General features: G+C 38.5%; 1 protein-coding gene across 1 annotated transcript; it reads left to right on the forward strand.

Annotated features, from left to right (window-relative positions):
- Positions 1-6,426: 6,426 nt before the first annotated feature.
- On the forward strand, positions 6,427-110,164 carry EPC2 (enhancer of polycomb homolog 2; the record flags this gene model as incomplete). The annotated part of the gene is made up of 14 exons (XM_084243458.1): positions 6,427-6,579; positions 45,598-45,757; positions 75,582-75,727; positions 82,125-82,331; positions 88,302-88,450; positions 89,182-89,314; positions 91,444-91,635; positions 96,133-96,222; positions 97,680-97,825; positions 97,930-98,273; positions 105,842-105,978; positions 107,709-107,868; positions 108,799-109,132; positions 110,092-110,164. The coding sequence occupies 14 exons, from the start codon at positions 6,427-6,429 to the stop codon at positions 110,162-110,164; spliced, it is 2,424 nt and encodes an 807-aa protein (XP_084099584.1).
- Positions 110,165-144,179: the final 34,015 nt, after the last annotated feature.

Here is a 144,179-nt window from a genome sequence, read left to right on the forward strand (position 1 = left end):
CCTCTCATGTCTCACCCTCTGCTCCCCTCAGCAGTGTATTTCAGTAGATCTGCCTGTTCTGCACCCCACTCTGTCTCTGGTGAATCCTCTCATCACCCCTGACCTCGTACCTCTGACCTACATCCCAGTTCTTGTATGCATGAACAAATAAATCTTTTTTAAAAAAGGTTCAATGTAAGCTCTAGAAGACAGAGCTAACAAATAATGGCTACTGCCACCAGCTAGAGGACAATCTTCATGTGGCTGCAGGTGGCAAGAACACCATTCTCCATCCCCACTGCACTCCTCAAATGTCATCTAACCTGAGATAGCAACACACAGCTTATTTATGCAAAGTCAAAATACCAGTTGGTCTTGCAGGTGGATACTCCCTCAGCTCACTGCAAGAGCAGGAGGGAAAGTTTTCTTTTCAGGAGGGAAAGTTTTCTTTTCACTGGTCTTTGTTAAACTTCTTTCTTTGCAGAAAAGGATCCTCCATAACAGTCATTTAAGGTATATATCTCTTCCTTTAATTGGACACTTTAAAGAGCCACACTTTGGGTAATTGCAGTAGAGCACAATTTTGAGCTCTCAGTGTCACCGTTTATCAGGAGACAGTGGAGAGAAAAATGCTATTCAGAAAGCATTGCCCATAGGCCATGGAGTCCGTTCATACTCCTAGGTCTGCATGTGTGGAAGTCATGAGCTCAGTTGCCCATGTCCATTCTAACCGTCAAGTTTGTGCTGGATTTTATATGATGCCATTAGCTTATATGGAGGTCACTGTAAGAAAGAGCCCTAGGATGCCCCTTTTGTGTTTATTGTAAGGGCACCATTATACCCCCTATTGCTCTGTTTATGAGATTCTTGGAATATTCCAGTTAGGACCAGAAACAATCATAAATCTCCTGAACAATCATTTGATCTAATGAACTTTGTAAACTGCGAAGCTGATAAGTTTTCCTATTTTCGTGACAAAGAAATGTCGTATTAATAGGAAATTTAGAGCCCAAATGCGAACCTAGCACATTTTAGCCACTTTTAAAAGCAAGCTGAAATACTTTCTAAAACAAGGAAAGGGGTATGGGTGAGCCAGTAAATATCTAGGTAATTATTTGGATTTTATGTCAGTGGCTTCTGTTTTTTCCCCTGCCAAGTCACCTTTAATAGCTGATGAAAGACAAGGAAACCTGTCTTCTAATTTGGAGACATAAAGTTGCTTTCCTTTCTGCTTCCTAACAAGTACTCTGGAATTTAGGGGCCTCTCAATATGCTAATACTGGAAGCTTTTGTTTAGGGGGCTCTCAATATGCTAATACCAAAAGCCTTTCTTAGAAAACAGGCCATGTTGTTTTGGGGAACAACAGAGATAAGATCAGTAAGATGTGATTGTTATTAAACCAATTTTCTTTAATTCAGGATTGCAACTGTATAGTCACAAATCTGTGCTTATAAACATTAAAAATCTGTCCTTTGGCAGGCAGGAGAGAAAAAAAAGTAGGTCTGGGAAGCCACATTTACAATAGCAACCCATGTTTGTTAACAGTGGACTCCTCTCAGCTAACATTTTGGACCCCAGGGGGCTCAGGGCTCAGTGCTCTGAGCCTGCTTCAGTTGTTTGGGTCTTGCTAGCACACCAGTGGGAATAAACTGCCTTCACAGGGAGAGAGAAACTACCTTCCAAGTTACCTTTCAGAGATGCTTACGAAGAAAAAGATGCACTGGGGGAGGAGGCCAGGGTAGGCAGCTGAGACGAATAGATGTTCCAGGAGAGCTAAACCAACAGATGTGCACCTGTGCTCCCAAAGCCCCAGGCCCTCCACTCCTACTCCTGATTGAAAATGATATATGAAAATTCTAATCGTTCTATGCAACAGCGACTTCAGGTGATTGGCAGACACACTGAATTTAGAGAAGTGTGGAATTTTTCAAGGCCAATATAACTGGAATGGAAGGATCCTATTTTACCTACCGCGGCCTTGGGTTGCTATTATTTCCTTTTTTTGAACTCAGCCACTTTTAAACCTCACTATCATGCATTTTATTAAAATAAGTAGGATCATATTGATCACCTGTATGAAACCTAGTGCCTCTCAGAAATCAAAAGCTCTAAAATAAATCTACAGAGCTGACCTACTGTTTGGGAACAGATAACTGTCCCTGTCAGGCTCATTAGCTCTGTTACAAGAGCTTTACTTATTTTGGGTATCCCTATCTAAAAGCTTGAGTGAGCGGCATCAATCTATTCCATGTGTGGGGCGTTGGGTGTGTTTTCTGGTCAGAAAGGGGCAAAAAAGAGACAGACTGTCAGTGTGATTCAAAATTGTCTCAGACCCTCTGGAGTTGTGTGTTTTCAAATCTGTTTCCTTTAATTACATCTGTCTCGTTTTTTCTTTGGTTTAATAAAATACAGAGCTTTGAGGCTGATGGTATTTTAGTTTATCTGGCTCCTTTGTGGAAACTGGGAAGTAATCGTCAGCTTATACACAAGGTGGCACCCTGTGATTCCAACCAGGTCTGGTAGGAGCGATGCTGCTAAGAGTGAGCCACAGTCACACATTTTTATTTGGTGTTCCCCCCGTGGTAACTATAAAAGTGGAAGTAGAAGTTTGACCTGTCACCTCTAAGTGCAGTCTCAGTCCCGATGTCTCAAAGATTCAGAGCTGCCTCTGTAAAGGGCAGTGGAACCAGAGGGCTGATTCCAGTTGATTGTGATGAATGCAGACCCCATGTTCAGATTACATATGGAAAACAAGGAAGCTTTATTGGTACTGGGCTTATTCTTGGGAATATACGGGGCAGGCGTGGGTTTGCAGTTCACATACCAACCCAATTAAGTTTCAATTGGGTTTGTCGAAATAGGAAGCCAATTAGAAAGAACGTGACATTTACAAAACTCTGAGAGAGCTGAATAGCAACTGTGTTTACTAGTTTTAAGGTTCCTTTCAAAAAGTAATTTGTTCATTATTTGGAAGCTGTCTGCACTGATTGCAAAACAGGGAAATGGAATATAATACCAATTCTTACTGCCATTTGACATTTATTGTAATTTAGACTATGGTTTTATTTTTGATATTGCTTTAAAACTGGTTTTAAATCTTGGGTGTTTATATTTTTATACTTGCTTGACTAAAAGCATGTCATTTGAAATTGATCCAGAGCATATTTGAAGTGGACTGATTTTTAGAATGACTGTACTCAGTGCACTGGATGTGGAAATTAAAATAGGATATTAGGCTGCACAATCATTTGAAATGATTGTTTTGATGCAGATGTTTTATAACAGGATCTACTTCAAAAGTTGAAATGATATTTTCTGTTTTTAGCACAGGCAAGTATATGTGTATTCAATGAATAGGTTAGAAATAAACTTCACTTTATGAAAAATAATATTTGCATACAAATAAAAGCTACTTTCCAAATGTGAAACAGAGGCATTCTGGTTTGGGTAATGAATTGGAAGCCAAGAAAACACAGACTGTGTCTCACTTGAAAAGCGCATTGTGTTATTTGCCTCAAACTGTTTTATTCCCAGCTCTATAATCATTGCCTACAGGGCAAGAAGAAAATGGAGATTTGGGGAAGAAATCAGTTACATGGTCAAAATAACAGAACAACAAAACAAGAACAGCTACGGCAAAAACCAGTTTCTGTAATGAATTTCAGATTCCAAAAATGTTTGTTTAAATTGCTTTAATTGGTTCTAAAATTCCTGTGCCCAAAGGTAAGGAGGTGGAGAGCAGGATAAGCCACAATAAGATCAAATATTGGCGGCAATAGCTAGGTCAGGGGAGAGGTCAACAAGGTGTGTGAACTCCACGCTAGAGTGGAATGGGGTATACGGAATTTCTTCAGGTAATATATATCAACAAACATATACTAGGTTCCTGTTAGGTGTGGGGCACGAAAATGGGGATACAGTGATTACCAGTAGGTGGTTCCTGTTCTCTTTGAGGTGATTGCATCTTTAGATTCTGGGCTTGCACTCTATTAGCCATTGGTGGGAAGGTCTCGGTATGTGAATCAGCAACGTTAGAATGTTGAACGGACAATAAACCAAAGAGCTTAGATAGCAGAGTGGCACTGCTGAGAAAAGTGTTTTAGAGTCATGTTAGACCTGGATTATACAACCCAGTTGTGAAAGTCATTAATGTGGAAACTTGACAAATTCTGTCTCAGCCTTAGTCTCCTTATTAGTAAAATTGTAATTCCTCAAAGTTATAATGAGAAGGAAGTGCAGTTCAATTAATTGAGATTATATATATATAATATGTACATCTATAAACATATAAAGTAGTATATTACAGATACTCAGTGTTTCCTTTCTTGAGAGAGTAACAATAAATATATGGACTAGAAAAAGGTATCCTTTCTGAATCTGAGAAGTGCTAGGCACCCAGGTAAAAGCCTGAATGACTAAGTTCTTCAACCACCCCCACTCCCTACCTTTCAGGCTTGAATCTAGTGCTGATTCCTACCCCCCCCCCCTTTTTGTTCTTTCTTGCAGGGAACTGGAATTGTTCCAGAGGGTAGGCTCAGGGCAGGAGTGCCCATAAACTTGAGGAAGGTATTGCTTACAAGAAGTGAGTCAAGGCATCTCTATTGTTTCCAACAAAGTGAGTGGAAAACACTCTGGTGCTCAAAATCTTGCTGGGCTAGGCAGGTTAAGACTATTTAGACACCATCATGAAGTCCATATATTGTATTTTATCTTCAGAGGGGGTGGTGGAGAGAAAAGGGAGGAAGAGGATGAAAGGTGGGGAGGAAGGAAGGGATGAGAGAAGTGGAGGAGAAGGGGAGTGGAAGAAGAGATACTTTTGATGTCAAACATCGATAGAAATGACTGGAGGGACAATTTTTTTTTTTTTCCCCACTTCAATTCTAGCAAGCCATCCACATTTTTCTGGGCTAGGCAGAATATTTATCAATTAGAAAATGGTAAACTGTGTCACATTCTTCCCAGGGATGTTGTAGAAAAACTGCAATGTTTAAAGAATGATCAAGGAACTCTGCTAAATGAGGTTAGGGTCAGCCTAATAAGCTGTTACTTATTTCACTTAACGTGAGTTTCCTTCCTCTGTAGAACTTTCTCCAACCACTTCATACTAAAGTCATGTCTCCTTTCCTAAACTCTCATGGCAATGACGGTCTCTACAACTCGTTTGGTAATCAATCATGCTCTGCCTAGTGTCATCTATATAGTTGATTTCAAGCATTCACACATTTTCTGGTTGTCATTTACCTTCCCAGTTGCTCTGTTCTTCTTACTATTTACTACTCGTCTTCACAACCTTCCTGTCAGCCCCTATCGTGAAACTCAACGAGTGCGCGAACTCCATCTCAAACTTGTGTCTCCCGCAGCACGCAGGACACACACATCTGCCACTTCGGAAGTGTGTGCAGCCTGGTTAAACCTTCCAAGTTTAATCTACAGAAACTAACACTTCTGAAGTCAGAGAACTAGCAAGCACCGAGAGTCTGGGTGACAGGTCCACGTGCACTTGTTGCACCTGGCGGCCTGAAGCCACTGCCCCCGGCTGCCCTTGGCATCCTCACCGCCCAGGCGGGGAAGGGCCGGGACGTCTCCCTTCGCAGAGCCTTTCTGGTCTGGGGGGAGCCGGGCCCCGGGGACGAGGGCTGGGCTCGCGCGAGCGTTAATTCAAGGGTGGGCGAGCCGGGCAGGTCCTCGCTGCTCCGAGCGGGCAGGCGGCGCGGGCCCTTCGCACCTCCCGGGGATGTGCGAATTGGAAGACGCGAGCTAGCGGCGCTCCGGCGCGGGGCTGGCACGGGCTCGGGCGGAGCTGCCGGGGGTCCCGGCTGACCCCGTCCTCGGCGGCGCGGCGCGGCGCGGCGCTGTCCCGCCCGAGCCGTCCTCGGAGGCGCCGGCGAGCGGGCTGTGGCGGCGGAGGCAGAGGCGCACGCCCGGGGGCGCGGGCTCACGGGCGCACCTGGCACCTGCCACAGGCGAGAGCGCGGAGCGGCCAGCGGAGGGCCGCCGCCGCTTCTCCCCGAGCGGCCCGAGGCTGAGCACGCTCCCGCGGGCCGGCCGCGCCGCGGAGAGAGTGGGTGGGCAGGGAGGGAGGGGAAGGCAGGAGAAGGGAGGGAGGGAGAGGCGCGTCCCCGCGGCGGGGGCGCGCTCTCGCGCGGGCTGCCGGGATCGCTCGCCGCCGCTGTGGTAATGTCCGCCATGTTGGCCATGGCGCAGGGAGCGGATCGGGCGGGCGAGCGGCGGATCTAGTCTGTGGAAGCGGCCGCGGGCGGCGGGGGGCTGTTTTCGGGCGGGGTGGGCGCCCATGCTGTGGCCGGGGGCAGTGAGGAGGAGGAGGAGGAGCGGGCCGGCCGCGCTGCACTGAGCAAGGAGGTGGAGGAGGCGGCGGGAGTCCTCCCCCCCCCTCCCCGCCCGCCCCGCCGCCGCCGCCCGGGCTGTTCCTGTAAGGCGGGGAGACAATGAGTAAACTCTCCTTCCGAGCGCGGGCGCTGGACGCCGCCAAACCGCTGCCCATCTACCGCGGCAAGGACATGCCTGATCTCAACGACTGCGTTTCCATCAACCGGGCCGTGCCCCAGATGCCCACCGGGATGGAGAAGGAGGAGGAATCGGTAGGGACTCGAGTGTTTATTACCCCCCCTTCCCTCCTCCCCCCTCCCCTTTGTCAGTCGGGCCTCGCCATTCACAGAGCGCTTTACGCTCGCTGGAGGGCGCCGCTGCCGCTCCATCGCATGGGACCCTACGCCGGCGGAGTAGCGTAAACCCTCTCGGCCGGCGCAGCGCCCGCCCGCGGCCGCCATGTTGTTGCGTCCCAGTGTTGTGATTAGCTCGCAGCGCCGCTTACGCTGCCGTAAGAGGGCCTTGCCGTAAGCGGCGTCCGGGAATGGCGCAGGAGATGTTCTGGCCGTTCTTGGCGTACGGCCTCTGTTTACCTTTTTTTTTTTCCTTCCCCCCAGGCCCGGGGTTAATTGATGGGTGAGGAAACCTTAATGCAATTTTCCCGCACGTTGAAATTTAGTTTGCATTGAAATGACTTACGGGAAGTAAAGCGCGTTAAAACATAAATCCCCTCCCAGCGAGGGGAGCCGCATCCCCAGCCCGTGGTGTGGCCGCGGGATGAGGCTCTGCAGCGCTGCGGCGCGGGAGCGCCCGGGCCGGGGCTGCCCCGGGGATGAGAGTCCGAGACCGGCTCGCTCCGCCGGCCGGACCTGGACGGCTCTGGACGGCTCTGGACTTCCTGGCGGTGGCGGCCCCGCTCGGTGCGCGGCGTTAGGAAGAAGCCTGGGGTGTTCGGCGACGAGCCCCCCGCGCCCCGCTGTCCCCGCGCCGCGTCCCTGGAATTGTCATGGGGTGGGGGGGTGTCTTTTCAAAATTAAGGACCTTGATGACAGTTGCATTTTTGACACTACAACGGCTTTTAGTAAAAAATGCTGCTCTTTTCCTGCTTGATGGGTTAAATTCTGCACACGGTAGCTTTTCATTTGGCGTGCCAGTGTTTGTGACTGGAGTGGTGTTACTTGCGTGCGAAGTTCATAGTAACTGCACCCTCAAGAATTTCTTCAATGAACCTTCGGTCCCGCCTTATTGTCAACCTCCGGTGTGCATCGATTGGTTCTTTTACTGCTGTGACTGTCAAAAGAAGGCTCGAGGTTTCTGTGATTGGTTTCCTCTTTTGACTGTTAATGTAGCAGGAAATGCTTTTCTGCCTTTGATTGGCTAGTCTTGTTCTGACCTCATTATATTACCCTGCCATCACTTTCTGCTTTGATTTAATTAGTTGCTTTGGTGTTTATTTGAAAGTCTTGCACTTTCGGTAGAATTGGATATGGCTGTAGTACCAGAATGAACATTTAGCTTCAACTTGAAAAATAAGATGAAAACGCACCATTTATATTTAAGGTTTAGAGCAAAGTCATATGTGAAAATCCTTGTGTTTTCAAGATAAAATTTATTTCTTAGTTTACCATGGAAGGATAATTAAAATAAGAACGCCCTCGTATGTACAAGGATTTTTTTTTTTAAGATTATTTATGCATGCAAGAGCTGGGGTTCGGGCCAGAGGTGGGGGTGTGTGTGTGTGAGAGGATTCACCAGAGAAAGAGTGGGGAGCAGAACAGGTAGATTGACTGAAATACACTGCTGAGGGGAGCAGCGGGTGAGTCAGGAGAGGTCTGCTGGGCCATGTGGATTGCTCCCTGCCCTGCTGGGGATCGAATTTGTGCTGCAGAGGCTGCTTAACAGCTTCATAGGTTGCATCTTAACCCCTTGCACCACTTGGGAGCCCTACAAGAATTATTTGAACTGAAAAACCCTGTAAGTTTGAATTCCACAGAGTTCTTTCTGTTGATGGTGTTTTATGGATTTGGACCCCTAAAGAGTCTTAGATACATACATTAATATTGGATATAATCACTTGGATTCTTTTTATTTTGGTTTGGCGAGAACTTAAATCAGTAGGCATGTTCTGTAATGAACAATCAGACTCTGGAAGATATATTCCTGTTTTTGTAAATAGTGATATGCAATATACCAAGTTGTTGCTTTATGGCTCTAGTTTCTCACATACAATTTAGTATTTTATCTGCATTTCGGAAGAAAAGTTGCAGCTTAGTTTTGTTTTTTTAAATGATAAACTAAAAATAAATGCTTAACCCCCCCTCCCCCACAATATTGCACCATTCCTTTTCAGTAAACTTTGTGATTTTTAAAAAGAACATGAGTACCAAAGTCAGGTTATTTTCAGTAGCCTGATTCAGCTGTGCAGTTTTGGTGAAGAAAGCTAAATTATGTTAGAACTGGATTTCAAACCAGACTTTTGACTCTCCCTGTTCTTCTGCCTCTTTAATGTTACAAGTGGAGGTGCTTAAAACTAAACAGAACAAACCATGACAGTTTAGATTTGTAATTTAAAGTCTTCTTCCCAGAATGTCCACCTGGTGTATTAGTTTTTTCTTTTAAAAATTAACATGTAATTCAGAAGACTTGTGCTTTCATGAGCGACAGCCACTTCACTTCTGGTCTTATTACAGGACTTCTGTTATTAAACCTAATAATTTGTTTATTTGAAAAATAGATCTGCTTTGATAAATATTTTTAACTAGCAGTATAATATAAACTGCACAAATGTTTTGTGTTTTACTTTGGTTATATTTCAGTTCAACTTCCATTTATCACCATGTTCTAATTATGTTGTTGTTGTTTTTTTTTTAAATCACAAACTTATAAAAAATAAACAATAAAAACCTTGGTTTGTGGATTTGTAATTGTTGACATTTTTTAACTGCCCACAATCTAACCCCTTCCTATTTGGTGGAGAATCCTTTCACTTCACTTTAATCCCGTTGTAGATCCTCTGCTCTCCTCTAATAAAATAAAGAACTGTCTCAGGGTAACTATTGGACTATCTATAGACTGTTTACTAATATGTCACTGACTCAATTTTGAGTTACATTCTGACATCTGTGAGATGTTCTTTGGCTTTGGTAGCACTCTGTCATCTTAGACCATACATCTTAGCTCTTTTCTTTGGACATGCAACCATCTTTTACTACAATCCCCTCCCCTTATTATCATTGTCTATTGCCCAGTTTCTGCCAGTTGGTATCCTCCAACAACTTAGTCTTTGAAGTGCCCCTCTTGGCACAGGGTCTAGAGCACATATTGTAAAACTTAGGTATTTTAGGGTCTAAACAATCAGAAGTATCCTGTGATTGGTGACTCTGCCACTTTCCCTTGTGTCTTGTATTAGTGGTACTTGATGTTTTAAATAACAGTTACCATTTTTTGAATACCACTTATGCCTTAAATACTAGTTAAGAACTTTAGATATGTTATTTAATTCTTTTCAAGGTCAACTTTTTTGAGGTATGATTTACATAGAATACAAGGCACCAGGTAAAAGCATAGTGCTTGATGAGTTTGACAGTGTTTACACCCATGGAAGCACCACCACTGTCAAGATAAAGAACTTATCAAACACTTGTAAAAGTATGCCTGTTCTCCTGTGCAAGTCAGTCCTTTTCCATGAACAGCTTTAAGCAACCATTGATCTTCTTTCTCGCACTATAGTTTTACTTTTTCTAGAAGTTCATGTAAATGGAATCATGCATACTTTCTTGCGTCTGGCTTCTTTTACTTAGCATGATGCATTGGCTTCATCCTTGTATCTATATTGGCTCATTCCTTTTTATTAGATAGTATCCCAGTGAATTAATATTCTATAATATTTTTAAAAGATGATAATGGTTTGATTAGAATATTAAATCCCTAAAAAGCTTAGTCTTTCATTACTAAACTTATTATTGGTCTTAGCTTTTTACATTTTCTCTTTATCTGGACAATCTGTTAACTTTGCATCTTCCTGTTTTGGTGCCATTATGTTTATCTGAGTTGTATTTTAATATATATGTTAAAATATATTTTAATATATATGTTAAAATATAAAAAATATAAATATATTTGTTAAAATATATTTGCATATAGCAAATTTGTGGACAACTACCCTATTTTATTATTTAGATTTTCTTCTAATAGAATGTAATCTCCGTGAGGGCAGGGGTCTTTGCATGTCTTGCTCCCTAATATATTTCAGGTGTCCAGAACTGTGCCTGGCATATAACGTATGCTTGATAAATGTTTGTTAAGTATAGAACAAGCTTCTGTTTTTTTCTATACCACGATTGATGTTTTTGTGAAACACTAGCTCTGTGTGTGTGTATATGTTGAGATGTTTCTGTGTGCGTATATGTTAAGATGAATATGTGTGAAACACTAGCTTTGTGTGTGTATATATGTTGCGATGTTCTGTGTGTGTATATGTTGAGATGTATATGTGTGTAAAATTTATTTGCAGAGCTTGGTAAATTACTCTTTCAGGAATTCTTTGGTTTCTTAACTTTTGGTACTGTGTATACCAAAATACTAAGTCTTTGTCCTCTTGAATAAGAGGTCTCTCTCTCTTTTTTTTTTTTTAACATTCATACAAGAATGGGGTACAGGCAAGAGGTGGGGGGGTGAGAGGATTCACCTAGAGACCAGAGTGGGGAACAGACAGGTAGATGATGGACTGACTACACTGCTGAGGGGAGCAGCGGGTCAGACAGGAGAGGTCTGCTGGGCCATGTGGGGTAGCTCCCTGGCTGGCCAGGGATCTAACTCATGCTGCAGAGGCTGCAGATAGCTTCACAGTGCTGTGCTTAACCCCTTGTGCCACCAGGGAGGCTCCAGAGGTCTCTTTAAGTATAGGTTTTTTTAATACCTAGGTATGGGTGTAATACTAGTCTTTATCTTGCATTAATTATCTTTCTTATATATTGATTTGTGTAATATCTCTTCATCTTAGAATGAACCAGAATCTGCATAAAGCAGTTTATCTTTAATTTTTTTAAAGATTTATTTATACAAGCACTGGGTACAGTAAAAAGCGCGGGGAGGGTGAGAGAATTCACCAGAGCCAGAGCGGGGAGCAGAGCAGGCAGAAGGACCGAGGTACACTGCTGAGGGGAGCAGTGGGCGGCAGGAGAGGTCTGCGCGCCATGTGGGACCCTCCTCCGGTGGCCGGGGAGCAGCCGGGGATCGAACCGGCGCCCAGAGGCTGCGGGCAGCTTCGCAACCCAGTGCTCAACCGTTGCGCCACCGGGGAGGCCTGGATTATAGATAGTTTTGAATGTTAGTTCCATAGTTTGTAGGATAGTATAGAAGAAAGCATCGAGATGTGAATCTGAAGTCTGTTTCTAGTGTTCTGTTCTTAAGTTGCCATGCAATCTAGGCAAGTTGACTACTTTCTTTGAGCCTCAGCTTATTCTCTACCATCACAGCTACCACTTACTGAGAGTGTTAGGAATGTGTTGAGCATGTGCTAGGCAATTTGTTAAACTAAGCTAGTGGTTTAGAGTTCATAACAGTAAAATGTGTAGGTACTATTATTTCTTTTCCAGAAGAAGAAATAGAGGCTTTTAAAGTTAAGTGACTTACCCAGAGTCACTCATACCTGGACTAGGACATGGTAGACAGAATATGAACTCAGGCTCTATGCACAAGTTGACTCTAGGGTTCTGTTCTTCATCTGTACAATGAGTGGGTTGAGGATTTGATGATATCTAAGGTTCATTACATTTCCACTGCTCCATTGCTTATTATTCTATGGTCATGAAGGAATCACTGAAAGTTTTTGCCTCAGGGAATGATACTATGAAAGATTTTTGTAGTGAATCCCTTTTGGTAAACATTTTTTTAAAAAGTTGAAAGATTTGTCTGTGGTGGAAGTTTATATTTCATCAGTATCAGTTCTCTACAAATGAGACCTAAAAATAGTTGACAGGTGGGATTATTAGTTGGCTTAAAGTAACAAACCATATCTGGTTTTATTGGGGGTTCCTGCATGTTGTCTCACAGACAAGGAAGGATTGAATAGTCAAGACTTAAGAAAGCCAGTAACTGGGGCAGCTCGTGACATTAGCAAGTGACAATATCGTAATCATTCTGACTAAGTCTTTTGACATTAGGGTAGTGGCTAATAACGTGTGTTTTGGAGCCAGACTGTGGCTTTGACTCCTTGGGCAGGTTAATTTCATGTATGAAATGTCACTGGGTTATTGGAAGGATGAATCATAGTATGCTTGGGAGAGTTTGTGGCACTAAGCATTCGATTGGCTATCGTTGTCATCATTACATATCTTTTAGTGTAAAATACCAGATTCCTGAGATAGGGGGCATTATTGGTTTGATTTGCATCAGGTATCTACCTCTAAGTCTGCCAGTCAAGGAATGGCAGACGTCACGTGGTAGTAAAAGCTATTCTGAAAATGGGACTTCAGCCAGGAACTGTCCTGAGACTTCCACTACTGATGGGTATATAATATCGTGATCAAAATTTGTGAAGTGAAGGTGTTGAATTGTTTTAATTAATGATTTGACCCAAGGTGAATTGGTGCACTTACTGTATTTTTACACTACAAAGGTAGTGTAAGGTGTTTCAATGACATTAGAGTGTTTTTTATGTTTACGCTTTAAATGAAATTTGAATTAAAGACTGTAAAAGAAGTCTCCATAATCCTTTTAAAGAATGCCATTCTTTTACATTTGTTAATTTTCAAAGTAATAAGCAGTGAATTTTGTGTGACCTCAAAGAAATTGTTTAACCTTCCTGACCCTTATTTTCCTCATTTGTGAATTAGAATTAGACTAGTGAGCTTTTTATTTATTTTTATTTTATATATATATTTTACATCATTTTTCATTTTTGCACAGTGTATGCATTTTCATCTTGGTTATAGTCCCCGTACAATTCCCACCCCCCTTGTTTTGATCCTACTCCCCCCCTTCTCCCCTCCCCCAGTGTGTCTCTGATTTATCTTTGCTTGTTTACTTTATTATAATTAGGTTTTTTCCTGGTCCCTTACTTAGGTTTTCTAAAAGTACTTTGGTTCTAAAAATTACATCTGTGAATCTACATGTCTGTCTTTTGGACATATTGTCCAGAATGTTAATCAGATGTAAAGGCATAACAAATGAGAGCATAAACATTAGAAAGACATTAATATGAAAGGCTTAACTTTTCAACACTATTGCAGTGTCAGTGTGGTTTAGAAATTTTTTTGTGGGTTTTTAAAAATGAGAATCAGTTATATTTATCTGTTATGTAATACTAATTTTTCCTAGATGTCAACAGAATGGCCCATTCTGTATGTTTTGGATATGATCATTTTCCTTACTTTGCTGAAATTTTTTTCACTGTCTTTAGTACTCATTGCTGTTCTGATTTTTGGTATACTTTTAGTCCATACTACTAGAGTTTATTCACATTTTCTAATATCTCATGTTTCTCTCTTGATGAGTGCGTCTTTCTGTATGTCTGTGGATGAATACATGAGAAAGTGAGAACACATGCAGGAGAATAGGCTCTTTTTTTCCCCAGTTAAACCAAATGCCTTAAAGTATCAGCCTATGCTGTTTTGTTCAGCATAGGTGAATACCTTACCTAAGCATATAAGTGATAGAAAAGTTTGTAATACATGTGTAGACCATGGTCCTAGAGGCTGGAGTTGAGTTTGAATGTATTTCTAAACATAAAACTCTAATTCTTGATTTCATTGCAAGTAGAACTGAGATGGGAAAATGGTCATACATGCATAAGGGACAGTGTAAAGAGGAAAGGATAATAGGTAAGAAGAGTAAGTCATAATGGAGCCCAATATAGATAGCAGAAGAATCATCATGATAATTTGATTTTATCTTAAAACTGACTCTTGGGGGTTTTTTTGGTCTTGTTTTCCCTTAGATGGATTGGAACTTCAAATTTGCCTACTCTGTCATCCGGGAGTGTACCTTGAGGGATTAACACTGAAGGAAAATAAGTTACTTCCGGATTATCTGCTCTAAGATTTCTTTTTTCTTGTCAGCTATTGTTACTCTGCAGTAAGAGGAATGCAGAGTCAACTCGTCTGCTTATCTAATAATACATTTCTTTATTTTCAGCTTTCTTCCCTTTTTTTTTTTAAATTTGGTCAGCAAAGGATGTGAAGTTTTTGGTTTGGGAGTCATCAAACAGCCCTTTGTTATACAGCTAACTGAATGAAGTTGTTGGAACTTTAAAATTGTGAGTTTAGTTCTAATCCTGGTCTCTCATCATTTCCCCATTGGGCAAGATAAATCGCTCATTTCATAAGTTACATTTCTTTATCTTTTAATGAGCAATGTCTCAAAAGGTATTTTAAAGAATAACTTTTTTAGTAAAAACTTAAGTCAGTGCCTTATACACTTTCATTAATAACAGTTTTCAGTATAAATGTGAAGGGGTATAGAAGAGTAAAATATATAGAGTACTAGTCCATATAATTTTGAGGCATAGTTTCACATTTTTTCTCCTGCCAATTAAATATATTTTACAGTTGTCAACCATTAACAAATTGATATTGTGTATTTTTCTCCCGTCTGTTTCCTGGCAGAGCAGTTAACAAGCAAATTGACTTAAAAAATTAAAGACTGGAAATTAGCAGCCAAGAGAACTAAATCTTCAGCTAATCCCCAGAGTAATAATTGAGTCATGAATAATTGATAGTTAAATATTGTATTTGTTTTTTTAGAAGTGATTTTCTATTTTAGATTAGACAGATTAGTCAGTCATGAGGGGGGAATAGATTTTAGTGATGAAAATCTGTTCAGTGGGAGGTATACTAAGGAAGTAAATGAAGAGAGACTTTCTAATATACTAGTGAACTCTAATCAACTCTGAAGTTTGGGTGCTTTGGAAAGCATAATACTGAAGAGGGTATAGTCTTGCCATTTATTTGCTCCCTGAGCTTTTTCTGTACTGGGAGGTTTTTTGATTAAATTTCTTAGTTAATTGTATGGGGCTGTCACAGGAATACCAGGAAATTTATTTTATCAATCTGTCCACTAATTTTTGATAGCATTCCAACTGGAATAACCCCAAATTGCTTCTGTTCTCAATTTCTGAATGGGGCTATTGCATCTGATTTTAGAAGCCTTGTGCAAGGCTTCTTAAGGCTTTTTATGCGTGTGATTTGAATTCCTTTGGCAATCTGATGAACCTCCTCAATATTTACATGCATAAAATAAACCAATTACAATATAGTTATAAAAATATTAAATAATTTTTAATTTATATGCTTTATTAATACATAAGCAAGTTGGGTCTAATCTTAGAAGTGAGGCAGTAATGAGTATAAACAATATTTTGACAAGTGCAGCACTATAATATGATAATGAAAAGACCTGATTTTGGTTTTATCACTATTTAAAAATAGAACTAGTACTATTGTGATCTGTTACCTATGTTAGTAATTGAAGGAAATACTAAATTTGTTAGAAGTTTAATGTAATTAAAGAAATGATTATCTTCTCACCCAAGCTCATGGATCCCCCTTATTTCTTTCTTTGGATGTTTTGGGAATCTGTGATTTGAAGTTTAGAATTCAGCAGAAGAATTTTCATAGCCCATATGGCAATCACATTTCTGTTTTCTCCTTGTCCCTGAGTCAGGCTGCAAATTTTTATTCCCATCATTTTATTTTATTTTAAAATCTTTTTTTTTTTTTAAAAAAAAGATTTATTTATTTATACAAGAGCTGGGGTACAGGCCAGAGGTGCGGGATGGTGAGAGGATTCACCAGAGACGGAGCAGGGAGCAGACCAGACTGATGGATCGAAAGCACTGCTGAGGGGAGCAGCGGGCCAGACAGGAGAGGTCTGCTGTGCCATGTGGGCATCTCCCTGGTCGGCCAGGAATCCAAACAGTGCTGCAGAGGCTGCGCACAGCTCCACAGTGTGTCGCTGTACCAGCTGCGCCACTGGGGAGGCTCTATTCCCATGTTGTTTTTTGGGTTTTGGTTTTTTTTTGAGATTTATTTATTTATGTGTACAAGAGCTGGGGTACAGGCCGAGATGCAGGGGGTGAGAGGATTCACGAGAGACAGAGCGGGGAACAGAACAGGCAGACTGAAAGACACTGCTGAGGGGAGCAGCAGGCGAGACAGGAGAGGTCTGCTGCACCATGTGGGTTTCCCCCAGGTGGGCCAGGGCAGAGGCTGTGGCTTGCTTCACAGTGTGGTGCTTAACCCCTTGTGCCACCAGGGAGGCCCCTATTCCCGTCATTTTAATGGAGATGATGCTATAAACAGTCTTATATTGTTTTCATGTTTAAGACATTTTTATACTTTGTAAATTAAAAAAAGTAGACCCCCATGATTTAGAGATAAAAATTTAATAGCACAAAATGATACACATGTGGAGATTCCCCACATCCCAGAAACTCTACAGAGGTTGCTATCGTTACTGTGGAGTGTGTGTCTGTGTCTGTGTCAGGAAAATTTCTAAACATACCCATTTTATGTGGTAAAGTGGGCAAATTTTTCACTTTATATTTATTTGATAAGTGAGTAATATGTAACCTTTAAGTGGGTTTCTTAAAGTCATAAAGTTGGGTAATTTTCATTTTAAATGTCTGTATAATATCTGAGGAAGTGCGAATTGGTAAATTGTAGTTTGCTGTTGAATACTTTGGAAATATCAAACCTTATCCTGCTATTCCCATGTGGGAATTTGGTTTTTGCTAAAGGCTTGCTTTGTGCATAGGATTTGTTTATATTCCTTTATATAAAACTTATTCAGGTTAATGATTAAGTGATTTGTCATTGCATTTTCTCTAATTATGGTTTTAAATAGCAACTTGCATCAGAAGACCAACATGAGGTACCTTTTTGAAGAATTCTGTTTTATGTCAGGTATCATTGGTAAGCTGGATTTTTCATGCAGTACAGACTGCACTCTAAAGTAGTTGTTTGTGATGTTTATTCATTCAGTAAAAAAATCCGTGAAGACAGGGATTGTGTCTGTGTTACTTGTTTTCTATTAGCTGATAAGGGATTGACATGTTAGCTGCTCACTAAATATTTGTTGACTGAGTGAATAACATCTGCTATGTACTTTGTCTTGTTTCATTACTTTTTTTAACTTTTTTTTTTTTTTAATTGGAACGTGGACTTTCTTCATTGAAGTAACATTGCAGTATAACAATATATAAGTTTCTGGTGTTCATTGTTGAGAATCAACATATGTATGTACTACATTAAGTTCACGGCTAGAAGTCCAGCTCTATCCTTCATCATGCCTTTGTCCCCTTTTGTGATTTACCTCCCTCCCCCACCCCTCATATAGTCCAAAAGTTTGCCTTTGCTTTATTTAGTTGTCCATTTGTTTTCTCTATACTATGTATGGGTGAAATCATTCTGTTTGCCTTTTTCTTGCTATTTACTTCAGATACAGAAAGAGGAAAGATGTGGTGCCCATCTTTAAGCAGCTTATAGTCCCATAGAAAAGAGTTGTGTACGAATAACTCTTAATGAGGTTCGGTATGTTATATGGAAGATAACAATGACATTGTGGAAATTTGTGTCATGAGGGGCATGATTTGAACAAGAGTATATATGAATTCACATAGTAGCTAATTGAGCATACTATACTATTGAATTAATTTTTATAAATTAGTTTTGAAATTATTTCCTATGCTACAATTTATGAGGTTTTTTTTTTAAGACACTTGTTCTTTCTTTCGTTTTGGGTAGTGTGTGATGTCCAGGAAGAGTTTTTTGAGGGTTGAAAAAAATTTTGTGTTCTACTATCATTGTACCTTTTAGGACAGGCTAACTTGTTAGGGTGCTTCTTTAAGGAATGGAATATGACCTAAAGACACAGTGATGTGCATATTTTACTAACTTTGGTTTAAAGCACAGGCTATTTTCCATTAAGAAAAAGATTCTTGGGAGAAGATTGCCACAGGTGTTTTAGGCAGTAGCAGTTACCCATCAATTTATTTGAAATAGCGCAATCATATTAGTAGAATTTTTTTTAAAGATTTATTTATTTATGAATACAAGAACGGGTACAGACCAGAGGTGCGGGGGGTGAGAGGATTCACCAGAGACAGAGTGGGGAACAGAACAGGCAGACTGACGAACTACACTGCTGAGGGGAGCAGCGGGTAAGTCAGGAGAGGTCTGCTGCACCATGTGGGTTGTTCTCTGGCCTGGGATTGAACTTGTGCTGCAGAGGCTGTGGTTAGCTTCATAGGTTGTGTCTTAACCCCTTGCGCCACCAGGGAGACCCTCTTAGAATTTAATCAGGATTTTCAAAATACTTCCAAAAGAAATACAAAGGTTTAGGTCACTGAATCTTAAACTTTGCATTCATCGTAATCACCTGGAGGGCTAAAACACCAATCACTGTACTTAATTTCTAGAGTGTATTATTCAATAAGTCTTGGATGGGGTCCTGGAATTGGCTTTTCAGATATGTTCCCAGGGGATCTTGATACTGCTTGTCCAGTGACCCCACTTTGAGAATCACTTTTTTTTATTTGAGAATCACCACTTTTGAAGAAGAATGGTGGTTATTGTCTGAGCCACATCAGAATACCTGGGAGACTTTTATAAAGTACATGGGTAGGCTTTGCCCTAGATTAACCAACCAAATTAAAATTTATGGTTGATTCTGATTAAAGATCGATAAAAAGAATTAACATGTGGGCCTCCCCAGTGGCGCAGTGGTTGAGCACTGGGTTGCGAAGCTGCCTGCAGCCTCTGCAGTGGTGGTTGGATCCCCGGCCACTGGGCGAGGGTCCCACATGGCACGCAGACCTCTCCTGCCGCCCGCTGCTCCCCTCAGCAGTGTATTTCTTCATCAGTCTGCCTGCTCTGCTCTCCGCTCTGACTCTGGTGAATTCTTTCACCCTCCTGCACTTCTGACTGTACCCAGTGCTTGTATAAATAAATAAATAAATCTTTAAAAAAAAAAAAAAAAAAAACACGTGCCCTTGATCCCTGCCTGCCTGCCTTATATTTTAACTTTCTGAGTTTCTTGTGCTCTAATTCATTGGTTTTCAACTTTTTCGACTCTGTGTGTGTGTGTGGGGGGGGGGTAGAAATAAGTGTACCTTGACACACCATGCGTGCGTGCGTGCGTGCGTGCACAATTTTCTTTCTGCAATAGTTCTGTAACAGGGTGGTCCCCAGTAAAGGGGGAGGTTCCAGGTTCCCTGCCCCACCCAAATGGAGGGTGGAGCTGAGCAGGGAGAGAAGAAGCTGAAGAGGAGACTGAGGAAGGAAGCAGGATGGAGCCAGATGGAGACCTGGAGGGGCTCATGGAGCCTAGAGACGTGAAGAAACTGCGCTTGTCTTTTGGTCGTGGACTGGAGTGAGGGTGTAGTCCACAAAGCCTGTATGGAATTAGCTTTAGGACATCCTTTTCTGTCAGAAACAACCAGACAAGCCCAGAAGGAAAAGAGCAAAATCACAATCAAAGCTGCCATTGTCACCTCCCCACGGGTCTCACCCACATCTGTGTCACCCAGTCCACGACCAAAAGACAAGCGCAGTTTCTTCACGTGTCTCTAGGCTCCACGAGCCTCCTCCAGGTCTCCATCTGGCTCCATCCTGCTTCCTTCCTCAGTCTCCTCTTCAGCTTCTTCTCTCCCTGCTCAGCTCCACCCTCCATTTGGGTGGGGCAGGGAACCTGGAACCTCCCCTTTCCTGGGGACCACTCTGTTACAATTCTACAAAGTTTCTGTGAGCAATGAATTAATTGGTGAATACTGAACAATTTTTCCTAGAAGAAATACAGGATTAGGTTTCTGTGAGCCTCTGGCCACATTTTCATCGGCTAGCCTGTACATAATCTTGTTTTATGTATGTTTCTCTTTAAATATTTTTTTTTAAAAAAGATTTATTTATTTATACAAGCACTGGGTACAGTCAGAAGCGCGGGAGGGTGAGAGAATTCACCAGAGCCAGAGCGGGGAGCAGAACAGGCAAAAGGATGGAAGTACACACCTGAGGGGAGCAACGGGGGGCGGCACGAGAGGTCTGCGCGCCATGTGGGACCCTCGCTGGTGGCTGGGGAACGAACCGGCACTGCAGAGGCTGCTGGCAGCTTCGCAGCCCAGCGCTCAACCGCTGCGCCACCAGGGGAGGCTCTAAAGATACTTTAATATGTATTGTTGATGTATATTGACATTGAACTCAGTCAGCGGTACTATCGTGTCTGAATGAAGGTTGTCTAACATACCTATTCTGTAAGGTGCATCACAGACTTCTATGCTTAGGGACACTAGGTAGCACTTCAGCACTATACTTGGTAGGCACTGTAAATGATGAAATAAAAAATACAAATATGAGAAAAATGGAAAAATGTGGCACTAGCTAGAATGCCATAAAAATACTGTTTATAGTAGGAGAACCGAAATGAAAGGTCAAGAGTATTATCTTGTTTGATCTCAGCTGGGAACACATGAGGTTAGTGACAAATTCTTTGCCACTTTGCACATTCTGCAAATGTGACTGAAAAGTACTCCAACTATTGATTTTGGAATTACAAATACATTTTAATGAGTGGAATTGGTCAATGTAGTATTGTGAGTAATGAGGATCACCTGTGCATATATAATTGCTCCCTTTTTATTTCTGTTTTGTTAAATAAGCTACTACAAGGATTTCATTATCCACAGTTTATTAATTGCTGTTTAATTCATCACCATGAACTATTTATTCGCAACTTATGAAATGATAAATGGTAAGTGATGTTAAACTGTCTATATTCTCCCCTTCATTTAGAGAATGTAGAGTTTAACCTTGATGAAAGGATGTTAATTTGGTTTGGTTTGTGTTTGGTGTTTGTTTACCCAAACCCCTCTTCCTCCTTTTTGGTAACCATTACTTTGCTCTTATATTCTGAAAGTTTGTTTTTGTTTTGTTCATTTATCTTCTACACATGAGTGAAGTCATATCATGTTTGCCTCTCTTCTTCTGACTTATTTCACTTAGCATGGCAGTCTCTGGATCCATCCAAGTTCTTGCAAATGGCAGGATTGCATCTTTTTCTTTTTTAGAAATGAATAGTATTCCATTTTGTATATAGAGCATCTTTTTATAATGTTACTATCTACCAGTAGACACCTAAGTTGTTTCCAGTTTCACTATTATGAATAATGCTATGATGGACATGGGGGTGCATATATCCCTTTGAATTAGTGTTTTTGTATTATTTGGGTGACATAATTGGATCATATAGAATTTGTTTTTAAGGTTTTAGGAGTTCCCATTCCCATATTGTTTTTCATGACTGCACCAGTTTGCATTTTTTTTTAAGATTTATTTATTTATGCATATAAGAGCTGGGGTACAGGCCAGAGATGTGGAGGGTGAGAGGATTCACCAGAGACAGAATGGGGAGCAGAACAGACAGATTGACTGAAATACACTGCTGAGGGGAGCAGCGGGTGAGTCAGGAGAGGTCTGCTGTGGCATGTAGTTTGCTCCCTGGCCAGGGATCGAACTGTTGCTGCAGTGGCTGCGGATAGCTTCATAGGTTGCGTCTTAACCCCTTGTGCCACCAGGGAGGCCCCCAGTTTGCATTCTTAATAACTGAGTATAAGGATACTCTTTTCTCCATGTCATCACCATCACTTGTCTCATAATAGGCATTTTCACAGGTGTGAGATGATCTCACTGTTTTGATTTGCATTTCTCTAATAAAGAGATGAACATCTTTTCATGTACCTGTTGGCCATCTGTATGGTTTTGCTTTTTTTGAGAAGTGTCTATTCAGATTCTTTTCCCATTTTTTAAATTTTGCTGTTGAGTTGTATAAGTTCTTTAAATATATTGGATATTAATGTCTTATCAGATATATGATTTACAAATATTTTCTCCCATTTAATTTTTTTTTTAAGATTATTTATGCATACAAGAGCTGGATACAGGCCAGAGATGCGGAGGTGCTGAGAGGATTCACCAGAGACAGAGTGGGGAACAGAGCAGGCAGATTGACTGAAAGACAATGCTGAGGGGAGCAGCGGGCAAGACAGGAGAGGTCTGCTGGGCCATGTGGGTTGCTCCCTGGTGGGCCGGGGATCAAACTCATGCTGCAGAGGCTGCGGATTGCTTCACAGTGCATTGCTTAAACCCTTGCACCACCAGGGAGGCCCCCTCCCATTTTCTTTTGATGACACTTTCTTTCATGGTACAGTTTTTAGTTTCATGTAATCCCATTTGTTTAGTTTTTCTTTTGCTCCCTTTGCCATTGGAGTCAAATATCCAGATATCTGTAAGGCTGATGTCAAGGATTTTATCACCTATATTTTCTGTGTATTTCATGGCTTTGTGTCTTAGATTCAAATCTTTGATGTATTTTGAATTAATGTTTGAGTAAGATAGTGGTCTAATTTCATTCTTTTGCATATAGCTGTCCAACTTTCCCATTAACATGATTGAGGAGGCTTGTTCAGTTCTATTGTGTTCCCTTGAGTCCTTTATCATACATTAGTTGTCCATATATGTGTTGTTTTATTGCTGAGCTCTGATTTTATTTCATTGATCTCTGTGTCTGGTTTTGGTTTTTTTAGTACCGTGCAGCTTTGATTACTATAACTTTGTGGTATAGTTTAAAGCCAAGGAGCATGATTAGAGGGTGTAAAGCTGTACAAAATGATCGCTGGAAATGTGTTCTGCCTCTTGAGCTATCTTACCATCTGAACTATCTCATTAATTTGAAATAGTTAATGTCTCTGTAAATTGGGAAAACAAAACTCCCAAATATCCAACTTGGTTTATTCTGTTTTCCAAAGTACCCCACCTGTCCATTTTAACAGTATCATATATGTTCATTTGTAAAAATATTTCAGAATATGCCAGAAAAGTACAAAGAACATACAGATCCCCTCCTGTTCTACCATTCTGAAATGTCCATGGTTGACTTCTGTGTGCCTTTGTTTACTGTCATGCTTTTTCCTTCGTGTGTGTATATCTAGGTGTCTGTATGTCTGTGACATTTGTTTCTGAACCTGTTCCTTTCAGATTAAAAAATTTCAAGGAAATACTGACCCAAATTGAGTTATCTTGTCAGTTAGTCCTAGTCACTGGCCTGAAAGGTGGGTGGAATAGGAGAATGGCTGTCTGCATTTTGATCATTGTATAAAGAGAGTTTGAGAGGAAGAACAGTGAATTCCATGAACAAGAGAATTTAAGGCATAGATGTGGTCATTAAAAAAAGTTTTGTGGGGCCTCCCCGGTGGCGCAGCAGTTGAGCGCTGGGTTGCGAAGCTGCCCGCAGCCTCTTAAGCGCAGGTTCGATCCCCGGCTGCTCCCCGGCCACCGGAGGAGGGTCCCACATGGCGCGCAGACCTCTCCTGCCGCCTGCTGCTCCCCTCAGCAGTGTACTTCGGTCCTTCTGCCTGCTCTGCTCCCCGCTCTGGCTCTGGTGAATTCTCTCACCCTCCCGCGCTTCTGACTGTACCCAGTGCATGTATAAACAAAACAAACAAACAAATAAATAAATAAATAAACAAAACATGCCTCTATTAAAAAAAAAAAAGTTTTGTGAACTGGGTATCAATTCTAATTTGTCAATTCTCTAACTAGGTGGTGTTCCATTGTAGAAATTTTACTTATTTGAGTGCTATAGTAAATGTCATTTCCTCTTTGATTATGTATGATAGATTGTTATTGCTTGTATTAAAGAAAACTATTGATCCTGGGCTTCCCTTGGTGGCGCAGCGGTTGAGCGCTGGGTTGCAAGGCTGCCCACAGCCTCTGCAGGGCCAGTTAGATACCCGGCCACAGGCGAGGGTCCCACCAAAAAAAAAACAAAGAAGAAAACTATTGATTCTATTAATTATATATACTGTAACCTTATAAATTGTTTGTACTTGGTTTTGTAGTGATTCTCTAGTATGCCTGTAACCATCTTCCCTCATTTAAATTCTTTTGGAACTTAACTCCAATTCCATGTTAAATAGCAGTGGAGATAATGGACATCTTTCGGTGTCTGACTTTAGTGTGCTTTTAAATAAGATGTGATTATTTTGGACTGATTTATAGCCTTAGAAAGCAAATAGAATATGTGTGTGTGTGTATGTATATGTATATATAACAGTACATAAGTTTATGTAGTACAATATTATATGTGTTACATAAAAATATGTAAAATCTAATGTTTCTAGGATGATTAAGTATTAAATATTTTCAAGTGCCTTGGCATTTATGGAGATTTTTTCTTTTTAGATTTTTCATTATTGATGAATTATAATAAGCCATTTTAGCATTGCTGGAATAAACCACCTTTGTTAATGAAATGCTCTTAAAAAATGTTTTTAGTTTTACTCTTTTTTGGAAAGGAACTTAAAGATTATCTTTCTTGGCAAAAGGTGGCTGACCACCCCATAATTTCTAATTTTCTATCTATTGAAGCATCCAGTTCTGATTGAAAGCAAAGATTTATTTGAATTTCTAATTTTCCGGGAGATGGATGGGATATGATTTGTTTGGTGTGTGTCAGGTATCTAGCCTGATCTAGTTGACTGGGTAAAGTGATTTACCAAGTTGGCAGATGACAAAACACTCCTGGCAAGAGGATGGTAGTTTGAGAGGATGGCTAATGGTGGAAATGAGAGAGATTCCTTAGAAGATATCTGCTTATAATTTTGTATTTTGCAACTGCCAAATTTATAGTTAGCAAAATACCAGTTTCATTGTGCAGACAAGGTTTTTTTTTTTTTTTTTTTTGGTAAGTCACATACTATCGCTGGATTACCACTGACTTTCTTATCTACTCTGTAGTATGTGTTTTCACTGGTTGCTTGGAACAAAGAAAGATCTGAGAGAATCCTCTCAGTCACCTCCACTATTACCCCAGAGAAAAGGGAAGCTCTTGTATCTGATTCAGACATTCATTCTTATATGTGGGTTTTCTCTGCCCACATCAAGAAATTCTTTAACATTATGTGTCCTGCAACACAACTCTAAATTCTCACATTAGTTGAAGAAAGCGTCAGATCCTATAAGTTAAGTATTCAATCCTACAAGATGCCCTGGACCCCATGCCTGTTGCAAGTCCAGGTTGTCACCTGTGCTTCTGATCAGCTGACTGTGGATGGGAGGTTCTAGTGACCCTCTCACTAGGTTTGATTAATCTGCAAAAGCAGTTCACAGAATTCAGTGAAAACATTTTACTGTATTACTGATTTATTAAGAAAGGACACGGAGGAACAGCTAGATAGAAAACATACATATGGCAAGGTAAAGGAAAAGGGCCATGGAACATACATACCCTTTCTGAGCATGCCACTCACCTGGCACTTTATTTAAAGCTCTTTAAATCTAGTTGGGGTTTTTTTGGGTTTTTTTTTTTTTTTTGGTATCTTTATGGCAGCAATATTACGCAGTTGCTGTTGATTAAATCATTGACCATTAGTGACTGATCTGCAATCTTGCAGCCCCTCTCCCTCCCTGGAGGTTCTGGAGGCTGGGGCTGAAAGTTCCAACCCTCTCATCACATGATTAATTCTCCTGAGAACCAGCTCTCATTCTTTAAAAGTCATTAGTAACATAAACCCTGGTGTAGTTGACAGGAGTTTGTTGATAAAGTTTGTTGATACCTTTATCACTCTTAGCATTCAGAAGATTCCAAGGGTTTTAGGAGATTTGCCAGGAAAGGGATGAAGACCAAAAATGTATTTCTTACTGTAATCACAACACAATATTATGTGGAATTTTTGAAGAATTAGAATTTATGTTTATCATATATTGTTGACTTGAACAACATTGGGTTGAATTGACTTATATGTGGATGTCTGTTTTCTTCTTCAAGGGCTTTACACTTACAGATTAAGCAAATTGCATATGTGTATATAGGAAGAGGACTGTAAGTCATATGAGGATTTTTTTTTTTACTGTTGGGGGGAATTGACATCTCCAGCCCTCTCACCCTGCATTGTGTAAGCATCAACTATATAGTGATGTTTTACCCAGAATTTTGTATTTGAAATGTATCTCTCTTTTTTTAAAAAAGATTTATTTATTTATGCCTTCAAGAGCTGGGGTACAGGCCAGAGATGTGGGGGGTGAGAGGATTCACCAGAGACAGAGTGGGGAACAGAACAGGCAGATTGACTGAAATACACTGCTGAGGGGAGCAGGGGGCCAGACAGGAAAGGTCTGCTGGGCCATGGGTAGCTCCCTGGCTGGCCAAGGATCGGATTGCCTAACCCCTTGCGCCACCAGGGGAGGCCCTGAAATGTGCCTTTCTAAAATAGATATGGTACAGTTGCCACACAAACTGCTCGTTAAATTTCCAATTTCATTAGTGTTGACATGTGTATAAGCCTGTTAAACCATTACCATGGTCAAGATAATCAACATATCCATCACTTCCAAAAGCTGTTTACTTGTGCTCCTTTATAAGTCTTCCTTATTCCTCTTCTTCCGGGAAATACTGATCTGCTTTCTGTCATATGTAGGTGAGTGGTTTGCACCTCCCAGTGGCATTTAAAAATCTCAGAAATGTACAAAGCCCTCTGTTTTATTATAGCAGTTTTAATGTTAGTATAATCATACATTTATATTCTTTTTTGTCTGACTTCTTTCAGCACAATTGTTTTGAGATTCATGCATATTGTAGCATATATCAATAGTTCAGTCCTTTTTATTACTGAGTAATACTCCATTTTATAGTAAGCCACAGTTTATCCATCATCTGTTGGTTGAGTTTTTTGAAATACAGGTGCAACGATGCTTTTGTTTTGGATAACTATCTGTGGGTGAAATAACTTGCTTGTATGGTAACTTTATTAAGAAGGTTTAACTTTTACAAAGGTTGTCAAACTTTTCCAGAGTGGTTGTATGTACCATGTAAAGCTATCTTTTTATTTTTTTAAGATTTATTATTTATTTATGCATACAAGAAACTGGGGTGTAAGCCAGAGGTGCAGGGGGTGAGAGGATTCACCAGGGAGTTGGGAGCAGAACAGGCAGATGTACTGAAATATACTGCTGAGGGGAGCAGCAGGCGAGACAGGAGAGGTCTGCTGTGCCATGTGGGTTGCTACCTGGCCAGCCGGGGATTGAACTTGTGCTGCAGAGGTTGGCCATAGCTTGATAGTGCTGTCTTTAACCCCTGAACCACCAGGGAGCCCCCCAAAAGCTAGCTTTTATGAGATGTTTACATAGTTTAGAACCTTTCTATTCAAGTTTGGTCTGTGGATTTGGTATTACCTGGGAGTTTGTTAAAATCACTGTATTTCAGGTCCCATCTTAAACCTGTTGAATTAGAACTTGCATTCAAAAAACAAAACAAAACCCTAGATGGTTCTGATGCATGCTAGAATTTGAGAAGTTCTTGTTTAGAGCAGTAATTCTCAACTTTTTTTTTTTGCTATGACAAAACTGAGGGCTTTCAGATGTTCATGAAATTTTCAAATAGAGTTGGAAGATACAGGATGGTTTCCAAAAGTTTTTAACAGATAACACTGATAAGTCTGGAGTGTTCTCCCCTCCAGATGACTGCTACTTCATAGTGGCAATAAAGTGGCTGCTCCATTTATGGCAAGAAAATATTTTTGGCTGTTGTCCATTTCAAATTTGGTAGTTTCAGAAGAAATTACCTCATAAGCATTTTTTTCCCCAGTGAAGAATCCTCTAGTATGGCATCATTTCTTGTAAGGAAGAGATACCTGTCCCCTTTTTGTGTAATTTCTCTAGCTGATGTTCTTATTTCTCCTTTTCCTAAGACATGATCTAATTTTTGGTTACTTTCACATATAGGTATTTTGGCATTTTCTGTATGGGGGGTTATCTATAGTGTTCAATGTATGCAAATAACTTCATAAGTAAATAAATAACTGAATATCACATTATAATTGTCAAGCCAATTACTACATTATTTTGCCTACTGTTTTGATTCTCTATATACTGCTCATTTCCATTGCTGATGAGCACTTAAGACCAAGTTCCTTTGGTGTTAGTGTCACCATTCTAAATAATGTTGATGTTGAAGATCATGATCTTAAACAGTATCCAGAAAATTCTCAATTTTAAATGAGATTTAAAAAAACTCAACAATTAGATATTAAAAGAGTAAATATTTTTTACTTTATAAAAGTGGAACAAGTTAGTGTTACATAACTTATCGTTGAAGTGTTTCCAAAAGTTGATTTGTCAGCTATTCTGGAATTTCATGCTTGTGATAAATATTTCTGATTTAGTACGTTTTCTTTAACTTTTATACTTTGGTTTAAGACATCAGTCATTTGGACCATTAAAACCCATTCACCCCATCTCTTCTTCACATTCCCACTGGCAATTAAGATAGAAAGAGAAGCTATGTGTGATTCCATTCTTATTCATTTAAAATTTAACATAACTTTTTATTATTTTTTTAAAGATTTATTTTTATTTATACATACAAGAACAGGGGTATAGGCCAGAGGTGCTGGGGGTGGGAAGGTGGTGGTGGTGAGAGGATTCACTAGAGACAGAGTGGGGAGCAGAACAGGCAGATCTACTGAAATACACTGCTGAGGGGAGCAGTGGGCAAGACAGAAAGAGGTCTGCTGTGCGGAATGGGTTAGTTCCCTGGCTGGTGATGAACACTTGTTGCAGTGGCTGGTGATAGCTTGGTAGCGCTGAAGCTTTAACCCTGCACCACCAGGGAAGCCCCTAACATAACTTTTTTAGGAGAAAAAACTTTGCCCTGGGCCTCCCCGGTGGCGCAGCAATTGAGCGCTGGGTTGCGAAGCTGCCCGCGGCCTCTGCGGCGCCGGTTCGATCCCTGGCTGCTCCCCGGCCACTGGAGGAGGGTCCCGCATGGCCTGCTGCTCCCCTCAGCAGTGTACTTCGGTCCTTTTGCCTGCTCTGCTCCCTGCTCTGGTGCTTGTATAAATAAATAAATAAATAGATAGATAGATAGATAGATAAATAAATAAATAAATAAATAAATAAATAAATAAATAAATAAATAAAATCTTAAAAAAAAAACCAAAACTTTGCCCTGTTATTAACTTCTAAAAGGAATTTGTTGTAAATGGCCCCTTTTAGTTGATAAGTACCTTTAAATACAACTTTACAGGAAAAACAAACTTAATAACTTCATTGATTTTTTTTTTTTTTTAAGCTAAAGTTGATGTCTTTCTTTGGATGGCAAAGTTAATGAATTACATGTAACTACTTACAAATTTAGATTACTATATGAGTAGATGCATACATGTTCTTTGAGCAGATGCTTCTCAGGTCTTTATGGTAAAGGTCTAGTTTTTGTTTTTACTTCAGGTTTAATTCAATGCTTGCTAAGAATACATTTTTCAAGTATAAGAATTAATAGAAACATTAAAGGAAGATGTAGAAAATACAAGATTGCATTCTATGATCATTAATTTCAATAGATGTAAAATTACTGTCAAATTATTTTAAGTTTTCTAAATGTTTATTCTTAACTTTCTGTAGTTCTAGAGCAACAAAATTTGAGTAGCATTGGTTTAGACTGGTGGTTCTCATAGTGTCATCTCCAAACTCACAGCATCATTATCATGTGGAACCTCGTTGAAAATGTGACTTGTCTGGTTCCATCTCAGACTTACTGAATCAGAAATTAAGATAGAAAGAGAAGCTGTGCATTGTTTTAGCTGAGCTATCTGTGTTTGGAAATATGTGTACCAACATAGAAATGTAAATGACTCACAAATTTTTAAAAAATGACTGTGTTATATATATATATATGTATGTATGTATGTATGTATGTATGCTGAATGAAGAAAGGGAAGATTCTGGTGTTTTAAATATACATAATTGAAATTCTTTTGATGAAGTTGAGAAGATTGACTTTGTTCTTGTCTAGATGAAAACTTTGCCCTTCAAAACATTGTGGTTGTAAAACCTGAGGTTTGCATAGCAACTGGACAGCTCTAATTTGGTTGTATGGCATTTTGTTTCAGTACATATTCCAAGGTACTAGAGCATTGTTGTATTTCAGATCACTTAAGGTGTAATGGTGTTGTTGGTGGGTTTGTTTTTTTTTTTTTCAAGATTTATTTGTGCATGCAGGAGCTGGGGTACAGGTCAGAGGTGCCGAGGGTGAGAGGATTCACCAGAGAGAGTGGGGAACAGAACAGGCAGATTACTGAAATGACTGCTGAGGGGAGCAGCAGACTAGACAGAGAGTTCTGCTGCCATGTGGGTCACCTCCCTGGCTGGGGATCTATCCTGTGCTGCAGTGCCTGTGGATAGCTTCATAGTGCTGGGACTTAACCCCTTGCGCCACCAGGGAGGCCCTGGTGTAATTGTGTTTTTTTGTTGATTTATCAGTTTTAACTTAAGTACCCTGTTGTTTTTAACTGATGCTTAGAGAATACAATGTGTTTTTGTTCTGTTGTTCATGTACCCTGCAGTATTGCTAAATTTATTAGTTCTAGAAAGTGTGTGTGTACACATTCCATTGGATTTCCTACATAAAACATCATGATTGATAAGTAAAGGCAGTTTTCTTCCTTTCCCAGTCTAAATTCTTGCTTCCTGTTTTTACTTACTATCTCCTTCCCTCTCTCTCCTGTCTGGTGATTACACTCTCTAGAATCTCCAATACAATATTGAATAGAAGTGTCAAGAATGGATATCCGCTTGGGAAGAACTATTATGCATTTCACTTCATTATGATGTTTGTTGCGTCCCTTTTTTTAAAATCAGGTTTATCAGAAATTCTCTTTATTTTTAGTTTTCTGGAACTTTTTGCAATGAATGTTGGATTTTGTAAATGCTTTTTTGTATGTCTATAAAAGTGATCAAACCAGTTTTCCTACTTTTTCTGTTAATATGGTGAGTCACATTGATTTTTGAATGAACACAAATGCTGAATTTCTGGTATCAGTTTGGTCATGCATTATCCTTTAATAGTGTTGGATTTTTACTATTTATTAGAATGTTTTGCTTCTGTTTTTTACAGGGATATTTGTTTGCAGTATTCTTGTAATGCCTTTTTCGTTTGTTATCAGGTAAACTGCCTCAAAGAATGAATGGGAAGTAGTATTCCTTCTACCTGTTTTTAAAAAAATTTATGTAGAGTTGGTTTTATTGCCTCCTTAAATCTTTTGTAGAATTCACCAGTGAAGTCATCTGACCTTAAAGTTTTCCTGGTGTAACTTTTTAACAACAGTTCATTTTCTTTGTTATTCAGTTAATCTATTTTTTATGAATGAGTTTTGGTAGATTGTTTCTTTCAAGGAATTTATCTCTTTCATCTAATTGACAATTTTATTTGGCATGCAGTTCATATTTTCTGGATGACATCTCTTGTTACTGATGTTAGTAGTTTGTATCTCCTAATTTTTTCTTGTCTAGTTGGCTAAAAGTTTATCAATTTCACTGATTTTTTTGTTTCATTGATCCCTATTGTGTTTTCTGTTTCATTGCTTTCTAATTTGATCTTGATTATTCTGCTCATTTGGGTTTAATTTGCTCTTTTTAGTTTCTCAACATGAAGGTAAGGTCATTGTTTTGAGACCATCCTGCTATTGTAATACACCTTTTTAATATAGGCCTTTTAATGCTCAAAATTTCTTCCTACTTGTGACTTTAGCAGCTTCTCACATTTTTTAAAAAAATTTTTTCATTCAATTTAAAATTTAATCCTGGAGATATTTAATTTGCCAATATTTAGTGGTTTCAACACATCTTTTTGTTATCAAGTTCTAATAATTTAATTCTGTTGAGGTCTGAGATCACAGTTGATATGCATTTTAACTTTTGTAAATGTTTTTAAGCTTGTGAGATGATTCAAAATACCTGTTTTGGGGGCTTCCCCGGTGGCGCAGCGGTTGAGCGCTGGGTTGCGAAGCTGCCCGCAGCCTCTGCAACGCCGGTTCGATCCCCGGCTGCTCCCCGGCCACCAGAGGAGGGTCCCACATGGCGCGCAGACCTCTCCTGCCACCCGCTGCTCCCCTCAGCAGTGTACTTCAGTCCTTCTGCCTGCTCTGCTCCCCGCTCTGGCTCTGGTGAATTCTCTCACCCTCCTGCGCTTCTGACTGTACCCAGTGCTTGCATAAAATAAATAAATAAATCTTTAAAAAAAAAAAAATACCTGTTTTGGGAAATATTCCCTCTACACATGAAAGGAAGGTGCATGCTGCCTTCAATAGGTAAAGGATAGATGTGTTGCCTAGTAGTGTCCGTAAAATCTACTATATCTTTGCTAATTTTCTGTCTACTTGTTTTATCTATTAAGAGTATATAATTGTATAACACTGGACTTGTTTTCTCCTTGAAATTATATTAGTTTTTGTTTCATATATTTTGCATCTATGTTATTAGGTGCATAAATGGGCAGAGTTGTCACATTCTTTTGACTAATTGACTCCCTTTAAAAAAAAGATTTATTTATGCATACAATAACTGGGGTACAGGCCAGAGGTGTGGGGGCGGGGGTGAGAGGAATCACCAGAGACAGAGTGGGGTGCAGAACAGGTGGATTGACTGAAAAACACTGCTGAGGGGAGCAGCGGGCAAGACAGGAGAGGTCTACTGCACCATGTGGGTTAGCTCCCTGGCGGGCCAGGGATTGAACTCATGCTGCAGAGGCTGCTGTTAGCTTCACAGTGCTGTGCTTAAACCCTTGAGCCACCAGGGAGGCCCTAATTGACTCCTTTAAACGTTATGAAATAAACTTATTATTTCCTGGCGATATGCTTTGCTCTCAAATCATGTAGATGTCAACATGATCATACTAAGTTTACCACTGTTAGCATGTCATATCATTTTATTTTTTAATTTTAAACTTGTCTTTATATTTTAGTGCATTTCTTTTATAAGTACTTTTTGTGGGCAGTTTATGTTTGGGTCTTACTGTTTTATAATTCAGGCTGGCAATGTTATGTCTCTTAATTGTGGTGTTGAAGTCTTATATATCTCATCATTTTTTTAAAAAGACTTTTTTTAGAGCAGTTTTAGGTTAGCAGCAAAATTGAGGGAATGTTACAGATTTTTCATATACACTGTTCCCACACATGTACAGCTTTCCTATTAATCAACATCCCTCACCAGAGTGGTACATTTGTAACAAATAGTAAACCTACATTGAGTTATCATAATCAGTCAAAGTCTATAGTTTTTGTTATGTTTCATTATTGGTATTGTACATTCTTTGGGTTTGAACAAATGTTTAATGATATGTATGCATCATTATGGTACCTTGTGGAGTGTTTTCTTTGCCCTAAAAATCCATTGTTCTACACCTTTTTATCTCTCACTTATCTTTTTATTATCTCCATTGTTTTGCATTTTCCACAACTTCACATACTTGGAATCATACAATATCTGGCATTTTCAGTTAATTTCTTCCACTTAGTAATATGTATTTAAGGCTCTCCATTTCTTATGATTTGATGGCACATTTCTTTTTTACTGTTACTATTCCATTGTCTGGATGCACTACCATGGATCTATTCATCACTTTCTGAAGGCCATCTTTGTCTTTTACCTCTCCTTACAAACTTTAGATCACCTTTTCAAGATCTACAAATAAGTAGATCAGAATTTGATTGGTTTTGTATTGAATGAATAGACCAATTTGGGACGAACTGACATCTTGTCAATGTTAATTCTTCCTATTCATGAATGTGGAATATTCAATATTTTGATTTTATTCATAAGAATTTTGTGATTTGTCTTGATATTGTATATTTTAGAGTTATACCTAGGTATTTCATTTGGGGGAATGCCAATATAAATGATGCAATTTTTAAAAAAAAAATTTTTATTGCTGATATAAAGAAAAGTGATTTTACTTTTGTGTATCAACCTTGAATTCTGCCTCTTTGCTTTTATCACTTACTAGTTCCAGAAGATTTTTGTTGTTACTCATTCTTTCAGATTTTCTGCATCAATGATTATGTCATCTGCAAAGAAAAAGAGTTTTTTTTTTTTCCCCCAATCTGTATACTTTTTATTTCCTTTACTTGTTTTACTGCACTAGCCAGAATTTTTGGTACAATTTTGAAACAAAGTGGTGAGAGCAAAAATCCATGCCATGTGACTGTTTTGAGTTTCTCACCATTAAATTTGATCACTTTTTCATTATCTACAAATAACTTGATTAGAATTTGATTTGGATTGTATTGAATGTGTAGATCAAACATCAGTAGTGTGGTTTTTTGTAGATTTTCTTTTTCTGCAACTTAATATGATTTTTACTGAGATTTAATATGATTTTTGGTATGGTAGATTTTACTCTTACCTTACTGTTTTCTATTTGTTTCTTTATTCCCTCCCCATCTTAGTCTGCCTTTTTTGGAATTATTTTTAATGATTCCATTTTACCTCTGTTGGCTTATTAACTTTTCTTTCTCTTTTTTTTTTTTTTTTTAAATATTAGTGACTGCTTTAAGAATGTAGCTCTCAGGGGAGTCTGATTTATTTCCCAGAGGATACTGGTAATGTCAAGAAACATTTACTTTCCACAATTAGGGAGTGCTACCAACATCTAGTGGGAGAGTTTAGGGATCCTATAACGCACAAGACAACCTCCTACAGCATAGATTTTGCAGGAACTATGCTTTAAGGTTTTATAACATGTTATCTTAAATTTATGACAATTTACCTTCAAATGACATACCATTTATGTAAGAAACTTAAAATAGTGTACTTGCTTCCCTTCCTGCCCAGCCCTTATTCTACTGTTTTCATAAATTTTACATAAGCAAGAACTACTTTAATACATTGTTAACTATTTTTATTTAATCAATTATTTTACAAATACTTTTCAATAAATAAGAAAAAGACATATATTTTCTTGTACGTATCAATAGTCCTGCTGTCCATCAGTTTGTCTTAAATCCTTATTTCCATCTGGTCCAATTTCCATTTTTTTAGAAAAGATTTGTTAGCATTTTTTGTAGTACAAGTCTATTGGTGATAAATATTTTCAGCTTTTGTATGTAATTTTGCCCATTTATGTGTGGCAAAGCATATCATAAATTTATCTTCATTTATAAGCATGTTGCAGACTTAACTACATGTGCATTATTGTGCACCACATCACTTCTATTTTGGTATTTTTGCTGGATGTGAAATTTTAGGTGAGCAGTTTTTTTCTTCCGGCATTTTAAGAATGAAAATGATGCTACAGTTTTCTTACTTGCTTTTTTAGTTTGTTTTTAAGGTGAGACAATAATTTATTGCAAGCCTCCCCTCACGCCTCTCAGTCTCTGGGTCATTTTTCCTGCTTGTAGATCTTTGAGTCCCAGGAAGATGAACAGGGGCTGGGGTGTAGCATGCAGCATACTGAGACTGATAAGGAGGTTGTAACTGCCTTTCTCATATTGCCATGAACACAGCGGGCGGATACAGCTCCTTGTATATTACCTTACCCAGGCTGCCACCTCGGTGTCCTTCTACCCATAATTCTCCTATTGTTTTGGAGAGGCCTGCAGACACTGAACCTCTAGTCACCTGTATCTGTTATCCTGGATGTCAGTACCGGTCTTGCCAGTCAATCTGGGGTCCCCAAAAAGGTCAGGGTAATCATCCTGGATCCGAAAGAATTCTCCCAGCTCCAGGAGGATCGTCTAGGTGTTGGCATGTTCCTGCTCCCCATCAGTGCCTGCCAGGTACATGGCAGCAGCTACAGTGAGGTAGGAGTAAAAAGCAGTCTGTACTTGACAGTAGATATTTGTACCTCTTTTTAGTGAATCATCCAGATCCACCTTGACCTAAGGAGCTGTGATGAGGTCCAGGGCCTGTCCAGTCTCAGTCTGAAGGGAACATCGCATGCAGGAAGTGCTCAATTAGTTTATCAGAAAATATGACTGCTGACAGTAGTTTCAGCAGACGATAGATGCATGCTTCCCGAAGCATAGCATCATTGATGGCATCCATACCTATGCCTGACCTTTGGTGCCAGCAAGGCCACCCCCGTCAGGAGACAGTTGAATCCGTGATTTTGTCTGAGGAAAGCTTGGAGTAATTCCACAAACTAGCCCAATCATGGCCCCCTGGAGAGTTTTGGCATCCTGCTTTTGTGGCTCCATCAGCTCCTGGAATGCTATTAATACTACCAAACCCTGATAGTACTTAGGCATCTAGCAGCATTGTACTCCCGGACCTCCCTGAGCCAGGCAGTAGCACCTCCTGTCTCAGGATGCCCCAGCTCATTCTCAGTCAGCGCCTTGCCAATCTGGGAGAAGTACTGGATGAAATTCTGCGTTGCCTGGGCAAAAGCATCCAATTTCTTGTCTCCGTTCATTCTGAGGGAGTAATCTGTTTCTAGATGCCAGTTCTTGGTTGACTTGCATTGTTTCTGATGAGAAAGCCAATGTCATCCTTATCTTTCTTTCTCTGTGCAGCATTTCTTTTTGTTTCCAATGTTGTTGGTGGGAACAGGCACTCTTCTCAACTCTGAGTGACAAGAACTGTTCCTCCATTTCTTTTGGATAGTTCTCCACTATCAGATAGTTTATTTGCTAATCAGCACTATGATGAATATTCAAAAAAAATCCTCTGCAGATACATGTTCTCTCTCAGTGCAGTTTATTCCTCTCTGACTCTGGGGACCTTAGTCTTCTTGGACTCATTTCTGTTTCTTCAATTCAGAAAGTCTTGTAGGCTCTGTCTCAGTTCACTCTCCTGCTCCACAGTGTGAAACTTTTCCAAGACAGTAAAAAATGAGGCAATTGTAGAACTCACCTAATTTTGTTTTCCTTCTCTCAGGGATCATCATCCTCATTAACTGGTGTTCAGTATCTAGGAAACCATTCTTTTAACTCTTTTGTCATATACTTTTGTTGTTACTTCATAAAGAAGGGTGAATTTAGTCTGTCATTTTTTGCCTTTGCAATTTTTGTATTGTGATAAAATTCATATAACATACCTAACCATACTAAGATGTACAATTCACTGGTTTTAAGTATATTCAGTGTTGTACAGCCATCACAGCTGTCTTGTCCCAGAATACTTCCATCTCCCTAAAAAACCCATACCCCTTGGTCACTGTCTGTCTTACTCCCACTTGCTCCTGCCTACCTCCATCCGCAGCAAACACTGATAAACTTTGGTTTTCTATGGATTTTCCTGTTTTTTGAGAAGTTTCTTGTAAAAGGAACCATAAAATATGTGGCCTTTTATATCTGATTTCTTTCATGTAGTATAATGTTTTAAGGCTCATCCATACACCAGTACTTCATTCCTTTTTATGACTGAATAATATTCCATTGTGTGTATTTTATCTTTGTTGGAGTGGGAGTCAGCTGCTGAAGCCTTTTAAATGGTTTTGTCTCCTAGGTAGGCCATATTTGATTTGCAGGTGATTTTAACATGCTGCCAGGGCTGAGGGTAAGATTTTATATGTTAATAATGGAAGCAAAGTAGGTTTATTATTACTGTAATAGGATGAGGACTTACCTAGACTTTTTTTTTTTAAGATTTATTTATTTTTATACAAGAACCGAGGTACAGGCCAGATGTGCAGGAGGGTGAGAAGATTTACCGGAGACAGCAGGGGAACAGAACAGGCAGACTGACGAAATACACGGCTGAGGGGAGCAGCAGGCGAGACAGGAGAGGTCTGCTTCGCCATATGGGATTTTCGCCTGCCCGCCGGGATCAAACCCATGCTGCAGAGGCTGCAGACAGCTTTACATTGTGGTGCTCAACCACCTTTGCCACCAGGGAGGCCCAAGACTTTTTTTTTTTTTTTTTTGTGTGTGTGTGTGTGTGTGTGTGTGTGTGTGTGTCTTTCTCCTTTTATTTTCTTGGATTCTGGAAGGAATACCAGATCAATTTAAATGTTTTTTTAAAGATTGACACTGGTTGTTTTTTGTAATACATTCTTTTGATTAAATTATGCAAAATGTCAAGATAATAGAGACTACTTCATTGACCAATATTTTGGCACAATTCTTTTAGACTTTCATTTTTAATTCAGCATTTATGGATGCTATCACATACTGTCCTACCTTACTGTATTTGAGATTATCTTTAATTAATCTTGACTAAATAACTTTGTTTCCTCTTCTTTCTGCAAACTTGAATACATATTTTCAAATTTGTTTAAATTGTTTTTCCAGAAAGTTTTAAATACCAGTGTGTAAGTCTACTATATAGATACACTAAATTATGGTTACTCCAGTATTGGCGATAATTAGGTTATTTCCAATTTTATTTATCATGATTATTGAATAAATAAGTTAACTGTTAGAAACTTCTAATCAGATCTTATTGGTATTTCCATTCATTTACAAAACTGTTATTTTGAGAGTACAGCTTCACACCTCAATATGTGTACATGCTTTATTCACCTACCACCAAAACTCAAGTGCTGTATCACGTATATCCCCTCTACTCCCTTCCCCTCCCTTCTGGTAATCACCATAGTTTTCACAGAGTATAAAAGTTATTTTTAGGGCCTCCTTGGTGGCACAGGGGTTAAAGTCTAAGTGCTGTTAACCTATCGCCAGCCACTGCAGCATGAGTTTGATCCCTGGCCAGGGAGCTAACCCACATGGTGCAGTAGACCTCTCTTGTCTTGCCGGCAGCTCCCCTCAGCAGTGTATTTCAGTGTCTGTCTGTTCTGCTCCCCACTCTGTCTCTGGTGAATCTTTTCACCCCCAGCACCTCTGGCCTACACCCCAGTTCTTGTATGCATAAATAAAATAAATCTTTAAAAAAAATTTTTTAAGTTATTTTTGTTGTATTTTGCCACTTTGTATTCTTCGGTTATTTTTATTCCACAAATAAATGAAACCATCTGGTGATTATCTTTTACTTTTTTTTTTTTTTTATAGAGGCATGCTTTATTTATTTGTTTGCTGGTTTGTTTTGTTTATACATGCACTGGGTACAGTCAGAAGCGCGGGAGGGTGAGAGAATTCACCAGAGCCAGAGCGGGGAGCAGAGCAGGCAGAAGGACCGAAGTACACTGCTGAGGGGAGCAGCGGGCGGCAGGAGAGGTCTGTACGCCATGTGGGACCCTCCTCTGGTGGCTGGGGAGCAGCCGGGGATCGAACCGGCGCCGCAGAGGCCGCGCGCAGTTTCGCAACCCAGCGCTCAACCGCTGCGCCACCGGGGAGGCCCTATCTTTTACTTTTTGACATTTCATTTAGCACCATAACCTCAGTTTCCATCCTTGTTGCAAAAGAAACAGTTTCATCTATTTTTTCCATAACTAATATTCCGGGGGGGAGGGGAGTGAGTGTTACAATTTCTTTATCCCCTCTAAAGGGGAGTAAGGGGGATAGATAGATTTGATGGGTGTTTAATTTGATTCCGTGTTTTGGCTATTACGAATAAAATGCTTCTAATAAACAGGGATACATACGTATGTATTTACACATAAATATCTATAGTCTTTCCTGTTAGTGTTCTCATTTATTAGATAAATATTTAAAAGTGGTATTGCTGCATTATGTGATATTTCCAGTCTTAGTTTTTTTAAGAAATCACCATACTATTTTCCGTAGAGGTTGTGCTAATTTATATTTCCACCAGCAGTGAACTAGGGCTCCTTTTCCTCCACACCCTTGCTGACACTTAACTTCTATCTTTTTGATAAGGCCATTCTCACATGTTTAAACTGTTAGCTCATATTGTGGTTTTGATTTGCATTTCCCTTATAAGTGACGTTGGACATTTTTAAAATGTGTCCATGGGCCATCTGTATGTGTTCTTTGGAGAAGTTGCCCATTTTTCTGTTGGGTTGTTGTATTTTTGTTGTTGAATTGTATGAGTTCTTTATATGTTTTGGAAATTACCCCCTTGCCAGACATGTGATGTGCAGATATTTTCTCCCAATTCACAGGTTGCCTTTTTGGTTTTGTGATGGCTTCTTTCATGGTCTGAAGGCCTTTAGATTTGATGTTTTTTTGTTTCTCTTTTGTCTCTAAGAAGATTTCTTTTGGTGTTTGAGAAAGTTGGCTTTTTTTTCCTTCTCCCATTTTAAGTTGTATTATTTCCACTTTAATGTGCAGATCTTTATATATAAAGTCTTCCAACCTTTTCCCTGTCTTTGAGATATACTTCATACATTAGGGTGCTTTATGTGTTGGCTTTATGTTTTGTTTTAAACTTAATAATTGGGGGCCTATCTGGTGGCTCAAGGGTTTGGGACACAGCACTGTGGGCAATCCGCAGCCACTGCAGTGAGGGTTTGATCCCCGGCCAGGAAGGTCACTCAGATGGTGCAGCAGACCTCTCCCGGCTCGCCTGCTGCACTCCTCAGCAGTGTATTTCAGTAGATCTGCCTGTTCTGCTCCCCACTCTGTGTCTGATGAATCTCCCCCCCCCCCACAAACACACCTCTGGCCTGTGCCCCAGTTCTTGTGTGCATGGATAGATAAAGCTTTAAAAAATAAGTTAATAATTTGTAATAATATGTATTATTACTGTTGTTTGGCGGTCTTGAGAAGTTTTTTTATTACTTTTGAAATTGTTTCATTTAAATATATTTCACAGTTGGTTGTTCTGGGTTACTTTTGTTGAATTACAGCTTCGCTTTTCTTTCTCTTCCCAGAACCACCATTCCACTTTCTGTTTCTAAGAATTTGACTCCTCTAGACTACATATAAGTGAAATCACATAGTATTGTCTTTTTGTCACTGGTTTATTCCACTTACAATAGTGTTCTCAAGGCTCATCCATGTTGTAGCGTGTATCAAAATGTCCTTTTTTATTCCCTTTTGAGAATTGATTTTTAAGACTGACTAGTAGTCTGTTACAAATATATAACACATTTTGTTTATCCATTATTAACCTGTCAATAAACACTTGACTGTTTCTATCATTTGGCTATTGGGAATAATGCTGCAATGAACCTGGGAGTGGAGATGTTTCTTTGAGATCTTATCTTCAGTTCTTCTGCTCATGTATACTCACCATTGGAATTCCTGGATCATGTATTTCTAGTTTTATGTCTTCCAATCCATGAACACAGGGTATCTTTACATTGCTGACTTCTTTCAACACAGTTTGGGGTTTTCATTTGTAGAAGCCTTTCACCTCCCTGGTTTATTCATATTTTATTCTTTTTGATACTATTATAAATGGTATTGTTTTCTTAATTTCCTTTTCAGATTGTTCATTGTTATTGTATAGAAACAGCTGATTTTCATGTGTTGCTCTGGTATCATACAGCTTTGTTGAATGTATTTACTAGTTTTGATAAGGCTTTTGGGGCAAAATCTTTAGGTGTTTTTTCCTGCATTGTTAGTCATGACAGTATTTTACTTAAATCTCTTTGTCAGATGTAAATATGACCCATTCCTGGTCTCTTCCCATTACCATTTGCGTAGAATATTGCCCTGGTTCTTCTTTTTCAGGATATTTATGTCCTTATATCTAAAGTGAGTCTTATAGATAGCATCTACTTGGATTTTGTTTTTTAATACATTCTTACACTCTATGGGGAATGTTGTATTGGGGAGATCAATCCATTTAAATTTTATTATTGATACTGAGGGACTTACTGTTACCATTTTGTTGCTTGTTTCTGTGTCTTGAACTTATTTTGTCCCTTTTCCTAGTCAGCTGACTATATATTTCATTGATTTTTTTTTTTTGATAGTGACATAAATTGAGTACTTTCTTACTCTGTCCATCTGTGTGTGTGGGGGGGGGGCTTTGGTCCAGCTTTTATATGTATTGTATTTGTGATTACTATAGGATTGCATAAAGCTGATGACTTAAATTCAGTCTTTTTTTTTTTTTTTTAAGATTTATTTATTTATTTATACAAGCACTGGGTACAGTCAGAGGCATGGGAGGGTGAGAGAATTCACCAGAGCGGAGAGTAGAACAGGCAGAGTGACAAAGTACACTGCTGAGGGGAGCAGCGGGCGGCAGGAGAGGTCTGTGTGCCATGTGGGACCCTCTCTGGCGGCCGGGGATCGAACCAGCGCTGCAGAGACTGTGGGCAGCTTCGCAACCCAGCGCTCAACCACTGCGCCACCGGGGAGGCCCCTTAAATTCAGTCTTATGCAAAAGCCCAAATCCTGTACCTCTCCTCCAGTTTGTATTATCATTGAACAAATTATTGTTTTATATTTTGTGTGTATTAACAGTTTGATAATTAACAGTTATTTTCATGCTTTTATCTTTTAAAATTGTACCAGAATTTAGAGACACTTATGCATCACCATTACAGTATTATAAATTTCTGTATTTATCTACTTAGCAGAGGGCTTTGTTTTCTCTCATTCATTTTTTTATAGCAGTTTTTCTAATTACGGTATCAAGTAGAGCAATTTTCTTTCTTTCAGTACTTTGAAGATAGCCCACTCCTTTCTAACCTGTACTGTTTTTGAAAGAAATCACTGATAATAATAAATTATCAGTGATGATTTGTTTTTTTTCTCATACAGATTTCAAGATTCATTCATTGTCTTTCACTTTTGACAGTTTAATTAGAATGCAAACCTCTTACTATGGACACATAATCTTGATGGGGTGCCTTGAAATTTACAATTTAGATGTAGATTTCTGTTCTAAAATTTGGGAGCTTGGGGGAGTACTCTTTCTTCAAACAATCTCTTTGCTCCTTTATCCTCTTATTTATGACTCCCCTAATGCTATATGGGTCTGTTGGTAAGCCTAAGTCCCATAGACTTCATTTTCCCTGTCTCAATATCAAATGATCTCTCTTTGAGTTCACTGATTATTTCTTCTGCTTGAGCAAGTCACCATTGTGTATTCATCTTTGGATTTTTCAGTTAAGTTGTGTTCAGCTCAAGAGTTTTTTTTTTTAATATTTTTCTCTTTATTGCTATTCTTATTTTGTTTATACATCATTTCCATAGTTTTGTTATCTTATTTGTGTTCTCTTGTAGTGCATTGAACCTTATTAAGGTGATTATTTTAAACATTGTTGGCAGATAATTTATAGTACTCCATTTCTTTAGAATGAGTTTCTGGAGATTTATTTTGTTCTGTTGATTGAACCATTTCTCCCTGATTCTTCCCATGTCTTGTGTGTGGTTTTTGGTTGTGTTTTTTGTTTGTTTGGGTTTGTTTTTTGTTTTTGTTTTTTTTTACTTTGATTCATACATTTGGAAAAAAGTGTCCTGTTTCAGTCTTTACAGGTTTACTTCATATAGGGTAAGACCATTCCAGTTAGTCCAGCTAGGGCACCTAGAGGCTTTTCAATTTTTTTCTGACGATGCATGTTCTCTGTGTGTTGTTCATTGTCCACATATTAGAGTATTTCCTGTTTTTTTTTTTTGTTTGTTTTTTTTTGTAGTTGATTTCTAGTTCAGTACATTTACGGTCAAAGTAGATACTTGGTATGATTACAGTTTTCATAAATTTGTTTATGCTTGTCTTACCACTATATGGTCAATCCTGGAGAATGACCCATGTTCATTTGAGAAAAATATATATTCAGCTTTTTGTGTATGCAGTGCCTTATATGTGTATTAGATCTATGTCATATAGATTTTTGTTTAGGGCAATTGTGTCCTTATTTATTTTCTGTCTCATTTGCTGTGTCCATTGGTGAGAGTGGAGTGCTGAAATCTCCAGCCACATGTGTGTTTTCTCCAATGTCTATTTTCTGATTGAGTAGTAATTGATGTATTTTGGTGCTCCTTCATTTGGTAAGTGTTCTTTTGGGTATCATTTGCTTGTAGAATTGTTTTCCATTCTTTTACTTTCAGTCTGTGTTTATCCTTGGAACTAGGGAAGTTCAACAGAAAGTTGAATTCTGTTTTCTAATCCAGCTAGATATTGTGTCTTTATTGATGAGTTCAGTCTGTAGACATTTAGAATAATTACTGATGTATGAAGGTCTGCTACTGTCATTTTCCTTTGTTTTGTGGTTCTATTTAGTTGCTTGTTCATTTCTTTGTATATATTTCTCTCTGGTTTAAATACTAGTGCTCCTTTTAGTATTTCTTGGAAGGGGGGTTTAGTGGTTGCAAACTCCCAAAGATTCTGTTTTCTAAGAAATACCTTTATTTTTTCATTGTGTCTGAAGGAGAGCTTTGCAGGATAGAGTATTCTTGGATGAAAGTTTTTATCTTGGAGTATTTTAAATATGTTTCTTCTTGCCCATAGTGTTTCTTCAGAGAAATCTGATGTTAGCCTAATCGAGGTTCCTTTGTAGGTTATCTTTTTCCTCTTTGTCAGCTTCACTATTTTTAACTTGTTTCCAACTCTTGGAAGTTTTGCTACTATATCTTGCTGTGGATCTCCTTTTTCCTTTTATTTAGGTAACTTTAATGTTCTTTTAGCTTCCTGTATTTTTATGTTCTTTTTCTCTTTAAGCTCGGGAAGTTTTCATCCATTGATTCTTGAAATAATTTTTTCAGTTTTCTCTCTTCTTCTGGGATGCCTGTGATTCTTAATTACCTTTCCTCATTGTCTCAGATAATTCTGTGTTGCTTCATTTTATATTTCTTTTGTAGCTGTCTTTTTCTGTTTTAATTCTTTCCCCCATTTGCATCTTGGAGCTCACTGATTTGATTTTGCATTTGGTTTATTCTACTTCCTTGACTCTGTTTAGAATTTCTCATATTCTCCATTGATCCTTCTACATCCTGCAATTCAATTACTTTCTTATTTAAATTTTCAGTTTTGATCTTCTTTTCCTTGACTGTGTTGCTCATAGTATTCATTTGCTTTTCTGAGTTTTTTTGCATGTCTCTTTTTCTAAATTTTTTTTGTATTATTCCAATTCTTTACTTTTCTTAGTCATGACATTGTTGAATTCTGTGTCTGATAGGCATAAAAGTTCTTCTACATCTTTGTGGTTTGATTCTAAGGTTTTGTTTTCTATGATGTATTGGTCCCTTGAGGACTTGCTTTGCCATTTGTACTTTTCTTTCTCCCCGTTGTTTGCTTTGGGTTTGCTCTGCTGAAGTTGGGGCTTTTGTTGTGTGTGGGCCCACTATTCTGAGCACGGTACTGGCTGGCAGGCATGGCTGCTGGGGCCTTGTGCACTCTGGGGTGCACTCTGGGGTGGCTCTGGAATCTCTCCGGTAGCTCTTCTCTGGGCTATTTTCTGCTTAGTGATCTATTCAGGGCTGGGTGGGCAAATGATCATAGTGAGTATGGGGTCCTCAGAGAAGCTCACCCTAATGCTCCTTGGGAGGTACTGAATAGTTTTATCTTTAATCTAAAAAATTTTGCATATTAAAATTGTAGTCATCTAAAGTGATGTCAGTATGAACACAAGTATTAAGGGAGAACTATGGCATTGTTTCCATGGAAGAATGATTTTTGAAGCACCTTGTAATTATTAAAATAATATTTAAATGGAATTATGCATTGAATTAACATTATTAAAACAACTTATGTTGCCTACTTTACATTTTTCAGGAACATCATTTACAGCGAGCTATTTCAGCACAGCAAGTGTTTAGAGAAAAAAAAGAGAGCATGGTCATTCCAGTTCCTGAGGCAGAGAGCAACGTCAACTATTACAATCGCTTGTACAAAGGAGAGTTTAAACAGCCAAAACAGTTCATTCATATTCAGCGTAAGTTTGTTTATTTATTGTTTTCTGTTGTAATTTGTGTTTATCAACAGTGGAAATCCTTTTATTCAAGAGATTTTAATTTTTCACTTCTTACACACTGTTTTAATAGAAATGGAAACATTAAAAAATAAAATCCCTCTCTGCATATATCTGAACTTTGAGGCCATTTTGAATATTATTTTCATTTGGAATGTTGGATATTTATGTAGTATAGACTTTTGTGTAGGACTTCAACTTTGCTAGTAGCTAAAAGGTGATGGATTACCATACCCAAATAAAATTTATTTTTAAAGACACGATGACTAGAATGCTGATTCCAATAATTACCTATATACTCTTCTCCATCTCTGTCCTCGACCACCTTCTTATGTATCTTCTTCACAAAGTCTGTGGGCATGAGAGTGGTTTTCCTAAAGTGTCAGTACCATAAAATTATGCTCTGGCTTAAAATCCTACAGCTTTTCGTTATTTTCCACAGTAGAAGATTAGTGTATCTTGTCAGGTTGTGTTAAAAAACAAACAAACAAACAAAAAAAACCTTGGGTTGCTTGTTAAAATTGATTCTAGGACTCTGCTTCATACCTACCTGTCTGAGAATCTCTGGTATGCAACCTTGTAATAAGTTTTTTAAATATTTCCTGGGTAATACTGAAACATTACCAGTTTTGAGACTGACTGTAATACGTACTCTATTTCATTGATTCTGAGATGCACATTTTTCATTTGTCATCTTTGAAATGAGATTGCATCCTAAGCTGCTGTTGCCCTGTATTTAAGTATTAGTTTATCTAAAGAGAATTTGCACTTGTTTCTGCCAGACATCTGGCAACACTACCCATCTGAGAGTATTTTAAATTTTTTCCTTATTTTGTTTTAGTTGTGTGTTATTTGACCATACTGATAGCGTTTAAGTTCAAGTTGAAGGTCCATTTGATTTCAGTTCACAGAGGGAGATTTTTTCCCTCTCCCTTTCCACCTAAGGGCAAATCAAGAAATAGGAAGTTCCTTTCTAGATGACTGGTTGATTTCTTTATCTTACACTAAGGTGGCTGCCTTTGGGTAGTATATAACTTTTTGCGTGATTATTCTGTTAAGCTTCTTTATATACCCTGGCATAAAACTTGATTTCTGGTGATACATAAAGTAATGGTACTTACTGTAATTGATGTCAGTTTAGGTTTGACAGATTTCACTAATACCCATATTCTCTAGTTTGAATACAAGGCCCTTTGTGATTTGTTCCCTGCCTACTCCTTTAACCTCATTTCCTATTTCTTCTTATTCTCTACGTGGTAGAACTAACTTAGTTATCCGTATTTTCCTTGTTTTCACAGTTCACACTTCCTTGCAATGTGCTATTCAAGTCTTCTCTTCCTGTAACAAATTTAAGACGTAACTCCCTTAAGCTTCCCCAGACTTTCTCATTGCTTCGCTCAGGATCTTGTACATACTTCTGTTAGAGGATTCATTTTATTTTATTGCAGTTATTTGTAGTCATTCTCTCCATTTAGACTGTGAGCTCCTTGAGGGCAGAGATTGTTTTATTTTCTCTTTGTAAATTAAAAAAATAGTATGTGGCTTATACATGCTCAGTAAATGGCATATTAGTTGACTGACTGCTTTTAAATCAGAACTATTTTCCAGAGACTTCTCTAAAGCCTTCAAGAGAAACACATATGCAAAAATTATTCATGTCATTTGTTTCTTCCTTTGAGGCCGTTTTTTTTTAGCTTGTTGAATTTGCCTTATCTTTGTATTAGGAAGGAAATAGCTGTTAATTATAGGAATGTTAAGGATTTATTAGCCAAACTATTTCCTCCCCCCCTTTTTTTGCATTTTAATAACAGTGTAATAACAAAGTAGCTGGAGGGCCATTTGTAAAAACCACTCCAGACAACCAAGAATCAAAAATTAGGAGAACTTCTAGACTGTAAGCTTCTCAGAAGCAGAAGCTTCATTTCATATACCATACAGTCTCAGACTATAGTTTCAATGCATTCTCCATTGATGCTTTCCCCATTAACAAAAATTATGCTAATTGTCTTTTTACCCTACTGGGGTAAACATTTTGACTGGAAAGTTAGAAAAGAACATAAATGAAGAAAATTGTTTTGTTTAGCAGCAAAACTTCTTGGTGAAAAACATACATTCTAGGAACATCATTTTCTTTTAAAAATATCTGTGGTATATTAAGAAATCAAACTGAGCACAAATCTCATAAGGGGACATTACAGATATGTGTAAATTCTAGAAAAACTGTGCCATGAATACAGAAGTAGATTGTATAAGGTTTGTGGCGAACACATTCCTGTAAAGTATGATCCTATGCTGTTAAGATTAGAGGGGCATTAACAGGGACTCTGTTCCTGAGGGCAGCCCATATTTACATTTTTCCCTCTCATCTCAAGATTTGCTGTGCCTCGCATCTTGGGATAAAACTCTGTGGGCAGTAGAACTGAAGTGGTAGAACAATATCTGGGTAGTCACTAATCCAGGAAGGAGGAGCAGCTATACAAATACTGAAGTAATAGGCTAAAGATTTATATGATCTGAAGAGAAACCAAAGTAATAACAGATGTTTTGGAGAAAAAGCAAAATAATCATGTGGTAGTTTGGGAAGAGAGTTTAAATGGAAGCCTGAATGCTAGGAGTGTGCCCCATGGGTCTGTATGTATTTATGTCTTATTGAAAAAAAGAGTAGAGGTGACTAAGCAAAATGTGGCACAATAGATTAAAGGCCATAGTTAAATTAGAAAATAAAGGTGTGATATTAATAGATAAATTTGATGCATAATGGTATGTATTTCAGACATGATGCAGTTTATAGAGCAGAAAAGTAATACTGTTTTTAAGGAACATATTTTAGTGCCTGCTTCATAGCATAGAGTATTTAGAACTCTCCTTTGGGGTGGATATGTAATATAACCCATTACACCTGATTGTACTAATAGGAGTTACTAGAAATCGGCCTTCAACATATTTACCTAACAGCAGCTCTGGAAAATTCTTTAGTGATGTCACACTTTTCAGTATTTTGGCTGTTTCCCTGTCTCCTATAAGTGACTAAATTTCCTTCCCATCTTAACCTTAGTAATAGTTTTATGGACTGCCTGCCTATGAAAATGTTTTCACATATATTTATCTCCTAAAATTCTTTTTTTTTAATGACTTATTTATTCATACAAGAACTGGGGTACAGGCCAGATGTGCAGGAGTGTGAGAGGATTCACCAAAGACAGAGTGGGGAACAGAACAGGCAGACTGACTGAAATACACTGCTGAGGTGAGCAGCAGGGGCGAGACAGGAGAGGTCGGCTTGCCATGTGGGTATCTCCAAGGCCGTCGGGGATTGAACTGGCACTGCAGAGGCTGCGGACAGCTTTACAGCGCTTTGCTCAACTGCCTGCGCCACCAGTAAGGCCCTCTCCTGAAATTCTTAATGGAAGAATAAACCTTTATTTTTAATGGGGAAAAGACATAATAAAATAGCTAACATTTATTGTTGCTGTGCCCAGAGTTGACTAGAATTTTACAAATATTAAGTCAACTGACTTAAAGAATGCCTCAAAGAAACCTTATGAGGCAGCTAATATTTTTATGCTCCCCTTTTAAAGAAAGATTATATATATATGGTATATAAAGTTTATATGCAGAGAAAGATTATATACAGATTATATAAAGTTAGCAAGTGAAAGAGTCAGAATTTAAAGCCAGGCCATCTGGCTTTAGAACTCTTACTTATGGTATACTGCTTCTCCGTCATGGCTCATCATTATAAGATGCAAGTACTAAGACACATTAAATGGAAACACATTACTGTTCACATGTAGTTGATAATAGAAACAAAAATGGGAATAAAGCATTTCTCCCTCTCACCCCCCACCAGTGACCAAATATACCAGGAAGATGGAAAAGCTTGAAGAACAAGGAGCTTTAAAAAGTAATAAAAACACAGTTTACACTTTTGTTTTAAGCTAATGAGGAACTGGTGAAAAAGGATGAATTTAGCATTTGCTAAGGTCAATTTTTCAAAGAGCCTTTTAAGATTTATAAATCGAAGACATTTTGGGGAGGAAAGCCACTAGGGAAACAAAATGGGCTGAACTTTACAAAAAGCCCTCCTATTCTAACACATAAAATAAGAGGATTAGTCAGAACCTTTGGACCCTAGGAACTAACTGCACAGAGCCCGTGAATGCCTCTGGCTGTTCTGGAGCCATGTCAGACCAATCTTTGGTACAGTCCTGTTACCTCAAGAGGTTGGCTCAGGCTGGGACAGGGTCATATGGCAGTTACTCATTTTAAACCTCCTACTAAGTGCTGTGCTTGGTAAACATGTTTTCTTGGACCTTGGTCACATAGGCTTTACCTTTTCCATCTGTTTAAAGGAAAGAAAATCATCATCGTTACAGTATTTCTCATAGTTAGTCAGAGAAGACCAAAATATATTCAATAAAAGTGATGTAGAAAATGACTAAAAAGTAGTCTCCATGATGATGTTTTTATAGGTTATTTCAAGATAAAATTTTAGTGACTAAAATATCTCACTAACATTCTGTAACAAATTCATCAAAATTACAATAATATAAGACATCCCCACCCTGCCAAAGTGAGGTTAGATAAAGCCAGTTCTCTCTTCTCTCCCATCTTAAAAATAGTCTCTCATCACTGGTTTAAGAGTCTGTTTTGTGTCTCTTATAGAAACTTAAGAAAATATGGTGTTTGGTTTCTTTTTCTGAGAAGTTTTATACTCAAAAAAGTAAAATGTTAATTGCAGAAATATCTCAAATAGGAAGGATAATCACAGAGATGAAAACTGTATTTTCTTTTTTTCCCCCAAATTTGCATTATACTGTGTGTAAGTATGTATGTATGTGTGTGTGTTTATGACTTTGGCGTTCTTTTTTTAATTACAGAGTAAGCATTTTCCCATTAGGAAAAATTTCTGAAAACTAAAGTATTAAAGGGAATTAGTTTTATATTCTTCAGTTGTCTACAGGAATCTGTAAAGTAGAAGACAGTACTGAAGGTTTTGTTTACACTTTAACAAGACTTTTTAGACCAAGATTATTTGTGATTTTGTTGTATTAGTAAAAGTGAATTTTTATACTGGTAAATATTAGTAAATTGTTTCTTAGTAAAATATAAATTTGCATTTCAAGGAAAAGTAGGGCTTTAAAAAAAATGATTTATTTATTTATTTATTTTAAAAACTGGTATAATTTTTTAAAGTTCCAGATTCATAAAAAATTAAGCAGCCAGTCTAGAAAGTTCTTATGCTATGCCCCAAATACATACAAAGTTTTCCCATTAGTATCTTATATTAGTGTGGTACCTTTCTTGTAATTAATGTCAGTATCTTATTGTTAACCAAAGTCCACAGTTTACATTATTGTTCATTCATTCTTTGTGTTACAGGTTTATGAATTAAAAATAAAATCCATGTCTTGGATCTGTTATAACATTATTTTAAGAATAGTTTCACCAGGGCCTCCCCGGTGGCGCAGCGGTTGAGCGCTGGGTTGCGAAGCTACCCGCGGCCTCTGCGGCGCCGGTTCGATACCCGGCTGCTCCCCTGCCACCGGAGGAAGGTCCACACGGCGCGCAGACCTCTCTTGCCGCCCGCTGCTCCCCTCAGCAGTGTACTTCGGTCCTTCTGCCTGCTCTGCTCCCTGCTCTGGCTCTGGTGAATTCTCTCACCCTCCCGCGCTTCTGACTGTACCCAGTGCATGTATAAACCAAACAAACAAACAAATAATAAATAAATACATAAGACATGCCTCTAGAAAATTAAAAAAAAAAAAAAAGTCTAAAAAAGAATAGTTTCACCAGCCCAAAAAGAGTCTGTATTTTACCTGTTCATCCCTCCAATCCCTGGCTTCCTCTGAAAATTTACTGTTTCTCTATCCTTTTTCACACTGTCATATATCAGGCTGACTTCTTTTCATCTAGCAATGATGCATCTAAGATTGGTCCACGTCTTTTTGTGACTTTGTATCTCATTTCTCTTTTCAATGAATAATATTCATTGCATGGTTTACGTAATTTTGTATCCTTCAGTTGTCTACGGGAATCTGTCAGAAGACATCTTGATTATTTCCAATTTTAAGTGATTATGAAAAACTGCTGTAAACATTTGTGTGCCGGCTTTTGTGTGGACATGAGTTTCCAACCTTTGTAAATACCTGTAATGCAGTTGCTATATTGTGTGGTAAGACCGTGGTTAGCTTTATAAGAAACTGCCAAACTGATTTCTGAAATGGCTATACCATTTTGTGATCCTATCAGAAAGGAAAATTCCTGTTGTTCTGTATCCTCATCAGCATTTAGTATTGTCATTTTATTTGGATCTTGGCCATTTTAGTAGCTATTGAGTGGTATCTCATTGTTTTAACATGTAATTCCTTAGTAGCTTAATTCCTTTGGATGTTCAAAATCTTTTTATATGATTAATTGCAATTTGTTATCTTCCTTGGTGAGGTGTCTCTAGTCTCTAGTGAGATTCTGCTCAGTTAGTTGTGATTCTGTCTTCACTTGTCTTCTCTTCAATTGTGGCTGGGGGCGGGGGCAGTGGTCTGCCTCTCTCACCTCACTTGTTTCATGAATATAAGGAGAGTTGTTGGTTTTTCAGTTAATGTAGCGTTTTACTTGTTACTGGTTAATTTACTAGTACAGAGTCCTCGTGTTTGACAAAAAAACCTTCAAGTAATATTTAGACTCTTCCGGAGCCCACTCCCATGTTAGTGTTTCCATAATTTTGTACTGTTAATGCATATTTTGAAGTTGATACATAATAACTTAAAAAATTTCTTATTGAAGCAATTGATGGTTTTTTGGGGAAGGACTATTTTGATAACATTGCTTGCATTTGTGGCTTTGTCGTTTTCATTCTTAGAAATTTAAAAAAATGAAAAAATATTTACTATAATGTCTTCTGTAGTAATAAACATTTGCCTTTTCATAGAATTAACTTTAGAAAATCATTCAGAGCCATGTGTGGCCAATAACTTAGATATTAATTTGCTTTAAAAGAAATTTTTGACTATAAAATATTTGTTTTATATCATTTATAATATTGATTTGCAGAAGGGGGAGTTCCCCAAATATTTTCATTTCTACTAGAACATATGTTTCTTAAGGATTAAAATCATGGCTTACTCATTATGAATCACCAAAATACTTTTTACAGAAATGTCTCTTTTTTTCCTTAACCTCTGTGAAGGCAGATGATATGAGCATCTTTCATAGTTTGTTTTGGTTTATATTTTGTTTAGAAATGTTAGGCCTCCTTGGTGGCGTAGGGGTTAAAGTCTCAGTGCTGTCAAGCTATCACCAGCCACTGCAGCAAGAGTTCTATCCCTGGCCAGGGAGCTAACCCACATGGTGCAGCAGACCTCTCCTGTCTAGCCTGCTGCTCCTCTCAGCAGTGTATTTCAGTAGCTCCACTTGTTCTGCTCCCTATTCTGTTTCTGGTGAATCTTCTCACCCCCCACACTTCTGGCCTAACCCTGGTTCTTGTGTGCATGAATAAATAATAATAAATCTTTAAAAAAATAAATCTTTTCAAAAAATAAATGTTAAAGTGTTAAGATAATATGAAAACTTAGAAAATATTAGATCATAGTTTTATTTGTTCACTCATTTTTTCAGTGTTATTTAGCCTAGTGTGTTTAGAGTCAATTTTTTATGATATAAAAAGCTGATTTTTTTTTTTTTCTAGCCTCAGTTAAGAATTTCTATTTCTATGTAGTAACAGATGATTATTTGACTGCTCTTCCTGGAGACCTCTTTAGTGAACTTTAAGTCATTGAAGATATTGAAATAGGAATTGGTGGCCAACGTGTTAGATTTGGAATCCAGGAATCTTACCACAGAAGATCTGGAATTATAATGTCAAAAAGAGAAAATGTTTGGCACTGTAGGAGTAAGCTTGTAATTAATGAATAAGACTAACTGCAAATCCACCCCTTCTTTCTGAGGTATTTAATCAATTTATAATTATTTTACTTTCTTTGCAGTTAAGAGCAAAAAATATTTTTCATCATTTTGATTACTGTCTCTTCTATTAGTTTGGCCTTGTCCTAGTAGTACTTGGTATATATTGTTAAATGAAACAAATTGAAGTATTTATGTATTTTCTTATTTTTTGGACTATAGAATTTAATCTTTTAAGATGTCTTTATTAGGCACTATATCTTCGAACTGACTTGGATTAATATTAGAATACAGAAGATAGGTTCCAAGAAAGTTGAACTTGAACATATATTATTTCTACCTTTTCTTTTAACATGATTTTAATTGTTTTAAGTTTTGCCAAATTTCCAGTTTATAGAAAATTTCCAAGAATAGTACAAATTACATGCACCCTTCTCTGTGATTCATTTAGATATTAACATTTAGTAATACTTGCTTTCTTTCTCACTCTTTCCTTCTCTCTTTTACTCCCACACACTCAGCCATTTTCCCTGTCTCCTACCCATGATATTTTTGTTCTGAATCGTTTTAGAGTAAGTTGTAGATGTCATGCATCTTTATCTCTTAAGACTTCAGGGTGTATTTCTTAAAAACACATTTTCTCAGTTACCAAGATCAGTAAATGATCATTGATATACTATAATTATCTAACTTGTTCAACTCATTCACATGTTAATAAAAATGTCCCAGTAATACCTTTGTAGTGAAGGAAAACCCCAAAAGAGGCATTGCATTTGTCACATCTCTTCACTATTTCTAAGTCTTTGTGCCACTGATGTTTTTGAATACAAATTATATTGTAGAATGTTCCTCATTTTGGGGTTTCCTGTCTTAAGCTGGATTGAGGTTAAAATTATTTGTTGTTTACCTGCACCCCTATGTTTATAGCAGCACTGTTTACAATAGCTAAGCTTTGGAAACAACCCAAATGCCCAAAAATAGATGACTGGATCAAGAAGATGTGGTACATATATACCATGGAATATTACTCAGCATTCAAAAAAGATAAACACATGCAATTTGCAGCAACATGGATGGCGCTGGAAGGGATCATGCTCAGCGAAATAAGCCAAAAAGAAAAAGAAAAATACCAGATGGTCTCACTCATAGCAGGAATCTAGAAAACTTAAATAAGGGACCAGGAAAATGAATAACTATAAGAAAGTGAAAATCAAAATCAACAAAAAACTATGAACCAGAGACACTTTTAGGGGGGCGGGAGGGGAGGGATTGGGGTCAGAATGGGGGGACTGCAATTGTATGGGGAATATAACAATAAAATTTATTAAAAAAAATTATTTGTTGTTTTATGGTGATGACAAATTTTCTCAAGAATTTTTGAGTTTAAATTGCATTATTAACTGTATGCACACCGTTGTACAACAGATCTCTAGAGCTTTACCATTTTGTATAACCAAAACTTTATACCTATTGAATGATTCGCTGGTATACTTTCCCCCCACAACCCCTAGCAATAACCATTCTACTTTTCATTTCTGTGAATTTGACTCTTTAGATAGAAGTGGAATGATGATGGTATTTGTACTTTTGTGACTGGCTTATTTCATTTAGTACAATGTCCTTAAGGTTCATCCATATTGTAGCACATGACAGATTTCCTTGGTTTTTTTGGGTTTTTTTTTGGTTTGATTTTAAAGATTTATTTATTTATACAAGAACCGGGGTACAAGCCAGATGTGCGGGAGGGTGAGAGGATTCACCAGAGACAGAGCGGGGAACAGAACAGGCAAACCGACTGAAATACACTGCTGAGGGGAGCAGCGAGACAGGAGAGGTCTGCTGTGCCATCGGCGGGGATTGAACCGGCACTGCAGAGGGTGCAGACAGCTTCACAGCTCTGTGCTCAACCGCCTGAGCCACCAGGGAGGCCGGGATTTCCTTGTTTTTTAAAGACTAAATAATATTCTGTTGTGTACTGTATATACTAAATTTTGTTTAACCATTCTGCTAATGGACATTTAAATTGCTTCCACATCTTGGCTATTGTGGATAATACTGCATTTAACATTGGTATGTATATATCTCTTCACGATTCCATTTTCAGTTCTTCTGATTATATACTCAGATGGGTAAATCCTGGAAAACATGGCAGTTCTGTTTTTAATTCTATTTTTGAAGGAACGCCACACTGTTTTCCACAGTGGCTGCACTGTTTTACCATTCTCCCATTAGTGGATAAGATGTCTAATTTCTCCACATTCACAGCAACATATGTAATACTTTTTTTATGGTGGCCCTCTGAGATGAAATCTCATTGTAATTTTGATTTGTAATTTCCTAATAATAAGTGATGTTGAATATTTTTTTATATGCTACTTGCTTATTTGTGTATCATCTTTGGAGAAATGTCTATTCATGTGCTTTACCTGTTTTTTAGTCATTATTTCTTTTTTTTAATTTTTCTTAAAGATTCATTTATCTATGCATACAAGAACTGGGGTACAGGCCAGAGGTAGGGGGAGGGTGAGAGGATTCACCAGAAAGAGAGTGGGGAACAGAACGGGCGGATTGACTGAAATACACTGCTGAGGGGAGCAGCAGGTGAGACAGCAGATGTCTTCTGTCTATGTGGGTCACTGGCCAGGGAACTCATGTTGCAGTAGCTGCAAATTACTTCATATTGCTGATGCTTAACCCCTTGTGCCACCAGGGAGGCCCCTAGTTATTACTTCTTTGTTCTTGACTTTTATTATAGGAGTTGTTTATATACTTTTAAATTAACCCCTTGTCATACGTGTGGTTTGCAAATATTTTCTTTCAGCACATTGTCTTTTCTTTCTCTTGATTGTTTCCTTTGCTCTGCATGTGTTTTTAAATTTCATGCAGTCCCATTTGTCTATTTCTCTTTTCTAGTTTCTGCTTTTGCTATCATAGCCAGCAAATCACAGTTGAACCTAATGTCTTGAAGGTTTTTTCCCTTTGTTTTCTTTTTTATTTTAATTTTTTTAAGATTTATTTATTTTATACAATAGCTGGGGTACAGGCCAGAGGTGGGGGAGAGTGAGAGGATTCACCAGAGACGGAGCAGGGAGCAGAACAGGCAGACGACAGAAATACATTGCTGAGAGGAGCAGCGGGTGAGACTGGAGAGGTCTGCTGCGCCATGTGGGATTCTCACTGGCCAGCCAGGATCGAACCCACACTGCAGAGGCTGCAGATAGCTTCACGGCGTGGTGCTCAACCTGCTGCACCACCGGGGAGGCCCTCCCTTTGTTTTTTCCTAAGAAATTTTTATAGTTACAGGCCTAAGTGTTCATCTTTATTCTTTTGTATGTGAACTCTAGTTTTCTCAACACCTCCCCTTTATTATGTAGTCTCAATACCATTTTTGATCATTTGTTGTTCAGAAGGGTTTGTTTCTATTGATGTTTTTTAGAAAATAGCAAGGGAGGAAGACTCTAAAGGACAGCAGTCTAAGAAAAAGCATAACTAGGAGGAGAATAAAAAGATCATTATCTTTATATATGCCTGACTCTTTGAAATTATCATAACATTTCTTGGGTCCTATCAAATCTTGTTAGACTCTGTCCCCTCTGTAATGATGAAAATCTCCACCTGAAAGATTCAGAGAATCCGTTTCCATGGTCTGTGGTTTCCATAGTTGTCATTCATCATTGCCACTAATTTTAGCCAGTAATACTTGTTATTTGTATAAAAATTAAATTTTTCAAAGTGGAAAAGGAATGTAATTTGATAGTCAGAAAAAAAGACTAAGAATAATCCTGGAATTTTAGAACAAATTAGCCAGTCAATTGAAGGGCTTGGATCACTTTGTGATCTTTAGAAAGTGGCTTTGAACTCTTCTGCACTTGCTTTCTTTTTTCTTTTTCTTTTTCTTTTTTTTTTTTTTTTTGTTCTTTGAGGAGGGAGTTTACGTGAGGTCTTTGGCCAAGTTTTGTAATTCTAGGACGTCTGAGAGAATCAAAGTCAAGAAAGAGTTCTTGAATATTTAAAATAAACATTCCTAATCTTTGACACACCATTGGGAACAGCTAGGCTTGCAGGCTGTCAGAACCTTGGAGAGCTCCAAGCAGAGCTGTTGTCGGAGTCGCTTCTGAACTTGTCATTGGCTGTCTGAAAGTATTTGAAGCCTAAGGACTTTAAAAATTTATAAATTTCAAAAGCTCAGTGTAGTTAAGTAAAGTTTATAAATGTTAAGGACACAGACTTAAAGCAAAGGTTCTCAAATCATAGTCCAACATCACTTGGGATTTTGTTAGAAATGTAAATTCACAAGCCCCACTCCAGATCTACTACTGAAAATCTACTGATGATCAACCTATGTAGCATGTGTTTTTTAACAAGCCATCCAGATGACTCTGGTAATTGCTAAAATCTGAGAAACTGTGGTTTATTTTTGAATGATTTTTAGGTAAAGAAACTTCTGAGCCTTTGTGCTGATACTTCAACTTCCTTAGTGTTAAATATATGAGATCTTAATGATGATGTTTAATTCTGCCTAATCAGAGCCCCCACTTTAGTGTTTGTTCTATTCTGTTTAAACCAAAATCGAGATACCCAACAATGATGCTGATAATAGATTGTAAACTGTTCAGTTCTGCTTTGTAAAAAAAAGTACTGTACTATATATATATATATATATACACACACACACACACACACACACACACAGCTGTTGTGAACATATGGTTCTGATTTCTTGTGTTTGACGATGTATTGGGTCATGTAACCTCCCTATACAAAACATTTCTGTTAATTTCTGTCTCTAAGCATTTCTTTGGAATGCCTTTGTAGCCATTTTCTTTTTTTTTTTTTTTTTAATTGTTTGCTGGAGTAATGTTGGTTTACAACATTGTATACCTTTTAGAGGAATGGGATCATACCTCTACTAATGTATGTTATCATATTTCTACCACCAAAGCCCCAATAATCCTCTGCCATAGTTCATCGGTAACCCCCAATCCCTTTGCATCCATTTCCCCACCCTCCCTTTCTGATAGCCTCAGTTCTGCACTCATATTTCAAGGGTTGGTTTTAGGTTTTGCTTCTCTGTCTTTTTTTTTCCCCCACTCATGAGTAAAAGTCATCCATTATTTGTGTTTCTCCTCCTGACTTATTTTGCTGATCATAAACCCCTCCATTTCAATCTGTGTTTTTGCAAATGGCAATAGTTCATCTTTTTTTAATGACTGAGTTATATTCCATTGTGCATATATACTGCATTCTTTATCCACGCATCAGTGGTTGGTTACTTAGGTTGTGTCCATAACCTATTTTAAAAAGTTTTGCATCAAACATAGGAGTGCTTCTCTCCCTTCATATTAGTGTTCTTATTTTCTTTGAATAGATACCTAGGAGAGGGGTTGCTGGGTCACATGGTAGATCCATTTTTAGTGTTTTGAGAAACCTCTATTCTGTTTTCCATAGGGTCTGGATTGGTGTACATTCCTACCAACAGTGTATGAGGGTTCCTTTTTCTCTTCACCCTCACCAATACTTGTTTCTTATCTCTTTGTTATGGTTCATTCTCAGGTATGAGGTGGTATCTCTTTATGGTTTTGATTTTCATTTCCCTCATAATAAGTGATAATGAACATTTTTATCATTTGCCTTATGGCCATCTTTATGTATGCTTTCAAGAAGTGTCTATTTAGCGCACTGTCTCCAGTTTATGCCTTAGCAAATTGATATCTATCCTAACTTCAAAGGGAGCCTGATCCACTTGTACTTAGGTATAGTCAGTGTGGGCTGTTGTTGGGTTCATTAGGTTGGTAAAGATAGTTTGGGAAAGTTGATTAAGAAAGGAAACGCAGGGCTTCTCTGGTGGAGCAGCAGTTGAGCACTGGGCTGCGAAGCTGCCGGCAGCCTCTGCAGCGATGGTTCAATCCTCGGCCACCAGCAAGGGTCCCACATGGCGCGCGCAGACCTCTCCTGCTGTGTCTGCTGCTCCCCTCAGCAGTGTACTTCATCAGTCTGCTTGTTCTGTTCCCTACTCTGCCTCTGGTAGATTCTCTCACCCTCCCACGCTTCTGACTGTACCCAGTGCCTGTATAAATAAATAAATAAATTTTTAAAAAAAGAAAGAAAGGAAATGCAGAATTGAGAGGAAATAGACTAATGAATGTTCAAGTGATAGACATTTATAGAAAGTGCATAGAAAATTGTTAATATTTCCACAGAAAAAGCTTTACAAAAAAGGTACACTTGTTTATTTGTCTTATTTTGCTTGCAGTCAGGGATTGTATATGAGCAAATCCAGAAGTGAACATTTAGGAAATTTAAAGAGGCCTCAAGGAAAAGTGAAGACTTTGTATAAAGATTGATGTAACTTTTTATGTTAAAAAATTTTTTCGCTGATAATTCACAATTGTGGAATGTCTTAACCTGGGAATTACTTTAAGTGGGAAGCTATTAAAGTTTGTCCTCTTTTTAATTTTTAATGCTTATTTTTAACAAATCCTTGAGTGCCGATGCAGTAGGTTCACAATAACTTGTTTTATATGCATTTTAGTTAACTGAGAATATTATTTATCTTATTTGTAGGTTAATCTTTTTTGTTATCTTGGGCTATTAAATTTGTAAGTTTAAGTGTTTAAGTCTAAATTTGAACAAAACTAATCTTTTGATTTATATGTATTTTAGCTCCTTTGATATTCAAAGACTTTTCATTATTGCTGTTATGATTTGGGGTGTGTAATTTAGGGTTTGTATGGTGTTGTGGGGCAAGTAAGAGATCTGTGGGTCAAAACCGAAACTTGTGCTCAACTCACCAAGATTCTTATCCTCTCTCAACTTTCTGATGTTTAAGATAAGGTGTTCTCACCTCCGAATTATGTAGCTTTCATTGTTTGTATTAATATGTAAATTAGCTAATATGCCTCATCTTTACCTTAATTTACTTTGATTTATTTTTAAATATAACCCCCATAGTAGTATATTAGAGTAGTATATAGTAGTATATTAAAGAAACCAATGACAGGGAAGAGAATAGAGGATTTGAGAAAGGCAATGTGTTCAAAATGAATTCTAGGAATAAGGAAAACTGTCTAAGAATGAAAACTATCCAGATTTTATTTTATGACACTGAGATTTTTACTGTATTAAATATTGCTTGTCATATTTAATTACAAAATTCCCCCCTCACACCTGGTGTTTTTCCACCAACATGAGGAAAGAGAATTATGTAGTGAATTGAACATGTGGGTTCTGATATGTGGCTACCCTCAGGGTGGGGAGCAGTGGACGAGACAGGAAAGGCCTACTGCACCATGTGGGGTCAGCTCCCTGGCTAGGATCAGAACTTGTGCTGCAGTAGCTCTGGATTGCTTCATAGTGCTGACACTTAACCCCTTGCGCCACCAGAGAGGCCCCAGGTGAATTTTTACATGAAAACTTTTTTCTTATTTCAAAGTCAATGCAGTTTTTGGAGGTGTAAAAGAAGGAAGTATACGAAACATATTTTGACTCAATGTTAGAAACAGCTGTCAAACAATACTTCTGTTTGCCCCTTCACTGAAAGGATTCAAGCTGTATTTAACAGCTGTTTTTCTTGTTTTATAACTTAATTGTGATTAAAAGTTTGTTTTTATCATATTAATTTGTGGTTTTGTTTGTTTGTTTAAATAGACTATATGAACTAAAATGAGAGGCAGGAAACGCTACCTCTTGTACTTTGCTCTTCCTGGAAGGAATTCCAACTTTGTGCTCTCCAGCATGTATCTACCTGCTTGGCCACACTGGCCAGCAATGCCCTCAAAAACTTCCCTTACTCTAAAAGGAGGAATTTTTTCTCCAGAATTTTTTTTTTTTTTTTTTTTAATTCTGACTACTGGGCCTCACCGGTGGTGCAGCGGTTGAGCACTGGGTTGCGAAGCTGCCCGCAGCCTCTGCAGCGCCGGTTCGATCCCCGGCTGCTCCCCGGCCGCCAGAGGAGGGTCCCACATGGCGCACAGACCTCTCCTGCCGCCCGCTGCTCGCTTCAGCAGTGTACTTCGGTCCTCCTTCCTACTCTGCTCCCCACTCTGGCTCTGGTGAATTCTCTCACCCTCCCGTGCTTCTGACTGTACCCAGTGCATGTATAAACAAAAACAAACAAATAAATAAATAAATCATAAATAAATAAAAATACATGCCTCCTTAAAAAATAAATAAATAAAATTCTGACTACTTTTGTTTATTTTTTTTTTCTTCTTCAGAAGTCAGCTTTGCCCTTTGAACCCAGGAACATTGTATCGAAGAACTTATACCATTTCTAGGTATCATGTGGTATTGATTAGCATAATGCACTTTCTCATTGTGGTCTTTGTGCAGACCTGATTTATTACTAGATACATTGGTAGGCTACACTGGTGACCCTAGTTTTTACCCATTGTTTTAAAGGATGCCCATTACTGGGGGTGGAATGATGAAATGCAAAGCTTCCTGGTCTTCAGATTTTTATCCCTCTGTGGTTTTTTGAAAGTGAAGATATATACATAGGTGGCCAAATGTATAGAACCTTTTGGACAAATCTTTACATTTTGTTTTCTTTAGAAACACCAAGATCTGGTATGATGCATTCCTATTCCTTTAGCATAGACAGCTTTGTTGAGCCTTTTAGCAGAATAAACATTTGGTGTTCCTGTATCTTTTTCACCATCTTTAATGGTGAAATTTTCAGATCTCATGATATTTGAGGTGCATATTCCATGGATGTTTTTGTGAATATTGATAGTTGTAACTCTTGATTACTTTTTTTTGTTGGCAGGATGATCTTTTATTTTTTTGTTTTCTTCTAGAATCATACTGCATTGACTTGGGGAAAAAGAAAGAACATGAGGCCTTTGTTACCAGATTTATTTAAAAAAATTTTTTCTCCTTTTTTTTTTGTTTTATTTATTTATGCATACAAGTACTGGGGTGTAGGGCCTCCCCTGGTGGCGCAGCGATTGAGCGCTGGGCTGTGTAGCTGCCTGCAGCCTCTACAGCGACGGTTCAATCCCCGGCCACCGGTCCAATCCCTGGCCGCCGGCGAGGGTCCCACATGGCGTGCAGATCTCTCTTGCCGCCCGCTGCTCCCTTCAGCAGTGTACTTCAGTCCTTCTGCCTGTTCTGTTCCCCGCTCTGGCTCTGGTGAATTCTCTCACCCTCCTGTGCTTCTGACTGTACCCAGTGCTTGTATAAATAAAAATAAATCTTTAAAAAAAAAAGAACTGGGGTGTAAGCCAGAGGTGCAGGGGTGGGGGATGAGAGGATTCACCAGAGAGAGTAGGGAGTAGAACAGGCGGGTCTACTGAAATACACTGCTGAAGGGAGCGGCAGGTGAGGCAGGAGAGGTCTGCTTGGCCATGTGGATTGCCCCCTGACCTGCTGGGGATTGAACTCAAGCTACATTGACTTGTTGACAGCTTGATAGTGCTTTCTTTAACCCCTGCGCCACCAGGGAGGCCCAAGTTTTGCTCTTTTTGAAAGCGAAATTGCATTGTTTTCATTAATAGCACATAATATGCAGCAGTGGTGTAAGGTCCCTTCCAAAGAAGTAAAATTCAGAAATATGCACCCTTGTTAAACTCTTTCCTGCAAGTAACCAAAAGAAGGATAACATATAGCCCAATCACTGCTTTAAATCAGGGTAGAAAATAAACTATGGTCAAATATTTCGAAGGAATAGGTTGGAAGATTTGGAAACCTTGGAAAATTGTGTGTGTGTGTGTGTGTGTAATTGCATAGACACAAAGTTCTTATCCTATCTAGGAATGTTTACAAGTAAATATTTGATTCCAAGCAAGATGAATGTTTGATTCCATGAAACACCTTTAGCCTATGTCATCCTCAAAATGAAGGGACTGAGTGACCCCTCGGGCAGGGATACTTTTTTTCATTTACATTGACTAGCTCTCCACCTAAGCCATCAAATAAATACCTGATAAATTGACTTGGTGCTAACTCAGACATTTTGTATTTTTCATAAACATCTTTTGATTCATTTTGTAAACTTGTTCCTGTGATGTATGTAGAAGATAGGTATTATTTCTAGACAGTACTAAGTATCTCATATTTTTGCCATCATAACAAGAAATGGTAGTATGAAATTAAGGAATAAAACCCTTTGGGTGCTTTTACTCACATTTCTATTCTTTTACTATTCATTTATTGATTGTTAAGTTACATAGACTATACCTCATGTATTTATAAAAAGAACTGTGAAAGTGGAAATGGTGTTACTACCACATGGAAGTTGCTCTGGTTATTTTTTTCTTTGCCAAAGGGAAGTGGAATATTAAGAAAAAACTTAAAGTCTTTAGCAGAGAGGAGCAAACAAAGGCTTTAGCTTTACTGCTTCAGCCCTGACAGCTCTGTCTTTAAAATGTTTAAAAGGACTGGCTACCTGCACCTAGGGTCCTTTTCCGTATCCAGCCTTACACTGCCCCTAATTAGTGGCAGGTTGCATTTCCTGCTAGAATTCCAAAGTGGAATTCCATTACAATCAGTGTTGTTTGAGCACTCACAGTCCAGCAGTTCTTTTTTGTGAATTTTTGGTTACCCTTGAGGTAGTAGTGAGCCACTCTTATATTTAACATACTATTTATGGTGTGTTAGGACTCTAGTAACAAAGTTACACAGATTTTCCATAGACCTGTTATTTTTGTTTTTTGTTGTTTTTTGTTTGTTTGTTTGTTTTTAAGATTTATTTATTTATTTATACAAGAACCGGGGTACAGGCCAGATCCGAGGGAGGGTGAGAGGATTCACCAGAGACAGAGTGGGAAACAGAACAGGCAGACTGACGGAATACACTGCTGAGGGGAGCAGCGGGCGTGACAGGAGAGGTCTGCCATGCCATGTGGGACCCCTGCTGGTCGGCCAGCCGGGATCGAACCAGCACTGCAGAGGCTGTGGACAGCTTCACAGCGCTGCGCTCAATCACCTGCGCCACCACGGGAGGCCCGATAAACCTGTTACTTTTGGTGCACAATTTTTCATGCATAGGATATTTTAAAGAAATATATAATAGTAATGTCTGCTAATAATTTAATTGTAGTGCACTCTAAATATTAGTGAATAGCTCGTTTTTTTAATCAGTTCATAAAAAGAAACATTTTAGAGATAATTGTCACAAAAATTACAATTTTTTTGTACTCACAAGCAACTGAATATTGGCTTTATTAACCTACTTAAAACTAGCTGGAAATGTTTAGGACTGCAGATAAAGCAAAGGAAAAAAAATCTGCTTTAGAACTCAAAACTTTGAAATAAATTACATTTTCTCTCATGAAAATTTTTTTTGCAAAGGTATTTTTAAGTCAATACTCTTGATTGTATGATTGCTGGTGACTTACATGATTAAAATAAAAAGGTCAAATTAGTGTAAAGTGAATACCTGTATTCTTTGTTCCATCACTAACATTCTAGTAAGAATGGGGAGGGGGCTTACTTTTTAACTTTGCATTTATTGTATCATTGAACTTAATTGAAACTTTTACAGGCATCTACCTTTAAATTCTTTATTGTTGTACTTCATATTTCTAAATTGTAGGCTAATATGACTATCTTTGTAAATTGTTTTAAAATTTTTATTTCTTGACTTGTGACTTTTTAAAATGAATATTTACTTTTTTTACTTCTTTACTCAGCATGGTTTCCCTGGTTCCATTTTTTAGCTATAATTACATTCTTAAATCAGTATTCAGTGTATACAATATAATCATTCTGCAAATATTAATAGCTGAAAAAAGTACTTAATGATTATACTTCCTTTTTTGCTTAGGTTTCTATTTTCAAATGAGATAATTTCTTTATCTTCCATATGCTTCTTTTTCTTTCTTTTTTTTAAAAAAGATTTATTTATACATACAAGAATGTGGAAGGTGAGAGGATTCACCAGAGACAGAGTGGGGAACAGAACAGGCAGATTGACCTAAAGTGCACTGCTGAGGGGAGCAGCGGGCAAGTCAGGAGAGGTCTGCTGTGCCATGTGGGTAGCTCCCTGGCCGGCCAGGGATCAAACTCATGCTGCAGTGAGCTTTATAGGTTGTGTCTTAACCCCCTTTGCCACAAAGAAGAATCTGTGCTTCTTTTTTTATGTTCCTTTCATTAATTCACCACACATTCTCTGGCAGAAAATGTAACTGTTAATATGGTCAAACAATGAGATAATCTATTTTTTTTCTTCTCTGAACTTATTTTTCTAGAGTTATTGGTTCATTCTGGACTGGTTCTTCTTAACCTTGCTGCATTGTTGTCATTGATCATCTTTCCATCTCTCATATGTTAGTTTCCCCAGAAGATTTCCATGCTTCCTTTTAGGTTTACTCATTTCTAATGGAATACACGTCCCATTGGCTTTCTAAGGAAGGGTAGATGCTTAAAAGGTGAATTTTTTTTTTTTTGAGGCCTTGCATATCTGAAATTATTTTTTATTCTAACCTCATACTTGATTGGTAGTTGTCAGGGTAAAGTGTTTTTAGGAAACCTTTATCTTTCGTATTTTGAACATGAGTCCATTGACATAACTTCTAGCATTGCTATTGAGAAATGTGATATTCTCTGATTTTTGTTCTCTAAGCGTTCCTTTTTTTTTTTTAAAGATTTATTTATGTATTTATTTATACAAGCACTGGGCACAGTCAGAAGCGCGGGAGGGCGAGAGAATTCACAAGAGCCAGAGCGGGGAGCAGAACAGGCAGGACCGAGGTACACTGCTGAGGGGAGCAGCGGGCGGCAGGAGAGGTCTGCGCGCCAAGTGGGACCCTCCTCCGGTGGCCGGGGAGCACCTGGGGATCGAACCGGGGCCTCAGAGGCTGCGGGCAGCTTCGCAACCCAGAGCTCAACCGCAGCACCACCAGGGAGGCCCTCAGTGTTCCTTTTTTATGTAAAATCCTAATTCTGTTGTTGTTTCATGGATGCATTGCTCTCTGAGGATTTATTTTCATTCTCCTTACATTATCTTTTTTTACTTTGAGTTTCTTTGTTTTTCTGTCATTTCTTGAATATCTAGATTACTTGACTGTCTATATTCATATTCAAGTAAGGTCATTTATATGGTTTTTTTTTTTAAGGGATTGATGGATTTTCCTATAGAAGAATTCTGTCTTACTCCTAGATGACTGACAATGTTTTTGTTTTTATAATTGAATGGGGGGAGGGGTGATGTAGGGAAGTGTGATGTTCTGCATGAGGAGAGTTCATATTTATTCTTGAATTGGTAATTGATACTTATACTTGCCCTTAACATTCCTTATGATCCAGAATCCACAGACTTTCTGATCAGTCTTTGCAAATAAAGCCTTAGTTTTCTGCCATTTTGGGGGGGAAAGCAGTTGTCTAGCTATGAGGGAAAGGGCTAAATTATCCCTATGAAGGTTTTCAACCAGTGTTCCTTTGTCACAAGTTTCCTACCCCCTCTTTCAGAGAATAACTTGTTTTCAGCTCCTGTCTTTCTTGCTTCTTGTTGTCCCTTCCCCTTTCATTTTATATTACAATGTTCTCTTGTCTGATAACCCCTGTCTTGATTGATAATTTTTACCTCTTCATTCTCTTTACCTCTGAGAATGTATGGTGTTTGGGAAAATATCTATTGCTTTGCTTTTATTTTAATGGGATTTTGAGATAAATACATGTTTTTCTGCTTTATTTAGCAGCAAGCCATCTGGTTGGTCACATTTCTCTTAGAGGAAATTTTGCCCAGGTATGCATTAAAACCTGGACCATTTCATAGGTCACTGATCTCTATGGTTTTTTTGAGTGTCAGTTACTCATCTGTGGTATAGTTCCCTGTGGAATGACTGTCACATGCTATCAAACATGACACATGAAAGTCCATGGTCAGGTAGGCATAGTGATATCTATAAATAAAGAAAGTGGTGTTAGAAAGTGAGCTATAGGTAGATGGCCTCAGTGGACTTCCTAATGTTTAACCTCTGAGTTTGACAAATGTACTTATTCACTGATTGGCCACTAACAGAGCAGGCCTCCCATTCAGGGATAGAATTGACCCCTTTGCTTACAATGAAGGGCCAACTAGCAAACAGCCTCTTCAAAGAAAGGAAGGACCATGAGAGATGTACTGGAAAGTATTAAATGGATCAGTTTCTCCTGTAAAGTTCACTGGTCAGCTGAAACCATGCCTTCCTTGGTTGAGGGAGTAAAAGGAATGAAGAGAAGCTACAAGGATTCTTCCTATACTTTTCCTTCCTGGTTATTTGACTAGAAATGTGGGTAACAAATGTTTCCCCTTAAAATAGACTTAATATTTTATTATAATATGTATAATCCTAGTAATGCTACAGAATAATGGACAGTAGTTGGCCCATCCTATGCCTCATTAAATTGCATGGTACTCATTTTGTACCATAGTTGTTTGAATCCGTTTTTTAGTCAGAAAACTTTTTGCCATTTTGGCTCTGGGAAAATTTATTTTTTCTTCCACTGGGTTCTGTTTTTATTATCCATTAGATAACTATACCTGTTAGATACTCACATATAAATATATCTAAGTAAAAGGAAATCTAAGGGCTTTAAACAGTACTCTTTTACTAGAACTAATGTTTGCTTTACTGGCAAATTTTAGGCCAACTCTGTTCTATATGTTTTCTAAGTTATAATCAGTTAACTATTCAAACAGCAAGTTACGCTCACTTCCCTACCTACACAGAAGCTGCCACCACCCCTGCCAGAAAGCAAACAAATTTTCGTGGTTGGGGGCCTCCCTGGTTGCACAAGGGGTTAAGATGCAACCTATGAAGCAATCCGCAGCCACTGCAACACGAGTTCGAACCCCGGCCAGGGAGCTACCCACATGGCACAGCAGACCTCTCCTGACTCTCCTGCTGCTCCCCTCAGCAGTGTATTTCAGTCATTCTGCCTCTTCTGTTCCTCATTCTGTCTCTGGTGAATCCTCTCACCCTCCCTCCCCCACCTCTGGCTTGTACCCCAGTTCTTGTATACATAAATAATATGTCTTTAGGGGCCTCCCCAGTGGCGCAGCGGTTGAGCATTGGGTTGCGAAGCTGCCCGCGGCCTCTGCGGCGCTGGTTCGATCCCCAGCTGCTCCCCGGCCACCGGAGGAGGGTCCCACATGGCCCGCAGACCTCTCCTGCTTCCCGCTGCTCCCCTCAGCATTGTACTTCGGTCCTTCTGCCTGCTCTGCTCCCCGCTCTGGCTCTAGTGAATTCTCTCACCCTCCCGCGCTTCTGACTCTACCCAGTGCATGTATAAACAAACAAACAAACAAATAAATAAAACATGCCTCTAAAAATAAATAAATAAATAAATGAAAATAATGTGTCTTAAAAAAATTTTTTTTCCCCTGGTTGGTGGCAGCTATCTCCATGGTCACTACTTCCCACATCCTTTTTTTTTTTTCTCACCATGATCTTTCATATACTACAGTCCCATCATTGTTCTTTTTTTATTATTTACTGCTCGGTTGACTTCATCACAGGAAGTCTATACACATACAGACACATGCCCTTCTCATAACTTAATTCTCTTGATCAGCTATATCAAGAGACTTTCAGCCTTCTTCCTGCCTCCTCACCCTCTTTTGGAGGGTAGGGTTGTGAACTGTTTTACTTGTTTTGTTTGGGTGACTGATGTGTGAAACTAACTCTATTTGTTAGATTATTTTTTAATAGGAAAAAACTTACTGGGTTTCCAAAATGTCTTTTTTGTAGTTCTGAAAGAATCTCTTCCTATATTTACCTATTTAATAAATGCTGTATTTATTCAACAGCTTTAATACTTTTTTTTTCTTTACATACCATATAGGGAATATACAAATATGACTAAAATAATTCTGCTTTTAAAGAATTTGTCTTTTTGTCTGGTAGAGGGGTAATCAATACAATATGAGATAAAGAGAGGTACATATTAAGCACTGTATGTGTTTGGAAGCATCAGAATACCTGTTTTTGAATGAAAAAGAGAAATGGTAATATCAGAAAACTTATGATACAGATATTTGCCCTGATGCTGATATAACATTGTCACACCTCCTATCAATTCTCACCATTAATTTTTCTAAACTATATCCTGGCTTTTCTTTCCTCATTCCCTGCCCCACAAGCTGGGGCAATGACTTTTGTAAGAATGAAATACGAAGATAGAGCAGATAAGAAGTGGAGGACCCTGAAGTAAGATTAGGTAAATGTGTAAAGATAGTCATGCCAAATTTGCCCTTGAGGTTTTGAAGACTTGTTTTTAATTTGGAAATTCAGTATGTTGACTTAACTCTGCTTGAATCTTTTTAAAACCTATCTTCCTCTAAAATGTCTGGTAGTTATATCAGCTGTCTGATTTTATTGACTATTTGTTACTACACCCTGAACTAAAGCAGATCATTGACTGCCATTCTATGCATTCCCAAATACAGCATCACTTGTGGAAGCAAGAGTAACTTTAATTGATTATGTAGTTTGTGGGGCCCACCTCACCTGTCGTTGACTTTGATGCAGATTGGATTGACTTTTTAAAAGCATTCTTTTGGAATAATCAGTAACTACTATGAACAGTTATATGGAAACAAGTTTAACAATCTAGAGGAGATGGACAAATTCCTACAACTCTACAATCACCCAAAGCTAGATAAAGAAGAAATAGAACACCTAAACAGACCAATTACAATTAGCGAAATTGAAATGGTAATCAAAAACCTCCCCAAAAACAAAAGCCCAGGACCTGATGGATTTACAAATGAATTCTACCAAACATTCAGAGACGAATTAGTGCCTATCCTTCACAAACTCTTCCAAAAAATTGAGAAGGAAGGGACAATACCAAACACGTTTTATGAAGCCAACATTACACTAATACCAAAACCGAACAAGGACAACACAAAAAAGGAAAACTACAGGCCAATCTCCCTAATGAACACTGATGCAAAAATCCTCAATAAAATTTTAGCTATCAGAATCCAACAATGTATCCATAAGATAATTCACCACGACCAAGTTGGATTCATTCCAGGGGCACAAGGATGGTTTAACATCCGAAAATCAATCAACGTTATCCAACACATCAACAAAAAGAAATATAAAAACCATATGATAATATCAATAGATGCTGAGAAAGCTTTCGACAAAGTGCAACACCCATTCATGATAAAAGCCCTTGAAATTCTTGGGATACAAGGAACATACCTCAACATCATAAAGGCCATCTATGACAAGCCAACAGCCAGTATCATTCTCAATGGTGAAAAGCTGAAAGCAATTCCATTAAGATCTGGAACAAGACAAGGATGTCCACTCTCACCATTGCTTTTCAATATAATACTGGAAGTCCTAGCCAGGGCAATAAGACAAGAGAAAGACATCCAAGGAATCCAAATAGGAAAAGAAGAAGTCAAACTATCACTATTTGCAGACGATATGATATTATACATAGAGAACCCCAAAAACTCCACAGAAAAGCTAATTCAACTCATCAATCAGTTCAGTAAAGTGGCAGGATACAAAATCAACACGCAAAAGTCAGTAGCCTTCCTATACACAAACAATAAATCTGAAGAAGAAGAAATCAAAAAGACCATCCCTTTTGTTATTGAAACAAAAAAAATCAAATATTTGGGAATAAATCTAACAAAAGAGGTAAAGGACCTATACAAAGAAAACTATAAAACACTGTTAAAAGAAATAGAAGAAGACACAAAGAAATGGAGAGACATCCCCTGCTCATGGATTGGAAGAATAAACATTATTAAAATGGCCATCCTTCCAAAAGCAATATACAGATTCAGTGCTATTCCAATCAAAATTTCAATGTCATTCTTCAAAGAAATAGAACAATTATTGATGAAATTCATATGGAATCACAAAAAAACCCCGAATAGCCAAAGCTCTCCTGAAAAAAAAAGAAGGGAATGGAGGCATCAGACCCAGACTTCAAACTATACTACAAAGCCATAATCATCAAAACTGCATGGTATTGGAACAAGAACAGACATACAGACCAATGGAATCAAATAGAAAATCCAGAAATAAACCCACAGATTTATGGTCAACTAATCTTTGACAAAGGAGCAAAGAATATGCATTGGAGCAAAGAAAGTTTGTTCAATAAATGGTGCTGGGAAAACTGGGTCGCTACATGCAAAAGAATGAAGCTTGACCACCACCTCACACCATACACAAAAATCAACTCAAAATGGATTAGAGAACTAGACATAAGACCTGAAACCATAAAATATATAGAAGGAAATATAGGCGAAACACTACGTGATTTGCACATCAAAGACATCTTTACAGACACATCACCCAAAGCAGTGATAGTGAAGGCAAAGATAAACAGCTGGGACTACATCAAATTAAAGAGCTTTTGCACAGCAAAAGAGACAATAACAAAAACAAAGAGAAACCCCACCAACTGGGAGAACATTTTTGCACCCAACACTAATGATAAAGGACTGATCACAAAAATCTACAAAGAGCTGATGAGACTCAACAACAACAAAGAAAATAATCCAGTCAAAAAATGGGCAGAAGAGCTTAAAAGAAACTTCTCTGAAGAGGAAATGCAAATGGCCAACAGGCATATGAAAAAATGTTCAACATCACTTGTCATCAGGGAAATGCAAATCAAAACTACCATGAGATACCATCTTACACCAGTGAGAATGGCACATATTAAAAAAACTAGCAACAACAAATGTTGGCGAGGGTGTGGAGAAAAAGGAACTCTTCTGCACTGTTGGTGGGAGTGCAAACTGGTCCAACCACTGTGGAAAGCTGTGTGGAGATTTCTGGACCTACTAAACATAGAGCTTCCATATGATCCAGCAATTCCACTCCTAGGTATTTACCCAAAGGACACAAAAACATCAATTCCAAAGAACACCTGCACCCCTATGTTTATAGCAGCACTGTTTACAATAGCTAAGCTTTGGAAACAACCCAAATGTCCAAAAATAGATGACTGGATCAAGAAGATGTGGTACATATATACCATGGAATATTACTCAGCATTCAAAAAAGATAAACACATGCAATTTGCTGCAACATGGATGGCGCTGGAAGGGATCATGCTCAGCGAAATAAGCCAAAAAGAAAAAGAAAAATACCGGATGGTCTCACTCATAGCAGGAATCTAGAAAACTTAAATAAGGGACCAGGAAAATGAATAACTATAAGAAAGTGAAAATCAAAATCAACAAAAAACTATGAACCAGAGACACTTTTAGGGGGGCGGGGGCGGGAGGGGAGGGATTGGGGTCAGAATGGGGGGCTGCAATTGTATGGGGAATATAACAATAAAATTTATAAAAAAAAAAATAAAAGCATTCTTTTGAACTATTGATAATCTTGTAATAAAAACAGTATACAAGGGGGCCTCCCCTGTGGCACAGCGGTTGAGTGCTGGGCTGCGAAGCTGCCTGCAGCCTCTGTAGTGCCGGTTCAATCCCGGGCCGCTGGGCGAGGGTCCCACATGGTGCACAGACCTCTCCTGCCGCCCACTGCTCCCCTCAGCAGTGTACTTCCTCCTTCTGCCTGTTCCCTGTTCTGCTCCCTGTTCTGGCTCTGGTGAATTCTCTCACCCTCTTGTGCTTCTGACTGTATCCAGTGCTTGTATATATAAATAAATAAATCTTAAAAAAAAAAGGCAGTATACAAGGAAGAAAAAAATTTTATTTTCAGAAATATTTTAAATGAATCATAATTATTTAGTTATTATTACAAGTTATTATGACAAAATAACTTGTGCCATTAGGTCATCAATAACTTTTCTGACATTAACTTTATTGTGTACTCTGAATCAAATTAAGCACAATAAAATTTTTACAAAATTTTGGGTTTTTTTGTTTTTTGTTTTTTTTTAAATTTTGGTTTTAATACTCGTTTTGAGATAAAACCACGTAGGGCAATTGTAGCAACTTAGTATGTATAAAGCATTATGTGCGCTGCCTGTCCCATAGTAAGTGCAAAGTAAGGTTATAAGTATTGATTGATTTATTCTTGTTTTTGTTTTGATTGTAGAGGGTATCACTTTTAAAACAATACAACAAAGTTCATATTTTTGAGATGTAGTTTTATCTTTAACTATTTTATGACTATCTATAGTGGTGACTGATTTCACTGAAATTTTCAAAGTATATACATCTGTTCTTGTTACTGTGTTATAAGCTGTTTTTAAGAATAACATTCCACATCTGAAAATGCTAGGACTTTTCATACAGTATGACTAGGATATTCATTCATACATTGATATCTTGGCAGTTTTTAAAATAACCAACATGTTGATCATTGGTGTCTCTTTGCTTGTCAGGGCCTAAGTCTTGCATGCAATTGTAAGACATAATTTTGTGTTGAACTTTAGTTTTTTTTTCCTCCCTTTATGTTTTAAGAATTAACAGATATAATATGCTTAAAATCTCAAATAATATGAAAGAGAACAAAGAGAAATTTTTACTTTTCCTCTGATTCCTTGATCCCCTTTTCCACAGTTCCCTTCCCAGATGTGGACAACTGTTTACATTTCTTGTGTATCCTTTCAAAAATATTCTGTGCATTTATAAGCTCATGTCCTCTTTAGTTTTTTAAAACATATCTTAGTGTTCTATAGACACTATTCTGTGCTTAACTTTCTTAATGTTTTTAAAGAGATTTTTTTTTTAATAGAGGCATGTTTTATTTATTTATTTGTTTGTTTGTTTGTTTTGTTTATACATGCACTGGGTACAGTCAGAAGCACGGGAGGGTGAGAGAATTCACCAGAGCCAGAGCAGGGAGCAGAGCAGGCAGAAGGACCGAAGTACATTGCTGAGGGGAGCAGCGGGCGGCAGGAGAGGTCTGCGCGCCATGCGGGACCCTCCTCCGGTGGCCGGGGAGCAGCCGGGTATCGAACCGGCGCCGCAGAGGCCGCGGGCAGCTTCGCAACCCAGCACTCAACTGCTGCGCCACCGGGGAGGCCCGTCTTACTTAATGTTTTTAAAGACTGATTTCATTCTGTATCATATACATACATCATTGGCATTCATTCTCAGTACTTTAGTTTTTCCATGTCTGTACAAACCAATCTCACATATTTTGCTTGTTTTATCAGTTGTAATTCTTACCATGTCACAATTCATACTCCTGTGTATCTTTGTCTCTGTGTAAGTTTATAGCATAAATTTCTAGGAAAGGAATTGCCAAGTTCAAGAGTATGTGTTTCTAATTGAACTAAATAGCAGTTTGTAATTTCTTCCTCAGAGTATTTGAGTCCTCTTTCCCCCATTCATTCCAAAATAATGTATTAACAATTTTTAGATCTTAGTCTGTGAAGTATATTACCTCATTACTCTTTTTTATTTAATCAGTTTTATGCATCTGAGCTTGTACCTGCCCATACATCATTCCCCACCCCCACACCCCCGCCCCTAGATTTTCTTAGTGCTTTGTGTGTGTGTGTGTGTGTGTGTGTGTGTTTACTATAAAGTTTCATTAATATTACGAGTGGTATGTATTAGGAGTGAGGCAGCATCCAACTTAATTATTCTTCAAGACAACTTGTCTGTCAAGCCTTTTAAAAAGAATCTGTTTAATTGTCAATAATTTGATATACTACTCCATCATATACTTTGCATTTGAGTTTATTTCTGGATTATTAATTTTGTTCCTTAGCTTTTCATTATGCTGCATATATATCATTTTTCTAGTTGTTACTTTATATTTTAGCACATAGTGTGATCTTTAAAAAAAAAACTACTTTTATTATTAAACTTTAAATCATATATAAATTAAAATTTTATTTTTTCTTTCACTGTAGTTCCTGAAACCAATTTTTAGAAATGTATTCATGAACCCCTCTTTGATTTTATTGCATTATAATTTATGAGTACTTTATGGTCAAATATAAACCCTGTTTAACACCATAATTTCTCCTCAGTTTAAAGAATTTTTCTTTTTTTTTGTAGCCTTTAATCTAGACAACGAGCAACCAGATTATGATATGGATTCAGAAGATGAGACCTTATTAAATAGACTTAACAGAAAGATGGAAATTAAGCCACTGCAATTTGAAATTATGATTGACCGACTTGAAAAAGCCAGTTCTAATCAGGTATACCTTGTAAAATCGTCTCTTGTCTCACATTTAATCCATTTAGCAGCTTTATTTTGTATTTTCTTGGAATGGAGTGTATATTGCATTTTATTATCTCTTGAATTTGTTTTCCTGACCTTTTAGAATTTCTATTTACAATATCCTTGAACTGAATACTTAAACATCATTTTTATTTAATGAGAGTATGAAAAGTACTGTTCTGACTTCTGTTGTTTCTACATAAAAATAATATTAGTATAAATATTCTAATGTCTTCTTGAGCGTTTTCATAATGTCTTTGGTGGTTCAGTAACTAAGTTTGCTGTGAGGCCTGCCTACCAGTCTTTTTCTTCAATTTTTACACAAAGTAGTATCTAGCATACTTTCCAAAGAAGTACAGTGAAAACTGAATTTTCTGAAAATTCAATGTAATTTGTCTTGTTTTTTTATTGGAAATGTTTTATTCCCAAAAATATTCATTATAATTAGTGCCCACAGTTTTCTTAGGACTTTGATCACTTGCATCAGATACAGTTTGTTTTCCTCCTGTATATGTAAATTTTCCTAGCCATCTTAGGCGCCATCAGTCTTTTGGTGCTTCTCCTAATTTTCATCATGACTTAGAAAATTACTGATGGTCACTGAAATTGTATCATCAGTTTGCTCTCATCAGTAATGGTTAGTACTGCGGTGAGCAAGATAGGTAGCAGAAATTCTACCCTTGTGGAACTTAATATCTAAGTGGGGCCAGGATAAACAAAAAGCATGTAAACAATAGGTAAGTCTCCACATACAATCAGCACCATCCTATTTTATTTCTGTTTGCTTAGTGGCAAACTTCTAGGCATTGATACAACTGGCTAGACTTCAGAGTATGATAGCAACTACTTTCAGCAGTGGAAATGAAGGTGGAGGTTTGTCATAGGAACAAGATAATAGTTATTAGAACTGAGTATTAGTAATTCCAAAAGATTGTTCTCATTTTAAGTCCATGATCTGTAGATTTCATTATTTTTCCTTTTTATGGGCTAACCTAGTAATAGGGCAAGGAATGAAGTTTATGGTTAAACTAATATTTATTACACTGGTGGAGAAAAACATAAAAGTTAGGCTAGGCAAACCACTGCTTGTCATTATGTGGAGATGACCACAATGAAGTCATTGAAAACTTGTTGCCAAATGCTGTAATTATTTTCATTTCCCATTTGTTTGTGTTGAGTTCTTATTCTTTAAACTGCCATCACCACTGGTCTTCTGAATATAATTCATTCATTCCTTTCTGGTTTTCTTGTCTTCCATGGCCCTTCTAATTTTTTTTTTCTGACTTCTCTTTTCATTCAGTTCCTGCAGATATCAGGATTTCTTGAAATTCTGTTCTTGTTATTCTTATCCTATGTATTTTGTGATAATACCACATTAAAGAGGGAGCATATTTATGGGTATAATAATACATGTTCTTGTGCCCTTGACCCGTTCTCGATCTCTAGAATTTTCTTTTTTCTCTTTTTATGCTGCTTTTTGGCATCTCCACCTGGATGATCCTTAGGCCTTTCAAGTTTAACCTTTCCAAAACTACTCTCTCTTCATTCCAAATAATCGTGTACTGTGTTTATTTCTCTAGTGACTCCCAAAACTCAGAATCGAGTGGTTTTAATCCCCTTTCCTCCAGTCCCTAAATTTCTAATTCTTGAGTACCTTGACTACTTCCTCTTTATTTCTTCAGTCTTTCTCTCTTTGCCCAAAAATATACCAAGGGGACAGTCCCCGTTACCAAGAGAACCCTTTCATTTAACCCTGTCATTCTCAATAAACTACCACCCTATGTCTCCTCTTTTGGGTCACAGTTAAATTTTTAACAATCACTGTTAACATGATCCATTTCAATTTTACTGAAGTTACACTGTGTAGGATTACCAAAAGCCTCCTGATTATCATCTAGGAGCCTCCTTTCTTCATGAAGTTTGAGAAATACAGTAGGATAATTTTTCTCTTTTCCTAAGTATAAACAAGTATCTTGAAATCTTGGAAATATTAAGTTTACCACAAGCCCTTTTTCCAGTTAAATAGTGCTTTCTTCTGTCTTTTAGTGGATGAAGTAGCACAACTTTTTTCTTAGATTATAAAGGTAGTAGGATTCTGATTGTGTGGGCTTTTAATCCTATCACATCATTTGCCCACTCAAATTGATGCTGTAACTATGATGATAGAAATGCAGTGATACTACAAAGTTGTCTTTTTAGCTAAGAATAATGTTTATAGAATGATTAAAATCAAGATCTTGCAATAAAATAAAAAGCTTTATATATTATATATATAAAACAATATTAAAAACATCACATGACTGAGAAGATACACTTAACACTGGAAAGAAATGTCAGGATATTTAATTGTAAGTTGTGTATTGAATTCTTATTACCTGAGATATAAAGAAAGTACTTAACAAATAGGCAGAAGGATTTTTTTTTTTTTAAGATTTATTTATTTATACATATGAGAACTGGAGTTACAGGTCAGAGGTGCGGGGGGCGGGAGTGGGGGTGAGAGGATTCACCAGAGACAGAGTGGGGAACAGAGAAGGCAGACTGACTGAAATACACTGCTGAGGGGAGCAGTGGGTGAGACAGGAGAAGTCTGCTGAGCCATTTAGGTAGCTCCCTGGCCGGCCGGGGATCGAACTGGCGCTGCAGAGGCTGCGGACAGCTTCATAGTGCGGTACTTAACTCCTTGTGCCACCGGGAGGCCCCCAGAAGGATATTTCTAACAGGAGCAAGAAATGCCAGGGAAGGAAATCTTAAATTTCAGTTTTTACCCCCTGCCACATCCTATGGTAGGAGAGGAAGCAGTATTATTATTTTTTTTTAAAGATTTATTTATTTATTTTATTTTATACAAGCACTGGGTACAGTCAAAAGCATGGGAGGGCAAGAGAATTCACCAAGCCAGAGCGGGGAGCAGAGCAGGCAGAAGGACTGAAGTACACTGCTGAGGGGAGCAGCGGGCGGCAGGAGAGGTCTGCATGCCATGCGGGACACTCCTCCAGTGGCCAGGGAGCAGCCGGGGATCGAACCGGCGCTGCAGAGGCCGCGCGGGCAGCTTTGCAACCCAGCGCTCAACCGCTGCACCACCGGGGAGGCCCAGAAGCAGTATTATTTTATTTTTTTTTTTTCATTAAATGGAGATATAATTGACATATAGCATTGTATCAGCCTAAGACATATAACAATTATTTGATATAAGTATATATTGTGAAATTATTGCATCAATAAATTAACTTGGCATATGTTACCTAGCATAGGTACATTTTTTCCTCTGATAAGGGCTATTAAAATCTACTCTTTAGACTTAAAATCTACCCTCTTTGATCTTTTAGAATAGTTAAATCTTTAGCTACTAATATCAGTGTTTTTAATCTTAGGCAATGTGACCTACAAGGAAATTTCTTTTTTGTTATTGTTTTTTTTTTTTTTTTGTGATTTTATTTTTTTATTTTTTTATTTTTTATAAATTTTATTGTTATATTCCCCATACAATTGCAGCCCCCCATTCTTACCCCAATCCCTCCCCTCCCGCCCCCAAAGGACACAGAAACATCAATTCCAAAGAACACCTGCACCCCTATGTTTATAGCAGCACTGTTTACAATAGCTAAGCTTTGGAAACAACCCAAATGCCCAAAAATAGATGACTGGATCAAGAAGATGTGGTACATATATACCATGGAATATTACTCAGCATTCAAAAAAGATAAACACATGCAATTTGCTGCAACATGGATGGCGCTGGAAGGGATCATGCTCAGCGAAATAAGCCAAAAAGAAAAAGAAAAATACCGGATGGTCTCACTCATAGCAGGAATCTAGAAAACTTAAATAAGGGACCAGGAAAATGAATAACTATAAGAAAGTGAAAATCAAAATCAACAAAAAACTATGAAGCAGTATTATTTTAATTAGTAGTATTACACAAGAAATTCACTACTACTGCTCTCCTGATTGATGAAATAAACCATCTTCCTCCCCACTTCCAGGTTAGATTAAGTCCTTGATTTAACTAGTGAAGGTTTTGAAATTTTGTAGAAAGACCAAACATCTAAGTCACCTATAGCCTCTCACAGCAGTTTCCCTTTGTCCCCAGAGCACATGAGAGCCGCCAATGATGCTGTGATTCTCTGAGCATAAGGTAGAATTTATTAGATCCAAAAAGCTTGATTCTTAATCTACTATTATCCTAGACTTTGGAGGGGGTTATTCATCATAATTCAAGAGAATTTTGACTATCAGTGGATATGTTCATTTAAAATTGATGTTTGAGATCACATACACAATGGAATACATACTACTCAGTGATCATAAAAGATAGACTTAATGCCATTTGCAACATGTGTGGAGCCTGGAAGGGATTATGCAAAGTAAAGTAAGTCAGAAGGAAAAAGAAATAAGAGATGGTTTCGCTTATAGGTGGAATATAGGGAAAGTGAACAAAGGATCAGGAAAAAGACAAAAGTTACAAACTGACCGTAGATCTGAGGCATACAACAGGGAAGTGTGTGGGAGGGGATGTAAGACAGGTCAAAAACGGGAGGGAAGAACACAAGGGACTGTAGTGATGGTTCACGGGTGCTATGGTGATGGGAGAACCACTGGAACTATACCTGAAGGGAGAAATCAAATATTGTACAAAAATGAACAATGTAAGAAAATATATTTTTTTAAAAAATAAACTTTGTTTGAAAATATTGGCTATTTTAGTTTGATCTCATATTCCAGACTTTCCCTCCTCTTAAATAGACCAAGTTCCTCATCTCTTAGATGCAGTTAAGCGGACTCTTGGAGTCATTGAGTCAAACAAAAAAATTGTCACAGTTTTACTGCACTAAATGTTATTGTCACCTGAACTAGAATCCTTGTGTTGATATTGTCAGTGATTTCTCTTCCTATGAGCAAACTGTCTGGCAGCCAAATTATAATAAGAATGCCACTAATTAAGCCTAGTAATCACTGTCACTGAACGGGCAGTCCAGATGATTGTTGCATTTGTTCAATGAAGTTATACCAGTGTGAGAAGTTAGATAATATAAAAAAAATTACAGTGGCTCATAACTTCTTTAGATAACCTACAGGTAAACTAATATTTTGATTTCATAATTTTAGCAAGAAAATTTTTCTTTCATTGCCGAGTTCTAGGGAAATAATTCTCAGGAGCTGTCTCATCTTGTTTTGAAAGTGAATCTTCTCTAAAATGATGTAAGAATTGTTAAAATATCAATGCTTTCCAGCCCTATAACTCCACAATCTTTTTCTAAAACTCACTCTAAGTGGATTTGTGCAACCATCCTGCTAAGCCCATCTTGCTAAAACTGATTGACCTATCTGATCTTCACAATGAGCAAGGAAACAAGTGCCCAAACGAATTTTTGAAACTTTGAGATATATCAGTATTATGCTGGCTACATTGATAAAGAAGAAGTAGATATCAAAATTAGATTTCCTCAGGAAACCATCCTAGAACCACTAACCCAGACATTATAGTGTCATTAATAGAATGAATGTTGAGACAAGGATTCAATTCTAGTGTTTAACTGGCTTGGGTAGAGGAATTGCCTTTACATATAATTAATATTCAAAGTTGTGTAGTCTGGAAAGATGCTAAATTTGTCCTTTCACAATTTCAAAAGAGGCACATTATATATAGTTGCATGATATTAGAGAATATTCATCTTTTATTTTTGAGGGATATTAAAAGGAACCTATTTTCTTAGTTTCTGTTGAAAAGCAGCACAGAAAGTATTAGACTGTTGAAGCTGTAGATCCTCAAATGTGTGGAATCAGAATAACAGAATTTTGTTTTGTTTTTTTAAGATTTATTTATTTATGCACATTAAGAACTGGGGTGTAGGTGAAAGGTATGTGAGTGGGGGATGAGAGGATTCACCGGAGACAGAGTGGGGAACACAACAGGCAGATCTATCAAAATACACTGCTGGGGGCAGCAGCAGGGGAGACAGGAGAGGCCTGCTGCGCCATATGGGTTGCTCCCTGGTGGCTGGCTATCAAAATCATGCTGCAGTGGCTGCCAATAGCTTGATAGCGCTGTCTTTAACCCCTGCGCCACCAGAGTAACAGAATTTTGAGAGATTCTCTGCATGTCTTCTAGACCAAAACTTGTTTGAGGAATAAGCAAGTCTTCCCAACTCTCACTTATCCAGGCTCTTAAATATTGTAGGTATTAGAATTTACTACTTCTCAGTATTAATTTTTCAATAATATCCTTATTAATAAGTCCTTTGTTAGATTGAATTGTTTTCTGTCATCATATCTGATCACTGTTGGACCTATCACTTTTTTTTCCTATTGATACAGCTGTTGATTTCTCTTTCAGACATTGCAATTGATGACATTTTGTATTTTTCATTTAGCTTGTAACACTTCAAGAAGCAAAACTGCTGTTAAATGAAGATGATTACCTTATTAAAGCTGTATATGACTACTGGGTGAGAAAACGTAAGAACTGCAGGGGGCCATCCCTCATCCCTCAGATAAAACAAGAGAAAAGAGATGGCTCTACCAACAATGACCCATATGTTGCCTTTCGGAGGAGAACAGAGAAAATGCAAACTCGAAAGGTAATGTACAGATTAGCTTTAATTGAGTGTACCTTCTTTGCATTTAAGGCCAGTATTTTTTTCTGCCAGCTTCAGTAATTTGAATACAGATGAGAGCAAATGACATTGTTGAACTTAATCTTAGGAATTTTGCTATTCAATCTGAAGCTAATATGTTTTATGTCAGTTATACCTCAACTTAAAAAAATGGGGTTAAAAAAAGTCTTGCTTTTCAGTAGCTTCTGTTGGCCAATTGTTTACAATGTTTATTAGTGCCCTTTATAAATGTACTTTTTTTAAAAGATTTATTTTATTTGTGCATACAAGAGATCGGGTATAGGCCAGAGGCCTGAGGGTGGTGAGAGGATTCACCAGAGACAGAGTGGGGAATGGAACAGGCAGATTGACCAAAGTACACTGCTGAGGGGAGCAGTGGGTGAGACGGGAGAGGTCTGCTCCATGTGGCTTGCTCCCTGGCTGGCCGGGGATCGAACTCGTGCTGTAGAGGCTGCGGATTGCTTCATAGGTTGCGTCTTAACCCCTTGTGCCATCAGGGAGGCCCTGTAAATGTACTGATCACACTTTTAGATTTGCAGTTGAAAGTGCTAACAGGAAATACCTTTATGTACCTTGAAAAGTTTTGAGTGCTTCAGTAAACCATACATACATATGTATATATTTTGCGTAGATACAGATATCTATATAACATATCCTTTGATATATATCTCCTTTGGGAAGCTTACAAGCTTACAGCTCCTTTGAAACTATAATTCTTGCAAATAAAAATGGGCTTTACTGCCTCTTGCTACTGTGGAAAGTAGGAAAAGGTTTGTTTTTAAGCTTTTCTGCCAATAGTCAGCAGTAACACAGTGAAGTCTTTTTTTCCTTTTCTGAGTTGCCAGTAATGTCTGATTTCAAATAGATGAACTTGTTCCCATCTGGTTTTCAGAAGCAGTGTGAGCCAGAATTTTAAATAAGAGAAATAGGATCTCATGCTGTGGGATGATATGATATAGAGGAATGCATTATTTCAGAGGAGCTTTCATTCCCTTCCATTTCTCATAATTAACAGTAATCTTTATAGATGATAGCACATTCTCTAACTTTGCAAAATATTAGGAACATAAAAATATAAAAACCATGAGGGATTATAATTGGAGGCAAAACATTTTTCTGTGGATTTCTGTTTCTCCTAACATTGAAAACTTGTCCTTGTCAGCTGTTAATATAACAGCTGTGATGCGTAACAGCTGCCAAGGATAGTACATTTAGGAGAAACTTTTCTACTGGTTAACAAACAGAGTTTCTGTAACTTTTTCATGTATTTCCCAAGTGTAGATTACTGCCCTAACCCAGGCTGAGTTTTCAATTAGCATTTTAGTTAAGTAAGGCAATCTAAGAAATTTTGAGAAAGTTTAACATCTTCTTTAGAAAAGACTAGAATGAGAAAAGCTTGTAAATATTAGAAATCTTTATAAATATGGCCTTACTGGATGTTGAAAAGGAAAGGTTTTATCTGAACCATTGAGGAATGTCATTGATTTAGACAGATTGCTGAATAGACTTTTAGCAATAACTTTTGAAATGGACTTCTTTTAGTGAATGGGTCTTACTTTTTCCTGACTTTCTGATTCTGCCCTTTCTCTTGTCTGTTACATTCATCTTTCTCTGCGGAGTGGTGTCTTTTCTTTTCCAGTTGTGTTTTTATTCTTAACACCCTTACATATGCACTATTGCTGCTTAAAAATGTCTTCCATGTTTCAAAATGAGAACTGGGGAAGCAGTGAATAATGAACATGTCATAGGTGTTCAGAAGGTGGGCAAGCATGGTAATGCAAAAATGAATACTGCTAACAAAATTTCTCTGCTCCCTTTTCTGTTTCCACATACTTGAAAACACTTACATAGCTAATGCAAAATCTGAAAGTAAAAAACTTATGAAATACTTGCTTGGCTATATAGATTTAATTTTAATTCACTTTACTAATGTTTAATTTGGGAATGCTTAAGTACTTTAGGATTCTTAAGTGAGGCAGTCTTAAGACATTAGCTTGTCTGAATGCACTGACTGGGAGGTCTTGAATCAGCATATCTACTTAATGTGTTTGACCTCATAAATACACCTGTTAGCTAGTATGCCTTTTCCCTCTGGGTGGCCCAGAAGAAGCAGGAGAGAAATCTCCTAAGGTGGTACTTCTCAGTCTGGTGGACACCTAACAATCACCTTGTAAATATATCAACTTGGTTATAAAAATATTTACAATTCTAATATGCAGCAGTTTGACAACCACTTCCCTACAGATTTGGCAATAGGTAGAGAGAACTACAATATTTAAATGGGTGAGGAAGAAAAACATTGGCTTCCAGCTGAGACAGTTGAGGAAAAGGTGTAAAAGTACTCAGTAGATTTGAATACAGGGACTGCCTAGGACTATTTTAAAAACATAGAAAAAATGTCAGTATGAACTCAATGTTTTGAATGGTTATATAGCTGGTTGATCATTGAAAAAAAAAATCAAAGAAACCCAAATTAAAGAATACTCTTGAGGTATTGAATCAGCATATCTACTTAATGTGTTTGACCTCATAAATCCTACCTGTTAGCCTTTAATAAAAATAAATGTCCTTTAATAAAAAAAAAATGTAAATGATGATCACCATAGAAAGACAGAGGAACTATTCCAAATTATATGAAATTAGATCAAGGTAACATTAAATAGATTTTAATCAGGCCTCCCCGGTGGCACAGCGGTTGAGCGCTGGGTTGCGAAGCTGCCCGCAGTCTCTGCAGCGCCGGTTTGATCCCTGGCTGCTGGGTGAGGGTCCCAAATGGTGCGCAGACCTCTCCTGCCGCCTGTTGCTCCCCTCAGCAGTGTACTTCGTCAGTCTGCCTGTTCTGCTTTCTGCTCTGACTCTGGTGAATTCTCTCACCCTCCCGTGCTTCTGACTGTACCCAGTGCTTGTATAAATAAATAAATCTTTAAAAAAAAATAGATTTTAATGCTGAATCACATCCATAAACCAGGAAAAAGAATTTATTGTTTTGAATAAATTTTAATAATTAAAATTATCCCATTAATTTCCTTTATAGCAACAATTTAATAACACCTATATAACAGATTAGATACATACTTTTAACAAATTATATAATATGAAATATGTAAAAATTGTGTAACAACCAAATGTTTGTTGCTATAAAAGACCAGTGAGGTAATTGGTGAATTATGACTAAAGTCTGTAAATTATATAAGATTATATCAGTGTTAATTTCCTGATTTTGGTAATTGTGCTGTAGTTATGTAAAAGTACTGTTTTTAGAAAATATACATTGAACTATTTCTCAACAAAGTAAAAAAATAACTAATAATTTATATGTATATGTGTTTATGACATACAAATATAAGTGTCATTGTCCATTTGGGGTGCTATAACAAAAACACCATACACTGGGTGGTTTAAATAAAAATATTTTATTACAGTTGTGGAGGCTGGGAAGTCAGAATCCAGGGATTGGCAAATTTGGTGTCTGGTGAAGTCTCAATTCCTGGTTCTGAGAAGGACATTTTGCTGTGTCCTCATATAGCAGAAGGATTTAGAGAACCTTCTCTGGTCTGTTATAAAACTAACCCATTCCTGAGAAATCTACTGTCATAATCTAATCACCTGCTGAAGTCCCTACTTCTAAATACATCGAAGGGTTAGAATTTCAAAATAATGAATTTTGATCATGATAAATTCAGTCCATAATAATATGTATATACATATATATTTGGAGAGAGATAAAGCAAATGTAAAATATTAACCTTTGGGTAAAGAATGAAGATATATAGGAATTCCTTGTATTCTTTCTGTAGCTTCTGTGCATCTGAAATTAATTTCAAAGTAAAATACAGAAGAAATAACAGGACTGGGGAAAGAAAAAAGTTAGCTGTTTGGGTCTAAAAAGAGCAAGAAATGAATTGGCAGAGGTATTGTCAATGAGGGATAGGGAGCCATCTTAAAAGGTGCTGGTATGCTTTTTAATATTGCTCATCTATTGAATCTGCATGTCTGGCATTCTTTTACTGGACTTTAAGATTTATTGAGTATAAGTGGGCATGTGCAATTTCCTGTATAGAGTGGTCATTTTAATATTTGTTGTTTGTAATGTTATTTTTTTCAAGGTTTTATTTAGTGCTACCTATTTATGAAAAAATATTTCATAAAACCAGGTTTAAATTTTCCCTTTTGTCACATAATACCCAAGTTTAAAAAAGGATTAATTTTCTTTTGATTAAGGGATAACTTATTAACAGCAATTTTATTTTTTTATTTTTTTTTTTTTTTTAGTAGAGGCATGCTTTATTTATTTGTTTGCTGGTTTGTTTGTTTGTTTTGTTTATACATGCACTGGGTACAGTCAGAAGCGCGGGAGGGTGAGAGAATTCACCAGAGCCAGAGCGGGGAGCAGAGCAGGCAGAAGGACCGAAGTACACTGCTGAGGGGAGCAGCGGGCGGCAGGAGAGGTCTGCACGCCATGTGGGACCCTCCTCCGGTGGCCGGGGAGCAGCCGGGGATCGAACCGGCGCTGCAGAGGCTGCGGGCAGCTTCGCAACCCAGCGCTCAACCGCTGCGCCACAGGGGAGGCCCTTAACAGCAATTTTAAATGTTTGGTGTAGCATGTCTCAGTGGGACTTAGTTTAATCTTTTATGGGTGGTGGTTAATTTTCAATTGCCTGAAATTGTACAAAGGGAAAATTGAATAAAGTTTTCAGTCATTCGATTTTTATTTTCTTTATTATAATCTGCCAGTATTAAGCCTGGCTCCTTTAGGTTTTTCCTAATAATCACTTCAGGATGAAATGGTTGCTTTAAGTTCAGCTCTGTCTGGACATGTGTAATGAGGGGTGGTGGTGGTGGTCTATTTTTAGACAAGTAGTTCCATGCCTGATATAAAGGAGTAGCTATTTGATTGAACAAAACATTTGTTTACAGTAACTTATATGTAGATAGATGCTGCTTTTACAGCTAAGCCTTCACTAGTTATTAAATGGTGCTTCACTCCATGAGTTGGTTCAGGTTACATCCTAACATTGAGAGTGAAAACTTTTTTTTTTTAATTTTATTTATTTATTTATACAAGCACTGGGTACAGTCAGAAGCGCAGGAGGGTGAGAGAATTCCCCAGAGCCAGATCAGGTTGCAGAACAGGCAGAAGGACTGAAGTACACTGCTGAGGGGAGCAGCGGGCGGTAGAAGAGGTCTGCACGCCATGTGGGACCCTCGCCCAGCGGCCAGGTATCGAACCGGCGCTGCAGAGGTTGTGGGCAGCTTCGCAGCCCAGCGCTCAACCGCTGTGCCACCAGGGGAGGCCCGAAAGTGAAAACTTCTTAATCATACTCTAAGAATTAATTTTCACTGAATCTTTTTTCTACTCTGCAGTGAATGAAGTGCTATTATATTAAAGCATATAATAATATTCATTAAGTTGTTTTATATCTATCCACTTTCTAATTTCTGAATTTTGGGGGTGAAGAATTGCTTGTATTTATGAATGTTTATATAGTAGTGTTTTGAACTTCCCAGCACCCAATTTCAGAGCTGTATGCATAGATAGATTGGTTTTGGCTGGCTTTAGGCAACCTTATTTGATAGAACTATTTGTCATTGGAAAATACCTTTCCTACAGTATGAATGGACTAGATTTTGCAGTACATTGAGTTTTATTTCAGGCAGACTTTTAACAATTTGTTTACATTAGAATTATCCTTTCTATGTTATTCATTCTTTCCAGTAGCTATCAACATTTTTTCCTGACTATCAATTGAAAGATATTTGCTTGTATTTATATTTCCCAAGTTAAATCGGTTTCCTTAGTCAGCTGTTAAGGTTTTATTTAACATTTTGCTTTTATAGAATGAATTTGGGTTCAATAAGATTTTGTTGAATGAAATGGGAAAAGTGTATAATTGGATAGTTTATTCTTAAAAATTTTTTTTTTCCCCCCAATAGAATCGTAAGAATGATGAAGCCTCTTATGAAAAGATGTTGAAACTGAGACGAGAGTTTAGTAGAGCCATAACAATTTTGGAAATGATTAAGAGAAGAGAGAAAACAAAACGGGAATTATTGCACTTAACTTTAGAAGTTGTTGAAAAAAGGTAACATTGCTACTATTGTATAGTAGTAGCAGTTTTAGCCAAATAATGGGCAAAATATAATGAAATTACTTAATTTTTGCTAAGCTTTAAAACATTTAAAATGATACTCTAACAAAATAACTTTTTTTCCAGAGAATCATGTTTACTGGTTTCTTAAAAGTCAAATTAATTTACCAGTTTGAATTGCAAATTTTCAGTATTTTTATGTGTGCTATCGATCCTCTAAAGCACTTAATTTTTTTCAAAATTGATTTTTACTTAGGAAAGAACATAGATCGTTTTGTACAATTCTGTATATTAAATTTTCTATTAAACAATTTATGACAACGGACTGTTTAATTTTATATTCTCACTAGATAAAAAACATTTTTTTGTGTCAGTACATTTTGAAAATGTGTTATATAATCACTTTCCTGCATAATTAAGTAGACTTACAATAGAATTTTATGTGATCCTGAGTTATTCATTCTAAACATTTCCCAGTGCTTGAAAATATAAAATATATAAGGAATTCATCCTTTGTGTACTGTAGAGATTGTTTGGTTATTTGTGTTTTTTCACTAATTCTCAAATATGAGCTTCTTTATTCCTGTACATTTTCTCTCTTAAGAATGAACTGATTATTGGTTGTTTGATAAGTTATGGCTCAATTAAGGCATTATTGGTTTTTTTTTTTTGTTATTTATTTTTCAACTGTACAACATTTTCATATGTTTTATTACCTTTTCCAGATATCATTTGGGAGACTATGGTGGTGAGATCCTTAATGAAGTGAAAATCAATAGATCAGAAAAAGAGTTATATGCCACTCCAGCAACTCTTCATAATGGAAATCATCATAAAGTCCAAGAATGTAAAACTAAGGTGAATATCCTCTGGGAAGAAGCTTGTATGGTAATAATGATCAGGCAATCTATCGGTTTCTGTAGTTGTCACAGTATAATTTGGTTAAGAAAGAAATATTTAATTCTTACTTCGTTAGGACTTTTTACACGTATATTAATAACTTTAATTTTTATAGCAACCTTTTGAGATAGAGTTTACTTCTGTGTGATTTCTAGATTATATAGCCAATGAGTGGCAAATTCAAGGTTTTAAATCCAGATCTGACACCAAAGACCAGGTGCTTTGCACTATGCTGTCTGCTTCCCTACAAATAAGGGTATAAATGTTAGTTTTTATCACTGGCCTTAGCAAACCCTGCATTGGACTGGTAGTCATGAAATCTAAAATTAAATCTTTCTCCATCAAGACTATTGAACATTTTTTGTGTTGTCATCACTGCCAAAACAGCATTTATCAATCGCTTTTTACCTTGAGTGATTTGAAAAAGTCCTCTATCTCCTGGATCATAATTTCTTTCTAATAAAGGCTAGACTCAGTGATTATTTTAGACTAAAGAATTTTGTTTATTCAGTATTCATTTGGTACATTAAGTTGTTAAGATGTATAAAAATTGATAAAAACCGTTGAGGAGCTTAGATTTAAATAAGAAACAGATCGACTGAAGTATTTAGACGTAGAGCTTCACTGTTTATCAAGATTTTAAAAGTTATTTAGGTTGTTTGTGGGAAATTCATCTTTTGATGTATACAATCCTCATTTTTCATGGGTTCATTATTAAAGGTCAAGGAAAAATGTGGAGCAAGAAAACTTCTTTAACATATATCAATTCAAATTAAAGTTTTTCTTATTAATCACAGGCATAGCCACTGACCATATTACCCTTAAATCATCACTTGCCTCTGTAGCTAGAAAAGTTATTAATACAGTGAATGTCATTTTGTAAGTTATTTTTAAAAATCCATTTTATGTAAACCAATGGTTTTCCTAGGTATATAGCTCATAGGAATAGAATATGAAAATCTCAACACAAAAGTACTTACAGAATAAGCCTTCATTATATATTGATTCTAATTTTAGATCATCTCTAAGAAAAAAAACACAACCTATTTAAATCCTAATTTTAGAGATATGGTTCCGTTCATTATTGCTATATCCCAGTATAACTATATTTACTTTATCATACATCCCTCCTTAAATTAAAATATAGGTTGTTTCTAAGAAGTTTCGGTTTTCGTTCTGATGCCATAACTATATACCCATTGTATGAAAAGAGGTTTTATCTTATTAAAAAATTTGGTATTTAAGCAGCATTTTCATTTTATGTACCGTTTTTGATTCTAAATTAGTTTTAACAAAAATCTGGACTACATGGGGAAATGTGCAACTTCCTAAACATTTTTACACTTTTATTTTACTTCTACTTTGGTGCTTAGTATAGTCCTTTATAATCTTTTTAAAGTAGTTGATCCTTATTTATGAAAAGGAAAGACAGATAGAAACAGTGCTGCTCTGTTGAGGCAAGGGGTAGTGGGTAAGGTGGCTATGGGGGGGAAATCAGTTCAGTCAGTTTACCAGATGGCCTCTAAGTACTGCCACAGAACTCTGAGGTACTTGAGAACAGTTTGACTATTGTTCACTTGAAGCAGATTCTTCACTTTCTAAAAAGTGAAGTTTTTTTCAGGTAATGAGCTAACTCTGAAAAAAATTACCTGCCATGGACAGTTTTAAAAACTGGAAATAAGTGTAGAATTGTTAATGAATTCATAATCTAATTCAAGTAATTTTTTAAATAATTATTACTTTTCAACATTAGTACAGTGGATTGAAATGAAATTAACATTGAATTGAATACTTTTTAATTGCTAGATTGAATGATAGAGCAATTTTTAAAAAAATCACTAGCTTTTTAGTATAAATATTAATAACAGTATAAAAAGCAAATTTAAATACCGTAATTATTTTAACATAACTTGAAGAAAGTAAAACATTTTTCAGTTTATGATCACATAATTTTTGCATATTAAAAATAGTAAATAAAATCACTTCCTGAGTCAAAATGTTTGTTTTTCAAAGAGCAGTCTAGTTTTCATGATTTCTAAAATGATTTTTATTTCTTCCTTTTGGGGGGAAAATCGTCATGTAAACAGCACCCTCATCATTTGTCTTTGAAAGAAGAGGCTTCTGATGTGGTTCGTCAAAAGAAGAAGTACCCAAAGAAGCCTAAAGCAGAGGTTTTGATAACATCTCAGCAGCCCACTCCTGAGACATTGCCTGTGATCAATAAGAGTGACATTAAGCAATATGACTTTCACAGCTCAGATGAAGATGAATTTCCACAGGTGCTTATTTTAAAACTATTTTTAAAGACATTTCCTTCTAGTCTTTTATATTTACTTTAAAACATAATGACATTTTAGAGTTTTGATTTTTGCTTTCTTAATGTTATAGCATAAATATTTTCACTTTATCTAGACACTAAAATGGTATTTGCTGTCTGTTATTTTCCATCATTTGGGTATAATTCTTGTATGGAGCATTTAGATAGTTTTCACCTTTCCCTTTTATAAAAATAAGCATTTTTTTTTTTTATATTTAAAGTAGATTATTAGGGGGAAAAGTGTCATACCCAGTAAAAGAAGTAATTACTAACAACTTAAAGTATAATAAAGAATATACTCATTTCACCACCAATAAATACAGCACTTTGTTAAGGAGGAAACAAAAAGTGGGGTAATTTACATCATATTTGGCTAATCGTGGCTGTGGCACATCATTACAATAATAGAGATGTAATTATGGAGTAATAATTAGATATTATTGTGAAAATATCTTGACCACTGAATCTGGACTACCTGAATCCTCTCCTAAATCAAACACCTAGGGGCCTCCCTGGTGGCACAAGGGGTTAAGCACCTCACTATGAAGCAATGCGCAGCCTCTGCAGCGCAAGTTCAATCCCCGGCTGTCCAGGGAGCAACCCACATGGCGCAGCAGACCTTTCCTGACTCGCCCGCTGCTCCCCTCAGCAGTGTATTTCGGTCAGTCTGCCTGTTCTGTTCCCCACTCTGTCTCTGGTGGATCCTCTTACCGCCCCGCGCCCCCGCATCTCTGGCCTGTACCCCAGCTCTTGTATGCATAAAAAAATAAATCTTAAAAAAAAAAAAATTCTTCCAACAAATAGTATACAATACTTCAAAATAAAACAAAGTAATAGTTTATGAATTTTTATTTGACCCTGTTGAAAATTACATTATCTGATGTTTTGACCTTGGTGTTCTAGAATCAAAGTATAGTGATATGTCTGCATTATATGTTTCAAGTTCTTAGTCTTTGCCTGATTATTATATGTCCTCCTCTAAAGCATCAATTATTAAATATATGTGGCCTAATTAAGATGACAAAAAGCTAACCCACATAATTTTCCTTTTTTGGGGTAGTGTGCATGGACACATGGGGATGAAATGAGCAGGACTCCCTTCTCTTTAAAGCAAGCTAATGGGTAGGATTTGGATATCTGTAAAGATATGAAAAGATACTCTTGGCAAGGTGAATTATATAAAAAAATAAAATAGATTATTTTAAATGGGAATACTAAATCAAGGTTATCGGTATTTTGTGGAAAAAATACAAAAAATATTTTATGGCATTATTACAGAATTGTAAATATTTACCAACAATTCTCTTTTTATCATGTTCCATCAGCATTGTATTTTGCAGATTTCACTGTAAATTTTCCTAATTTGTTTGGCAATAACTATTTAATTCTGAAGATTTTGAACAATTGGTGTATATGTTTTAACTTGTGAAGATAGTTCATTGGTTTATATTGCAACAGTTTTATAGTTACATGTTTGCAGTGTAAAAATCTTAATTGTACATGGTATTGTTTTTAAAACAAAATTTTTATTTTGTGTATTAAGGTATCTGCTTAAAAATATACGTATTCTTTAGCACCTTACCTAGCAATACCTTCGTTTTTTTGTTTTTCATTTCTATATAGTAAAAGTAACCTGAAGAGAATACTGTGACAAGCTTTGTCATATTTTAACATTTTGGCTTACTGCTTTAAAAGAAAAAAATATTTTAAAAGCCAGCATCACAGATAGATTAGAAGGAAAACTGTTTATAAAACATTTATTGTTGTAACTATTTAAGTATAGCGTTTACATAAAATATGTCCCCTTTCACAAAAATATATTGTCTTTTTCCTGGTATCATTAATTTATTTGTTTCATCCCAGATAATATTTTAGCATTCATATGCATTTTAATTTATATGATTAAATTTCATGTTTAGTGTGCTCTTGAAAACACTAATGAAATTAGTTTTTGTCATAGGATCTTCCAGTTAGACTCAGACAAGGCTTTGAATAGCCACAGGATATTAGATAACCATTTTCCAAGAATGAGGAAAATAGTGTCCTAATGCTAGTTTTCCAGATAGAAAGTATAGGGAACAGCTCTAGGTAGAGAAGATTGTATATTAGAGGAAGTTGCTAGAAGTTTCCTGCTTCTAGAAGTTGTGTTGCTGGAACAGAGAACACAAAGAGAAGGAAGGGAGGGTAAACAAATGATGCCTACAGTGTTAGCCAGATGGCAAATGCCTCTATCTTCATTATACATACTAGGAAATTATTAAGCAGTTTTAAGTAAGATTATGGCATGGTTAGATACATGTATGCAGGCTAGCTTTATATTAGAGGTTCTAATGACAGTCTAAAAGGTTTGCTATACATTCCTGATCCTTTAAGAATGATGCCACAGGGTACTGGGACCTGTAGGAAATTTTCGTTATTGCTATAATCAGTCCATCCATCCTGATATTAGGACACACTCAGCCTACTGGTCCTGTGTGCATCTCATGCATTTAGAGATTGTCACTACTATTTATAAAGTTTTCTGTTTATTCATATTGTCACCGATATGACAATATGATAATTGCATTTTGAAACTTTTAGGTTTCCATGAGTTCGTATATCAAAGTCTTGTTAATTTTTGCAGTGGTAGCCCATGTTGCTAAGGAATAAGTAAGCATTTACTTACAGTTGGACATTATTCAGTGAGGCAGCTATTTACAATCTTTACAAAGTCAGGATTTTATTGCTAAAAGAATCATTAAAATAATCATATGCTTAAGGTAACAAACATTTTAACCAGACTTACCCAGCTAATTGCACGAGAGCAGAACTAAACCCTGTTTCTTCTTCTTCATGCTTCCGATTCTCTTAGTAGTAGCTCTGTCTTCCTCTGTTTCTGACTAAATCCTGTAATCTGTTTCTGGGGAATGGTGATTGGGAGGAAGGAGTGATATGCTTTATATAAAGAAATTCTGGGATTTTGTTTTGACACTTCTTTGTGTGTTGTAGAAGAGATAGACAATTTGCAGAGGAACCAAAGAGTAAAATTCACATTTGGGATTTCCTTTAAAATATCAGGTTTCAGGTTTGGGGCTTGTTTCCCCAGGAGAAAAATAAGCCCCAGGTTGCTGTTTCTGTGTCTCTTGCTGTAGGGTTGGTGGAGGTGTGTTGGAACCTCGAACAAATGCCTTTTTTCCCTGGATGACCCTTTTCGGTGTTAATTACCACAGTTTGGAAATAATTTAGAGAATATATTTTTCCTCTCAAATTAGGAAGGGGAGGGATTTGTGAGGTTCAAAATATGCAAGTAAATATGTTTGAGCCAACATTGTCAGAATAAGAAATGTGTTCCAAAATGAAATTGCCAGACAACCGAAACTTAAGTACCAAAACTTTTTTTTATTTTAACCATCATGGTTAGAAATTTATATAAACCATATTATTTCCCTACCGTATCAGAGTTTATTTGTGTATTATTTAATCTGTTATGACATATATAAAGTGTGCTGTAATGTATCAGCGCTGCCCTAGGGCCCACTCATTTTATAAAGGGATATTTGGCTTACTGTCACATGGTTCCAGGCAGAATGCTTTTTAGTATGTGACAGATTTTTCAAAGTGTTTGTGTACTCTTTGATATTAGGTGGTGGTGGGCTTGTCACTTCTCTCTGCAACCAGTTTGGTTACCATTAACATGTCTTTTGTGTTTTAATTTTCTACTTTTAAGTTTAGAAAGTAATTACAAAACTAAGGAAATAAGGGGCACTTTTGTGACTTTCTTGGAAAGAAGGGCTATTTATAAGTCGTTTTAAACTACTGGTTTCATGGCCTCCCCGGTGGCGCAGCGGTTGAGCTCTGGGTTGCGAAGCTGCCCGCAGCCTCTGCAGCGCTGGTTCGATCCCCGGGTGCTCCCCGGCCACCGGAGGTGGGTCCCACATGGCACGCAGACTTCTTCTGCTGCCTGCTGCTCCCCTCAGCAGTGTACTTTGGTCGTTCTGCCTGCTCTGCTCCCTACTTTGAGTCTGGTGAATTCTCTCACCCTCTCGCGCCTCTGACACTGTGCCCAGTGCTTGGAATGAATGAATGAATAAATATTAAAAAACAATAAACTACTGGTTTCATGGTTTATTATAGAAAGATAAAGTTTCTATGAAATATTTATAGCCACACACATTACTTCCAAAATATAAGTGAGATCTATAAAACAATACCACATCTTAAGTTTAAAGCCATTTACATGTTCAGAAGCAAGTAAGTCATTCTCTGTTAACTTACCTGCAGGAAACAAGCCACAAAAGATAACTGTTTAACTACAGAACATTTTTGCTAGTCTTCATATGTTTTGGGAAATTCACTGCATACTGTAGGTAACATGGGGGTGGTTTACTGTTTGTGATCAGATTCTGATTTTAGACCATAACAAAAATTTATTGACTTTTGATAATATCTAAATAGATTGATTCATACCTCTTTTTTCTAGGTACCATCCCCAGTATCAGAACCCGAAGAAGAAAATGATCCTGATGGTCCCTGTGCTTTCAGGAGGCGGGCAGGATGCCAGTATTACGCTGTAAGAAATTTATTTTTTGTGGTGTTTTTGTGAACTGGAATTAACAGGTAACTGATGTCAGGGTGACTTAGTCTTGATCTAAAAGTGAGAAGTCCATCACATTTTTTTATATCTCCATGCAGATACCAATAAAGATGCTCTAAAGTACTTGGTTCTTTCAAAGGGTATCAGAATCTTTGCTTGGAAATTGATAATTTCCCATATATTAGAAATCTAATTTCATTTTGGACTTTATGGATTCAGTAATCAATAAAATCACTATGTCATTGCTAGAGTTTGGTACTACCAAAATCCCTAGTTGAACTTTTGCTATTTCTGATTGTTTATTGGCATTTCCTATTAGGCAAGCCAGTCTTGTGAATACATACCCAGTAAGTATCAAATACAAAGGAATCATTTTTAAATTTCTCTCATGTTAATTTTAAAATTATTTATTTATGCATAGAAGAACTGGGGTATAGACCAGAAGCATGAGGGGTGAGAGGATTCACCAAAGGCAGAGTGGGGAGCAGAACAGATTGATCAAGTGAAATATACTACTAAGGGGAGCAGCTGGTGAGACAGGAGAGGTCTGCTGCGCTATGTGTGGGTTAGCTCCCTGGCTGGGGATCAAACTTAGGCCTCAGGGGTGAGGTGATAATGTGATAGCACTGAGACTTAACATGAGGCCCCCTCATGTTAATGTTTTATCTAATAATTATATTCATAACTTTTTGGCTCACTTAGAAATTGCTTTGTACTACTGTCAAATTTTGGTGCAGCATTTTATCAGGGAATGACTATCTACCCAATCTTCAGATTTTCAAAAAAGGTATAACTATAGAATAAAGAGGATAGATTTTTATATATGTCTTATAGAGATGATTTATCTTGCTGTATTGCCTTACAACACTTCCAACTTCTTCAAGAGGTGTGTGTATTTAATGTAAGACAGCTTGGGAGTTGCCTGCAAGTTACATTGGTTAGAAGAAGGAAGATAAAGTGGAAAAACACAGACAAGTAGAATGATAAAGGGAATGGAAAGACAATTGTACTGTACATTCTTAAAAGAGGATGTGTCAGCCTGACCCATGTATGCCTTTGAAGTATTATTTTTATTCCAAAAAAATTCACTTTTCATTTTATCTCAACAGGAAGCCTGTAAATTACTAACGACATCATCTTTACTTTTACCTAAATGTTAAAGACTATTATTCTTCAGTATAGCTTTCTTTTAACCCTAAATGTATTTATGTTTACAAACTAATTTCAGTTTGAGTTACTTTGGTGAGTGAACTTTTGATTCAATTTTATAAAACTTTTTACCTGGTTAATATCACTTAAACCCCAATTTTATAGTTTAATATCTAAATTATAATTGTTCTGCTGATACTGTACACTTCATTTTTATCATGCTTTAAGTTTTTTTCATTTCAGATTTACTCCATGAGTTTTAACTTTCTTTTCTTTCTTTGTAGCCTCGTTTGGACCAAGCTACCCATTCTTTTGAAAACTCAGAATTGGCAGATTTAGATAAGCTGAGATATAGGCATTGCCTTACAACACTCACAGTACCACGAAGATGTATAGGATTTGCAAGGAGACGGATTGGCAGAGGTGGAAGGTAAACTTTTATTTTGACTTGGGTTTTTGTTAAGTTAAAAGGAAAGGTATAGAGAAAATGTTGAGTTCTTCCAGGTAATAATTTGGTTTTATATTGCCTTTCAGGGTCATAATGGACCGAATAGCCACAGAACATGACCCGATCCTAAAACAGATAGATCCTGAAATGCTGAATGGTTTTTCAAGCTCTTCCCAAACCATAGACTTTTCTTCTAATTTCTCTCGGACCAATGCTTCCAGTAAACATTGTGAAAATAGACTGTCCCTTTCTGAAATATTAAGCAATATCAGATCATGTCGACTACAGTGTTTCCAGCCAAGGCTACTAAATTTACAGGACAGTGATAGTGAAGAATGTACCTCAAGAAAACCAGGGCAGACTGTGAACAATAAAAGAGTTTCTGCAGCATCTGTAGCTTTATTGAACACCAGCAAGAATGGCATATCAGGTAAGCTAGCACTATGTTAAAAGCATTTCCTGATAATCTTTTCTCCCTAATTGTCATTATCTACTAAGTAAACCCTCATGGTAAATTCTAAAGGCTTATTTTGTAATCCCACTAGGAAAGAAGCTCAATTTACTACGTTTTCTTTTTCCCAACCTGAGAAACTCAACCCTATTATTGTGATTCACATATTAACAGAAATGTCCTAACTGACAAAATGCTGACATATTTTCAATGTGTTTGGGTGTGTGGTGAATGTGTAGCAGAATGTGGAGGGTATTCTCTGTGGGCAGAATGGTTATAAGTTGCTGCCAGATAATCAGCACAATACTGTCTGCTTTTGTTAAAGAAATTTTTCGGTTTTGTGTGTCAACTTTGCTTAAATGTAAGCATTGCTTCTTGACAGCACTTTTGAAATCTATCTCTCTGAAAAATGAGTTTTTAAGAGGTTCCTTATGAATAGTTGTAATTTTTATGTAATAATACTATAATTGAGATTGGAAAAAAAATTTTTCATTAAGAGACATTGTGATCAATTCAGTATTTTTATTACCTGTATATTGTAAATAATTTACAGTATCAAGAGTATCTAAAATGCAATTTGATTTGTTTTCAGTAGTTTTCTTTATCATGTATACAAGTGTGTGTAATTTATAAATCTATCTTTATAATGTACACATTGCAAATAATGCATGGTGTCCAGAGACACAGCAAGGTGTGGCTTAACTTACTGACACTGTTGCTATCTTTACTTTCTGTAAAACGTGTATTTCTAAATTGTTTCCTGGATGGTGCATTTGTTGGTGAAATTATGTTAAACTTTTTTAAGTGATTTAAAATCATTTTAGCTTGAAATTTGGTCTCAGTAGTGTTCACTCTTTTAGTTACTGAACTGCTTATTTTTACATTTGACTTAGACATATCTGTTCAAAGGTTGTAATGGAAAATTGGATTGGTTTGAATGATTGGAAGTTGGCATATCATTTCTCCAAATTAGTTGGTTAATTTTCTCCTAGACAAACCTAGGTAAGGAATATGGCATCCCGTTATCTGTGAAGTTTACTGAGCTTTTGAAGCTGAAAGGAATAAAAACCTAATATGATTTGGCAGGATTCTTAGAAATCTAAAGATAGTAGGAAGTTGGTGAATATTAGGTCAAATCTTTCTTTCAACCAACTCCAAAATATTGTTCAGATTATTTTAAGTGAACTCAAATTATGAAACCAAAAATTATAAAGGTAATTTTTGCCAAAAGAGAGTTTAAAAAAATCTATGTAGATAATTTATAGTTACAATTGACCTTAGATTGAGCTTCTTCTCTGCCATATAAAAAAATGATTTTACTGTTTTCCTTTTCAAATATGGCCAGATATTTGCAGCTTTCTACTACACATTCCCAATAAATTCCAAATCTATATGACTTGACTCTTTCCAGAAAATATATAATATATGGTGCATATGTTATTGTATCATCAATATTCTGTATGTGTTGGTCCATAATATAGCTTAGTGTGACTTAAATAATACCATAATAATCATCCCTAGAATTATATGACACTACCATGCATAAAAATAAGCATGCATAAAAATAAGCATTTATGGTATTGTCTTGGGCATGTGTGCCTTTCTCAGCAAACTTAAATTACAAATGTATGATATTAATATAGACAATGCAATTTTTTAATTTTTGCTTTTCCCCTACTACTTGAACACTGTGTTGATTTGTGGACATTTTCCTGTCTTATGTTTTTTTAGTACTCTCAGGATAGTACCATTCATTTTGTCCCTTGAAAATTTCAAGGCTTAAGCACAAACTAAGTTACGTTAGAATCCATGTTTTTAAATTGAGTCTGTCAAATACATATTTATTTATTACTAAAGAATTTTGTTTGAAGTTTATTTCACTGCTGTGAAGCATAAGGTTTGTTTTTAACAAACTTTTGCTTCAAAATATTAGGCATGAGTATATAAATGTATGAGACACATCTTTTAACAGCATTTTTGTAAAAGCCATGGCAATTTCGTTATATTAATTACATAATTTTCTCAGATCTGGTTAGATAATTTTAAGTGGATTCTATTACAATTCAGTTAATATTGATAGAAATCCCTTTCTTTACCTGAAGGATGTAAGGATGTAGGAGTTTTTACAAAATTGTATTTAAATTTTGATGGACATATACAAAAGAATTCCATCATCATGTGTTTGGTTTCTTTTAATTTTTGTGTCTTTCTCACTTTGCCTTCTGTTTATTCTTAGTGGACTTGGTCATAGGAGCAGCAGGTGTGTCTTTAATAGTAACATTTTAACTGGCGAGAATATCACTGAACTATCAAAACTATGAATAGTGAATTTTCTGTTTCACATCTGGGAATCCCAGCATATAAAGGCAAATTTAATCTGAAATAGAAACCTATTATACTTGACAGTAATACTTTTTGTATCAGTTTCCTTAGTTCTTAAAAACTAGGACTTGCTTTAGTTCTTAAAAACTAGAACTAGAAGCAAAGATTTTCTTACTTTTATGTTGTTAATAACCCAGTTAATGTTTTTCAAGTCATAACCCTGTGTCCTAAATGTATTCAAATTTCTCTTTTCAATATCATGCTTAAATGAAAGCAGATTGAAATTAACCTAGGTATTAGAAGAACTAAAACTAAAGATTTCATTTTAAAGCAACGTGACTTAACACTTCAGTAAAATAAAGGTGTATGTATATTTTTTTAAAGATTTATTTATTTATGCATACAAGAACTGGGGTGTAGGCCAGAGCTGTGAGGGACGAGAGGATTCACCAGAAAGAGTGGGGAGCAGAACAAGCAGATGTACTCAAATACACTACTGAGGGGAGCAGCTGGCATGACAGGAAAAATCTGCTGCACCATGTGGGTAGCTCCCTGGATGGGGATCAAACTTGTTTCAGTGGCTGGTGATAGGTTGATAGCACTGTGTCTTTAACCCCAGCGCCACCAGGGAGGTCCCCCAAGCTATATTTTCTGAACAGAGAAATTCTTTACAATAGAATCAGAGAGAAAGAAAAGATAGATTGGGTTGAATGTGGCAAGTGAATAACCAAGAAAAATAATTTTGTAAGTAATTATTTAGGAAGTTATATGCAAAGCAGTGTGTTAAGTGTTTTAAATGTTGCAAGTTTTACAAGGCAATAATCCTTACCTTCAAGGAGTTTGCAGCACATGACAAATACTGCACACTTTATATAAATTATTGTACATTTTTAGTAATTTGAAAGTCCGGTATTTCATTAACTTCTTTTGAAATGATGTTCTTAAATCCAGACCCCAAGAAAATACATTTCACATCTAAAAGTAGCTTTGCTTGTTCAGATTTGAAGAACAGGATGAATTTACATTTAATTTTGGTTTTGACCAGTACATGGTTGCAAATTAACATTTTTTTCATTTCTTATTTGTCTTAGTAAATTGAAAAGATAGATACCAATAGCCTTTTTGACCAGCTTCAAATAACTTTACCAATGTCAGCATGTTGGACAGTTTTCCAAGAAAAATGCCTGACTTTAAATTTTTTCCAGCTTGTCTGCTTATTCTTTCTTAAACTGCCATAAAATGTTTGCATGCACAAATGTTTTAGGATAGATAAAATTATATTTTAATAACTAGTGGAAAATACTTAGAAGTATGGGAGGGTGTCATGTGGGGCAGGTGTTGGGTTGCTTCCAAAGATGAGAATGGGATTAGGACTTTAGGAATTGAAAGATTTTAGTTTGACTGCTAAGGGAAACAGTAAAATTTCATTTTTAACTACTTAGCTTGAGTGTCAGGCATCAAATGGATCTTTAGTCTGTTTTCTTTATCATATCTCTTTTTTTCCTTCTTGGCCCTCCCCATCACTCTCTCATCCCTCACATCGCCCCTTCTTTCCACTCTCCCTAGCCCCAGTATTGTAGTGTGTTTGTTAATCTGCCTTTAGCAGCTGTCATGAGCTTTTCATTATATGAGGGGTATAAACATGGACTGAAAGTGTCAGCTTTCAAGGTTTGCAAGATTTGTCCTCAGAATCACTCTTGTGGTTTATGTGGATTTACACCTGACTCCTCAGTATAACCACAAAGGCTTAAAATAGGATCTCCCCACCTCCAGTCAAAACAAAACAAAAATTTGCATGTGATTAGCATTGTTACTCTAAATTTTTTATACCAAAGGCCTCTTCTCGATAAAGAAATGCTAAATAATATATGCATTTTGATTTTTAGATGATCCTTACTATCACATTAGGGTTTATTCAGTAAACTATGAAAACTTGGTCTAAGCCAGTATTTACAAATTTCATGACTTTTTTTGGCTAAAGTGCTGAAAAATTACTAAATAATACCCCATAAAATTGTGTCTCTAGAACATCAGCTTACTTCAAAGCACAGAACATAGTAAAGTAAGAGGTAGATATCAAGAGTGGGTATAAATATACTGAGTTTGTGATAAGGAGGAAGAGGAAAAAAATGAATTTTAAAAACAACTATGTTACATTGTTAAAGTCAGGGTTTTTTAAAGATTGATTTATGCATGCAAGAACTGGAGTGTAGGCCAGAGGTGTGGGGGGCAGCTGAGAGGATTCACCAGAGACATAGTGGGGAGCAGAACAGGCAGATCCACTGAAACACTGCTGAGGAGAACTCCAGTGGGCAAGACCGGAGAGGTCTGCTGCACCATGTGCATTAGCTCCCTGGCCCTGGATCGAACTCAGGCTTTAGCTGGTGTTAACACTGAGACTTAACTCCTAGATCATCAGGGAGCCCCCAAAGTCAACCTAAATTTTAGAAAACTAGATAACACTGATCATTAATTTGAATAATCTGGATTAAGTCTTGGGATTTTGGTTTCCTTTTGGGTAAAAGGATAGTGTTCCTCAGCAGTTAATGGTCCCAACGAGACCAAGCAATAAATAGACATATCTTTAAAAAAAAAATGTAGTTTTATCTGTGTCCATTTTTAATGCATACATAAGTGATCTCTTCATAAAAGCAAGTATTTCTATTGCCAAAATACCTCTAGTTGGCAAAACTTTGTGAGCCAAAGACTACAAGCCAAAAGTAATTTTTTTATGAAAAGAATTATAATTGTGATTTAGATAAATAAATTTTATTTTATAAATTAGTAAGGTTTTGTTGACTTGTGTGGCATAAAAGATTTTGGAAAAATTCTTATTCTCATTTCTCTCTTAATTTTGAGTGCCACTGAAAGTATGTTCTCTTTATTTGGTTTATTCCTCAAATTTAGCCACTATGATTCTCACCCTTTCACCACAAGACAAACTTTATGTCTGAAAAAATGTAACACTGGATTTGAGAAAGAAGGCTATGCTAACACTAGATTCCAGGTCCCATTTCTTTTGAATTGGTACACTCATTGTACACATAGGACTTAAACAAACTTATTTGGGTTTAACTTAAAGGTTTTTTTCCTCCCTGCCTTTGTGTCTAATAAGTTATTTTTCATCTCTTTCCCAAGGTTTTCAAACAGCTGGAAATTCATGAATACTTCACATTTTCATTTGATTTTGAAGATAGTAAATTTAGAATTAAATTTTTTTTCATTTAAAAATAGAACACTTGGGCCTCCCCGGTGGCGCAGCGGTTGAGCGCTGGGTTCCGAAGCTGCCCGTAGCCTCTGCAGCGCCAGTTCAGTCCCCGGCTGCTCCCCGGCCACAGGAGGAGGGTCCCACATGGCGCGCAGACCTCTCCTGCCGCCCGCTGCTCCCCTTAGCAGTGTACTTCAGTCCTTCTGCTTGCTCTGCTCCCCGCTCTGGCTCTGGTGAATTCTCTCACCCTCCTGCGCTTCTGACTGTACCCTGTGCGTGTATAAATAAATAAATAAATCTTTAAAAATAAATAAATAAATAGATGAATAAAAATAGAACACTTGCAATGAATTTAGCATGTTCAAAGCATTTGATTTTGTTAATTCTGTAAGATAATAGTGTGCATTTCAAAAATACAGGTAATAACAAAATTTTAGAGTGAGCACTGTGATAGCCCCAGGTGTTTTAATCTTTTAAAATAAAATTTCTGTCATAGTCCAAAACAAGTTTAATGATAATGTTCCAGAACAGAAATGAAGGTATTTCTAACACTTTGCCAATCTCTGTGGGCTAAATCCCTCTTTTCAGAAAAGACTAACCCATGCATAATTTGCTGTGTGTCTAATTTACAATAAAATTTTTTTAACATTCTCATTTCCAAGCCTACTAAGTAGAAAACTTTGGGAGGAGTAAGTAATAAATACAATTTTTTAAAACATCGAAATTATAGTTTTTATCAGTGATTCTAAACTAATAGTGAAATCAGGGAAGAGATTCTAAGGGTGTATTCTCCAGTCTGAGCTCCTGTAGGTTGTATTGGTTAGGTTGTTCAGTTGCATGTAAAGATTGACTCATATTAGTTGGTATTTATGTGTATCTTTTCTTCCCAACCACCCTGCAGAACTCTATAGCATAGACCTTCTTACATTTTTCTCTCTGTATTCACTCTTAACTCTTAGTGAAGCATTCTGCATCAGAATAGAGTAAGGACTAGGGTCAAAATAAGGGGGGGGGGTGCAATTGTATGGGGAATACAACCAAAATGAAAATGCATACATTGTGCAAAAGTGAAAAATGATATAAGAATTATATAAAATTTAAAAAATAATAATAATTGTTGATTAAGTAAAATAGAAGACAGAAAGCAGTAAAGAAAAATGCAGCAAAACTACACTAGTATAGTGCATATAGTCATGTGATTTTATTGTTTCTGGATTAATAGTACTAGCTTCTATGAAAATAGCTTTCTATCTTCTAAGTCTGTTAACTGTTTAAATATCAGTGAATGAAAGTTTGTTTATATTTCTTTGAGAAAAATGTTGCCTATTGTGGTTTTTTCTTAATCTTTTAAGCAAATGTTTTAGATGTCTTGTTTTTATTTGAAATCTACTAATACAGTTGGCCACAGCATAACTGGATACATTATATCATCTGGACACTTCTACTCTATATTCTACCCCATATTTTTATAGGTAAAATTTAAGGTATCAGTTCTGTTGAGCTTAAACAGTAGTTTATGGTTCTGTTAGATGATTATCCTCTACTCTGATTTATAATTAGAGAAAAAAGTATTTTCACTTCACTTTCATAGGTGAAAACCAACAGTAGGAGTCATTTACAGCCTTGGAAATGATCCTGCTTTTTCATTGCATTATGAGTTATTATTTATATTAATAAGTCAGTGTTTCCTCATTGTATAGTCACCGCGATGTAGAGAATTATGAGTGATCTCAAAGATACTAAGTCTGAAAAAATGGTAGAATACTCACATTAGAATATTCACATTTACTTTATGTTGTACAGTAAAAAACTACATATAGAAACTTTGTGATATGAGGTCATAGATATTTTATAAGTCATTTTTGCAGAAAGATTTGTCATTTTTACTAATGGGTGTACATTGTAATTTATATTTGGTTTTCATCTTAATTGTGGAATAATCTTATGTTGTATTCTACTTGTATTATTAAAAATACTTTTAAATATACTTATTTTTGAAATTAATGTCCTTTACCAGTAACAGGGGGTATCACAGAAGAGCAATTTCAGACACATCAACAGCAGTTAGTTCAAATGCAAAGGCAGCAACTTGCTCAACTACAGCAGAAACAGCAATCTCAGCATTCCTCACAACAGACACATCCAAAAGCACAGGTAAAGCTTCTTTTAATCCATTATGTCCTTTCCTTTCTCTCAAAGTTGTGTAATTTTATTCCATTTTAGTCACATCACAAAAGATAAATTTGGTATTGCTACTCTTGATTTTGAGTCTCAAACCTAAGTGTGCTTAGTTAATTTACATAATTTAAAGGGACTGGTTTATATTTTCTGAGAAGAGCATTAGAGTCAAATACAGTTATGTATAATTTAAGAAAGAAGTGGCTACTTTTTTTTAAATAGTCTTGACAACTAATAGAAGTAATTATAACCATAAATCCTCCCCTCTTCTCCCCCCCTCCCCATTTTTTTTCCAAGGGTACCTTTCTGAATTCCACTTAAATGGTATTTAAGGGAATGTACTCCATGAGCTGAGAAATAATTCTCTTGAATTGTCCAATAAAGCTAAAGCACCATAACTGCTTGCCTCTTTGAATCTGATTTCCCTTCAGAAAAAGAATTGCCCCTAGATGAAGTTGTCCATAGGCACCATTAATTGAAAATACTAGGGATAAGAATAAAAATAACTCATACAGCTGTAATTGCCAGATGAAACCAGCCTGTCAGAGACCTGGTAAGAGCCCTGTAAAACTCATTTCAGCCTCTGGTCTCCAGAACGATACAAGAGCAAAATCTTGTTTTTGAGGCACTAAAAACAAAATACTGGTTCAGAAGTATATTTCAAATTTGAGTCATTTGAAAAAGATGAACTTGTGTTACAGGTCTTGAGTCTTGTTCCTTCTTAATTCTTAAAGTAATAATGAAGTTAACTCCACCTCAGTGATAGCTCTCAGTACATGATCTGCCTGTAGTAATTAGCACATTTTCAGAGGGTCCGAACACTGACTTTGGACATCCTTCATACAGCAACATGAAAATTACGGTGACTTAGGATGCATCAACATGCCTATAACATCCAGCTGGGTCTGGGTCTGGCCCACGTCCTCAGAATATTGGTCATTAGTTACAACTAACTAGTGTTATATACAGTCAAGAGGACAGCCATTAATGCTGATTTTGTTTCCTTTTTATGAGTCTCAGCTTACTACAAGTTTTGTGAACTCAGCTTACTACAAGTTTAGGACAGGCTTTTTTATATTTTATGTAAATGACTGTTGGTAATCTCTGTGATTTCATTTTGCCCATAGGAATCTAAATTATCAAGTGCTTTTTGTTTTTTTAGGATTTATTTATTTATGCATACAAGAACCGGGGTACAGGTCAGAGGTACAGGAGGTGAGAGGATTCACCAAAGAGAGAATAGGGAACAGAACAGGCAGACTGACTAAAATACACTGCTGAGGGGAACAGCGGGCAAGACAGGAGAGGTCTGCTGCATCATGTGGGTAGCTACTTGGCCGTTGGGGATCGAACTCATACTGCAGAGGCTGCGGATAGCTTCACAGTGCTATGCTTAACCCCTTGTGCCACCAGGGAGACCCTAGATTATCAAGTATTTTTAAAGACATTCATTAACACTTACTGGGAAAATTAATAGAATACTAAGGGTTTGGAGTTTTTTAATCTCTTCGTTCTATTTCAGAAATAAGCACATCTCAGTTTTTAATCACGTCCCTGCTTCATATTCCAAAAATAGTGCAAGGGTTCTTAATCTAAATACTTAAAACTGTTAAAGATTAAAAAGACAACGATCTCTTGGGTTTGGCCCATTCCTGAAAATGTTTATAAAATCACATCTACAAAATTAAGTTTAATTTATTTTATAGGGCTCAAGCACCTCTGACTGTATGTCTAAAACACTTGACTCAGCCAGTGCCCACTTTGCTGCATCTGCAGTGGTTAGTGCTCCTGTTCCAAGTCGAAGTGAAGTAACCAAGGAACAGAACACTGGCCACAACAGCATAAACGGTGTTGTCCAGCCTTCAGGTAACCTTTGGTTTCATGTGATACTTAGTAGTGCGAAGTTGTAGCTCACTGATACACAGTTTTGAATTTTAAATCCAGGTGGAAAATGTTCAAGAAGTCGATCAGAGCTCTTCAGAATTTCTATGAATAGATGGGGTAGAATAGCTGGATGTTTTCTGGAAGTCACCTGCAGCTTGCTCTCCCTCTTCCATAGTCACTGAATTACCCACCTTTGTAACTCTCCACCATGTCTAGTTTCATCCACATGCTGTCAGTTAGCTCACATTTTAAGAAACCCATTGAGCTGATCACTAGCCATCACCATTGAATTATTCATGCATTGCTCAAAAGGCAAAATATCCAGACTGGTCTGTCATTAAGTTTGAAATCCACTTTGTCTACCCACTCTTATGTACTCATAGGCTTACTTCTCTGATTCCTCCTGTTGAGACACAGATTGCTGTGAAATATTCTCTCAGCTTCTTACTATACTGAGTCCTTAAAGACTTGCTGTTCATGTCATTCTTCAACTACTACTGAGATCCTGGAATTTTCTACTTGCTTTTACATACACTATTGCTCCTTGACACCTCCTTGCAGCTATGTTCTTACAGCTGTAGATTCTAATGGAAGTCCAACTATTGTTTCTATCTGCCCTACACGTCCACAAAGAATCTCTTTCCTATTATGCAATTTCCTAATATGGAGGGGGGAGGATATTTTGCAAAAACCTTTGTGTAGGCCAATGAAAAAAGGGGTTTATGGAGTTATAGTAGGTTAGTCTGTTGTTCTTAATGTTCCAAAGCTCTTTTTGGAAAGTCTGTTATGGTGAAAGCTAATCTGGTATTTAATTAAAATTAAAATGTTTACATTTATGTTTATTAAACTCCTAAATTTTTAAGAGTTTAATATCTCATGACATGAATTAAATGATTTTTTTCCCTCCTTCAGGAACCTCTAAAACATTATACTCCACCAATATGGCTTTATCATCCAGCCCAGGGATTTCAGCTGTACAGCTTGTAAGGACAGTTGGCCACACTACTACAAACCACTTAATCCCAGCATTGTGCACAAGCAGTCCTCAAACACTTCCCATGAACAATTCCTGCCTGACAAATGCAGTGCACCTCAATAATGTCAGTGTTGTTTCTCCAGTCAATGTGCATATCAACACACGGACTTCAGCACCATCGCCAACAGCCTTAAAACTTGCCACAGTTGCTGCCAGTATGGACAGAGTGCCAAAGGTTACTCCCAGCAGTGCCATCAGCAGCATAGCAAGGTGTGTGTGTGTGTGTGTGTGTTCTAAGTATCATTCTGTCTCTTCTGGGTATTCTGTTGGAAGAGAAAGACTTTTTTGCTGCTCAAGCAATAGATGTCTGTTGATTGACTTGCTTTTTCATAGACACTGATTATCTGCTTCAAGTTCTATGACCTAGATTATTTGTTTAAGTCACTAGTAAGATAGCTAAACATTAACCATCAATTTTGAGAAAATAAGGGGAGAAGAAACTGCAAATTGGGAGCCATCAAACCAAAATTAATGCATCAGAGTCTATTTTTAAAATGTCATTTACTCTTATACTTTTTTGTAGTTTATATAGTCTGGAAGGGTAGAGTTAATACTTTTAAATTCTGTGTCAGATTTCAACTATCAAAACTTGTGTTTTCTTCAGCATCATATACAAATGGAAAGTAAATGATTCTATGTACATATCAAGATTAAGAATATTCTGGAATTAACTAAATCTATGATAATGTACTTCAGAGTGTTTTTATATTTCTTTGACCCTAATATAGGAGAACAATTAATCAGAAAAAAATTGATTTTCATAGGTTAATAACTATCACCATAAACCTGTAAAATTAAACTATTGTGGAAAGTAATTTAAGTAATACTGTACTTCTTATGATTGTTCTTCTGGTGCATTATATGCTCCATCTGTTGTAAAATAACTTGGATTATTTTATATATTTCATAAGTAATTTATTATTGGTTTATTCTTAAATATGTTGAGTTACTATCTTTCTTACATAACTAGTTATAATTAAGTGGGAATCAGTAGGATTTCTGAGATGAGAAAAAACTTTCCTCATTCCTATATATAAATTATAAAAGCTGGAAATGTTTTTGTGAGGTGTATGTTTAGTTATAGCTACCTAAAAAATAATATCTGTAAATACTAAATGATAACATATTCCAGAGAGTATTAATATTTATTTCACTCTGCCTTATTATAGAGAGAACCATGAACCAGAAAGATTGGGTTTAAATGGAATAGCAGAGACAACAGTAGCTATGGAAGTGACATAACCTAAAACGTGTGGCTTTGACCTGTGCTGATGGTGTGCAGTCATTCATATTCCAGCTGAATGCAAAAGGCGACTCTCTGTGGGTGGATCACAGAGCGTAACAATGGACCTAAATGGACTACAGTATATCAGATGTTAAATCGATATATGATGTATATTTTGTAAAATTGGGAAATCACTACCTTGTAAAATAGTTTATTTGTATCATCAATATTATTTCTGTTACTTGAATAGTAGATATTCATCATCATGCTTTTGCACTTGAATTTGCAACTGAATGGATTTTAAAAAATAATTCTTTAATGGGATCATGAGCATGAAATGGGATCCTGCATCACTTGTTTTAACTATTTATTTTGCCATGTTTACATTTTGTATCTTGTAAAAAATAAATCCAACTTTGTGTCTAAAAAGTTAAAGATTCATAGCTAGGAAATGAAATTCTTGTAATTTTTTTCTAAAGGAACTGTAAAGTTTTCACTTGGTTCATTTTGTTTCACAATTTGACTAGATGGACTTTTTGGTAAATACTTTAGTGGCATTTCACTGTCAAATATGAAGTTCAAGGCAAAATAGTATTTTCTATTACTGTGCAGGGGAAAGGGATGGATCGATACATGCAAATTTAATGTAGTAACTCACTTTTCCATATATTTTGAATGTATATTTCTATTTATAATACCAGTTTATAAAAAATAATTACACAGAAAAAATGGACTAGGAAAAATTATGCATCTAGCACATTTAAACTGTGCAGATAAGGAAATTTTTCAAGGATTGCATTTTATCAGAAGACTGCATATTTTAACTGGCTTTAAAACTGTAACACACCACATAAAGGATCTTTTACCAGGTATGTATTGCATTATATCATTGCAATAATTATTGGAAGTCTAGCTATCGAGCCATCCCAGGTGTTGGGAGGGGGGAGGGTTGTGGCAAGATTGTCTTTTCAATTTTGGAGAGTTTTCCTGTGGCTACAAGGCAAGTAACGGGTCGGAAAAAGTCTGACTGTAAACGTTGGACACCTTCATAGTGTAGTGTTTTAGTGACTTTTTTTATACGGTTCTTGTAAATTAGATACGTGTAGTGGTGTTTCAGAATGTTTGTTTATGCACTAGTTCAGACAACTTTCCCTGTTACTTGTTCTTGATAAGTGAAAACTGCAGGGAAATAAAAATACATATCAAAACATGGACATGCTGCATATGTGTTTATTTCACAATGTGCACACAGTATAAGTGAAAATTTAAGGGAGACGATAGCACTTAACAGCACTTTTCATTTTCACAGTGCTTTCCAAGCATTAATGAAAAGAATTATAAGAAGCTCATCTGTGGGCATTATTGGATTTCAGATAATCCAATATAAACTACCTTTGATATGAAAAGTTCTTAAAATATTTTACGAAATGTAAGTGATTTGCAATATAACATTCATTGAAATCTCATAAATGAGCCTCATTTTATAAATAAAAGTTTAGAGTAGAATTATATTGCAAGGGGGTTTTGTCAAGTAAGTACTGGGAAATGTAAATATTTTTAATGAATATGATTAAAACCATTTCAAACTTACATAATTTTATACTTTACATTTTTTATATCTGCATTCTTGAAAGTTGTAAATTGATGTGTCAGTTGAATTAATGGGCCAAGATTTCTGCTGAGAGTGGTTTTTATTCAGGTCATAAATGTATAAAGCAATTTATGGTCAAAACCATAGAAAAAATAAATTTAGTTTCTTCATTGGTTGTGACCTACTAGGATCCATGCTCATTTCTGCCATACTACCTCTGGAGTTAACTCATTGATGATGATATAAAGGAAATAATTTTGATTTGATATGTATTATGACTGTTCATTCTTATAGTTGGATGTATCTCCATGCTGTTAAGAACTTAAAACAACTTCAGTGCCAATTTTAGAGAAAGCTTTTTTTTCCATTTTACTGAAGTAAAGCATGAGTGAATTTGCTTTATGTGATTTTTTTGTTATAAATGATTGAAGTAAAACAAAAGAAATATTCATTTGTAAAGTTTCTGGAAATGTGGCAAATCCAGAACTTATCAAAGACTGATGACCAATTTATTTGCTCCATTTAAAGTAAAATAGAAAAATAAGCCTTCTTTATTTTGATGGTTTTAACTCTTTCATGATGGCATTTCACTTACTCTCACACATGTGTTTTCAGTGCTTTTTCAAAGCCTTAAGTGATGGGTAGTTTTCACCTTATTAAAGAACATTTCTTTTTTTTCTGGTCCTCTACTGGGCAGTACCACCATCTCCTGGTTTTCTGAGAAAACTAGTGTTGGTACTTGTAGTTCTCATTGAGATTCTAGAACCCTTAGGAGAAGTGTATTCTTTGAGGGTGTGAATAATAGGTTGCTTGGTTTTTTTAAACAAAAGGGTAACTCATGAGCTGGGATATCTTATAATTCAGTATAGATTAAGATATTTATGAACTATTTTTAATGCCTTCCTAAAGAGAGTAATACTTTCCCAATAATTCAAGATCATCATTATGAGTAATTATGATGGTATAGTTCTTAAGTATATTTGAGATTGTGTTGTGTTGCATGTCTTTCTTTTGCAAAAGACCAAGAGAAAAATAAAAATATTTGGAGAGCACTTTTTAAAAATACAACACATATATTCTGTCTTTTTAAAAAATACGGACTACAGTATTTGCAACTACGCTTAAGTGTTTGTTATCAAGGTTATATTTGGAGAGAGAAACTTCTGAGTATGTTTTGTTGTATTTGAGTATACTTTTGAACAAATGCTATCCTTCTGAGAAAAATCTATGGATCATCACAAGTACACTTCCACTGAAATGTATTGCCCCCTTAACTCATTTGGCAAACTGCTAAATTTCTAAAGGCATATCTTGAGTAATCACTAGTTACTGTATCTTGCAAAAAAAAAAGGTATTTTTCATCATTAACCACAGCATAATGATAACAAACATGAAGCACATAGAGTTCTTAGTGACTTTTTCCTTTAGTCCAAATAATATGTGTAAAATACTATTATTTTTCCCATTTTACAGAACAGGAAAATGGAATTTAGAGAAGCTAGATAATTGTCCTGTGTCACATACATGGTAAGTTACTAAGCCAGGTATTAAATTAAGTCGTCACCACACTTCTAACTGCTGTCTTCCATTTTTAACATGAAGTGCTCTTCAAAGAAGTACTTAACTGTACTTCTCAGTCCACTCACGGGTGACTTCTGTAGCAGAGTTTTAAATTTCATTTAGAAAACAGTCCTTCCCCACACTTAGACCATCAGTCAGTTAATGTTTGTCTTTCACCTCCCAAACTTAGTGCTTTTGATCTAACAAATTTAGCCATTTGGGAAGCAAGCCTAAACCACTGAGTTTGTTTTCCAGCCTTAGCCCAGTAAGTGCCAAAGCACATGACAGTGGAACTTAATCTGGCTAAAACTCAGATTAGTTCTTTTTTTTTTTTTTAAGATTTATTTTTATTTATTTATACAAGCACTGGGTACAGTCAGAAGCACGGGAGGGTGAGAGAATTCACCAGAGCCAGAGCGGGGAGCAGAGCAGGCAGAAGGACCGAAGTACACTGCTGAGGGGAGCAGCGGGCGGCAGGAGAGGTCTGCGCGCCATGTGGGACCCTCCTCCAGTGGCCGGGGAGCAGCCGGGGATCGAACCGGTGCTGCAGAGGCTGCGGGCAGCTTCGCAACCCAGCGCTCAACCGCTGTGCCACCAGGGAGGCCCTCAGCTTTGTTCTTACTGGACCCTGGTTTCCCCTTCTCCACATGAAGCAAGTTCTTGAAACTCCATAAAGGAGGCCACACTGAGAAGGTTGGAGGAGGTGGAGACATGGCCTGCTTGTCATTGGGACTCACCAAGGAAGTTTAAGACTGAGCGTGCAGTTAGTCTGGAGCTATTCATTTTTTAAAATATGAAGTCATTGTCATCAATACTGAGGAGAATAGCGATACATTATGTAACACAGCTGAGTTCATGCAAAACTAGTCATTCTGACTTCATTGACAAGTCTCAAATGGACACAAAAAGTGTATATTTTTCAGAGGCAGTGAAAATGGGGGAAATAAGTACAGAAGAATATCAGAATTCGTTGAGCTGAGTTTTAGTCCTGTCTACCATATTTAGTGATTTTTTTTTAAAGATTTTTATTTATGCATAGAAGAGCTGGAGTACAGGCCAGAGGTTGGGGTGGGGGGAGGGGGGCGTTGAGAGGATTCACCAGAGAGAGTGGGAACAGAACAGACTGATTGAAATGCACTGCTGAGGGGAGCAGTGGGCCAGACAGGAGAGGTCTGCCTCGCCACATGGGTTGCTCCCTGGCTGGCCATGGATTGAACTTGTGCTGCAGAGGCTGCGGATTGCTTCATAGTGCAGTGCTTAACCCTTTGGGCCACCAGGGAGGTCCTGCTAGTGATTTTTATCATATTCATATCTCTGAATTTGTCACAGGACAAATGGGTGAAATTAGATAACCCCTAATAGCTCTACTTGATCTGATGCTCTAGAAATCAAGTTCCCCTCTCACCTCTCCCAGGTTAACCACATTGCTTTCCCAAGAAACAACCTTCCCTGCTGTGTTGTCCATTGACACCTGCTCCATTCAAAAGCATGGGTAACAAATCAGAGCCTATCTACCGTCCATGCCTTTTCCTGTTGTCTGGAGGAGGGACTACTTTTTTCTTTCAAACTTGGACTTTTTGACTATGGCTTATTGCAAAGCTAGACATCTTAATGCAGAGAAGAGGATGTAGCATTAAATAGCCTCATTTCTCCAGCAGTGATTTACTTAGTACAGAATTTTAGGCTGGGTCTATCTCAGAATGGGAGGGCCCTGTGTGTACTTAAAGACATCTTGTTTTTATGAAATCTTGCTTAGAATACACTGCAAATTTGAATAGAACCCCTGCTTTACTGGTTCATTGATTAGAGTAAAATTGCAGGTGAAGATGATATCGCTGAATATTGACGCTCCCTCAGAGAAAACAGCCGAAGGTTCTGCAGTTATCTTTCATTGCTACAAGAGACCCCATTCACACTCAAAATTATTTCATCTTCAGTATACAAACTATTGATTTGAAGAACAGCACATTGTAATAAAAGCAATGACTTGTTCGATTTGCAAATGTTAAAAATCTTTAAACAGTAGTGCATAGAAGAACACTGGTTCTCCTTGCCAGACCAACACCACCTTCTCCAGACCACCTGCTCTCTCTCAGGGTACAAGGGTCATGGGCAATAAACTCCTGTCTATTGTCTCTCATATGCTCTTCTCACTTCCTTAAGTAAATTGTAGTCCATGACCAGGTGAACTCAAATTAAGGATAGTGAAGATGCAGAATTTCAGCTTTTAACATCACTCATCTATATTAATCTTCTACAGTTGACTAAGAATCTTTTACAAAAAAAAACATTTTATGGGCTAGGTATCTAACACAAGGCTGAAATCAAGGCAGCTGCTCTGTGTTCTTACCTGGAGGTTTTAGGAAGGGTCCACTTCTAATCCACTTTTTTTAATATATATTATTTTATATAATTTTTTATATTTTTTTTAATTTTTTTTAATAGAGGCATGATTTATTTGTTTGCTTATACATGCACTGGGTACAGTCAGAAGTACGGGAGGGTGAGAGAATTCACCAGAGCCAGAGCAGGGAGCAGAGCAGGCAGAAGGACCGAAGTACACTGCTGAGGGGAGCAGCGGGCGGCAGGGGAGGTCTGCGCGCCATGTGGGACCCTCCTTCAGTGGCCGGGGAGCAGCCGGGGATCGAACCGGCACTGCAGAGGCCGCGGGCAGCTTTGCAACCCAGCGCTCAACAGCTGCGCCACCGGGGAGGCCCCATATTTTATATAATTCTTAACAGCATTTTTCATTTTTGCACAATGTATGCATTTTCATTTTGGTTATATTACCCGTACAATACCCACCCCCCCTTATTTTGGCCCTAATCCCTTCGTCCTGCCCCCCCTCCACCCCTTAGTGTGTCTCTGGTATCCACTTTTAAGCTTCCTCTGATTGTAGATAAAATTCTTTTGGATGTAGAATGCATACCAGTTTGTTTCTTCAAAGGGAGCAATGGAAAAGAGTCTACACTGCAGTCTTTCAATTAAGTCAGTCACCTAATTAAGAACCTTAATCACATCTGTAAAATTCTTTCACTTTTGCCAATTTTTAGTCGTTTGAAGCAGGTCACAGAACTTGCCCACACTCACAAAGGCGTAGGTATTAGAAGTCAAGAATTCATCACCTGGGCATGTCTGCCACATCCCCGTTGGATTAACTCCATCCCACCACCTCTCACCCCAGTCTTCCCCCATCTTGATGTCTTGGATTAACCTCAATAGAATTACATATTTTTATAAAGAAACAATTTAAGGTCCTGCTAGTGCAAACATTTTGTTACTTTGTAAATCATAAATTCACAATCCTGGATATTGGGCTGGAGGTCAGGTCTGGCTTGGAAATAAGCCAGGCCTTGTGTTGAGATCAACTTAAAAAAAAAAAAAAGACTACACTGGAAAGAAGTGTGGACAATGTGGTCAGGGGAAAGCTGAAGGGCAGAAGTTGCAATTCAGAGAGGAGGGAGTTCTAATTTCCTTTAGAAGAACTATGCAGAGGTGGGGTGCAAGTGGGTAGAGGTGAGTGGTTTTGCTTGCTAAAGGAAGTGGAGGTGCTGAGAGTTTAACAGTGAGGAGGTAGAATAGCAAGGACATGGTCAGAACACCTCAGTTGAAGTCCTATCCAATATGTTATTCAGAAGCACCTGGAGAGCTTATAAAAATACAGATGTGTGGGTCTCATCTCAGCTGGTGGATCCTGGATCTCCAGAAATGGGTCAAGATACCACAATTTTTTTTTTTTTAGGTCTTTGTTTACTTATGTTGTTGATTGGCTTTTGTTTGTAAGCTCACCAGATGGTGTTTGTTGGTTGCAGTTGAAGTGGGGAGTGACTACGCTAATTTTTCTGTTTATTGTGATTGTAGACAAGTAACTATACTAAAAAGCTCAGAATTTATTTCACCTGGATGGAGGGTTCTATGATTTCCCTAGCTAAGGCTTGCTTCTCTCCACGCAAGCTCCCTGGCTACTAGAAATAGTGCTTATTATGAAGAGTTCCTTATAAAGCTTTTCCTTATTCCTTTAAGGTTTTGAGAGTGTATGCTTAAAAAGGTAATTCTATTTTGTATGTAGTTCATTATAGATTAAAACTGTGGCTACTTAAATTCTCTACAGTAATTTTTAAATATAACTCACACCTTCCCATTTCAAGCAATCTCAGTTCCCAAATCACTCCCAGAACATCGACATGCTCAGAGAGAATTGTTCCCCTTCTAATCATCTAATTACCACTTTAAAATGCCTGTTCATTACCAATGCTGGAGGCTTCTAAGTTCTAGACCACGGCTGTCAGTACCCCTTTCTGACTACATTAGCTACTGTGACATTTGACTACAAGAACAAAATTTCCATCCTTAAGAAACTGTTTTAGGGGAATTTTGCTTGCCCAACGTTTGCACAGTACGTTGGTTGCTTCTTTTTTCCTAGGACCTCTGACTCTGTACCCTGCCCTGCCATGGATTTGAATACAGTCTTCATTATGATGAGTGTTAGGTCACTTTTCTCTTTAGCCCAAAATTCGGTGTGAATTCCATTCTCCTACACCCTATGCTTTCTTTTGAAAGTCTCACAGTCAAGCTTACCACGTACAGTTTTTTGCCTGCATACTCCCAAACCTGTTACACGCACCACCTCTCCACCCTACCAAAGTTCACCCATCTGCCATTTCCTATATGGCCCCCAGTCTGCCTGAGATTCATCTGGATTCCTCCCTTTCCTCACCACCCCTGTGATAATGCATTAACAAGTCTGACATGAGCTCCAAAATATTTAGAGTTCATTTATTTTCCTCCTTATCCAGACCACTACCATCTCTTACACTGCAGCAGCCTCATGACACCTCCCACTTCCAATCCACATGATAGCAAATATGACCCTTTAAAAGTCAGTTTATTTCACTTGTCTTCTAAAAACCCTCCCATTGTTTCTCATTACATTTAAAATCCAAATTCTTACCATCACTGTAAAATAGTTCATGTCTTGCTCTCCCTCTTCAAACTCATTCCTTAATACTTTTTCAGTCACCTCACTGGTAACCCGCTGGTGCATCTGGGCCTGACTTTTAACAAATGATGTCTTGCGTTGGTGCCTTTGTACATGGATGTTCCTTGTGCCTTGAATACCTTATTTGCCTGTTAATACCCTGTCTTTTACACTGTGTGTGTCCCCTCTTTAGAAACGTGCCCTCAGGCCATGCTCCTCTGTGATTCCGTGCCAGTACCTTATCTCTAAGTGCTACAAAGGAAATAAGTTTATATTTGTCTCTTTACCGGTTCTTTCAGGTATCTCATGAGCCTCACCATGGCAGGAACTTATTCTCCATCCTGTGCTTAGCACAGAGCCTGGTACAGGGAAGTTGTTAGGAATATTTGTGGAATAAACAAGTGGATGAATAACAATTAGTGCGATCAGCGTCGAGATTTTTTTTATCCATTTTATTGCTTTAAACCAAAACATGGTGTTCATTAAACATTGTTTCATTTTCTTGTACTAGTATCCTAATGGACTTGAAGTCTTAAAATAATGTATGCTGAAAATGGTTGACCGATAGCTTCGGAAACTTGTTTTCCTTGTGAAACTTCCTTTTGAGGTTTCTATCATCTTCTTTAATCCATAGTCTAGCAGATGGTTGTGGGTGGATAGTGGCAGAAATAGGCTTTGTCTTAAGAGTCTCAAAAGCTATTTTTCTGCTTATGTTTATACAGAATTAGCAGTCGTGCTCAAATATAAGAAAATCTGGGAGCAGATTGGATAGCTGTTGGTTTTGTCATTGTGTTTGTGAGCTAGAAATATTTCTTCATCAATGATTGCTCTAAGATTCATTTCTGGGGTTTGTGGGTAATCAATGTTTTCTTAGGCACTCTGTTTTCTGGGAGTATTTTTGTCAGAAACCAGATTTCAACACAGTTATCAGGAATGTAGTGAATAATCAAAGCTTTCCATTTTTGCAGTTTTAGGAGGATGCTTGCTCACACCAAAGCCACATTGGATGCTTGCCCAAAAAATGCAAATAGCATTTGTACCCAGCTGTTGTTGTTTAACACAGTTCTCTTACAGATGCAGCTTGACTTGGGTTAATTTTTCATTTGTAAATCATTCTAAGCTGCCTGCTGTCCTTAGTCTTCATAACTGTAAGTGAAACGTGTTTCAATGATTATGAATGAAGAACAATACTTTTCTCAAGGACTTTTGCCTTTTTTCCATTCTGGCTCAGGAAATAAATTGCATAGACTTTTTATAACTAAGAAGGAGTCTTACATAGGATCTAATCTAACACTTATTTTGACAGATGAAGAAACTAGGACTCAGAGAGATGAGGAAGCTTGTACAGAGTCGCCAACCTAGATAGTGACCAATCTAGGACTTATCTTAGAAGATGGCGAATTCCTGTGTGCTTTCTGAACAAAAGTTGGTCCAATAGATGCTAGTTTAAGTGGTTTTCAGCTCTTAGTTATAAGTCTTACGTTTGAAAGTGTCAGATGGCCATGTTATTAAAAGACAGATGGTTTATTATACACACTGTATAGGTTAGGTGCCCTTAAAAACTGCATGCCTGGGGTCTCCCCTGGTGGCGCAGTGGTTGAGCGCTGGGTTGCAAGGCTGCCTGCAGCCTCTGCAGCACCAGTTCAATCCCCAGCCACCGGCGAGGGTCCCACAAAACAAACAAACAACAACAAAAAAAACCTGCATGCCTTGAAATTAGTATTTTAAACACCCATTTTCATTTTTTATAAGATTATCACATGTAAGTAGGAGTTCATTATATTACACAATTTTTTTTAATTACAAGGCAACTTTTTGTACTTACTAATTTGATCTAATTTCATTGAATTGGCGATGCTTATTTGCACATATTTACATTAACTATGCAAGTATCCCCTGATTTTTTAACATTTGAAAACATTTTTAAACCTTAAGCCACTAAGTTTATAAAATGAAAGATCTTCATTAGTATCTCTTTTTCCTAAAAGAAGGAAATCTGGAAAAGAAGAGATTTTCACTTTCATGACAAAAGTAAAAAAACTAGCATTCAGCATTTGTTTTACAGCAGGTGTAATAAAGGCAGCATTCACCCCTGACTGTGGAGAATGGTACCACCAAGCTTCTTTCATGGAAGGACTCTTTATAGGTGTGTGTATTACATCATTCCTGTTTTTATTATATGTTAATGTTATTTGATGTGATATGTAGGTTATTTTTGGATCTGGGAATCCTCAAAATGTTCCATATGAATTAATGGTAATTGCTTCATTGCTTTACATCATTTCAGTTTATGAAGTTTTTTATAGAAACACTCTACTTTTGGGGCCTCCCTCATGGCGCAAGGGTTAAAGACACTGCTCTCAAGCTATCACCAGCCACTGTGGCACGAGTGCAATGCCGGCAGGCTAGGGAGCTAACCCATATGATACAGCAGACTTCTTCTGTCTCTCCTGCTATTCCCCTCAGCAGTGTATTTCAGTAGATCTGCCTCTTCTGCTCCCCACTCTGTCTCTGGTGAATCCTCTCATCCCCTGTACCTCTGGCTTATGCCCCAATTAATTTATGCATACAAGAGCTGGGGCACAGGCCAGAGATGGGGTGGGTGGGTTGAGAGGATTTACCAGAGACAGAGTCGGGAACAGAACAGACAGACCAAAATACACTGCTGAGGGGAGCTGCTGGCCAGACAGGAAAAGTCTGCTGCGCCATGTGGGTGGCTCCCTGGCCGGCCAGGGATCGAACTCGTGCTGCAGAGGCTATGGATTGTTTCATAGTATGGTGCTTAACCCATTGGGCCACCAGGGAGGCCCTAAATAAATCTTTAAACAAACAAACAAAAAAAACCCACTCCACTTTTGGATAGCAAGGCAAACTTTTATCTTTCAAATTAGCATTTCCCCTTGCAAGTCACAAATTACTAGAGTAGTGAATTCCTGCTAATGATATTCAAGAAATCTATAAAGAGATTCTATGGAGATTTGGACAAGATACTTTTATTTACTAATTTTTCAGAATAGCTGAGTTTCTTTTATTCCACAACTGTTGAGCACTTACTGTACTTGGATGCTATTGGGGATATAAAATTTTAAGAGTTTTATATCTGAGGAAAGAAGACATACATATGTATACCATTCAGAGGATGGGAACAAGTCAACCAAACGGCAGGTCCTTCTGCTAGATGGAATATTTTAATCCCTCTGACATTGCACCTAGATTGTAGGACTTAACATTACTTCTACAAGGAATTTCAACTCACTACCCTGATCGTTAGTCTTTTTAGACCTGATCCCTGCCTGCCCTTTAAATCCAATTAATAGAGATCCTCTCCCATGGCCACAGCGGCCTTGCCCTACCTGGTATCAAGCAAGCTTATTTTTGCCACAGAGTCTTTGCACTCTGCCCCTTTGGAACACTCTTCACATCTCCACACGACTGACTGTAGCTCGGTCCCATATAGTTCCCCAACCACCTTTTCTAAATTCTGCAGTTAAACTATCACTTCACCCTGTTGCATATTCATTGCAGCATATGTTCTACGTGACCTTCACTTATTTATTTGTCCACTTTCTCGTTGCCTGTTTCTCCTTCTGGACTGTCGGTATCATTAGTAAATGAGTGATGGTGTTAGGCTGATTGCATCAGGATTTCCTGGGACACTTAAAAAAAATCCTGACTTATCAGCTCCAGAAGTCTCATTCATTCTACAAAAAATGCTAATAATTTGGTTTTAAGTCCTTCCTCCTCACTCCCCAAATTCTTTTTTTTAAAGATTTATTGATGCAAACAAGTACTGGGGTATAAGCCAGAGGTGGGGTGGTGGTGAGAGGATTCACCAGAGACAGAGTGGAGGAGAACAGGCAGATCTACTGAAATACCTTGCTGAGGGGAGCAGCAGGCGAGACAGGAGAGGTCTGCTGCGGCATGTGGGTTGCTCCCTGGCTAGCCGGGGATTGAACTTGTGCTGCAGTGGCTCGTAAAAGCTTGATAGCACTGTCATTAACCCCTGCGCCACCAGGGAGGCTTCCCTGCCCCCCCAAAATTCTTAACATGTAACCAGGTTTAGAAATCATTGTACTAACACCAAGTGATCCTTTGGGATCTCCCACCTCCCAATGCAGGCTATTCCTGCTATGACTGTTTTATTAGCAAGATCTTCCTGCTGCTGAGCTAGAATCTTCATCTAATTCCCACCCACCAGTCTGAGCCGCTATTCTTTGTAGCCATACAAAAAAATAGCTCTCACTCATCCATTCATTTAATAAATATTGAGGACCTTCAACAGGTTGTTTAGATGCAGGGATTCAGCAATTAAAACACTGCACACTGCTGTGTCTAACCACCTCTACAGATACTCATATTTCTGTATTTATTATTTTCTGGTTTGTTCCATTGTTTCTCAATGCAAATACAAACAAGCAAAAAAAGACCAAAACTCAATATTCTTATTTTCCTTCTTTTTTACACAAAATGAAGCAAGCTAGATACATTCTTTTAAACTTCGTAAAAGTATATCTGAGAAATCCTTATCAATGCCAGTGAAAATTTCATTTTTTTTAAGGTTTTTTTTTTTTTTTTGGGTAAGATTTATTTATTTATTTATACAAGCACTGGGTACAATCAGAAGCGCGGGAGGGTGAGAGAATTCACCAGAGCCAGAGCGGGGAGCAGAGCAGGCGGAAGGACCGAAGTACACTGCTGAGGGGAGCAGCGGGCGGCAGGAGAGGGCTGCGCGCCATGTGGGACCCTCCTCCAGTGGCCGGGGAGCAGCTGGGGATTGAACCAGCGCTGCAGAGGCTGCGGGCAGCTTCGGAACCCAGCGCTCAACCACTGCGCCACCGGGGAGGCCCGAAAATTTCATTTTTTTATAGTGAGACTATCATTGATCACATCAACCTTTTTGAACATACGGGTTGTTTCCAATCTTTTGTTTCTACAAACAATGCTGTAATAACAGCAAACTTCTGTAAAGGACAAGCTATCAAACATTTTAGGCTTTTTAAGCCAATAGGAAACGATATTATATCAATACTTCTATCAAACAAGAGAAAAAAATTTCAAAAAAAATCTCACAGATGAAATTCAGTACTCTTTGCTGAAACTTTACTTTTCATTTTGTCATGTGGTGTCAACTCCACAATTTTAATTAACATCTGGCAGATTTACTTTTTTGTAATCTTTCTCATTCATTGTTTTGGGTGTATCTCTTGATCCAGCATAGAGCTGTGTGTTGATTTTAATAAGACACCTAACCTCATTATACGTTTTGATGTGAGAGATGTTTTGTTTCAGTTCTTTCAGTTATATTTAATGCTTATATGTGAAGGTGTTTATTTCATGATGGGATCTGCTTTCTGTGTTCATTTTTATCATAATATTCCTCTTTGTGTTAGGAAGCCTTCACTTCTTTTTGGTTTAGTGGCTGCCTTTGCATTTATCTTTATATAATACCCTAGGTCCTTCTTCCTTTAAACATCACCTATTAATTTCCTACCATGAGTAATGATTTCATTTGCCTATCTTCCCCGCCCTGTGGCCCCCTCTCTTTTCTGTCACCCAATTTTAATCAATTATAACTTTGTTTTTATACTCAAGCTTCTGTTACAATAAATGATGCCCTTTGATTCCCAGCTATTTCCCAGGAGACTATCACTGCACTTATTTACTTCCCACTTCCTCTCCTATTTTTGTTAGTTTTTATTATTTTTATAATTAGTTTATTGTTAGTTTATTATTATTTTTATTATTCCAACATGATTAGAATCCATAGCATCAAACCCTCATTCCAACCTTTATTTTAATTATAATTCTTAATATCTAGTAGAATAAGGATGGCATTTTGTAAGAAACCATGGTTTCTTTCACAATTTTTCTTTTCATATGAATTTTAGAATTGCTTTCTTAGATTCTAAAGAAAACTGCAGGCAATTTGCTTGGAATTATTGTGAATCTTGGATAAAATTAATGGAATTTACCATAAATATCTTTGAATATTTGTTCTTGGTTTTGCTGATAGGCATGTATTTTGTTCCTATTGTACATTGTTTAGAAAACCATGATTTTTTCATTAATCAGTTGTGTTTTTTCCATAACACCAGTGAATGTCCTTACCTTTACTTCCTCTCCTTCCTCCTCTCTGCACTTAACTTCAAGTTGTCATCTATTCCCTCTACCTCTAGTGCACCGCAGCACAGCTAAATAGCCACAAGCATCATTTGTCTGTGCAGTACCGGCCTGTGATCACACTAGCCAATCTATCATCAGGGCTAAGGTTATACATTTCAGTTCTGAGTCTTAGATTTAATAAGGGCCCCTGTTTTTAATGAGGAGGCTATGATCTTAGCCAGATATTAATGAGACCCTGAACTGGCAGTGGCAGAGGAGACAGTAGACAGTGTGGGAGTAAACCTTAGTAGCAGATGATGAAATATGAAAGGCAAGGAAAAGAGAGGGCCCATGATTTCCTCCTCCCTCAGGGTCTCATGGTTGTGTTCCAGGCATCTCTCGCTTTCGGCTTCACGTTCTCAAGGAAGGCATACCACAAATCTGGATATGAGCTCCCCTTCCCTCAATTCCGTCCTTTCCATTCTCTCTCCCAGTTCTGCATCTGCAGTCCTGATGATATCCTTTAGCTTCTCTGACTGTTTGCTGCCTTCTAACAATGGACTCTTACACTTGATACCCTGTGGTTGCCTACAGATGTTATGTGAAGAAATGAATGAGAGTTGTAGCATATGTTACTGTCTTGTAACCTCTGGGGTGGGTCAGGTCAGGATGGTAGAATCATACCCAAAGCATATTTGGCGCTAGTACAGCTAATAAATTATCACATGTACCTGAATGCATTGAAGCCATGGAGGGTCAGGTCCTCTCCTGCCTCTGAGCCTTTGTGTATGCAAATATACAGCTAGAAACACTGTCCTCTACCCTCAGCTACCTCTTGGGTTGTAACACACTCATAGAGGAGGCCTCCTCTGACCTTTCGATGAGCCTCTCTTCTCTTTCTTTCCCTTTCACAACACTAGCACTTTAATTCATTAAAAAGTCACCTCATCAGGGCCTCCCTGGTAGTGTAGGGGTTAAGTCTCAGTGTTATCACTGCTGCAGCCCCTGCCAGGGAGCTAACCCACATGATGCAGAAGACCTCTCCTGCCTCGCCCGGAGCAGCGTATTTCAGTAGATCAGCCTGTTCTGCTCCCCGCTCTGTCTCTGGTAAATCCTCTCATCCACTGTACCTCTGGCCTATACCGCAGTTCTTCTACATGAAAAAAATAAAATCACTTCATTGGCCTCTAAATTATCTGAGGGCAGGGAGGAACCTCGGGTGCCTTGTACACCAGTGCCTGGCATATATAAGGCACAAAGAATAACCTGTTGGACTAAATGGGTTATTCTAATGGGAAGAAAAACATTGTTTCCTTTTGAAGATAATCTCTTTCTCCGCCATGTAGAATGTTCTTTCCCAATTTAAGTGCCTTCATCAAGTGGCCCCACCCTGCATTCACTTAGATGTGACCCAGGATTTCAGAGGACATTTGCACAGAGGCCTGTGCTCCTCACTCCCTTGGCAAGCTGTGCGTACAGATGACTGTGGGCTGTGGTACCTCCTCTGCCAGCTCACCTTCCATACACAGCCCCACCTTTGCCCTGGGAAATGTAAAAATTACAGCTGTAGCTTTACTGAGCCTGGTGTCAGTTTTGTCTCTGTCCTTGGCACAGAAAACTTTGGCCTGTATACCCACCACCCTCCAGATTCACTGAGCTTTCCTGCAGTTGATACAGGGCCAGGGGTCTTGGGTACAGAGCCAAGAAACCTCTTGTACTAATTAAGAACCACAAGACCCAAAAAGTCTAACCTTGAGGACGTCTGTGAGTCACGCACCCTCCCCAGTGTTGGCAGCCACACAAGAGCTCTGCTTGGGCACTCATCATGGTGGGCACTAGGCTGTTTAAAATTCTCCCCCCAACATACTGCAGGGGAGGAGGAGAGAGAGGGATCAGAGAGAGGGAGGAAAGCGCACAGGGGACTGAGGTGATGGTGCACGGGTGCATTGGTGAAGGAAATTCTATGGGGACTATGTCTGAGGGGGTGGGGGGAAGCAAATATTATTTAAAAATGAAAATGATGTGAAAAATTTAAAAAATTAATTTAAAAAATTTAAAAAGCAAGTAAAAAATGAGCAAAATGAACAATGAACAATGATGTAAAAAATTAAAAACATTAATTGTTAAAAAGCAAGAAGTAAAAAAAAAAAAAAATGCTCCCTCTGTTCCTCCTCTTGTCCCTCTTTGCTATCACTTGTCTCCCCCAGACCTGGCCATCCAGGGACACTCTGTCCAGGGCTGGGAGCATGAGTTATGGATTTTGGGTGGAAACTTCATGGACTGCAGCAGCCAGGAAATGGTGCAAATGGCTTCTGGGCCTCGTAACTGTGCTGGGCTTTAGGAACTAAGGTAGATTTCTCTCTTTCAAGAAATTGAGCATGAGTTTTTTTCAGCCATGATAATGTCTACTGTTTACCCCCACCACATTTTCCTAGATCCTGATGAGCATAGACCACCCCAATAAAAAGTGTTTCCTCCAGGGCCTCCCCAGTGGCGCAGCGGTTGAGCGCTGGGTTGCGAAGCTGCCCGCAGCCTCTGCGGCGCCTGTTCGATCCCCGGCTGCTCCCCGGCCACCAGAGGAGGGTCCCACATGGTGTGCAGACCTCTCCTGCCGCCCGCTGCTCCCCTCAGCAGTGTACATCGGTCCTTCTGCCTGCTCTGCTCCCTGCTCCGGCTCTGGTGAATTCTCTCACCCTCCCACGCTTCTGACTGTACCCAGTGCTTGTATAAACAAAAACAAACAAACAAATAAAAAAAAAAAAAAAGTGTTTCCTCCAAAAAAGAGGAAATTATGCATTGTGTTTACTTTGTTAGCATCCACCTCCACAGACATCCCACCTTTTTACTGTTTAGGATTTTGTCATTGTTAAGTGTCCAGCACCGCTCAATAAAAATAGAAAGCAAGCTACATCTGTAATTTTATTTTTTTGGAAGATTTATTTATTTATGCATACAAGAGCTGGGATACAGGCCAGAGATGCAGGGGGGTGAGAGGATTCTTCAGAGACAGAGTGGGGAACAGAACAGGCAGACTGCTGAAATACGCTGCTGAGGGAAGAAGCGGCCGAGTCAGGAGAGGTCTGCTTCGCCATGTGGGTTGCTCCCTGGTCAGCCAGGGATGAAACTCATGCTGCAGAGGCTGTGGATTGCTTCATAGTGTGGTGCTTAACCCCTTGTACCACCAGGGAGGCCCTACATCTGTAATTTTGTATTTCCTGGTAGCTACATTTAAGAGAATTAAAAGATTGGAATTAATTTTAACAGTATAATTTATTTGACCCCCAATTATAATTTCAATATGTAATCAATACAAAAATGAGATATTTTACATTCTTTGCTTAATGGAAGGCTATTTTATATTGCTTCAGCTTTTAATATTCATGTATATTAAAATCAAATAAAAATGTACCCTTTGGTTCCTCAGGCACACTGGCCCCATTTTAAGAGCTCAGTAGCCAAATGTACTCAGGGCCACGGTGCAGAACAACATGGCAGAGACACCTGGGAACAAAGTGGTGGGTGCAGTGAAGTCGGGAGTTTCAGATGTTTACTCATTAGCCTAAGTATTCACCATGTCTTTTATTTTCTATATTCTAATGCTTTGACCCAGTTCTTGGAGACAGCAAGCAATTACCTTGCCTTCAGTGTGCTTTTCAAAGAAGCCAACCAATCCAGAGCCCACGCCCCAACCTCCTTCATGGGACTTGCAACCTCTGGGTCCTAATCACCCAGAACCAGGCACCAGACAATTAGGTTCAGGCCATGCCCCAGAGCCCACTGAAGTGATTCAAACTAGCCAATCCCAAGCCTGCTCCTTTGCTTCGCCCACGCCTTCTCGCCAAAACTAGAATAAAGGCTCTTGTCCACGCTTCTCCTCGTTCCCTCTGCCTCATGCTCCAGCGCTTCTAGGTGCAGCCTGCCTCCCCTTCGGATAACTGTGAGTCGAAAGGATTTCTTTCTTCATGATAGTCATTTCTGTGTCATCAGGTCTTACTGTACCTAATCAAAACAAATCCAGGGTACCTTTAAACTGCCCTATTCTGCGGCTCACCTTTCCTTTTATCCTCTCCCGCCCTGCCTGGCTGGCATCCTTCTTACCTCTTTGTTCAGAACCTGAAGCTCCTGTTTAAGTTCCTATTTAAGTTCCTGTTTCCTGAGCAGAGCTGCCAAATACAGTTGTGCAAATTGTACCTGTAGGGTAAGGTAAAAAGTATCAGGCTTTTCTGCCCTCCCGCCATCAGGACAGATGATGGATCCTTGCGGTCCTGAATGCATGCCTGATGGCGGGCACCTGGAGTAGGGTGTGGGCAGAGGTAGATGGGATTCACCTGGGCTAAGACTGGGGTTTTAAGGGCTGCGTCACGGGGACGCCAGCAGGAGCAGAGAAGCCGAGAGCAGAGAAGCAGAGACAACGCCAGAGAGCCCAGAAAGAGTGAAGACTTGCCTACCAGCCTCCCAGCCCTCCAGACCCCAACCTGCCATGTACCCGGTAAATCCCAATAAAAGCCTGAAAACCCACCGAAGTCTCCAGGACTCTCTCTTCCTTTACCCAGTCTGCATGGGATCATAGAGATCCTGCTCCGTGTCCATTCCTGCCTCTAAATTGGCGTAGGTTGGCAAGATGACCCATGCAGACAGGTATGGAGCCCTCCGAAGACCTGGAGGGATTGAGGAATAGCAGACTGTGTTTGCCTGTGACAACACTGGACATGTCATGGCGGCACAGGAGGTGGACGAGGTCCGGGAGATGCAGGACGAGACCTCAGCTGGAGGAGGAGACACCTGAGAGGACCAGCCAATGACACCCGAGGCAGCAAGAATGGCCAGGGAAGATAAGACCATGATTCGGAGCTCACCAGTGCTGATGCAGGGAGAGGCCAGACAATCCTGCCAGAAGGCGGAGGAACCTTGGCAGGTTAAGTTTTTGGGGCCTTAGGGGAGGATGCTATTGTTTGTACACCCCAGGAGATGGGAATTTGGGGGTGGTGAGTGGACCTTGATGGCCAAAAGCAGCCTGTGTGTGCCCAGCAGTTAGGCAGAGGAGAAAAGCCAACTGAGAAGGCAAAAGCGGGTATTGATGCTGAGTTTGGGGAGCCCTGAGTGGCTGTTAAGCACTCAGTAAGCTGAGGAAGGCCAGTGAGTCTTGTAAAATCACCTGTGGGTGATGCCCTGCTCATTCTTGAGTGAGGGTGAGGAACTGAGGAACCCGTCCTTGGGGGACGGGTGGGGAACGTGGCTTGGGGTGGAGCCCAAGCCGAATGTAGAGTTTGGATCCCCGACCCATGTGATTGTGCAGTGGGTTGGCTTGAGTGCAGGGGTCTGCGAGTCGCATTGGTGGCTATGAAGGCCGAGTGTTGGAGCGACTGCAGACAGAAACCCTGAGGGTTGGCGATTACCCCCAACAGAATAAAATTGCCAATCCCAGAGCTAGTGCATCCTGGGGGTGGATGCTGTGTGTGCTTTGTAGCCGAGACTACAGCCAGAGAAGGCCAGGAAGCCTGACGGCTCCTGGAGTGTTATAGTAGATGCCATGAGTGGTTCCCCTCCCTTGTATGAGCAGTGCCTTCGGCAGCAGATTTGGTGGATCATCTGCTGGTGCCAATAATTGTCTTTTGCCACTAGGTTGGTCCCCTGCCTGGAGTAATTTTGTTCTATTGTTTTATTGTGATGTATACTGTTTTACTGTTGTGGGCCACGGCTGCAGTGTTCATATTTGCCAAGAGAAACGTATATGACTTGTATAGACTGGCAGAAAACCCTGAGGGGGTGGACTGCAGGGTAAGGTAAAAAGTATCAGGCTTTTCTGCCCTCCCACCATTAGGAGAGATGACGGAACCCTGCGGTCCCGAATGCATGCCTGATGGCGGGCACCTGGAGTAGGGTGTGGGCCTAGGTAGATGGGATTCGCCTGGGCTAAGACTGGGCTTTTAAGGATGGCGTCACAGGGACGCCAGCAGAAGCAGAGAACGCCAGAGACCCCAGAAAGAGTGAAGACTTGCTGGGGACGGGGAGGCCTGCCAGCCTCCCATTCCCCCAGAGCCCTACCTGCCATGGACCCATTGGGTAAATCCCAATAAAAGCCTGAAAACCCCGGTGGGTCTCCAGGATTCTCTCCTCCTTTACCGGGTCTGCCTGGGATCAGAGAGATCCTGCTCTGTGTCCATTCCTGCCTCTACAGTATGGAACAACCAGTTAGACCTGTACTGGGGGGACCTGAAGATGCCCCCCTTTCTATGGACTGGGGAGACGTCCTCAGATCACCTTCGCACCATCCACCTCTCTGACTCCACCTCCTCAGGGAGCCCTTTCAGATGTGCTTACAGACTTCCTGCCCCTGAAACAGAAGGCAGGATCCTACTCTGCAGCTGCTGCAATTGCCCTGGAGTCCAGCCTGCCTTAGGAAAATCTGTAGGAAAGTGGATCCTCAGTGGCTCTGTTTCTGCTTTTGGGTGTAATTCTCACCTTCACTCCTCCACCCTATCTCTACCATGGAGGAACAGGACCCTTCCCCACCGGGGTCTTGTCTGTAATTCAGCAAGGCTCAAGTTCTTCAAGAATGAGGTTTTTTTTTTTGTTGTTGTTTTGTTTTTTTGGTGGGACCCTCGCTGGTGGCCAGGGAACGAACCGGTGCTGCAGAGGCTGCAGGCAGACTTGCAGCCCAGCGCTCAACCACTGCGCCACCAGGGGAGGCCCTCAAGAATGATTCTTAAGACGCTAGACTAGATCAATGGTTCTCAAACTTTAAGGTGTATCAGAAAAGCCCTGGGGAGCTTGTTAAAGCATAGATCGCTGGGTTCCACCCCCTGGTTTCTGACTCAGTAGGTCTGGGAACTGTGAATCTGCATTTTTACCCCATTCCAGGTGATGTCCGTGCTGTTGCCCTGGGAGCACACTTTGAAAACCTCTGCTCTAGTTGTAGTGTTCCCAGCTGGGCCACTCCCTGCGGTGGCCATAACCGTAGTCTCTGCAACCCAAACTCAGGTGTCCCTCTTCTGCAAAGCGTGACGTCTGAGCATGCTGGGAAGAGATTCTGCTCTGATCTGGATCATTTTGTTTCCCCTCGGTGAGTCTCACAATGTCTCTTCATCGGCCAAGAACAAATAGCCAACATTGTTTTGCACACTGTGTGTTTTGACACCCAGGTGATGGCAGTGATTTTCAAAGCTCCACAGGAGTAATAAATTCCTCCTCTCCCTTACCCTCAGCTGAGTGACATCAAGGTTCTGATTCCAGAACAATAAGGATTTTCCAGCTCATTATATGAGCTGTAAACATCACAAGGAGAAAAAAACAAAAAAGGCTTTATTTGAGAGAAATCTATCTTTTCCGGGCTCTCTTTCCTTTCCCACTTGATAAAGATGTTGGCTTTTCAGGAACCCCAGCTCAGCTTCGGAAAGCTTATCAGTGATACTGAAAAGAAATACAGAGCCCCTCCCCCACCAAGTACCAGCGTTCCTTAGAGAGCAGGGAAACCATTAAATGACTGTAAGTTGAAAATTGCCAGCAAGAGAGGTGATTTGCATGCAATTTTGAAACCCCTGAGCAACTGTCATTTCCAAGTTAGGACTGCCTGTCTGCAAGGACACCTTGGATCATTCCCCAAATCGCTGCAGCCTCCAAACTTGGACTTGGTATTATGTGCTGACGTCTGACTAGGCTGCCTCCTGGGGAGGAGGAGTGGAGGAGTGAGCAGATTTTTAAAGAGCTCCTTAAATAAAAACCCAACGCATCTCCAATTTGCACAGTGGGAATCGCGTCAGCCAGGCATGCTTTCTCTGGTCACAGCCCACAAATGACTCAGAGATGGCCCCAGAGTGGCCTGTCACTTAAGTCTTTCTGCGCTGATGGGCAGGGCAATCTTAGAACCAAATTTTGAGCCATGCAAACAGCCTTTGAAACAGAGGTTCTGAACATTAGAATAATTCAGGGAGCATTTTGAAAACCCTCATGCTTGAGCAGCTCTCAAGACCAATGAAATCACAATTCCTGAGGCTGGGGGCTGGGCTTCAATCGTTTTCATCTCCCCTCCACCCAGGGAACTCAATTGTGCAGCCAGCATTGAACAGCATTGCTCTAAAGCCAGCCAGTCACTTGCCAGCTGGGTGATATTGGAAAACTATTCAACTTCAGTTTCCCCAGTAATTCAATGTGGCGGATGTTATTTACCTCCCAGAATTGTGGTGATTAGCACAGGAGGTCAATGAGCAGGTATAGAGAGCTCTTCACAGTAGCAGACCCACATAAGTGCCTGATAAATAGCATATTCTATTTTGAAATTGGGCTAACAATTGAGGGAAGACCCTAGTGTGTAGAAATGAAGTAGAAAATAAAATTAAAGCCAAAATTTAAGGGGAAGAAAAAAAGCAATGGATTATGGAAAAATACTTTTAATCATATTTAAGATGAAGGACTTCTATCCAGAGGATAGAATGAATCACTACAAATCAGTGATAAAAACAATGCAATAACAAAAGGCCAAAAGACTTAAGACGCCTCACAGAAGATAGAAGACTAACCAATAAGTGAATAAAAATGTTAATGTCTTTTGCAATTAGGAAAATGCGGATTAAAATCACAATGAGAGATCACACCCATTGCAACAGCTAGACTTCATAGGATTAATAATATCAAGTGTTGGGCCTCCCTTGTGGCACAAGGGTGTAAGATGCAACCTGTGAAGCTGTCCGCAGCCTCTGCAGCATGGATTCAATCCCTGGCCGGCCAGGGAGCCACCCACATGGTGCAGCAGACCTCTCCTGATGCCTGCTGCTCCCCTCAGCAGTGTATTTCAGTCAGTCTGCCTGTTCTGTTCCCCACTCTGTCTCTGGTGAATCCTCTCACCGCCCGCCCACTTCTGGCCTGTACTCCAGTTCTTGTATGCATAAATCTTTAAAAAAATAATATCAAGTGTCAGTGAAGATGTGGAGCAATTGGGAGGTTCGTACATTGTGGGGTAGGGTATAAAATAGTATGATCACTTTTATCTGTTTGGTAATTTCTCAAAACAGATTTACAATATAACTCCAGTCCCAGCCCAGGAGAGATGAAAATGTTTGTCTACAAAAAGACTTGTGCTTGAAAGTTTGCTTCATTTTAGGAAACAACCTAAATGTCTATCAACTGGTGAGAGAATTGATAAATTTTGGTGTGCTACTCGCATTAAAAATGAATAAACTGCTATGACAACAACATAAAGATCACAAAAAAGTTATGTTGTGAGAAGCCAGACACTAAAGAATGTATAATTTCACTCATGTATAGTCCAAAAGAAATCTAACATATGGTGATAGAAATCAAATCAATGTTAACGCTTTAGTGAGTTGGTGGGACTTATTAGAAAGATGCGTAAAAATGTTAGGGATAGAAATGTTCATTTCTTACAGGAGAGATAGATACATGGGATATGTATTTGTCAAAATCCATCAACTTATACAATTAAATCTGTATATTGTGTGTGAACTATGCACAATAAGAAAGTGTTTAGGGGAATAAAAATCTCACACCTCAGACTAAATGGATACTGGGAGTTAAATGAATCCATGTTTGCCAAGCTCACCATCAGCTACTCTTGTTCTGCTTTGGAGAAGTGTCTGCCTACAAGGAGGTGTAAAGCATGTTTGCGTGTGGTGTTATCCAAGGTTATGTGTGCTCCACAGGGGACTCTTATCTTCTCCCTACTCAGTTCTCTTACAGGTCTTTGCTTTCCATTCTCCAAGATTCATGCAAATAAAATCTTCAACAGGATAAAACCATTCCATGTGGACTGCCAACCTGTATATCTACCAGAGACAAACCTCAAAATATGATATTGCGACATTTTATCTTAAGATTTATTTATGCATACAAGAGTTGGGGTGCAGGCCAGGGATGCAGGGGTGGTGGTGAGAGGATTCACCAGAGACAGAGTGGGGAGCAGCATAGGCAGATTGACTGAAATACACTGCAGAGGGGAGCAGTGGGCAAGACAGGAGATCCTGCTGCACCATGTTAACTTCCTGGCGGGTAGAGGATTGAATTCGTGCTGCAGTGGCTGCTGATAGCTTCAGACTGCTGAGATTTAACCCCCTGTGCCACCAGGGAGGCCCATCTGCCTTTTCTTCACTAGCTATATGATAAGGTAAAAACAATAGTAGGTAAGAAAAGCTTACTTTTATAGAATTATTCCAGCTAATGAAGGAAGAAGAATGGATTTTAATATCAATTTTGAATAGATGAGTATTACTAGCTGTTAATAATTATGTGACTCTTGATGGAAGCACACACTTCATCTAGCAAGTTTTCTTGCTGCCAAAAATATCTAGCCTGAATCTGATCAAGTCTATAGATCTGACCACCAATACAAAAGATGAAAGAAGTTTTTAAAGAGACCATGGGACATAGTCAGCAAAATTCAGACTTGGGACCCATAGAATACTGGTTTCTTCCAACAAATGAATTGTAAGAAAAAAAGATGAAAGGGAAGTCTATGAATTAAAAGAGACTGTAAACACATATCAACCAATTGCATGAAAGGGCTTTATTTGTGTTGCACTTAAATTATAGAAAAAAATTAATGACATGAGACAACTGGAATTCTGGGTATTTGATGGTATTAATCGATTCTTAGGGGTGGTACTGATATTGTAGTTTCATATAGAAAAGGATTCCTAATTTTTTTTGAGACAGAAATCCAGAAATTTACAGATTAAATATGATATCTGGCATATGCTTCAAAATAATATGAGGCAAAGGGATGGAATATATAATAGATGAAACAAGAATGTTCCTGGGTTGGTGCATATGCCTCATGTTTAAGCTGATAAGATGTGCAGGAGAATTCACTATACACTTTGCTGTACTTGTATCTTTACTTGAAATTCTCCATAATAATTTTTTTAAGGGAGAATGGGAGAAAATTTTAACAGCATTACCCTGTTTGAGTAAGACTGTTACAGATGCCGATTAATTCTAACATTGATGGGGAAAACCATGAGTATCTTTTTCAAAATGTGTGACATCAGATAAATAGGAACAGAATACTTGATTTTCAAATAAGCAAGGAAGGGAAAAGATATAAGATCCTTTAAAGTCTAGTAAGAGGCAGATGGAGATAAAAGAACACCACCAAAAGCTTTCTTGTGCTTAATTAATCCCTGGTGATTCTATTTGTGTAAAGAAGACTCTCTCTGTTTGTAAATGCAAGAAAAATGAAAACTCAGACACTCAATTCCTAGGAGAGAAGTAGGATTTCAATGAGAATAAAGGCAGACTATCATCTTATTTACTTGATATTATTTGTTATTTAGCTATAAATATAACAGTTTAGGAAATTTTATTAAAATGCTAAACGAGATGACAGTTTTCAGCCATAAAGAGGGACTGGTTGACCTTGAATTTAAAGTTCAATATCCTGAGGCAGGGCTATGTTTCCTGCCTTTTCCCACCTGCCCCAGGCAATCCATGGGGGTAGCCAGTAATCACACTTTGGAGGAACTGGCTAGAGGGGTTAGTAAGGCTGAGGAAAAGATTTAGTAGGAAAGAGACAGCAGCAAAGGTAGCCAGATGACAGGCCGTTGTCATAGGTGGAGAGGAAAATCTAAAGGCCCCCTGTCCCAGGCTCGAACTTTGTAAGTGTTCAATGGACTATATAATAAATAATACATACATGAACAATGAATGAGTGAATGAACAAACAAGTGAATGGGAATTTGATCAATTATAAAGGACTGTAAGTTCCAGGATAAGAGCAGAAAGAGGATGTTGAAGTTGAAAGCAGGTAAGAGTTTTAGAATATGTTGACACAATGGGTAATCACTGTGGAACCCAAAAGCCCCTTCTTATATCCAGATCACTCATCACTAATGATGTTAAACTTGATTATGAGAGGTGTTTAATACCATATAAAATTGCCCAGCATATATTTCCAGAAATCTAAAACATGTTTATTAGTAGTATATAGTGTCATTATTTATTTGTTTATTTTTTAATGAATTGCCATTGTTTTACATCCTTGTTAATATTTTAACAGTGTAGGATTTCTCCCTCAGGTGTGTTCACTGTTGCTCTCCCACCCTAAAGCACCCACAGGCCATTGTTCTCACCCTACATACCTCCCTATTATTCACACCTCTCCCCTCCCCTCCTGGGAGCTTCATGGATCAAAGGTCAGCTTTTAAGGGTTGAGTTTATTTTATTTTTTTTAAAAGATTATTTATGCACACAAGAACTGGGGTACAGGCCAGAGGTGTGGAGAGGGAGGGTGAGAGGATTCACCAGAGACAGAGTGGGGAGCAGAACAGGCAAACCGACTGAAATACACTGCTGAGGGGAGCAGTGGGTGAGATAGGAGAGGTCCGCTGTGCCACGTGGGTCACCTCCCTGGCTGGTTATCCAACTAGCGCTGCAGTGGCTGCTGGCAGCCTCATAGAGCAGATGCTTAACCCCCTGTGCCATCAGGGTGGTCCCCTAAGGGTTGAGTTTAAAGTTTACAGAGTCTTTAAAAAAAAAAACAAGTAAAAAGCAAATATTCCATTAAGCTTGATGTAGTTATGAAGTTTTTATGGCTTCTCTGAGCCTTTTAAAAAGATATAACCACAAGAAGAAAGAACTAAACTGGGCAGGAACCATGCCCCTAAATGACCCAGACTGACCCAGTTTGCCTCCTGAAAGTGTATTTTCTTTCCTGATTAAGTCCCAGAATCCTCCAGGGGTAGTGTCGCCTTCAAAATAACTTATTTGGCTGCAGTCAGGCCCAACCCTAAGCTTCTCAGCACCCCACACAGAGGATGCTGGTACCTGTTTGCTAAATAGCAGAGCAGATGCTTAATAAGCAGATGCAGTGAGAAAGGAGCTGGAGTGGACTGCAGGCATAGGTTGGACTATAGGGGAAGGGCAAAGGATGTGAGGTTTTGCTCTGGGTTGGGCTGTTTGGAAGTGGGGCTGTTCTGTGACTGGGTATCTCAGTAGATCTTATCTCTAAGGAAGGCCAACTAGAATGAGGCTAATTGGTAAAGAAGCCACAGTGAATTGTTATTTCAGGTGGGAGAGAGAGAAGTGGGGTAAGGGGAGAGAAGCAGAGAGAAGAGGGTGTGCTTGGTGGTCTGTGGGTTGCACAAGACCCTTGTTTTTGTCTCACTTTATCATAGTGTCAGAGTGCCAGTGCTCGTGCCTGACATTGGTGTTCTGAAATATCAACTGTGTCTTCCAGGAGAACAACATGGCCCAGCTGTGTCAGAAGAACATCTGACAGGACGGAAGACACGGAGCATCAGACTAGATCACAGGTATCAGAGGATGCTTTTTCTTTCTCAGTTACATGGACTATCCTCTATGGTCCTTAAAGTGCCTCATAAGGAAGGTATTGGTCTTACTTTGGACTCACTGGACTGCAGAGCTTGAGACAAGGATGTGGCTGATATAGTTTGTCTACAGGAAAGTGTTCCAGGAAATAGGTGGGAGGTAGAAGGAGAGAAAGTCATCCCAGAGAATGTTAAGGAGGTTACTCCTGTAGGCAAGAGAGACCTGGCCCCCCAGGATCTCTAAGGAGCACACGGGGCACCTCCCCACTCCCCACCTACTGTCCCCAATTGAGGTAGTTCATTGTCCCCTAGCCAGGAGTTGTTGAGTCCCCTACATTTCCTAAGCAGGGATCTTGCTGTGGCTTTCAACAAGGGTTTGAGGCGCAAAGGCCTAGGCCTACAGTACCTGGCCTGTGCCTTAGCTGCAAAAATGTTCACAGAATTGTGGGCCCATAGAACTTTCCACACCCACTGTGGCTAAAGCCAGAGGTAAGCTGCCAGATATGACAGGCACAGAAAGCTTGTGTGACAGACTTCAGCATCATCTCTGGTTTACAGGTGAAGGGACTGAGGGTTAGAGAGGTGAGTCAAAAGCTCATACAGGGCCTCCCCGGTGGTGCAGCGGTTGAGCGCTGGGTTGCGAAGCTGCCCGCGGCCTCTGCGGCGCCGGTTCGATCCCCGGCTGCTCCCCGGCCACCGGAGGAGGGTCCCACATGGCGCGCAGACCTCTCCTGCCACCCGCTGCTCCCCTCAGCAGTGTACTTCGGTCCTTCTGCCTGCTCTGCTCCCTGCTCTGGCTCTGGTGAATTCTCTCACCCTCCCGCGCTTCTGACTGTACCCAGTGCATGTATAAACAAAACAAACAAACAAACCAGCAAACAAATAAATAAAGCATGCCTCTATAATATAAATAAAAAAAAAAAAAAAGCTCATACAGCTAGTAAGTTACACAGCCAAAATTTTCATTCAGGCTGTCTTTATCTATTTTTTATTTTTTTAAAGATTTAGTCATTTATGCATACAAGAACTGGGGTACAGGCCAGAGGTGCGGGGGGTGAGAAGATTCACCAGAGACGGAGTGGGGAGCACAACAGGCAGACTGATTGAAATACACTGCTGAGGGGAGCAGTGGGGTAAACAGGAGCAGTCTGCTGCGCCCTGTGTGTAGCTCCCTGGCCGGCCAAGGATCAAACTCATGTTGCAGTGGCTGGGGATAGCTTCATAGGTTGTGTCTTAACCACTTGCACCACCAGGGAGGCCCCAGACTGTCTTTAATTCATCCCCAATCTTTTTTTTTTTAGATTTATTTATGCATACAAGAACTGGGGTACAGGCCAGAGGTGGGGGGATGAGAGGATCCACCAGAGATAGTGGGGAACAGAACAGGCAGATTGACTGAAATACACTACCAAGGGGAGCAGTGGGAGAGGCAGGAGAGGTCTGCTGTGCCATGTGTGTTGTTCCCTGGCTGGGGATCGAACTCGTGCTGCAGTTACTGCCAATAGCTTCATAGGTTGTGTCTTAACCCCTTGCGCCACAAGGAGGCCCTTCATCCCCAATCTTTTAGTAACCCTGTTTCTTTGTTTACTGTTGTGGCTGTGCTTAAAGCAATGCTAGGTCTTGTTCATGCATTGTGGATGCCTTTCAATACCCTCTTTCATCACCATCACCTTGAAGCACTTTCTCCTCACCCTTGCCTCACCTATAATTTCTTATGTGGCCTCCTGGTTCATGTGTCTCCCTTTTCACTTCCCTCTGAACCCCCCCATGGTAGCACCAGGTCGCGAGGTGCTCCTTTTCCACTACTCTGCTTCAGCCATTTCTGTCTCCAACCAAGCGCAACTTCTGATATTCCCACCTGACCTGTGAAGGTTGCCCTCATTGAAGGGTGGTTTGTTCAGCCTGTGGTAAAGAGGACAGTCTTTACTTGGGTAAAGACTTCACCCAAGTCAGGCTGAAGGCAGAATCACAGCCAGTGTGGATGGCCCAGGGAGTGGTTCACGTGGTCCTGACACACACACACCTGCTGGCCCGAGGTGGTGTCAGATATTCTTAGCTACTTGACTTCCCTCTAGTGGTTTTATCCAACTGGCCTTTATTCATCTTTCTATTTTAGGTCCCAAATTCCTAGAGATCACAGACCATCTCTACAACTGACCTAAGAGACAGGAAAAGAAATTAGCTGGCTTGCCTCTGCTGTTGAGTCTAGTCTCTGGGTTGGATCAAAAATGAATGGACAGGGGTGCAGCCTCAGGTATCAGCATGTACACACGACTGGGCTGTGCCAGCTTTTAAGATTTGTCTCTTGTATTAGCTCCTCAAGGTGAACAACCATGTCTTTGTTTTTTCCTTTTGTTCCCCTGATCATAGGTATGAGTGTGCATGGGGGTGTCTGACAGCCTCTTGTATCACAGCCGCTGGCCAGCAGGTTGAACAAGACTAGGTTGTATCACTCCCTGGCTTGGACTTGGGGAATTAGTTGGTAAGGGAAAAGCTGATGATCTGAGCAATATGAGGTTGCTATAGGAAAGTCCAGATACTTAGAGAATGATACAGAAGCTTCCTAAGTCCAAGAAGTTGAATCTGGAATCTGAGCTCCAAAGGAAGCATTGGAAAAATACCAAGGTTCCAGCCAGCAGTTAGACTCAGAATCTAGGAGCTCCCTGCAAAGAGAGCCAACACAAATGGCATAAAGAAATGGGGCTGGGGTCACAAGTCCCCTTCTCATGCTCCCTCTTCTATAGGACACCCTGGCTGGCACATGCCTGGACCCAGAGCTAAAGATCAGGGGACATTCCCAGACAGGAGGATGGGCGGGGTCTGAAGCACTGCAGGCCTCTGGTCTTCTCGGTTCCCTCATCTCCTTGGTCATCATGGTCTAGACTTCCCTCTACAGAGACCTTCCCAGGGTAGAAGAGCCCTCTGCATCATTCACTGTCTGCTGGTCACTCTGTTTTCCAGAGTGGGCAGAGTTTACCAGGTGGCAAGGTACAAGCAGAGCCTGGGGTCAGGGGGTGGAGGGAGCTAGACACTGGTACCCAACTATGTCCAGGAAGTCCTTGCTGATCCTGTAGAACTCAGTGTCCATTAGCGCTCAGAGCCAAGGCATGTCAGTGAGTTCAGCAGCAATAATGACATTGAAGAGGAAGTGGGATCAATGTGAAAAAGTCAAGTGCTGGCGCACATACTAGCACTCCTGTTAAAAAATTTGGAAAAGCCAAGGAGTTGCTGAAGCCGTTAAATACTTTGTAATTAATATTACAGAAAGGTGACTGGGAGGGCGAAGATTGGTGGGGCTGACCCAGGCAAATGTGCAGGTTTTGTCTTCAGTTTGCCCTTTCTTGTTGGAGCCTTATTCCTGTTCCCACCCACTGTCAGTGACATCAGCTCACCCACGTGTGTGCTGAGTGTGTGGCATATAGGCTGGGGGGCAGTACCTGCTGAGTGCATGGCATATAGGCTGGCCCTGAGGATGCGAAGTGAAACTTCCCTACCCACAAGGAGCTCACTTTGTAACTCAACAAGGGAGCTGGGTCCGGGCTGGGTGAGGGACTGGGATGCAGTGGTTGCCCCTCTGTTGCCCTGTGTGGCAGGTGGGGTGATGCCTTTCAATTTCAGTGTTCCTGATGAACAGTCCCCACATGTGACTGTCTTTTCTGGCATTAGCTACATGTTAGATCCCCATGGATGGGCCCCCGTGCTGTTAGAATCATCAAGTCAGAACAGAGGTCAACTCACTGGTCATCCCAGACCCTTAGTTTCCTTCTCATCTATAAAGAGCGACAATTGGACACTTTTTTAAAAAAGATTTATTTATTTATGCATACAAGAACTGGGGTATAGGCCAGAGGTGTGGGGAAATTGGGGGTGAGAGGATCCACCAGAGGCAGAGTGGGGAGCAGAACAGGCAGATCTAACTGAAATACACTGCTGAGGGGAGCAGTGGGTGAGACAGGAGAGGTCTGCTGCACCATGTGTGGGTTTACTCCCTGGCCAGGGATCGAACCCATGCTGCAATAGCTGGCGATTGCTTGAAAGTGCTGAGACCTAGCCCCTTGCGCCACCAGGGAGACCCCAATCAGACACTTTCAACAGTCTTTTACCAGCTGTAAAAGTGCATTTGTAGTGTGCATTTGTCTGTAGTGTGCATTTGTCTCACTAGTGGTTCTTGTTAAAATGCAGATGTTGTTTGAGTAAGTCTGGGTAGGGACTGAGAGTCTGCACTTTGAACAAGCTGGCAGGTGAGGCCGGTGTTACTGGTCCATGGATAGTACTTTGTGCTGCAGACCAGCTCAGCGGCGGCGGGAGATCAAGACAGTCTCAGGGTTGAGTGAGAACGAGCAAAAGGTGGTCGAAGGAATTAGGGCGAGGGACAAGAAAGAATGACACACAGACACACTCAAGGGAGAGTGAAAATCTGAGTGTAATTTGCTCAAATCATTACGCATATTTATACATTTTCAAAAGGCATTGGGTCACACAAAATCTATTTCCCCAGCATAACAATGTTTCTTGTTACCTAGGCATAGAATACAATTTTCTAGCTAATAGTTTACAAGTTGCTAAGCATATGTGGTTACAGTACATTTCCTGAAACTGATTTTTACATATATAGAAAAAGTCAGGTAAGAAAATTAATTATGGATAAGTTGCTAAGTTACTACTTATTCAGAAACAATGATTAACTGGTTAATGGTTAAACTGCTTTGTAGGTAATTCCATCAGGCTTGTTTGTAGGCAACGCTCTTAGCAGCCTTGTTTTCAAGCAAAGAAGGGGTTTTTTACTGCAGGCTTATTGCCTAGATTGGGCTTATAGGCTTGTAGGCCTTGTTTGATCTGAACGCCAAAGTTTATTATGATGAAGCCCCTCGGGGACTGCGCCTGTCTTAGGTCGTCAGGAGTCACAGACATGAGGCTGGCCAGTGCCTTCTTTAGTCTGCCCCCGATCTTACCCGTCATTGACTGTCCAGTCCAGCGCACAGGGGAAGAGGGTCTTACGTACTCTATTTGTGAGCATCCACAGTACAGCCACTCTTTATTTCATCCAATTACTGGCGAGAAATGGTGGCAACAGTGGCATTGCCAACCATGGAGGCAGGAGCTGCCACAACTTTGAGTAGCAAAGACCACACTGCACAGTAAACGGGAAGGTCAGAGGCTTCTAGTCAACAGCCCTGGGTTTGAGTCTGCCACTGCCACTGCACAGTGTTGGAGAGATTCCTTAGCCTCGCTGAACCTGAGTGTCCTCATCAATAAAATCCTCATCTGTAAAATGGGGACAAGGCCACCCTCCTTCTTGATGGGGACTCATTTCTTGTGCAAATCTCCCCCACCCACTATCATATGGTAGAATAAATTAGATCATTTAGTGCAGTGTGGGCTACATTAGAAAATGCTTATAAAATGGGAAAACAAGGCGTATGATATTGGCATGTAGAAAGTACTCAATAACATACTCCTCCCTCCTGGAAACCTCTCCACACCTACACTACCACCATCATTGCCCACCCCCCCACCAAAAAAAAAAAATCTAGTTAGTTTCCCAGGGGAAATTGCTAAGGCTGCATCCATGGGTCTTGGCTGTGCATCACTGGGGCTGCCACAGAGAAGCAGGCTCTGCCCGGAGGCCCCTTGGAGTAAAACCTCACCAGTGCATCCAGGGGCTGCTTCTCATGAGAAAGGCCGATGAGTCGCCCTGGCCCTCCTGCTGCTGATCCTCACTGTCTGCGTCCCCTGCCCCTTCAGAGGCCTCTCACACTCTGACCAACAGTTTTCCAGTGTGACTCTTGAGTGTCTTCAAGACTTGTAGACCCACCTCATGCAGAGATATATTTGAAATTAACTCAATGATTTGGTTAAATATATCCCACTCTGACCAGTCTCTCAACACTACTTTACGGGAACAGGCAAGCACTTGTAAACTTAACTTGGCCTGAACTTATTTATTCCATCAAGGGATTCCATCCACTGATCTTTTCCTTTTGAGATCCAGAAATTAAAGACTTATTGGTCTGGAATTCTTTGCAAAATGTTCCTCAAGTGTGTTCCTGGCCAACAATTTCTGTTCTACACTTGCCCCCTGAAACATGCCAGGTCAGCAATTTCTGTCAGCTCTGCTCTCAAAGTATACCAAGAGCCAGAGCCTCTCTCACACCTCCTTGTCCCGGGAGCTGCTTCTCTTGTTCAGATCTCTGCAGAAACAGCCTAATTGGTTCTCTTGTGTGCTAGTTTGCTAGGGCAGCCCTAACAAAGAACCACAGATGGTAACTTAGACAACAGAAATTTATTCCCTTACAGAGATGAGAAGTCAAAAATTAAGGAGTCAGCCATGTCCTTCTGAAAGCTCACGGGAAAGGGGTCTTCCTAGCCAATTCTAACTTCTGTAGCCCATGATTGTGGATTATGAGAGCATAATTTTGATCTCTGCTTCCATCTTTGCACACTTGTCTTCCTTCTATATGTCCCTGTGTCTTCACTATGTTGTCCCGTGTGTCTGTGTACAAATGTCCCTCTTCTTGTAAGAA

The sequence above is a fragment of the Talpa europaea genome, assembly GCF_964194135.1.
Source record: "Talpa europaea genome assembly, chromosome: 1".
Taxonomy (NCBI): Eukaryota; Metazoa; Chordata; class Mammalia; order Eulipotyphla; family Talpidae; genus Talpa; species Talpa europaea.